This window comes from Arachis hypogaea, chromosome 2 (assembly GCF_003086295.3).
Source record: "Arachis hypogaea cultivar Tifrunner chromosome 2, arahy.Tifrunner.gnm2.J5K5, whole genome shotgun sequence".
Classification (NCBI taxonomy): domain Eukaryota; kingdom Viridiplantae; phylum Streptophyta; class Magnoliopsida; order Fabales; family Fabaceae; genus Arachis; species Arachis hypogaea.
Window position 1 is genome coordinate 81,642,434 of NC_092037.1, and position 144,179 is coordinate 81,786,612.

Genomic DNA, 144,179 nt, shown 5'->3' on the forward strand with positions numbered 1-144,179 from the left:
TTCGGAAATTGACGATGTAACTTGGCGTTGAACGCCAAGTACATGCTGCTGTCTAGAGTTAAAGGCCAGAAACACGTCATGATCCGGAGTTGAACGCCCAAACCACGTTATAACTTGGAGTTCAACTCCAAGAGAAGCCTCAGCTCGTGGATAGATCAAGCTCAGCCCAAGCATACACCAAGTGGGCCCCAGAAGTGGATTTATGCATCAATTACTTACTCATGTAAACCCTAGTAGCTAGTTTATTATAAATAGGACTTTTTACTAGTGTATTAGAGATCTCTGGACGCCTAGTCCTTAGACCATGGGGGCTGGCCTCTCGGCCATGCCTGGACCTTTTACTTATGTATTTTCAACAGTGGAGTTTCTGCACACCATAGATTAAGGGTGTGGAGCTCTGCTGTACCTCAAGTTTCAATACAATTATTATTACTTTCTATTCAATTCTCTTCTATCCTTATTCCAAGATATACGTTATACTTAACTTGATGAATATGATGATCCGTGACACTCATCATCATTCTCACCTATGAACGCGCATGATTGACAACCACTTTCGTTCTACTTTAGGCAGGGCGCATATCTCTTAGATTCCCCAACAGAATCTTCATGGTATAAGCTAGATAGATGGCGGCATTCATGAGGATCCAGAAAGTCTAAACATTGTCTATGGTATTCCGAGTAGGATTCTGGGATTGAATGACTGTGACGAGCTTCAAACTCCTGAAGGCTGGGCGTGATGACAAGCGCAAAAGAATCAAGGGATTCTATTCCAACCTGATTGAGAACCGACAGATGATTAGCCGTGCTGTGACAGAGCATAGGAACATTTTCACTGAGAGGATGGGATGTAGCCATTGACAACGGTGATGCCCTACATACAGCTTGCCATGGAAGGGAGTAGGAAGGACTGGATGAATGTAATAAGAAAATAGAGATACGAGAGGAGCACAGCATCTCCACACACTTATCTGAAATTCCCACTATTGATTTACATAAGTATTTCTATCCCTTTTATTTTCTATTTATTCCATTAATCAAATTTAAACCAATAATCTGCCTAACTGAGATTTACAAGGTGACCATAGCTTGCTTCATACCAACAATCTCTGTGGGATCGACCCTTACTCACGTAAGGTATTACTTGGATGACCCAGTACACTTGCTGGTTAAGTTGAACGGAGTTGTGTCCACACATAGCCAAGAGCCACAATAATGATTCCATACAACAACAAAGAATACTACATTGATGTGATCACAATTTCGTCCACCAGTTGTGTTGTCTGAATTGCTTCCACATTGCCCAAATTTGTTTTTGGGTTAGTAACCATTTCCTTTTGTTTGTAGGATTAGTTGGCCATGTCATCTCGCAAAAATATTGTCGAGGCGTCCTCTAAGGTTCCTGAGGGGATGTCCGACTGGTTGGACTCCCTTGTGTTGCTATGTGTATCTCTAGCTAATGCGGAGCTCCGTGTGGAGCGTAGAAAACACCATCAGATCTGGAGTTCCGTGTGGCACCCGATTCTGATGACAGGGTCTGCTTTCCTGTTCCGACCCAGGGGGAGCGTCCTTTCTTTTATGCATATAATTTCTGCTATAGCCAGATGGATATTACCCTTCCTTTTACTTCTTTTAAGACCGACTTGTTGTGGTCTTGTAACATGGCCCCATCTCAGCTTCATCCGAATTCTTGGGGCTTTATTAAGATTTTTCAGCTGGTTTGCCATGAATTCGGTGTTAAGCCCTCTTTAACCATTTTTCTGTATCTGTTTGTGTTGACCAAGCCTGGAACTACCAAAAAGAAAGCTTCTTGGATTTCTTTTAGGTTGGCCCAGAGACATAAGGTCTTTTCCATGTATGATGAGTCTTTCCGAGATTTTAAGAATTACTTTTTCAAGATCCGAGCTATTGAAGGAGCTCGTCCTTTCTTCTTGAATGAGAATGGTGAGCCTCATTTTCCTTTAGAATGACAGAGGAATTTAGTTGTATCTAGGTATACCTAGGAGATGTTAGACGAGGTTGAGCAGGCCTTTGTTGTTGCTTTGGAGGATATTTGGGGGGAACCTCCCCATCTTGAGACTAAGAAATTTCTGGGGGATCCATCCTTGATCCGTACCGTGCTAGGTATTTTATAAACTGTGTCCCCATTTATTTTGTTTTCTGCTCTCTTTTTTGGCTTTGTAAGTTTTTTGTAGTTTTCTTATTTTTTAGAGATGTCGAAGAATAATGACTCACTGAAGGCCTTTAAGAAGGCGAGGAAGGCTACCGCGGCACAGAACGTCCCGGCCAAGGTGGTCAGAGAAGGGTCCTTGACGTTAGAATTTTTTGCTAGTAAAGAATTTTGTAAAAATATAGTCGCGTTGTGAGTATAGATTCTAAACCAACAGAAAATCCCTTCGTACAAACGTTTTGGTTGTCACAAGTAACAAAACCCAATAAATTTATAAACCGAAGTATTCAAACATCGGGTCGTCTTCTCAAGGAATTGTAGGGAAGTATGATTTATTATTGGTTATGGAAAAACAGTGTTAGGGTTTGAAAAAGGTTTTAAGCAAGAGAAATAGATTGCAAGAATTAATAAATTAATAACTAATAAAACTCTTGGGAAGGTATGAAAACTGGAAGTCCTATCCCAGTTATCCTTATCAATTGTGATGAGAATTAGATTTTTCTCCCACTAAGTTAACATCTAACTATGAAGGTAAGTCAAGTGGATGGAATAAGTTTGGTTCCTCAGGTCTTAGTCTTTCCTTGGAAAAGGCTAGAGTTATTGGAACTCAAGTTAATTCTTGAAGAATTCTAATTTTCAGTCAACAATGATTTTGACAACTCAAGAGTTACCAATTAATCAACCAAGGCCAAAAGGGAAGAAAATCTACTCGAATGAAAATAATTTAGATAAAGCCAAAGCATCCATAACATATAAGTTTGAAATACCTCAATTTATATTAAATAAAGAAAATCCTAACATGAATGTCATTAAGCCAAATTGGCAACATATATAATTAAAAATAAGAGAAGTCAAAATAAAGGAATATTAAACCTGGAGCTCAGAGGAATTGTAAGTTGAAATAATAATAAAACCTAAATCCTTTAAGAGGAATCCTAATCCTAAATCCTAAGAGAGAGGAAAGAACCTCTCTCTCTAAAAATTACACCTAAAACCTAAAATTGAATTATGATCTGATCTGAAGTGATGTCCTGGGTCCCTGCATGTTCCCGAACTTTAATATGTGTTTCTATGCCGAAAACTGGGTTGAAATGCGGCCCGGAATCTATGCCAGCGACTTCTGTAATTCTGCAGATCGAGCTCGTCACGCGTCCGCGTCATCCACGCATTCGCGTCACTCAGCATTTCTCGTACCACGCGTGCGCGTCGTTCACGCTTTCACGTCGTTCGTGCAGCTTCCAATCCGCGCGGTCGCGTCAGGCACGCGAACGCATCACGGTAATTCCTTCTATTTCGCGCGGTCACGTGAGCCATGCGACCGCGTGACTTCTTGCTGGTCATCTCCTCAATTCCTTGTGTTCCTTCCATTTTTGCACGCTTCCTCTTCATTCTCTAAGCCATTTCTGCCCTATGAAGCCTGAAATACTTAACACAAAGATCAAGGCATCGAATGGTAATTAGAGAGGATTAAGATTAGATAAATTAAGACCAAAAAAGTATGTTTTCAATCATAGAACTAAACTAGGAAGGAATTGTAAAATCATGCAAATCCTATGAATAAGTGGGTGAAAAGCTTGATAAAACCACTCAATTAAAAACAATATAAACCATAAAATAGTGGTTATCAACCTCCCCACACTTAATCATTAGCATGTCCTCATGCTAAGCTCAAGGAGACAAAATAAATGAGTAGGGGAAAGCAGGACTCATGCAATGCAACCTATGAATGTGAATGCAACTACATGCTAAAATGATTCTACCTACTTGGTGAAAAAGTAAATAAATCTTTCAAGAATAAATATGAGCTGGATTTCACTAATTCAAATCACAAAATACAATACAAATAATTTGCAAGAAGAAGATAGCTTATGAAAGCAGGGAACATAGAATTAAGCACTGAACCCTTACTGGTAGTGTATATCATTCTAACTCTCAAGTGTCTAGGGTCAATTCTCTCAATTCTCTGCTAATCTTGCTTTCTATAGCTTGCTCTTCATCTAACAATCAAAAAAAAATTAATGCACCAATACACAAATCAAGAGGTCTTTTAAGGGTTGTAATGTGGTTAGGGTCATGGTAGGATTGTATTTGGCCAAGTGGACTAAAATCTGAATCCTTAATTAACATAAACTTTTCCCACCTAACTTAAGACAATCCATATAATCACAATACAAGATCTAACTTCCCATTAACTGTGTTTTCCATATATTCATGCATCCTAAATTTGAGTTCAGTACATATGCATTGATACCAACACTTACTTTGGGGCATTTTATCCCCTTTTATTATTTGCGATTTTTTCTTTTTCACTTTTTTTTCTTCTCAATACATATGATTAAGGTTTTGAATGCATAAACATGTTCTTAACATTTTTCATATTTTCACACGAAGTCTAACATACTCAATTCCCAAACCAAACGTTTCCAAACCCACTTTTCCCCACACTTAATTCATGAGCATTCTCACTAGCCTAAGCTAATCAAGGATTCAAATTAAGGACATTATTGTTTTCCGCTTAGAGTTAGTGATGAGCTAAAGTAAAGAACAAGGGGTAAAATAGGCTCAACATAGGTTTGCAAAGGATAATAAAAGGTAAGGCCATATGGGTATGTAAGCTCAGTGAAACAAGGCCTCAATCATATAAGTGCATGCATACATCAAATAATGGAAATATAGAATTAAGCAAGACAAAGATCACAATTTTAGAGAGAAAAACACACACCAAAAATAAAATATTGGTTGATAGAATGCAACCAATCAAATAGGCTCAAAATCTCACTGGTTTTGTGTGTTCGAGCTCTAAACTATGTTCCAAAACAATATTGCTTTATACAAGTTTTTCAAAAAAGTTTTGTTCAAATTAGTAAAATAGTATAAAAAGTTTTCTTGAAAAAGAAAATATTACTTCAACCAAGTAATGGTAATATAGCACAAAATAAAACAGACATGCAATCAAACATGCAAATGCAACAATGAAAAATAAAAATTGGTGTTGAGAAGGGACTAACTAACCCGTGGAGATCGGTATCGACCTCCCCACACTTAAAGATTGCACCGTCCTCGGTGCATGCAAATATGTGCAGGTGGCGGAGGTTGTGGTTCCTCAGCTGTTACTCATTGTAGAGGCTTTCTCTTTACCCGTCCTGGTGGCCATCCTGAAAAGGGAGAAGAGAAAGGGACATGAAGTCAAAGGGATAGAGCAAAGAAGAGGGCAGTACGAGTGATAATCATGCCAAGTAAGGAAAATAGTGAATGAAAGACATGGTCGCGATTCCATGTGATTAGTTCAACAATGGAAATATAGCAAGGCATGGTGAGTATTGGATGCAAGATGTTTATTGGCATGCCGGCAAAGGCATGAGTAGCATAGATCAAGCATCAAAGATTAAAAATGTATTATTACTCGTAACAAACCGACAATCATGTTTGTATTGACAATTATAATTAAATAATGAAATGTGGAAAGGGTTTGTGAAAAACATGCATTAAGGTAGTAGGATAACATAAAAGTAGTGCATGATGCCATACGGGCTTTTTTCACAAACACGTAGCATGCATGGTAAATAAGTTATTAAAAGTATTAAATTGAACATGCAAGCAGCCTTTTTAAAAAGTTATATAATTGTCAAACAATTCTTTGAATAATCCACAAGCAAAATAAATAAATTTCTAACACCAATGAAAATAATGCAATGAATGAAACTATGCAAATAAATTGAATGGAAGTGAAGAGGGATGAGAAGAAGAAAGTAAGAAAAGGAAGAAGAAAGAAGAAAAGAAATAAGAAGGGAAGAAAAGATTTAGATATAGGGAAGAAAAGATAAGATATTTGGCGGCTCTGGATAAGCTATGCGCCGCTTGTGATGCGGACGCGTGAGTGACGCGTTCGCGTGGATAGCGCTTCTATGAAATGACGCGAACGCGTCATCCACGCGGTCGCGTGGATCGATTTGTGCCATTAGCGTGAGGGCAGCCTCGCGGTCGCGCAACTCTCTGTTTGAAATGCATATTGCCAAATCTTTGGGTGACGCGATCGCGTGGATGGCTTATTTTGAAAAAATGATGCGGACGCGTACGCGTGGCTGGGTTTGTGCTTCTAGCACGAGTCCAGCCCAATTCTAGCTCAACTTTCGGTCATACACCCTTTTTACGTCGATGTTGAGGCACGCATTCGCGTGGGTGACACGGATGCGTGGGAGGCATTTTTCCCACTTGACGAGGACGCGTCAGCGACACGGTCGCGTGGACTAATTTGTGCCAAAGGCACACCTCCAGCCACGCTCTCGCGTGACTGACAGCGTCGCCGACACTGTCGCGTCGCGTGCCCTTTTCTCTTTTTTTTTTTTAATGCAGTATGTAGAATACAATGCTTAATATGAATGCTATGCATGATTCTAGGTTCAATCAAAACTCAAAAACAAACAAAACTGAATTGAAAAAGGAACGATCATACCATGGTGGGTTGTCTCCCACCTAGCACTTTTAGTTAAAGTCCTTAAGTTGGACATTTGGTGAGCTCCCTGTTATGGTGGCTTATGCTTGTACTGATCCAGGAATCTTCACCAGTGTTTGGAATGCCAGCATCCTCTGGGGTCCCAAACAAGGCATGTAAAGCCTTTGAGCAGTTTCAAACAGGTTTCCAGGCTCTCGAGGTGTTGAATGTCAAAATAGATTCCTGGATCCCAAACTCTACTTTTACACCCATGTTTGTCTTGATCTGCATTTTTTCAGTCGGGTGGTGAGTAATCTGAATTCTCACTAAAGTGGCCAAACAACTTCCTAGACCTATTCAGTTGAGCGTTATACCAACCCTTGCATTTAAACCTTGAGCACACAGTCATGTTGAACCTTGCTTGACAACTTCTACCACTGACCATCTCCCTCTTACGCTTAATGCCACAAAGGGCTCGAAGCTGGCCATCCGTCCCCAGTAGCCCATATTCAAGTGGAATTAAAAAGCTAAGGGATATGAATTTTACCCACTTGAATGTTATGAAGGATGATGGCAACTTAGGGGGAGGGGTTTCTAATGAACTTGCAAGCTCCACTTCCTTGTGCTCTTCTTTGACATCTTTCACCTCTTTGCAAGCTTCTTCAATTTCAACCTCTTCCTCTTGGTAGCTTTCTTCTGATTCAATTTCTTCTTCATTGTTCACCAAGGGTTTGGGAGGTTGTGTTTCTTCTTCTTTAATCTCCATGTCAAGTTTTATGGGAGAGGATTCAATGGTGGATAAGAATTCAGCAATGATTGAATCCATCTCTTGATCATCCCCTTCAAAGTTTTCAAACATGATATGCCTTGGAGGTTGTACACCCTCCTCAACATCAGTTTCAAACGTCTTTGAAGGAGGCTCTATAACTTGACTTTCCAATGGAGGTTCAGCATCCCTTAAGTCTTGAACCACTCCTTCTTCTTCAATAATTCCGGCTTCCTCCACTTGTTCCAGTACAAAGTCATGATCTTTACTGTCCACTGGAGTTTCTAGTATCTCCTTCATGCTATGTTCTTTATTAGATTCTCCACATGAAGCCATGGGGGTTCCTTGAGTGTCCAAACGTCTGGAAGGTAATTGATTTATTGCTTGCTCCAGTTGATGAAGGGTTGCATGAAATTGATCTACTGATTCCTTGAGGCGAGCCTGTGATTCTTGAGTCGATCCAAAAATTGGCAGTGGTGGTTCTTGGGAGTAATTGGGGTGTAATTGGGGTGGTTCTACATATGGTTCATACAGTTCATAGGGTGGTTGGTATGGTGGATATGGGTTAGGGTCATATGGAGGTGAGTGGCGAAAAGGGGCTTGTGAGTATGGTGGTCCAAAGTGATGTTGAGGAGAGGGTTCGTAGGCGTATAGTAGTGGTTGTTGATAATCAAAAGAGTGCTCACCATAGCCATTGCCTTGATATGCATCACAGAATGGTTGTTGATAGTCCATTGGAGGTGGTTGTTGCCATGAGGGTTGATCAAATCCTTGTGGCTCCTCCCATCTTTGATTGTTCCATCCTTGGTGCATGTTCTCATTATAGTTCCTAAACCCTAAACCTGAAGCCAGAGGGGTGAGAGTTCATAGTAACAGGAGAAAATAAAAACAAAGACTAATAAAAAATATTTTGAAAAAAGATATGATTTTTGAAAAAAGGATAAGATAAGATTTTGAAAAAAGATTTAATTTTTGAAAAAGGATAAGATAAGATTTTAAAAAAGATAAGATAAGATTTTGAAAAAGATATAAATTTTTTTTTTTTGAGAAAGATTTGAATTTTGAAAAATAAGATAAGATAAGATAAAAATTTTAAAATAAAAATCTGAATTTTTTTTTTGAAAAATATTTACAATAACCAATAATAAGGCACACGTTTGCAATTCCCTGGAAACGGTGCCATTTTGACGTTTGGATTTTTTGCTAGTAAAGAATTTTGTAAAAATGTAGTCGCGTTGTGAGTATAGATTCTAAAGCAACAGAAAATCCCTTCGTACAAACGTTTTGGTTGTCACAACTAACAAAACCCAATAAATTTATAAACCAGTCTTCTCAAGGAATTGCAGGAAAGTACGATTTATTATTGGTTATGGAAAAATAGTGTTTGGGTTTGAAAAAGGTTTTAAGCAAGAGAAATAGATTGCAAGAATTAATAAATTAATAACTAATAAAACTCTTGGTAAGGTATGAAAACTGGAAGTCCTATCTCAGTTATCCTTATCAATTGTGATGACAATTGGATTTTTCTCCCACTAAGTTAACCTCTAACTATGAAGGTAAGTCAAGTAGATGGAATAAGTTTGGTTCCTCAGGTCCTAGTCTTTCCTTGGAAAAGGCTAGAGTTATTGAAACTCAAGTTAATTCTTGAAGGATTCCAATTTTCAGTCAACAATGATTTTGACAACTCAAGAGTTACCAATTAATCAACCAAGGCCAAAAGGGAAGAAAATCTACTCGAATGAAAATAATTTATATAAAGCCAAAGCATCCATAACATATAAGTTTGAAATACCTCAATTTATATTAAATAAAGAAAATCCTAACATGAATGTCATTAAGCCAAATTGGCAACATATATAATTAAAAATAAGAGAAGTCAAAAAAAAGGAATATTAAACCTGGAGCTCGGAGGAATTGTAAGTTGAAATAATAATAAATCCTAAATCCTTTAAGAGGAATCCTAATCCTAAATCCTAAGAGAGAGGAAAGAACCTCTCTCTCTAAAAATTACACCTAAAACCTAAAATTGAATTATGATCTGATCTGAAGTAATGTCCTGGGTCCCTGCATGTTCCCGAACTTTCATATGTGTTTCTGGGCCGAAAACTGGGTTGAAATGCGGCCCGGAATCTATGCTAGTGACTTCTGTAATTCTGCAGATCGAGCTCGTCACGCGTCCGCGTCATCCACGCATTCGCGTCACTCAGCATTTCTCGTACCACGCGTGCGCGTCGTTCACGCTTTCACGTCGTTCGTGCAGCTTCCAATCCGCGCGGTCGCGTCAGGCACGCGAACGCGTCACGGTAATTCCTTCTATTTCGCGCAGTCACGTGAGCCATGCGACCGCGTGACTTCTTGCTGGTCATCTCCTCAATTCCTTGTGTTCCTTCCATTTTTGCACGCTTCCTCTTCATTCTCTAAGCCATTTCTGCCCTATGAAGCCTGAAACACTTAACACACAGATCAAGGCATCGAATGGTAATTAGAGAGGATTAAGATTAGCTAAATTAAGACCAAAAAAGTATGTTTTCAATCATAGAACTAAACTAGGAAGGAATTGTAAAATCATGCAAATCCTATGAATAAGTGGGTGAAAAGCTTGATAAAACCACTCAATTAAAAACAATATAAACCATAAAATAGTGGTTATCAACCTCCCCACACTTAATCATTAGCATGTCCTCATGCTAAGCTCAAGGAGACAAAATAAATGAGTAGGGGAAAGCAGGACTCATGCAATGCAACCTATGAATGTGAATGCAACTACATGCTAAACTGATTCTACCTACTTGGTGAAAAAGTAAATAAATCTTTCAAGAATAAATATGAGCTGGATTTCACTAATTCAAATCACAAAATACAATACAAATAATTTGCAAGAAGAAGATAGCTTATGAAAGCAGGGAACATAGAATTAAGCACTGAACCCTTACTGGTAGTGTATATCATTCTAACTCTCAAGTGTCTAGGGTCAATTCTCTCAATTCTCTACTAATCTTGCTTTCTATAGCTTGCTCTTCATCTAACAATCAAAAAAAATTTAATGCACCAATACACAAATCAAGAGGTCTTTTAAGGGTTGTAATGTGGTTAGGGTCATGGTAGGATTGTATTTGGCCAAGTGGACTAAAATCTGAATCCTTAATTAACATAAACTTTTCCCACCTAACTTAAGACAATCCATATAATCACAATACAAGATCTAACTTCCCATTAACTGTGTTTTCCATATATTCATGCATCCTAAATTTGAGTTCAGTACATATGCATTGATACCAACACTTACTTTGGGGCATTTTATCCCCTTTTATTATTTGCGATTTTTTCTTTTTCACTTTTTTTTTCTTCTCAATACATATGATTAAGGTTTTGAATGCATAAACATGTTCTTAACATTTTTCATATTTTCACACGAAGTCTAACATACTCAATTCCCAAACCAAACGTTTCCAAACCCACTTTTCCCTACACTTAATTCATGAGCATTCTCACTAGCCTAAGCTAATCAAGGATTCAAATTAAGGACATTATTGTTTTCCGCTTAGAGTTAGTGATGAGCTAAAGTAAAGAACAAGGGGTAAAATAGGCTCAACATAGGTTTGCAAAGGATAATAAAAGGTAAGGCCATATGTGTATGTAAGCTCAGTGAAATAAGGCCTCAATCATATAAGTGCATGCATACATCAAATAATGGAAATATAGAATTAAGCAAGACAAAGATCACAATTTTAGAGAGAAAAACACACACCAAAAATAAAATATTGGTTGATAGAATGCAACCAATCAAATAGGCTCAAAATCTCACTGGTTTTGTGTGTTCGAGCTCTAAACTATGTTCCAAAACAATATTGCTTTATACAAGTTTTTCAAAAAAGTTTTGTTCAAATTAGTAAAATAGTATAAAAAGTTTTCTTGAAAAAGAAAATATTACTTCAACCAAGTAATGGTAATATAGCACAAAATAAAACAGACATGCAATCAAACATGCAAATGCAACAATGAAAAATAAAAATTGGTGTTGAGAAGGGACTAACTAACCCGTGGAGATCGGTATCGACCTCCCCACACTTAAAGATTGCACCGTCCTCGGTGCATGCAAATATGTGCAGGTGGCGGAGGTTGTGGTTCCTCAGCTGTTACTCATTGTAGAGGCTTTCTCTTTACCCGTCCTGGTGGCCATCCTGAAAAGGGAAAAGAGAAAGGGACATGAAGTCAAAGGGATAGAGCAAAGAAGAGGGCAGTACGAGTGATAATCATGCCAAGTAAGGAAAATAGTGAATGAAAGACATGGTCGCGATTCCATGTGATTAGTTCAACAATGGAAATATAGCAAGGCATGGTGAGTATTGGATGCAAGATGTTTATTGGCATGCCGGCAAAGGCATGAGTAGCATAGATCAAGCATCAAAGATTAAAAATGTATTATTACTCGTAACAAACCGACAATCATGTTTGTATTGACAATTATAATTAAATAATGAAATGTGGAAAGGGTTTGTGAAAAACATGCATTAAGGTAGTAGGATAACATAAAAGTAGTGCATGATGCCATACGGGCTTTTTTCACAAACACGTAGCATGCATGGTAAATAAGTTATTAAAAGTATTAAATTGAACATGCAAGCAGCCTTTTTAAAAAGTTATATAATTGTCAAACAATTCTTTGAATAATCCACAAGCAAAATAAATAAATTTCTAACACCAATGAAAATAATGCAATGAATGAAACTATGCAAATAAATTGAATGGAAGTGAAGAGGGATGAGAAGAAGAAAGTAAGAAAAGGAAGAAGAAAGAAGAAAAGAAATAAGAAGGGAAGAAAAGATTTAGATATAGGGAAGAAAAGATAAGATATTTGGCGGCTCTGGATAAGCTATGCGCCGCTTGTGATGCGGACGCGTGAGTGACGCGTTCGCGCGGATAGCGCTTCTATGAAATGACGCGAACGCGTCATCCACGCGGTCGCGTGGATCGATTTGTGCCATTAGCGTGAGGGCAGCCTCGCGGTCGCGCAACTCTCTGTTTGAAATGCATATTGCCAAATCTTTGGGTGACGCAATCGCGTGGATGGCTTATTTTGAAAAAATGATACGGATGCGTACGTGTGGCTGGGTTTGTGCTTCTAGCACGAGTCCAGCCCAATTCTAGCTCAACTTTCGGCCATACATCCTTTTTACGTCGATGTTGAGGCACGCGTTCGCGTGGGTGACACGGATGCGTGGGAGGCATTTTTCCCACTTGACGTGGACGCGTCAGCAACACGGTCGCGTGGACTAATTTGTGCCAAAGGCACGCCTCCAGCCACGCTCTCGCGTGACTGACAGCGTCGCCGACGCTGTCGCGTCGCGTGCCCTTTTCTCTTTTTTTTAATGCATTATGTAGAATACAATGCTTAATATGAATGCTATGCATGATTCTAGGTTCAATCAAAACTCAAAAACAAACAAAACTGAATTGAAAAAGGAACGATCATACCATGGTGGGTTGTCTCCCACCTAGCACTTTTAGTTAAAGTCCTTAAGTTGGACATTTGGTGAGCTCCCTGTTATGGTGGCTTATGCTTGTATTAATCCAGGAATCTCCACCAGTGTTTGGAATGCCAGCATCCTCTGGGGTCCCAAACAAGGCATGTAAAGCCTTTGAGCAGTTTCAAACAGGTTTCCAGGCTCTCGAGGTGTTGAATGTCAGAATAGATTCCTGGATCCCAAACTCTACTTTTACACCCATGTTTGTCTTGATCTGCATTTTTCCAATCGGGTGGTGAGTAATCTGAATTCTCACTAAAGTGGCCAAACAACTTCCTAGACCCATTCAGTTGAGCGTTATACCAACCCTTGCATTTAAACCTTGAGCACACAGTCATGTTGAACCTTGCTTGACAACTTCTACCACTGACCATCTCCCTCTTACGCTTAATGCCACAAAGGGCTCGAAGCTGGCCATCCGTCCCCAGTAGCCCATATTCAAGTGGAATTAAAAAGCTAAGGGATATGAATTTTACCCACTTGAATGTTATGAAGAATGATGGCAACTTAGGGGGAGGGGTTTCTAATGAACTTGCAAGCTCCACTTCCTTGTGCTCTTCTTTGACATCTTTCACCTTTTTGCAAGCTTCTTCAATTTCAACCTCTTCCTCTTGGTAGCTTTCTTCTGATTCAATTTCTTCTTCATTGTTCACCAAGGGTTTGGGAAGTTGTGTTTCTTCTTCTTTAATCTCCATGTCAAGTTCTATGGGAGAGGATTCAATGGTGGATAAGAATTCAGCAATGATTGAATCCATCTCTTGATCATCCCCTTCAAAGTTTTCAAACATGATATGCCTTGGAGGTTGTACACCCTCCTCAACATCAGTTTCAAACGTCTTTGAAGGAGGCTCTATAACTTGACTTTCCAATGGAGGTTCAGCATCCCTTAAGTCTTGAACCACTCCTTCTTCTTCAATAATTCCGGCTTCCTCCACTTGTTCCAGTACAAAGTCATGATCTTTACTGTCCACTGGAGTTTCTAGTATCTCCTTCATGCTATGTTCTTTATTAGATTCTCCACATGAAGCCATGGGGGTTCCTTGAGTGTCCAAACGTCTGGAAGGTAATTGATTTATTGTTTGCTCCAGTTGATGAAGGGTTGCATGAAATTGATCTACTGATTCCTTGAGGCGAGCCTGTGATTCTTGAGTCGATCCAAAAATTGGCAGTGGTGGTTCTTGGGAGTAATTGGGGTGTAATTGGGGTGGTTCTACATATGGTTCATACAGTTCATAGGGTGGTTGGTATGGTGGATATGGGTTAGGGTCATATGGAGGTGAGTGGCGAAAAGGGGCTTGTGAGTATGGTGGTCCAAAGTGATGTTGAGGAGAGGGTTCGTAGGCGTATAGTGGTGGTTGTTGATAATCAAAAGAGTGCTCACCATAGCCATTGCCTTGATATGCATCACAGAATGGTTGTTGATAGTCCATTGGAGGTGGTTGTTGCCATGAGGGTTGATCAAATCCTTGTGGCTCCTCCCATCTTTGATTGTTCCATCCTTGGTGCATGTTCTCATTATAGTTCCCATTCCTAACAACAACATTGGAATCAAACCTGAAGCCAGAGGGGTGAGAGTTCATAGTAATAGGAGAAAATAAAAACAAAAACTAATAAAAAATATTTTGAAAAAAAATATGATTTTTGAAAAAAGGATAAGATAAGATTTTGAAAAAAGATTTAATTTTTGAAAAAGGATAAGATAAGATTTTAAAAAAGATAAGATAAGATTTTGAAAAAGATATAAATTTTTTTTTTTGAGAAAGATTTGAATTTTGAAAAATAAGATAAGATAAGATAAAAATTTTAAAATAAAAATCTGAATTTTTTTTTTAAAAATATTTACAATAACCAATAATAAGGCACACGTTTGCAATTCCCTGGAAACGGTGCCATTTTGACGTTTGGATTTTTTGCTAGTAAAGAATTTTGTAAAAATATAGTCGCGTTGTGAGTATAGATTCTAAAGCAACAGAAAATCCCTTCGTACAAACGTTTTGATTGTCACAACTAACAAAACCCAATAAATTTATAAACCAGTCTTCTCAAGGAATTGCAGGAAAGTACGATTTATTATTAGTTATGGAAAAATAGTGTTTGGGTTTGAAAAAGGTTTTAAGCAAGAGAAATAGATTGCAAGAATTAATAAATTAATAACTAATAAAACTCTTGGTAAGGTATGAAAACTGGAAGTCCTATCTCAGTTATCCTTATCAATTGTGATGACAATTGGATTTTTCTCCCACTAAGTTAACCTCTAACTATGAAGGTAAGTCAAGTAGATGGAATAAGTTTGGTTCCTCAGGTCCTAGTCTTTCCTTGGAAAAGGCTAGAGTTATTGAAACTCAAGTTAATTCTTGAAGGATTCCAATTTTCAGTCAACAATGATTTTGACAACTCAAGAGTTACCAATTAATCAACCAAGGCCAAAAGGGAAGAAAATCTACTCGAATGAAAATAATTTAGATAAAGCCAAAGCATCCATAACATATAAGTTTGAAATACCTCAATTTATATTAAATAAAGAAAATCCTAACATGAATGTCATTAAGCCAAATTGGCAACATATATAATTAAAAATAAGAGAAGTCAAAATAAAGGAATATTAAACCTGGAGCTCGGAGGAATTGTAAGTTGAAATAATAATAAATCCTAAATCCTTTAAGAGGAATCCTAATCCTAAATCCTAAGAGAGAGGAAAGAACCTCTCTCTCTAAAAATTACACCTAAAACCTAAAATTGAATTATGATCTGATCTGAAGTAATGTCCTGGGTCCCTGCATGTTCCCGAACTTTAATATGTGTTTCTGGGCCGAAAACTGGGTTGAAATGCGGCCCGGAATCTATGCTAGTGACTTCTGTAATTCTGCAGATCGAGCTCGTCACGCGTCCGCGTCATCTACGCATTCGCGTCACTCAGCATTTCTCGTACCACGCGTGCGCGTCGTTCACGCTTTCACGTCGTTCGTGCAGCTTCCAATCCGCGCGGTCGCGTCAGGCACGCGAACGCGTCACGGAAATTCCTTCTATTTCGCGCGGTCACGTGAGCCATGCGACCGCGTGACTTCTTGCTGGTCATCTCCTCAATTCCTTGTGTTCCTTCCATTTTTGCACGCTTCCTCTTCATTCTCTAAGCCATTTCTGCCCTATGAAGCCTGAAACACTTAACACACAGATCAAGGCATCGAATGGTAATTAGAGAGGATTAAGATTAGCTAAATTAAGACCAAAAAAGTATGTTTTCAATCATAGAACTAAACTAGGAAGGAATTGTAAAATCATGCAAATCCTATGAATAAGTGGGTGAAAAGCTTGATAAAACCACTCAATTAAAAACAATATAAACCATAAAATAGTGGTTATCAACCTCCCCACACTTAATCATTAGCATGTCCTCATGCTAAGCTCAAGGAGACAAAATAAATGAGTAGGGGAAAGCAGGACTCATGCAATGCAACCTATGAATGTGAATGCAACTACATGCTAAAATGATTCTACCTACTTGGTGAAAAAGTAAATAAATCTTTCAAGAATAAATATGAGCTGGATTTCACTAATTCAAATCACAAAATACAATACAAATAATTTGCAAGAAGAAGATAGCTTATGAAAGCAGGGAACATAGAATTAAGCACTGAACCCTTACTGGTAGTGTATATCATTCTAACTCTCAAGTGTTTAGGGTCAATTCTCTCAATTCTCTACTAATCTTGCTTTCTATAGCTTGCTCTTCATCTAACAATCAAAAAAAATTTAATGCACCAATACACAAATCAAGAGGTCTTTTAAGGGTTGTAATGTGGTTAGGGTCATGGTAGGATTGTATTTGGCCAAGTGGACTAAAATCTGAATCCTTAATTAACATAAACTTTTCCCACCTAACTTAAGACAATCCATATAATCACAATACAAGATCTAACTTCCCATTAACTGTGTTTTCCATATATTCATGCATCCTAAATTTGAGTTCAGTACATATGCATTGATACCAACACTTACTTTGGGGCATTTTATCCCCTTTTATTATTTGCGATTTTTTCTTTTTCACTTTTTTTTCTTCTCAATACATATGATTAAGGTTTTGAATGCATAAACATGTTCTTAACATTTTTCATATTTTCACACGAAGTCTAACATACTCAATTCCCAAACCAAACGTTTCCAAACCCACTTTTCCCCACACTTAATTCATGAGCATTCTCACTAGCCTAAGCTAATCAAGGATTCAAATTAAGGACATTATTGTTTTCCGCTTAGAGTTAGTGATGAGCTAAAGTAAAGAACAAGGGGTAAAATAGGCTCAACATAGGTTTGCAAAGGATAATAAAAGGTAAGGCCATATGGGTATGTAAGCTCAGTGAAACAAGGCCTCAATCATATAAGTGCATGCATACATCAAATAATGGAAATATAGAATTAAGCAAGACAAAGATCACAATTTTAGAGAGAAAAACACACACCAAAAATAAAATATTGGTTGATAGAATGCAACCAATCAAATAGGCTCAAAATCTCACTGGTTTTGTGTGTTCGAGCTCTAAACTATGTTCCAAAACAATATTGCTTTATACAAGTTTTTCAAAAAAGTTTTGTTCAAATTAGTAAAATAGTATAAAAAGTTTTCTTGAAAAAGAAAATATTACTTCAACCAAGTAATGGTAATATAGCACAAAATAAAACAGACATGCAATCAAACATGCAAATGCAACAATGAAAAATAAAAATTGGTGTTGAGAAGGGACTAACTAACCCGTGGAGATCGGTATCGACCTCCCCACACTTAAAGATTGCACCGTCCTCGGTGCATGCAAATATGTGCAGGTGGCGGAGGTTGTGGTTCCTCAGCTGTTACTCATTGTAGAGGCTTTCTCTTTACCCGTCCTGGTGGCCATCCTGAAAAGGGAGAAGAGAAAGGGACATGAAGTCAAAGGGATAGAGCAAAGAAGAGGGCAGTACGAGTGATAATCATGCCAAGTAAGGAAAATAGTGAATGAAAGACATGGTCGCGATTCCATGTGATTAGTTCAACAATGGAAATATAGCAAGGCATGGTGAGTATTGGATGCAAGATGTTTATTGGCATGCCGGCAAAGGCATGAGTAGCATAGATCAAGCATCAAAGATTAAAAATGTATTATTACTCGTAACAAACCGACAATCATGTTTGTATTGACAATTATAATTAAATAATGAAATGTGGAAAGGGTTTGTGAAAAACATGCATTAAGGTAGTAGGATAACATAAAAGTAGTGCATGATGCCATACGGGCTTTTTTCACAAACACGTAGTATGCATGGTAAATAAGTTATTAAAAGTATTAAATTGAACATGCAAGCAGCCTTTTTAAAAAGTTATATAATTGTCAAACAATTCTTTGAATAATCCACAAGCAAAATAAATAAATTTCTAACACCAATGAAAATAATGCAATGAATGAAACTATGCAAATAAATTGAATGGAAGTGAAGAGGGATGAGAAGAAGAAAGTAAGAAAAGGAAGAAGAAAGAAGAAAAGAAATAAGAAGGGAAGAAAAGATTTAGATATAGGGAAGAAAAGATAAGATATTTGGCGGCTCTGGATAAGCTATGCGCCGCTTGTGATGCGGACGCGTGAGTGACGCGTTCGCGCGGATAGCGCTTCTATGAAATGACGCGAACGCGTCATCCACGCGGTCGCGTGGATCGATTTGTGCCATTAGCGTGAGGGCAGCCTCGCGGTCGCGCAACTCTCTGTTTGAAATGCATATTGCCAAATCTTTGGGTGACGCGATCGCGTGGATGGCTTATTTTGAAAAAATGATGCGGACGCGTACGCGTGGCTGGGTTTGTGCTTCTAGCACGAGTCCAGCCCAATTCTAGCTCAACTTTCGGCCATACACCCTTTTTACGTCGATGTTGAGGCACGCATTCGCGTGGGTGACACGGATGTGTGGGAGGCATTTTTCCCACTTGACGCGGACGCGTCAGCGACACGGTCGCGTGGTCTAATTTGTGCCAAAGGCACGCCTCCAGCCACGCTCTCGCGTGACTGACAGCGTCGCCGACACTGTTGCGTCGCGTGCCCTTTTCTCTTTTTTTTTTTTTAATGCAGTATGTAGAATACAATGCTTAATATGAATGCTATGCATGATTCTAGGTTCAATCAAAACTCAAAAACAAACAAAACTGAATTGAAAAAGGAACGATCATACCATGGTGGGTTGTCTCCCACCTAGCACTTTTAGTTAAAGTCCTTAAGTTGGACATTTGGTGAGCTCCCTGTTATGGTGGCTTATGCTTGTACTGATCCAGGAATCTTCACCAGTGTTTGGAATGCCAGCATCCTCTGGGGTCCCAAACAAGGCATGTAAAGCCTTTGAGCAGTTTCAAACAGGTTTCCAGGCTCTCGAGGTGTTGAATGTCAGAATAGATTCCTGGATCCCAAACTCTACTTTTACACCATGTTTGTCTTGATCTGCATTTTTCCAGTCGGGTGGTGAGTAATCTGAATTCTCACTAAAGCGGCCAAACAACTTCCTAGACCCATTCAGTTGAGCTTTATACCAACCCTTGCATTTAAACCTTGAGCGCACAGTCATGTTGAACCTTGCTTGACAACTTCTACTACTGACCATCTCCCTCTTACGCTTAATGCCACAAAGGGCTCGATGCTGACCATCCGTCCCCAGTAGCCCATATTCAAGTGGAATTAGAAAGCTAAGGGATATGAATTTTACCCACTTAAATGTTATGAAGGATGATGGCAACTTAGGGGGAGGGGTTTCTAATGAACTTGCAAGCTCCACTTCCTTGTGCTCTTCTTTGACATCTTTCACCTCTTTGCAAGCTTCTTCAATTTCAACCTCTTCCTCTTGGTAGCTTTCTTCTGATTCAATTTCTTCTTCATTGTTCACCAAGGGTTTGGGAGGTTGTGTTTCTTCTTCTTTAATCTCCATGTCAAGTTCTATGGGAGAGGATTCAATGGTGGATAAGAATTCAGCAATGATTGAATCCATCTCTTGATCATCCCCTTCAAAGTTTTCAACCATGATATGCCTTGGAGGTTGTACACCCTCCTCAACATCAGTTTCAAACGTCTTTGAAGGAGGCTCTATAACTTGACTTTCCCATGGAGGTTCAGCATCCCTTAAGTCTTGAACCACTCCTTCTTCTTCAATAATTCCGGCTTCCTCCACTTGTTCCAGTACAAAGTCATGATCTTTACTATCCACTGGAGTTTCTAGTATCTCCTTCATGCTATGTTCTTTATTAGATTCTCCACATGAAGCCATGGGGGTTCCTTGAGTGTCCAAACGTCTAGAAGGTAATTGATTTATTGCTTGCTCCAGTTGATGAAGGGTTGCATGAAATTGATCTACTGATTCCTTGAGGCGAGCCTGTGATTCTTGGGTCGATCCAAAAATTGGCAGTGGTGGTTCTTGGGAGTAATTGGGGTGTAATTGGGGTGGTTCTACATATGGTTCATACAGTTCATAGGGTGGTTGGTATGGTGGATATGGGTTAGGGTCATATGGAGGTGAGTGGCGAAAAGGGGCTTGTGAGTATAGTGGTCCAAAGTGATGTTGAGGAGAGGGTTCGTAGGCGTATGGTGGTGGTTGTTGATAATCAAAAGAGTGCTCACCATAGCCATTGCCTTGATATTCATCACAGAATGGTTGTTGATAGTCCATTGGAGGTGGTTGTTGCCATAAGGGTTGATCAAATCCTTGTGGCTCCTCCCATCTTTGATTGTTCCATCCTTGGTGCATGTTCTCATTATAGTTCCCATTCCTAACAACAACATTGGAATCAAACCTGAAGCCAGAGGGGTGAGAGTTCATAGTAATAGGAGAAAATAAAAACAAAAACTAATAAAAAATATTTTGAAAAAAGATATGATTTTTGAAAAAAGGATAAGATAAGATTTTGAAAAAAGATTTAATTTTTGAAAAAGGATAAGATAAGATTTTAAAAAAGATAAGATAAGATTTTGAAAAAGATATAAATTTTTTTTTAGAAAGATTTGAATTTTGAAAAATAAGATAAGATAAGATAAAAATTTCAAAATAAAAATCTGAATTTTTTTTGAAAAATATTTACAATAACCAATAATAAGGCACACGTTTGCAATTCCCTGAAAACGGTACCATTTTGACGTTTGGATTTTTTGCTAGTAAAGAATTTTGTAAAAATATAGTCGCGTTGTGAGTATAGATTCTAAAGCAACAGAAAATCCCTTCGTACAAACGTTTTGGTTGTCACAACTAACAAAACCCAATAAATTTATAAACCAGTCTTCTCAAGGAATTACAGGAAAGTATGATTTATTGTTGGTTATGGAAAAACAGTGTTTGGGTTTGAAAAAGGTTTTAAGCAAGAGAAATAGATTGCAAGAATTAATAAATTAATAACTAATAAAACTCTTGGTAAGGTATGAAAACTGGAAGTCCTATCTCAGTTATCCTTATCAATTGTGATGAGAATTGGATTTTTCTCCCACTAAGTTAACCTCTAACTATGAAGGTAAGTCAAGTGGATGGAATAAGTTTGGTTCCTCAGGTCCTAGTCTTTCCTTGGAAAAGGCTAGAGTTATTGGAACTCAAGTTAATTCTTGAAGAATTCCAATTTTCAGTCAACAATGATTTTGACAACTCAAGAGTTACCAATTAATCAACCAAGGCCAAAAGGGAAGAAAATCTACTCGAATGAAAATAATTTGGATAAAGCCAAAGAATCCATAACATATAAGTCTGAAATACCTCCATTTATATTAAATAAAGAAAATCCTAACATGAATGTCATTAAGCCAAATTGGCAACATATATAATTAAAAATAAGAGAAGTCAAAATAAAGGAATATTAAACCTGGAGCTCGGAAGAATTGTAAGTTAAAATAACCTAAATCCTTTAAGAGGAATCCTAATCCTAAATCCTAAGAGAGAGGAGAGAACCTCTCTCTCTAAAAACTACACCGAAAACCTAAAATTGAATTATGATCTGATCTGAAGTGATGTCCTGAGTCCCTGCATGTTCCCGGACATTAATCTGTGTTTCTGGACTGAAAACGGGGTTGAAATGCGGCCCAGAATCTGTGCCAGCGACTTTTGTAATTCTACAGATCGCGCTCGTCACGCGTCCGCGTCGTCCACGCGTTCGTGTCACTCAACATTTCTCGTACCACGCGTGCGCGTCGTTCACGCTTTCGCGTCGTTTGTGCAGCTTCCAATCCACGCGGTCACGTCAGACACACGAGCACATCACGGTAATTCCTTCTATTTCGCGCGGTCGCGTGAGCCATGCGACCGCGTGACTTCTCGCTGGTCATCTCCTCAATTCCTTGTGTTCCTTCCATTTTTGCACGCTTCCTCTTCATTCTCTAAGCCATTCCTGCTTTATGAAGCCTGAAACACTTAACACACAGATTAAGACATCGAATGGTAATAAGAAAGGATTAAGATTAGCTAAATTAAGACCAAAGAAGCATGTTTTCAATCATAGAACTAAACTAGGAAGGAATTGTAAAATCATGCAAATCCTATGAATATGAAAAGCTTGATAAAACCACTCAATTAAAAACAATATAAACCATAAAATTGTGGTTTATCAGTCCTCTTAGGTTGTGTCAAAGCCGTCTGTCCCGAGCTCTCCTGGGCCAAGGAGGATGATCCCGACTCCCCGGGTTCGTTTGGTCGATCCGTCGCAGACTTCAGTTGGTACCTCCTCTCCTTCTGCCGCTCCTCCTCCAAAAAGACCCTGGACTGTCGAGCCGTTTAATCTTGGTGCTCCCGACTTTGATGCTGTTGGGTTTGTAGATCAACAGATTGCTCCTTTTGGTGTCATGCCTACTGATGATGTATCCATTCTTCGTCATTTAGACTTCATTACTCGGAGTGGTATTACACTGGCACATATGGGAGCGGCTTTATACCGGACTGCTCAAGATCTTCCTATCCATGCTACCAAGGCTTTTATGGAGGAGGAAAAATCGAAGTTTGACTGGATTAAGGGTTTGAAGGAGGAGCTCGAGGTGAAGGTGGCTGAGCTAGAAAAGGAACTGAAGGGGGAAAAGGCTCGGGCTGTTGGTCTGGCGGCTGTTGTGCAACTGGCCGAGGATACATCGTTAAAACATAAGGATAGCTATGTTACTACTTATGGAGAGATGATGGAGCTTAGGGGTAGCTTGGAATCTATCCGGGCTTATTACGCCGAACTTCAGTGTCATCTTGTAGGCAGTGTTACTGCTGCTTATGAGAATCTGAAGGAGCAAGTTCGAGTTCTTGCGTCAGATCTCGACCTTTCCCTTTTTAGTCTGGACAACATTGTTAAGGATGGTAAGATTGTCCCTGACGATCCTGATGATGATGATGATGATTATCGTCCTTCACTACCCGCTACCAAGACTTCTGTTGCGCCGACTTCCACTACTGAGATCAATCATCCAGAGGGGGAACCGGATTGCCAAATCTTGAATCGGGATGATGGGGCGGTGGATGCGGTGCCTCTTCAGACTCGTCCTCTTTGACCCCAAGTTGATGCTGCTGAGAAGCCTTCTAATGTTAACTGAGTTTTCTTCTTGTTCGTTGTGGATAACCCGGCTTGTGGGCTTTTTTAAAACTCTTTTATTTTGTAACTGATGTTTTGCTACTCTTCTAGTTGCTGGTTTAGCAACTTTATTTTGATAAACAAAATAGTTTCCTGGCTTTGTGGGCTGAATTTGGTGGCCTATGAAGCTGGCTATTATTATAGCTGATGAGCAGATAATTTATACGCTTTTTGGCATTATTTTTAGGTAGTTTTTAGTAGGATTTAGTTACTTTTAGGGATATTTTAATTAGTTTTTATGCTAAATTAATTTTTCTGGACTTTACTATGAGTTTGTGTGTTTTTCTATGATTTTAGTTATTTTCTGACTGAAATTGAGGGACCTGAGCAAAACTCTGATAAAATGCTGACAAATGACTGCTGATGCTGTTGGATTCTGACCTCCCTGCACTTGAAATGGATTTTCTAGAGCTACAGAACTCCAAATGGCGCGCTCTTAACGGCGTTGGAAAGTAGACATCCAGAGCTTTCCAACAATATATAATAGTCTATACTTTATTCGAGATTAGACGATGCAAACTGGTGCTCAACGCCAGTTCCATGCTGCATTCTAGAGTCAAACGGCAGAAACACGTCACAAACCAGAGTTAAACGCCAAAAACACGTTACAACTTGGCGTTTAACTCCAAAAGAAGCCTCTACACGTGTAAAGCTCAAGCTCAGCCCAAGCACACACCAAGTGGGTCCCAGAAGTGGATTTCTACATCAATTACTTATTTCTGTAAACCCTAGTAGCTAGTCTAGTATAAATAGGACATTTTACTATTGTATTAGACATCTGGATTTTACATCTTTGATCACATTTGGGGGCTGGCCATTCGGCCATGCCTGGACCATCACTTATGTATTTTCAACGGTGGAGTTTCTACACACTATAGATTAAGGGTGTGGAGCTCTGCTGTACCTCGAGTTTTAATGTAATTACTATTATTTTCTATTCAATTCAGTTTATTCCTGTCCTAAGATATTCGTTGCAATTCAACATGATGAATATGATGATCCATGACACTCATAATCATTCTTACCTATGAATGCGTGACTGACAACCACTTCCGTTCTACTTTAGACCGAGCGCATATCTCTTGGATTCCTTAATCTGAATCTTCGTGGTATAAGCTAGAATTGTTGGCGGCATTCATGAGAATCCGGAAAGTCTAAAGCTTGTCTGTGGTATTCCGAGTAGGATTTAGGGATTGAATGACTGTGACGAGCTTCAAACTCACGATTATTGGGCGTGATGACAAACGCAAAAGAATCAATGGATTCTATTCCGACATGATCGAAAATCGACAGATGATTAGCCGTACTGTGACAGAGCATTTTGACCATTTTCACTGAGAGGATGGGATGTAGCCATTGACAACAGTGATGCCCTACATACAACTTGCCATGGAAAGGAGTAAGAAGGATTGAAAGAAGGCAGTAGGAAAGCAGAGATCCAAATGGGACAAAGCATCTCCACACACTTATCTAAAATTCTCACCAATGATTTACATAAGTATTTCTATCTTTATTTTTTGTTTATTTATTATTATTATTCAAAAATTCCATAACCAATTATTATCCGCCTAACTGAGATTTACAAGATGACCATAGCTTGCTTCATACCAACAATCTTCGTGGGATCGACCCTTACTCACGTAAGGTATTACTTGGACGACCCAGTGCACTTGCTGGTTAGTTGTGCGAAGTTGTGAAGAAAGTGCTGAGTTAGTAGATGCGCATACCAAATTGAATGCCATTATTAGAGATCACAATTTCGTGCACCAAGTTTTTGGCGCCGTTTTCAGGGATTGTTCGAGTTTGGACAACTGACGGTTCATCTTGTTGCTCAGATTAGGTAATTTTCTTCTTATTTTGTTTTCAAAAAGTTTTCAAAAATCTTTCAAAATTTTTCTTCTCTTTTTCGTTTTTCCAAAATTTATTTTAAAAAAAATACAAAAAAATTAATAAAATCATCAAAATCAAAAATATTTTGTGTTTCTTGTTTGAGTCTTGAGTCAATTTTTAAGTTTGGTGTCAATTGCATGTTTAAAAAATTTATGCATTTTTTCTAAAAACTCATGCATGTGTTCTTCATGATCTTCAAGTTGTTCTTGGTAAGTCTTCTTGTTTGATCTTCATATTTTCTTGTTTTGTGTCTTTTCTTGTTTTTCATATGCATTTTTGTATTCATAGTGTCTAAGCATTAAAGATTTCTAAGTTTGGTGTCTTGCATGTTTTCTTTGCATCAAAAATTTTTCAAAAATATGTTCTTGATGTTCATCATGATCTTCAAAGTGTTCTTGGTGTTCATCTTGACATTCATAGTGTTCTTGCATGCATCATGTGTTTTGATTCATAATTTTCATGTTGTGAGTCATTTTTATGTTTTTCTCTCTCATAATTAAAAATTCAAAAATAAAAAATATCTTTTCCTTATTTTTCTCAAAATTTCAAAAATTTGAGTTGACTTAGTAAAAAATTTTTAAAACTTAGCTATTTTCAATTTTAAAAATCTTATCTTTTCAAAAACTTTTTCAAAAATCAAATCTTTTTCATTTTTTTACTATTTTTCAAAAATTTAAAAATATTTTTCAAAATCTTCTTCTTAATTTTATTTCAAATTTTCGAAACTTAACTAACAAGTAATGTGATTGATTCAAAAATGTGAAGTTTGTTACTTTCTTGTTAAGAAAGGTTCAATCTTTAAATTCTAGAATCATATCTTTTAGTTTCTTGTTAGTCAAGTAATCAAATTTTAATTTTAAAAATCAAATCTTTTTCAAAATATCTTTTCCATCATATCTTTTTATCTTTTTCAAAAATGTGATTTCAAAATATCTTTTCTAACTTGTTATCTTTTCAAAATTGATTTTCAAATTTTTTTCAACTAACTAATTGACTTTTTGTTTGTTTCTTATCTCTTTCAAAACCACCTAACTACTTTTCCCCCTTTAATTTTCGAAAATCACTAACTCATTTTCAAAATTTATTTTCAAATTTCTTCCTCTCTCATCTTATTCTATTTATTTATTTATTTACTAACACTTCTCTTCTGCTCAAGAATTCGAGCCCTATCACACCCTTGTGTTTGGATTCTTACCTTTTCCTTCTTCTATCCTTCTCTTCTTCTACTAACATAAAGGAATCTCTCTACTGTGGTAAAGAGGATCCTTATTATTATTTTCTGTTTCCTGCTTTCTCATATGAGCAGGAACAAGGAAAAAGGCATTCTTGTTGAAGCTGATCCGGAACCTAAAAGGACTCTGAAGAGGAAACTAAGAGAAGCTAAAATACAACAATCCAGAGATAACTTTACTGAAATTTTTGAACAAGAAAAGGATATGGCATCCAAACCTAACAACAATAATGCAAGGAGAATGTTTGGTGATTATACTACACCTACTTCCAAATTTGATGGAAGAAGCATCTCAATCCCTACCATTGGAGCAAACAATTTTGAGCTGAAACCTCAACTAGTTGCTCTAATGCAACAGAACTGCAAATTCCATAGACTTCCATCAGAAGATCCCTACCAGTTTTTAACTGAGTTCTTGCAGATCTGTAAGACTGTTAAGACTAATGGAGTAGATCTTGATGTCTACAGGCTCATGCTTTTCCCTTTTGCTGTAAGAGACAGAGCTAGAACATGGTTGGACTCACAGCCTAAAGATAGCCTGGACTCATGGGATAAGCTGGTCGCGGCCTTTTTGGCCAAATTCTTTCCTCCTCAAAAGCTAAGCAAGCTTAGAGTGGATGTTCAGACCTTCAAACAAAAAGATGGTGAATCCCTCTATGAAGCTTGGGAAAGATACAAGCAGATGACAAAAAGGTGTCCTTCTGACATGCTTTCAGAGTGGACCATTTTGGATATATTCTATTATGGTCTATCTGATATCTCTAAGATGTCACTGGACCATTCTACAGGTGGATCCATTCACCTAAAGAAAACGCCTGCAGAAGCTCAAGAACTTATTGAAATGGTTGCAAATAACCAGTTCATGTACACTTCTGAGAGGAATTCCGTGAATAATGGGACGCCTCAGAGGAAAGGAGTTCTTGAAATTGATGCTCTGAATGCCATATTGGCTCAGAACAAAATGTTGACTCAGCAAGTCAACGTGATCTCTCAAAGTCTGAATGGATGGCATAATGCATCCAACAGTACTAAAGAGGCATCTTCTGAAGAAGAAGCTTATGATCCTGAAAATCCTGCAATGGCAGAGATAAATTACATGGGTGAACCTTATGGAAACACCTATAATTCATCTTGGAGAAATCATCCAAATTTCTCATGGAATGATCAACAAAAGCCTCAACAAGGCTTCAATAATGGTGGAAGAAACAGGCTTAGCAATAGCAAGCCTTTCCCATTATCTTCTCAACAATAGACAGAGAATTCTGAGCAGAGCACCTCTAACTTAGCAAACATAGTCTCTGATCTGTCTAACGCCAATTTAAGTTTCATGAGAGAAACAAGGTCCTCCATCAGAAATTTGGAGGCACAAGTGGGCCAGCTGAGTAAGAAAGTCACTGAAACTCCTCCTAGTACTCTCCCAAGCAATACTAAAGAGAATCCAAAAAGAGAGTGCAAGGCCATTGACATAATCAACATGGACAAACCTAGGGAGGAAAGAGAGGACGTGAATCCTAATGAGGAAGACCTCATGGGACGTCTCTCAAGCAAGAAGGAGTTCCCTATTGAGGACCCAAAGGAATCTGAAGGTCATATAGAGACCATAGAGATCCCATTAAATCTCCTTCTGCCATTCATGAGATCTGAAGACTATTCTTCCTCTGAAGAGGATGAAGATGTAACTGGAGAGCAAGTTGCTCAATATCTAGGAGCCATCATGAAGCTGAATGCCAAGTTGTTTGGTAATGAGACTTAGGAAGGTGAACCTCCCTTGCTCATTAGTGACCTGGATACATGGGTTCAGTAAACTTTACCTCAAAAGAGACAAGATCCTGGCAAATTCTTAATACCATGTACCATAGGCACCATGACCTTTGAAAAGGCTCTGTGTGACCTAGGGTCAGGCATAAATCTTATGCCACTCTTTGTAATAGAGAAGATGGGGATCATTGAGGTACAGCCTGCCACATTCTCATTACAGATGGCAGACAAGTCAGTAAGACAAGCTTATGGATTGGTAGAGGACGTGTTAGTGAAGGTTGAAGGCCTTTACATCCCTGCTGATTTCATAATCTTATACACTGGGAAGGAGGAGGATGAATGCATCATCCTTGGAAGACCTTTCCTAGCCACAGCAGGAGCTGTGATAGATGTTAACAGAGGAGAATTAGTCCTTCAATTGAATGGAGACTACCTTGTGTTTAAGACCCAAGGGTGTTCTTCTGTATACATGGAGAGGAAGCATGAAAAGCTTCTCTCAGTACAGAGTCAAACAAAGCCCCCACAATCAAACTCTAAGTTTAGTGTTGGGAGGCCACAGCCAAACTTTAAGTTTGGTGTTAAAACCCCACATCTAAACTCTAAGTTTAGTGTTGGGAGTCTACAACCTTGACCTGATCACCTGTGAGACTCCATGAGAGCCCACTGTCAAGCTATTGACATTAAAGAAGTGCTTATTGGGAGGCAACCCAATTTTTATTTATCTAATTTTATTTTTATTTTAATGTTCTTTTGTGTTTTATTAGGATCATGATCATGTGGAGTCACAAAATAAATACTAAAATTAAAAACAAAATCAAAAACAGCAGAAGAAAAAGCACACCCTGGAGGAAGGGCTTACTGGCGTTTAAACGCCAGTAAGGAGCATCTGGCTGGCGTTCAACGCCAGAACAGAGCATGGATCTGGCGTTGAACGCCAGAAACAAGCAGCATCTTGGTGTTTAAATGCCAGGAATACACCCTTAGGAGAGCTGGCGCTGAACGCTAGAACAAGCATGGAACTAGCGTTCAACGCCAAAAATATGCTGCAAATGGGCGTTGAACGCCCAAAACAAGCATCAATCTGGCGTTTAAATGCCAGAATTGCATGTAGAGGCATTTTACACGCCTAATTGGTGCAGGGATGATAAACCCTTGACACCTCAGGATCTGTGGACCTCACAGGATCACCTCAGGATCTGTGGACCCCACAGGATCACCTCAGGATCTGTGGACCCTACAGGATCCCGACCTACCTCAACTCACCTTATCTCCTCTTCACACAATCCAATAACACTCTTCCCCAAAAACCCTTCACCAATCACCTCAATCTCTCTTCCCCCATCACCTCTTCACCACTCACATCCATCTACTCTTCCCCAGAAACCCCACCTACCTTCAAATTCAAAATCCCTTTCCCACCCAAACCCACCCAATATGGCCGAACCTTAACCCCTCTCCCTCCACTATATAAACCCCTACATTCTTCTTCATTTTCACACAACACAACCCTCTCTTCTCCCCCTTGGCCGAATACACCTCTCTCCATCTCCTCCTTTTTCTTCTTCTTTTTCTTCTTCTTCTCTTCTTTCTTATCTTGCTCGAGGGCAAGCAATATTCTAAGTTTGGTGTGGTAAAAATATAGCTTTTTGTTTTTCCATAACCATTGTGGCACCTAAGGCCGGAGAATCCTCTAGAAAAGGGAAAGAGAAGTCAAAAGCTTCCACCTCCGAGTCATGGGAGATGGAGAGATTCATCTCAAAAGCCCATCAAGATCACTTCTATGAAGTTGTGGCCAAGAAGAAGGTGATCCCCGAGGTCCCTTTCAAACTCAAGAAAAATGAGTATCCGGAGATCCGACATGAGATCCTAAGAAGAGGTTGGGAAGTTCTGACCAACCCCATTTAGCAAGTCGGAATCCTAATGGTTCAAGAGTTCTATGCCAGCGCATGGATTACTAGGAACCATGATCAAAGTATGAACCCGAATCCAAAGAATTATCTTACAATGGTTCGGGGGAAATACTTAGATTTTAGTCCGGAAAATGTGAGGTTGGCATTCAACTTGCCCATGATGCAAGGAGATGCATGCCCCTACACTAGAAGGGTAAACTTTGATCAAAGGTTGGACCAAATCCTTATGGACATATGTGTGGAAGGAGCTCAATGGAAAAGAGACTCCAAAGGCAAGCCGGTTCAATTGAGAAGACTGGACCTCAAGCCTATGGCTAGAGGATGGTTGGAGTTCATCCAACGCTCCATCATCCCCACTAGCAACCGATCCAAAGTTACTGTGGATCGGGCCATCATGATCCATAGCATCATGATTGGAGAGTAAGTAGAAGTTCATGAAGTCATCTCCCTTGAATTCTACAAAATAGCCGAAAAGCCATCTACCTTGGTCAGATTAGCTTTTCCTCATCTTATTTGCCATCTATGCTACTCAGCTGGAGTTATCATAGAAGGAGATATCCTCATTGAGGAGGACAAGCCCATCACTAAGAAAAGGATGGAGCAAACAAGAGAGCCCACTCATAGATCCCAAGAGACGCATGAGGAAGCTCATCACCAAGGAATCCCGGAGATGCCTCAAGGGATGCACTTTCCTCCCAACAACTATTGGGAATAACTCAACACTTCTCTAGAAGACTTGAGTTACAATATGGATCAATTAAGGGTGGAACATCAAGAGCACTCCATCATTCTCCATGAAATTAGAGAAGATCAAAGAGCAATGAGGGAGGAGCAACAAAGGCAAGGAAGAGACATAGAAGAGCTCAAGGACATCATTGGTTCTTCAAGAAGAAAGCGCCACCATAACTGAGGTGGACTCATTCCTTCTTCTTATTTCTCTGTTTTTTGGTTTTTATGCTATATATTGTCTATGTTTGTGTCTTTATTACATGATCATTAGTGTCTAGTAACTATGTCTTAAGGCTATGAATAATTCCATGAATCCTTCACCTTTCTTAAATGAAAAATGTTTTAATACAAAAGAACAAGAAGTACATGAGTTTCGAATTTATCCTTGAATTTAGTTTAATTATATTGATGTGGTGACAATACTTTTTGTTTTCTGAATGAATGCTTGAATAGAGCATATTTTTTATCTTGTTGTTTATGAATGTTAAAATTGTTGGCTCTTGAAAGAATGATGAACAAAGAGAAATGTTATTGATAATCTGAAAAATCATAAAATTGATTCTTGAAGCAAGAAAAAGCAGTGAAGAACAAAGCTTGCAAAAAAAAGTGGCGAAAAAAATATTAGAAAGAAAAAGAAAAGCAAGCAGAAAAAGTCAATAGCCCTTAAAACCAAAAGGCAAGGGTAAAAAGGATCCAAGGCTTTGAGCATCAATGGATAGGAGGGCCCAAGAAAATAAAATCTAGGCCTAAGCGGCTAAATCAAGATGTCCCTAACCATGTGCGTGTCGCATGCAGGTCCAAGTGAAAAGCTTGGGTCTGAGTGGTTAAAGTCGTGATCCAAAGCAAAAAGAGTATGCTTAAGAACTCTGGACACCTCTAACTGGAGACTTTAGCAAAGCTGAGTCACAATCTGAAAATGGTTCACCCAGTCATATGTCTGTGGCATTTATGTATCTGGTGGTAATACTGGAAAACAAAGTGCTTAGGGCCACGGCCAAGACTCATAAAAGTAGCTGTATTCAAGAATCAACATACTTAACTAGGAAAATCAATAACACTATCTGAAATTCTAAGTTCCTATAGATGCCAATCATTCTGAACTTCAATGGATAAAGTGAGATGCCAAAACTGTTCAGAAGCAAAAAGCTACAAGTCCCGCTCATCTAATTAGAACTAATATTCATTGATATTTTGGGATTTATAGTATATTCTCCTCTTTTTATCCTATTTGATTTTCAGTTGCTTGGGGATAAGCAACAATTTAAGTTTGGTGTTGTGATGAGCGGATAATTTATACACTTTTTGGCATTGTTTTTAGGTAGTTTTTAGTAGGATTTAGTTACTTTTAGGGATGTTTTCATTGGCTTTTATGCTAAATTCACATTTCTAGACTTTACTATGAGTTTGTGTGTTTTTCTATGATTTCAGGTATTTTCTGGCTGAAATTGAGGGACCTGAGCAAAACTCTGATAAAAGGCTGACAAAGGACTGCTGATGTTGTTGGATTCTGACCTCCCTACACTCGAAATAAATTTTCTGGAGCTACAGAACTCCAAATGGCCCGCTCTCAACGACGTTGGAAAGTAGACATCCAGAGATTTCCAACAATATATAATAGTCTATACTTTATTCGAGATTAGATGACGCAAACTGGCGCTCAACGCCAGTTCCATGCTGCATTCTGGAGTCAAACGCCAGAAACACGTCACAAACCAGAGTTAAATGCCAAAAACACGTTACAACTTGGCGTTTAACTCCAAAAGAAGTCTCTGCACGTGTAAAGCTCAAGCTCAGCCCAAGCACACATCAAGTGGGCCCCAGAAGTGGATTTCTGCATCAATTACTTATTTCTGTAAACCCTACAAGCTAGTCTAGTATAAATAGGACATTTTACTATTGTATTAGACATTTGGATTTTACATCTTTGATCACATTTGGGGGCTGGCCATTCGGCCATGCCTGGACCATCACTTATGTATTTTCAACGGTGGAGTTTTTACACACCATAGATTAAGGGTGTCGAGCTCTGCTGTACCTCGAGTTTTAATGCAATTACTATTATTTTCTATTCAACTCAGTTTCATCTTGTTCTAAGATATTCGTTGCACTTCAACATGATGAATATGATAATCCGTGACACTCATCATCATTCTCACCTATGAACACGTGACTGACAACCACTTCCATTCTACTTTAGACCGAGTGCATATCTCTTGGATTCCTTAATCAGAATCTTCGTGGTATAAGCTAGAATTGTTAGCAGCATTCATGAGAATCCGGAAAGTCTAAACCTTGTCTGTGGTATTCCGAGTAGGATTCAGGGATTGAATGACTGTGACGAGCTTCAAACTCGCGATTGTTGGGCGTGATGACAAACGCAAAAGAATCAATGGATTCTATTTCGACATGATCGAGAACCGACAGATGATTAGTCGTGCTGTGACAGAGCATTTGGACCATTTTCACTGAGCGGATGGGATGTAGCCATTGACAACAATGATGCCCTACATACAGCTTGCCATGGAAAGGAGTAAGAAGGATTGAAGGAAGGCAGTAGGAAAGCAGAGATCCAACAGGGACAAAGCATCTCCATACACTTATCTAAAATTCTCACCAATGATTTACATAAGTATTTCTATCTTTATTTTCTGTTTATTTATTATTATTATTTGAAAATTCCATAACCAATTATTATCCACCTAACTGAGATTTACAAGATGACCATAGCTTGCTTCATACCAACAATCTCCGTGGGATCGACCCTTACTCACGTAAGGTATTACTTGGATGACCCAGTGTACTTGCTGGTTAGTTGTGCGAAGTTGTGAAGAAAGTGCTGAGTTAGTAGATGCGCATACCAAATTGAATGCCATTATTAGAGATCACAATTTCGTGCACCAATAGCTTTCTGTTTTCATATCATATCTGTTTGCGTTCGTCTTGGTACCTTCGAAGTCTTTGAGAGTGTTGGGATTTTGTCAGACATGATCGGCTTGATTCCTTTGCCTGACGCCGCTTTCAACAATTTGAACTTTGTTCAGGTCTTCGTTAGGAATTATAATACTGAGATTGCCGATTTCCTTAACTTGGTTTTGGTCCGAGCTGTTTGTTTGTAACCCTTCTTTTTGGACTTTACTTAAGTCTCTTTTAGGGGTAGCTTTATCATGTCGGATCCTGTCGAGTTACTTGGTAATCCTCTTTCTTGGACCTTGTTCAGGTCTCTTTCAGGGATTACCTTTATATTTTTGGGCTAACTTCGTCATGTCGGTCCCTGTCGAGTTACTTAGTAATCCTCTTTCTTGGACCTTTTTCAGGTCTCTTCTAGGGATTACCTTTTGTAGCTTTATGTTTTGGGCCGACTTCGTCATGTCGGGCCCTGTCGAGTTACTTGGTAATCCTCTTTCTTAGACCTTGTTCAAGTCTCTTTTAGGGATTACCTTTTGTAGCTTTATGTTTTGGGCCGTCTTCGTTATGTCGGGCCCTGTCGAATTACTTGGTAATCCTCTTTCTTGGACCTTGTTCAAGTCTCTTTCAGGGATTACCTTTTGTAACTTTATGTTTTTGGGCCGACTTTGTCATGTCGGGCCCTATCGAGTTACTTGGTAATCCTCTTTCTTGGACCTTGTTCAAGTCTCTTTCAGGGATTACCTTTTGTAACTTTATGTTTTTGGGCCGACTTTGTCATGTCGGGCCCTGTCGAGTTACTTGGTAATCCTCATTCTTAGACCTTGTTCAAGTCTCTTTCAGGGATTACCTTTGTAACTTTTTCGTAAGAGTTTGACTTCGTCATGTCGGGCTCTTTTAAGTTATAGTAATCCTCTTTTATAGGGTTGGCCAGACCTCTTTCCAGGGCTTTACTTATAACTTGGGTTATTGTGGCTGGTCTGACTTCTTTGCGCCGGCCAGTCTTCAAGTTATTTTATAGCAATCCATTTTATTAGGACCTCGTCAGGTCCTTTCTATGGATCACTTTCTATAACTTCTTCCATTATTCTGTTTTCATCTTTGCCAATTTTGTAGAGTTTGGGTTTTAACCCTCGTTTGGTCGACCTTTTAATGAATTTGGTTTTCATCTTTGGTCTTTATCATGATCGCGCAGCGAATTTGGTTTTCAATTTCTGTCGATCTGTAGCTTTATAATTGGGCGATGAATGTTTCGGACTAATGCGACTTGAGCGTTTGTAGAAAATCTGAACAAATTTTATTAAAAGAGAATGCAAATATACATGGGGGGTTAATTTCCTAAGTCGGGTGATTTGTAGGTCTTGGCTTGGTGCCTCGTTAAAAAACCTTTTTCAGGAAAAAGAGTGCGCCTTGTCCAAGATCATTTATCATCCCTAGCTATAGTACCTTCTCAGGTTGCAGGCGTGCCATGACCTAGGAAGCTCTCGCCCGTCGAGTTCAGAAAGCTCGTAGTAGCCCATTCCCAGCACTTCTATGACTCGGTAGGGTCCTTTCCAGTTTGCTGCCAACTTTCCTTCTCCAAGTCGAGTTGTTTCGATGTCGTTTCGGATTAGGATGAGGTCGTCCTCAGCAAAGGCCCGCTGTATTACCTTTTGGTTGTATCTGGAGGCCATCCGTCATTTCAATGCCTCTTCTCTTATCCGAGCTCTTTCTCAGATTTCTGGAAGTAAGTCGAGCTCTTTCCTTTGAAGTTAGGAGTTGGCTTTTTTGCTATAGTGGATCACTCTGGGTGATCCTTCTTCGACCTCCACTGGGATCATTGCCTCCATTCCGTAAGCTAATCGGAAAGGTGACTCCTTTGTAGTGGAATGTGGAGTCGTCCGATATGCCCATAGGACTTGTGGGAGCTCTTCAGCCCAGGCTCCCTTTGCGTCTTGTAATCTCCATTTTAACCTTGCTAATATGACTTTGTTAGCAGCTTCAGCTTGTCCATTGGCTTGGGAGTGCTCGACAGAGGTGAATTGTTGTTTTATATTCAAGTCGGCCGCTAGTTTTCTGAAGCCTGCATCTGTGAACTGGGTACCATTGTCCGTAGTGATGGAGTATGGAACTCCAAACCTTATGACAATATTTCTATATAGAAATTTTCGACTTCTTTGAGCCGTGACGTTAGCTAGGGGTTCTGCCTCAATCCATTTTGTGAAGTAGTCTATTCCTACTATAAGGAATTTGAATTGTCCTGATCCTTGAGGAAAAGGTCCGAGAAGATCAAGTCCCCATTTTGCGAATGGCCAAGGTGAAATCACACTGATGAGTTCCTCTGGCGGGGCAGTGTGAAAGTTGGCATGTTTCTGACATGGTGAACATGTTCTTACAAATTCTATAGCTTCTTTTTGTAGAGTTCGCCAATAAAATCCTGCCCATAGTACTTTTTTTGTGAGTGCCTGCGCTCCGAGGTGATTGCCACAGATGCCACTGTGTACTTCTTCTAGGACTTCCTTTGTGTTGGAAGTCGGCACGTATTTTAGCAGTGGTATTGACATCCCTCTTTTGTAAAGAGTATTATTTATGATAGTATAATATTGTGCCTCCCGTTTCAACCTTTTTGCCTCTTTTTCCTCTGTGGGGAGTGCTTCTGTTTTGAGGTAGCTAGTTATGGGAGTCATCTATCCCTGATCGCGACCTGTTATGGCTAGGACTTTTTCTTCTTTCGAGATTGATGGATTCTATAGAATTTCTTGGATGAGGCTTCTATTGTTGCCCTCTGGTTTGGTGCTGGCTAGTTTTGAGAGTGCGTCAGCTCGGGCATTCTGTTCTCGGGGTATGTGACGAATCTCATATCCTCCAAATTATCCGAGTTGTTCTCTGGCTTTGTCCAAGTACTTTTTCATGATGGGGTCTTTGGCCTGGTAGCTTCCTCTGATTTGTGAAGTAACTACCTGTGAGTCACTGAAGATGATAAGCTTTTGAGCTCCCATCTCCCTGGCGAGTTTCAAACCAACTAGTAGTGCCTCGTATTCCACTTGATTGTTTGAGGCAGGGAACCCAAATTTGAGGGAGAGTTCGATTTGGGTTCCCTGGTTGCTTTCAATTATCATGCCTGCGCCGCTTCCAGTTTTATTCGAGGAACCGTCCATGTAGAGATTTCATTCTGTGGGGATTTCCAGTGTGTCTGTAAATTCTGCAATGAAGTCGGCCATGTGTTGTAATTTGATGGCCGTTTGAGCTTCGTATTGAAGATTGAATTCAGACAACTCGACTGCCCATTGCAAAATTCTTCCCGCCAGGTCTTTTTTCTGTAAAATCCCTTTTATGGGCTGGTTGGTCCGAACTCTAATGGTGTGAGCCTGGAAGTATGCGCGAAGTCGTCGTGATGTTAGTATGAGAGCGTAAGTGAACTTTTCTATTTTATGTTAGTTCAGGTCGGATCCTTGTAATGCTTTGTTGATAAAGTATATGGGCTATTGCCCGCTGTTGTCTTCTCAAACCAGTGCTGAAGCTACTGCCCGATTTCCTACTGCAAGGTACAATATGAGTGGTTCTCCTTCTCGTGGCCGAGTTAGTATAGGTGGCTGTCCCATGAATCTTTTGAAGTATTGAAAGGCTTGCTCGCATTCCACTGTCCGTTCAAACTCCTTTCCCTTCCTTAGGGTAGCGTAGAAGGGGATAGATCTTATTGCTGATCTGGCCAGGAATCTGGACAAGGCTGCCAACCTCCCGTTGAGTTGTTGTACCTCTTTGACACAAGTCGGACTTTTCATGTTGAGTATGGCCCGGCATTTATCCGGGTTTGCCTCGATTCCTCTTAGTGTGATCATAAAACCCAAGAATTTACCAGCTTCTACTGCGAAGGTACATTTTGCGGGATTAAGTCGCATGCCATGTCGTCTTATAGTGTTGAATACTTGGCTCAGGTCGGATAATAACATCTCTTCGTTTTGTGTCTTTACTAGCATGTCGTCCACGTAAACTTCCATGATTTTTTCGATGTGATCCGAAAAAACCTTGTTCATTAATCTTTGGTAAGTGGCTCCCGCATTTTTAAGATCGAAGGGCATGACAATGTAGCAGTAATTTGCCTTTGGGGTTGAGAATGAGGTTTTTTCTTGGTCGGGTGGGTACATTGGGATTTGGTTATATCCCGAGTATGCGTCCATAAAGGAGAGGTATTTGTATCCGGAGGAGGCATCTACCAATGCGTCGATGCTTGAGAGTGGATAAGGATCTTTTGGGCATGCTTTGTTGAGATCGGTATAGCCAGTGCACATTCGCCACTTCCCGTTTGACTTTTTTACCAATACGACGTTAGCAAGCCATAGCGGGTATTTGACTTCTCTTATGAAACCTGCCTCCAGTAGAGCTCGTACTTGTTCTTCCACAGTTTGAGAGCGTTCTGGTCCTAGCTTTCTACGCCTCTGTTGTACCGGCCGAGATCCTGGGTAGACTGCTAGTTTGTGGCACATTAGCTTGGGATCTATGCCTGGCATGTCTGCGGCCTTCCACGCAAAGAGGTCGATGTTGTCTTGTAGAAACTGTATGAGTGATTCTTTTATGTCTCCTTTCAGGAGTGTGTCGATATTGGTCGTTTGGTCTGGGGTATCCCCGATCTAGATTTTCTCTATTTTACCTTCAGGTTGTGGGCAGAGCTCTTCTCGCCTCTGAACTCTACCGAGCTCTATTGTGCGGAATTCTTCTCCTCTGCCTCTGAGGCTTAGACTTTCGTTGTAACAGCGGCGCACCATTTTCTGATATGCTTTTATTGTAGCTATCCCTCCTGCAATTGGGAACTTCATACATAGATGTGGAGTCGAGACTATTGCACCGAGCTGATTTAACGTTGTCCGACCTATTACGGCATTGTAGGCTGAACTTACGTCGACTACGATGTAATCTATTTTGAGTGTTCTTGACTGACTTCCTTTTCCGAAAGTTGTGTGGAGCGAGATGTATCCCATCAGTTGAACCAGGGTATCTCCTAGTCCGAACAGGCTGTCCGTATATGCTCTGAGTTCTTTTTCCTCCAAGCCGAGTTTGTCGAAGGCAGTTTTGAATAAGATATCGGCGGAGCTCCCTTGGTCTATCAACGTGCGGTGAAGATTTGCATTTGCCAGTATAATAGTGATGACAATGGGATCGTCATGTCCTGATGCGATGCCGGATGCATCTTCCTTGGTGAAAGTAATCGCCAGGATGTCGGGTGCTTCCTCTTTTCCTGCGACGTGATATACGTCTTTGAGATGTCTTTTGCGAGATGATTTGGAGATTCCTCTCCCGGCAAATCCGCCGTGTATCATGTGGACATGTCTTTCTGGTGTACGAGATGATCGCGCGGTTTGTCCAACATCTTCTGCTCTTCTTCTTTTTCTTTGCTCATCGTCATGGGTGGCTAGATATCGATCTAGCTTTCCTTCTCTTACTAGCTTTTCTATGACATTTTTTAGGTCGAAACACTCATTGGTGGAGTGCTCGTGGATCCGATGGTATTCACAATATTTGGCCTGGTTTTCTCCTCCTTTTTTGCCTTTGAGTGGCCGAGTTGGTGGTATTTTTTCCGTGTTGCAAACCTCTCTGTATACATCCACAAGAGATACCCGAAGAGCGGTGTAGTTGTGTTATTTTTTGATTTTCTCTCCATGTCGGTCTTCCTTCTTTCTGGAATCTTTGTCTTTATCCCGGGGGGCGAATCCGGCCTTCGAGGTCTCTCCTAATCGGAAGTTTTCCTCCATGTTGATGTACTTTTTCGCTCGTTTTTGCACCTCGTTCAGAGATCTGGGATATTTCTTTGATATAGATTGACTAAAGGGCCCTTCTCGCAAGCCATTAATGAGGCCCATAATAGCGGCTTCCGTTGGTAGGTTCTGTATGTCCATGCATGTCTTGTTGAATCTTTCCATGTAGTTGCGAAGGGTTTCCCGTTCTCCTTGTCTAATTCCTAATAGGCTCGGAGCATGTTTAGCCTTGTCTTTTTGGATGGAGAATCTGGCCAGGAATTTCTTGGCCATGTCATCGAAACTTGAGATGGATCTAGGAGGGAGGTTGTCGAACCATCTAATTGCCGTCTTTGTCAAAGTAGTCAGAAAGGCTTTGCAACGAACTACATCTGAGGCGTCGGTGAGGTACATTCTGCTTCTGAAATTGATGAGATGATGGCCGGGATCTGTAGTGCCGTCGTATAAGGTCATGTCTAGGAGTTTAAAGTCTTTTGGGATTTTCCTCTTCATGATCTCCTTGGTAAATGGGTCTTGCTCCTATCAGGAGTTATCTTCGGGAGGGGATCGAGTGGCTTTAGTCTTGACATCGGCTTCAAGTTTTAGGAGTTTGTTCTCCCATTCCCGGCGTCGCCTTATTTCCCTTTGTAGGTCTTTCTCGGCCTCTCGTTGACGTAGGGCTTCTTCTTCAAGTTGTTTTAACCGGTCTTGAAGTGCATCCATGGCTCTCTCGTTTGGGGAGTTCTTCTTGTTGTTAATTTGGAAATTATCTTTTGGTGTGGTGTTCGCGTTTTTGTGCGGCGTTCTTTCCTCTAGATCTGAAGTGTGGTCGTTGTCATGGTCGTCCACCATGGTAATCAGGTTCTCCGGCAACGGCGCCAATGTTCCGAGGGTTACCTGAAACTATAGGTCGATCTCGGATGAGATCTTCTATATTGGTCGGAGCTGTTGTGTCCGACCTGTTGGACTTGATGTGGAGTCGATCCTTCATCACCGGGGGGTGGTGGTACCTGCAAGGGACTCCGATGCTTAAGTTAGCAAGGGTATTAAGCAGGTATTGAGTAGAATCAGAGTATGAATTATACCTGGGTGCTTCTGTATATTTATAATGGTGTAGGGTGACCTTTGTAGATAAGATAAGTTAGTTATCTTATCTTATCTTTATCTTCAAGTGCGGTCATCTTATCTTCAGGGGAACCGCCCTTCCCTTGGTAGGCTTGAGTTGCCTTAGGATTTAGGTCGTATTCCTCTATTTGGGCCCTTTACTGGGCTTTCTTGGTAGCTTGGCCGAGCTCCTTGAGAAGAGGTCGGGTCGTCCTGACCTGAAGAGGTCGGTTGCTTCGTCTGTAGAACATCCCGAGTCGGATTGCTCGACCCAAGGTATGAACAGTTATCCTTCGCTTTACGGCTAGAGATAAGGCTTGGGGTGACGGGGTGTTACAGCTGCTTTTCCGTTGGCGATAGACACCCTTCAAACTTGATCTATTTCCGCTGTCGCTGATTTGCTCATTGACGTCGCTTTTACTAGGGGTGTACAATAAAAAACCAAAATATAATTAACCGATTAAATAACAATTACCATATTTTTGTTAACCAATTTAACAAAACAAATTTAAAATTATATCCATATTTTTTAAAATTAGTTAATCAAAACTAAATTCAAAAAAATTAATTTTTAACCGATTAATCAAAATTAAAATCAAATTAAAAAAATTTAATTTTAATTTTTTAGATTAAAAATGTTTTTTTTTAAAAACCAATTTTTTATCAAAAATGATTTTTTGTTCAAAATCTTTCCCTGTTGTTCTGTTCCCACCACGAGAAAGACGCACAGAAGAGGTATGCCCAGCGTGCGGAGACAAGTGGAACGTCTATTGCTCCACTTTCTTAGTCTGGTAGCAAGCGCGGTACCCACTGACACTTTTGTTAAAATGCACTTTTCATTCAATCCATAGCAAATAACGTTTTTTTTTCGAAAAACGCCAGTCACTATCTGAATGACTAAACAAATACCAGCTAACGACCTCGTCCGTGAAGTAAATCATCGCACCTACGGTCCAATCCAACCAATTGGGAGAAAATCAATAGATTCCTTTTCGGGAGCTATTCAATTCTTCCCGCATACCTCGTAAGAAAGTATCTAAACTCTCTCTCATCAGTTTGAGATTCCAAGGATTTTATTTTTCTATTCAAAAACCAATTATTTTTTAAATTTTTTATTTTATAACCAAATAAAAATCAATTTTTAAATTTTATAATCGGTTAATATTAAATTTTATCGTATAACATCAATTTGATTAATTAACCAAAATTAATTTTTTGATTAACCAAATTGGTTTATGAATTAACGAAACCTATGTACAGCCCTAGTGCCTTCTACCCCTGCTCCTGTCGCTGCTCCTGTTTGCTCTCTCTGCTGCCAATTTGCTCATCGGTCATCGCCCTCGCTGTTGCCTCTTTGCTCGTGGTTGTCGCTGCCGTGTGATCTTTTCCATCGCCTCCTCTGCATTCTTTGCGCTCGCCATAGCTGTATGCCCTGATTATGGAGCTCAATTCTGTTCTTTCTTCTTCGAAGATTACTAAAAACTCGACAAGAAAATGTCTATGTTGGCTTTTTACTCCTTTTTTATCTTTTGAATGTTTTCAGTCTGCCATTACTTATGCCATTTTTGGCATTACATCTGCCATGATCTGCAACCAGAAACGCTATCAAGTTCTATTTTTATTGTATTGTCTGAATTCTGATTCGGCTATTTTATTTTCATGTTTTTTTTTTCTTTGCAGAAACAGAACCAATGGCACAGATGCCTTCTTCTCCTCATGGTTTACAGGGTGTCAAAACGGTCGAGGAAGTCCAAGCTATGATTCAAAAGAGTTTCCGACGTATTATTTTAATTTGTTCTTTTTCATCAATAAATCCTACAATTTCCGTTATTTTAACTCTTCAACATGCCTTTCCCCCCCTAAGCAATCAGTTTTTAGAGATAGGAGAAAAACAAAGGAGCTCAATTTGATAGGAGTGTTTCTTTCGAATTGGTTTTCCCAGTTTTTAATATTTGCTTAAGAGGAACAGGGGAACTTTGATTATCAATAGAATGTGCGATTTTCTTGAATGTTAATATTCGTTGGTTTGTTCTGCTGTTTTTGACTTAATTGTTGGTGTGTTATTTCATTGTTTGGACAGTTCCAATGGTGAAATTCTTGAGGCAACGCCTGGCAAAAGCTGGGTGTCCTGTGAGTGACAATTTTTTCAAGGCTTCTGAGTGCAAAGGGGCGCATGGCACTGGTGGTTTTGTACCTGGTTCTGGGGTACGTAATTCTTTTTGGGAATTTATTTTGTACTTTTCTCTTTAGGTTCCACTTTGCTTGGTAATTATGTTTAATCTACTATAGCATTCGGAACATAATCTGATTTTAGATCTTAACCATGAATTTTGGAGTGGTTGTACAATGTTTTAATAATATTTGTGGGAAAAATGATATGTATTTGCAAGGACACTTAAAAATTTATCAAGATGGCCATTACTTCCCGAGCTATATGAAGATCCAACACAGCTCCTATGTAAAGTATTTGTTGTTATTTACAAGGAAAATAAGGTGTTAATACTAATAAGTAAACCTTTTTGCTTATTTTTGCTGTTGAGCTCATATTTGTACTCAATGCGTCTTTGTTGAATGGCAAGGTTTGCAACGACCTAACATTAATTTGATCCTCCGTTTTGTTTGTTGCCAGGTACTTGTATGTAGCAACTATATGCGAATTCAAGATGAGGTCGACCAGGTGGTAATTCATGAACTCATTAATGCATTTGATGACTGTCGTGCTGTCAATATAGACTGGAGTGATTGTGCTCAGCAAGCTTGTAGTGAGGTCTGTATCCTACAGTATTTTCGAACCAATATTAAGTTTGATGGGTTTCTATAACTTATGCCATTCCTGTTCAGTTTTTCTCAACAATTTGATGAAACAGATACGAGCTGGTCATCTATCTGGTGATTGCCATTTCAAGCGGGAACTACTTCGTGGTCATATGAAATTAAGAGGGCATGAACCGGTATACTTTTATCTTTCATGGTCATATGAAATTCCATTGTAAAATAATATGCAATTTATGCTTAGAAGTTTTTAATTTACTATCTAGTCTGCCTTTACTTGAGGTGGTTCATTTTTGTTGAATATTGATTTGTTGGTCGTTAAATCCATAAATGAATAGTGTGGTAGAAAATTGTAACAAATAGAGAGTTGATTGCCCAGGGAAGGATTTGAATTTGACTTGAAATATTTACTTTTAATAGACCTAATTACTTGTAATGCTGATTTTCCTTTGACATGGATGAACAAAGTCTAAACACATCATGAGATTGAATTTCAGTGAAGGGTAACAGGAGTATAAAATATGGAAACTGTATATCATGACGTGTTTCTTGAAATATTAAGATGAAATATTGAGCATTACAAAAAGAGAAATGCTAGAAGGCTATCATAATTTATTATTTTTGGCCAGCACTTTTAGTTATCAACCGAATTCCTTTTGTTTAATAATCTAACAATATACTTTAGCCCATACTGTTAAACATGGATGGTTAATTGATGACAAAAAACAATAAATTCTGATGGCCCTCTAATATTCTTCAAAATGTTATATGTATTTACCGTCGAATAAGAAAAATGTTTCTTGAACCTTTATTTAATTGAAAGGTAAAGTATACTTTATGTCCCTGAAGTTTGACAAAAATTTCAAAAATATCCCTAAGTTTTATTTTGTTTCAATTTTGTCCAAAAAGTTTTCAATTTATATCAAATATACCCGTGACACCTAATTTTTTAAAAATTTCAAGACCAATTCAACAGCAATTTCATAAGAACAACACTTAACACAAGCAAATCAAGTATAATTTTCATGCATTATTGTTAGATTGGTCTTAAATTTTTTGAAAATTTAGCCGTCGAAGGTATAGTTGATGCAAATCGAAAACTTCTAGGACAAAATTGAAACAAAATAAAACTTAGGGGTATTTTTGAAACTTTTGCCAAACTTCAAGGACAAAAAGTATATTTTACCCTTTATTGAACTTCATCTTTGCATGATTGGCATCTGAAGTGGAAAATGGAACTTCAAAATAATTTAATTGTTTCGGAACGGTAGGTACTATTTTGCAATTTATGTTACATTAAATCTTATTTAATTGACGCACTGGTGCTATTCTCAATGGATTATATTTTATGTTCTAGAAATTATTTACGTTGGAAGTTATTAATTACTAATTTTAATATAATGGAACATGAAGGAATGTATCAAAAGAAGAGTTTTGAAATCTCTGTCTTCAAACCCCAATTGTGCTGGTTCAGCTGCCGAAGATTCTATGGAAGCTGTATGGGATATTTGTTACAATGATACAAAGCCATTTGACAGAGCTCCTTGAGAAATTGCATGGATTGGAAGTTTCATCCATCAATGCTAATTTTTTTTTCTCTCCGAGGAACAATTTTTGATGCCAACTCCCTACAATCATAATGGACAAACGGTTAGAAATATACCCTTTTTTTAATTTTTATTTTGGTGTCAAATTGAAGACTTGTTTATTTATGGTTTAAATATGATAAATGTCATATGCCAGGCCATGCTTTTTTTTTCTCTGGTCGGCAGGTGAATATATATATATATATATATATATATATATATATATATATATATATATATATATATATATATATATAATAAAAAAATAAAAATAGAAAATTAGCTCAAAAGTGATAAATCCTTGTGAACCACGTCCACGACTTCCAGTTGGTGGTTGAGACTAAAATTGAGTAACTCAGACTCACGAGCTGCCATTTATAGCTTATCATCTTTGGACCGGCAATTGACTCAGTCGAGACATTTGGTCATTGAGTCAGTGGTTCAATGACCCTAGGACCTCCATAAATTACCTGTTCACGATCATCTTGAATAATGAATTTCACCATGCAGTACCCAGTTCCCAACATGCATCAAATCGAAGTCTTCTTGTGGCTTCCTTAGATGCTATAACCTTCCTTGCATATTCTTGAGGCTAATCCTCTTACCCAAGATTGTCACCACAAGGGCATCTGCCCAAGCTTCGGATAGTTCTTGAACGATTGATTCATCAAGAGAAAGTATCATTGAAGATTGATCATAGCCAATTGCCTATATGCAAGTAATTCAGACATCAAATGAAAGTAGACAGCTTGAGCTTTATTTTAGGCTCTTGAATCATCCCAATTAGGCATTTTTGAATAGAGAATCAAATCTTATAAATTTATAGTAGATTAGCGTCAAGCTCATTTGAAAACCTTGGAATTAAATGGCCTAAGGTTGCAATTAAAGAATAAGCAAGGGATGAAATACAAACAAACCTAGGTAACCACAAAAGTGAATTAAGTATTTGATATTGAATATTGAAATTGTGCACTTGAAAGTGCAAAATTGATAGAAAATAGCACAATAAACAATAACCAATTCTATTAATGAAAAGAGAACTCCTTATTCATCATGAAATATAGTGAAATAGTCACATGGTAAAATACTTGTTGCAAAAAGTGAGAGGCTTTATAAGAATCAAGTTGAGTTACTCAAATAAATGCAAAACATTAACAAGGAACAAGTACTAGACATGTGATAAATTTAATATGAAAATCATGATGAACAGGTAATTTCAACGCAATTCACTTAATTCAATGAACTTACATAATTTGTCCTAGTGGTAAAGTCAAAACATGAGTTATCAAACCCACTAGGTACTAGTAAATTAAGGCAAAGCATAAGTGCATTGTATTTAATCAAGAGGCAACGCTATCACTATCAAACAAACACTTGCAACTTATTCAAAGAAGCAAGTACACCAAAACTAATATAACTACTAAAATGAAAATAAGATGCAATGAAAACTAAGTAAAATAAGTTGAGAAACATGGAAAAGGCAAGAGAAGAGAGGGGTGGAGGGATGGAAGTGTGTTAGGGCTTAAAGAAAAGTGCAATAAGACTTTTGCCCAAAACAACACTTGTGCGTACGCACACGAGGTGAAAAGGGGAGGGGTGTGTCTGCACAAGGTGTGCGAATGCTCTCAACAGAGAGGGAAACAAGACGCATGCGTACGCACAAGCGGGTGCGTATGCACAGAAAACTCTTTTTTGTTTTTTTTTTTTAAGGTTGAGGATCATATGTGTGTTCGCACACAGGTCCGTGCACTCGCACAGGGGAGAAAAGGGGTGGGGATGCATGCGCACAGGGTGTGCGAGCGCCTCCACAAGAGGGAGTGTAGGCTGGTGTGTATATGCACAATGGAGTGCGCACGCACGGGGTGCAAAACAGAGGGAGATGCGCGTGCACAAGGCGTGCTAGCGCTTCCAACGGAGAGGGCACATGCTAGTGTGCGTACGCACAAAACGCGATTTTCAGTGATTGTGTGCGCGCGCATAAGTCGTGCGCATGCACAGTGCCCTGTTTTTCCAAAAAAATTTTCTTCAAATTCTTGGGCACCAAGCCTTAGCTCAACACATATTTCAACCCTAAACATTTAGAAATCTATAAAATCATGATCCAAACCAACATCAACCTATCTAAGCTCAAAATTAAACTAATCCTAAGCTAGTTAAAAGAAGCAAAATGCAATAAAACAAGACTATAAAGAAGGAATGGTTGGAACAATGTTACCATGGTGGGGGAGGGTCTCCCACCTAGCACTTTGGTTTATAGTCCTTAAGTTGGACTTGTTGAGGAGACTTTAGCTAGGGTGGCTTGTGATTCAACTCCTCCTTGAACCTCCATCAATCCTTGGTCCTTAAAGCTCCTCCAGGATCCCATATTTGAGTTTTCCGTTCTCCTTCCGGCGGATCTTTATGCTTCAAGTCGGATGGACAAACTCCTAATTGACATTTGAAGTACCCCAACACTCTCCGTAAATCATTGAATTGTGCTTCACAGTTCACACCATGCTTGAGCTTCAACTCTTGAATTGATTTTCTTGAAGAGCCTCGGACTCCTTTGGCAACCCACACTCCTTTCTCCACCATGTACCAATCCAAGAAGGATCTTGAGTTGGTAATCCGTCTCCAAGATAGCATATTGATGGGGGCCAATGAAGTTCATAGGTGAAATTGCCACCCATTCAATATGTTCTTGGAACGGAGTTACTTCTTCACCAACTTCCTCTTTTCTATCACTCAAATCATAACACGGAGGTTGTGAGAAGTCTGCCTCCATATCTCTTTCAAACTCAATGGGAAGAGGCTCATTAGGATCATTGAGGGGATTGACCAAGGAGGACGAAAAATCATCTATGATGGAATCCTCATCTCGATCAATCTCCTTCAATTCTCTCTTTCTCTCCTCCGGTTCAAATACTTCACTTCCTTCCTCTTGTTGCACCTCAAGCTCTATCCCTTCTTCCTTCCCTTGTGGATCTATGCTCTCCTTTTCACTACATTCTCTAGTTGATCCTTCACATTTTTAAAGAGAAGTGTCTTGATCGGATGAGCGTAGGAGGACTAAGCGGTTCACCGCTTCAGCTATGGTCACCACGAATTGCCGTTGTGTCATTCGGAATCATTCTTGCTCTTGGAGAAAGGTTTGAAGGTCTTGATGGTCTTGGATCAAGGGTGGAAAAGCTTCACATTGGGGTGAAGAATGAGGTTCATAGTTTGGGAGAAAGGTAGTATATGTAGGAGGTAGTTCATGTTGGTAAATGTCTTGAGGTGGTATGTATGGATGTGGTTGTTGGTAGTAGTGGTGTGGTGTTTGAAAATGTGGTGGTTGAGAATTATGGTTGGGGGGTATGGGAGATAGGTATATGGTGGTGAAGGTGTATAGTCATAGGGAAATCCACCATATCCTTGGGTTGGGTATGTGCATTGAGAAGGGTATGGTTCATTGTAGTATAGAGGAGATTGCTCCTTCCAAAATTGATGCTCTAATCCCATGATGCAATCCAAAATTTAACTCATCAAACCCTATAAAATGATCACAACCAAACTCCAAACCAGAGGGTGATAACTCATAGAGAAAGTTGAAAATAAAAGCTAAAGACATCACTTTAACAAAATAAACAAAAATCCTAATTACCAACAAAAGCAAACAAACAACCAAAAAGTATTTATTTACACTATTCACATATTAACAACCAAAATATAGCACTCATGACGCTAGCTCCCCGGCAACGGCGCCGAAATTTGACGATGGCCTAGAGCGGGTAGGAATTTTCACAAAATAGATTTTTGTTGCAAGTATAGTTCCAAACCTAACAATTGACCATTAATCAAATTTAAATTCTGAAGATGTCACAATTCAAATCAAATTAACCAAGAGTATTTAGACTCCCAGATCGTTTTCCTTAGGAACTAGTGACAATGAGTGCACAATTTTGTTTGCGAGAAAGCAAAGGGGGTTTTCAATAATGAAAGCAAACAAAATAAATGAATTAAAGAACAAAACAAAATTGTAATTAATAAACTAATGAAAGAAATAAAAGAACTATGTATGTAATATAGACAAGTAATGCTGTAAAATGATGAAAAAATGGTTCAAAACATAAATGAAACCTTGACTTGGGATGAGTTATGGAATCCCTTCCTTGCCATAACCACAACTATGATAAATATGATGGATTAATCTCACTAAGTCAACCCCTTAACATCGAAGGATAAGTCAATTGAGCATAATTGTCACTAATCCACAAATCCTAGTTAACTTACCAAATTAATTGGTAAAAAGCTAGCGTTAATAGAAACAATAACAACTAACAACCCAAGAATTATCACTAAATGTTGGACATTATGGCTCTAGTAATCCATAAACTCATTTTTCCCAAGGCAAGAGGTGGAAATTACCCCAAAACTAAGATTGGCATTTCATCAAACACATAGTGAGCAAAAATATAAAACATGGATTGGTAAACTAATGAAAGTTATGAATCACAAATACTCAACATCAATAAAAGTAACTCAAATAAACATGTAATAATAATTAAATATCAAATTAACCAACTAGAAATCTAAAATTGCAAAACGATGTATATATTGACAAAGAAAATTAAAGTAGAAGAAAGTGTAGAACAAGTGGTATAATAAAAGAGATAATTAAAGAAATACTTATAATGAAAATTGCTAGAATCCAAAATCAAACTTGAAGTATAAAATCCTACAAACCTTAATTAAACCTAAGAGAGAATTTCCTAATCTACACTACTCATACTCCTACTATGTGTTTTCCTATTCTAAGTTGGCTCCCCTCGTATGTGTTGACATGCCCTTAATATAGCCTCTCAAACCAGCCTTCAGCACTTCAGAAATGGGCCTAGAAACCCACAAAATCGCGAGCCACGTGACTTTTTAATGGGGACACGCGCTGGTACTTGTGCGTACGCACAAATGTGTGCGTACGCACACCTTGCTGAACTTTTACTTGTGCGTACACACAGAGGGTTGTGTGCACGCACGCATGCTGAGTTCCTTTTTGTGCGTACGCACGCATCCTTGTGCGAACGCACGCATGGCTGTGTATTTCTCCTTTATATTCTTCATGTTTTCTCCCAATTGTATGCTCCTCTTCCGTTCCTACCAAGCCATCCCTACCTTATTCAACTGAAATCACTCACAAATAACATCAAGGTATCGAATGGAAGGTAAATGGAATAAAATTAATCAAAATAAGCACAAAAGAACATGTTTTCACAATTAGGTACAATTTAGAGAGAAAGTATAAAAGTATGCTATTTGGATGAATAAATGTGGATTTATGTGATGAAATCCACTCAAATCAAACCAAAATATACCGTTAAATATGGATTCATCAATTCCCCCACACTTAAATAATAAAATGTCTTCATGCTAATCATAATAAAAGGAGACGGATCAAAGGGTAAGCAACTTATTGAATGCAATTATCTATATGCATGCAAGTATGTATATACTATATATAACTATATATACTATAATATCCTATTGAATTGGTGAAAACAAACAATTAAATTTTCAAGCAAGTATATAGACATATAGGGCTAAGCAAATAATTAATTCAATGCAATCAAAATCTAAAGAATTGATTTACTCATTAAAATAAAGCAACTTGCAAGAATACATGATAAGAAGTATGAAAACATAGAGTTGAGTGATCAAATCCTCACTAGGTATGTATACACTCTAATCACTCGGTGTCTAAGGGTTTAATCACTCAAATCTCCTTCTAATCATGCTTTCAAGGGATTGCTTTTCATCTAACAATCAACAAATATGTGATTAATGAATGCAATGGGGCTAAGTTTAAGGTGGGATAGATATGACTAAGTGGACTAAATAATTGAATCTTTGATTAACTCAAATATCTCACTCAATCTATATCAACCAAATCACAAAAATGGCCAAATTCGGGTCTGGAAGCAACCGTGTCATTCAACTGAGGAGGCAATGAAAGCATGCAATTATGAAAAGCAAAACACAAGCACGCAAGTAAACAAAAGCTAACTTAACAACTTATAACTACTAAAATTACTAACGAGGAAAGTAGTATCTACAACTAGTGCCAAGTAGCAAACCAAAAATCAAGTATTCACACTATTCACATATTTACACAACCAAAATCATGGCACTCATTGCATTCAAAGTGAATTTCCCCAGCAACGGCGCCAAATTTGACGAACGCCCAAATTGCATGGGTTAGGAACTTGATTATCCAAAATGGAATTGGCATTGTAAGTATAGTCCTAACCCAACAAATTGATCATCGATCAAATGTTATCACAATTCAAACCAAATATAAACCGAGAGTGTTTAATTCCAGGGTCGTTCTCCCTAGGAATCACTCAATGGCAATGAGTGTGCAAATTTTGATTGTAATGATCAAGGGGTTTTCAATGAAGAGATGAACATATAAAGCAATAAAAGAACATGAAAAATTGTAATGATTGAACTAATAAAGCAATTAAAGAACCGAGTGTGTAATATAAACAAGTAAAGTATGAAAGAGATTAACATAACAAAATATGAAAGATTGAAAGCATAAAAAGGGGTATTGGCTTGGAGTGAGTTAGGGATCCTTTCCTTGTTGGAACCACAACTATGACAATTATGATGGATTAGTCTCACTTGATCAACCCTCACATCGGAAGATAAGTTAAATGAGTATAAGTGTCCTTAACCCGCAAATCCTAAATTGCTTGCTAATTGTCTTAGCAACAACTTAGCGTTAGTGGGAACAAGAGCAATTAACAATCCAAGAATTGACACTAAATGTTGGACATCCCAACTTTAGGAACCTAGGTGCTCACTTTACCCAAACCAAGAGGTAAAAACTTAGGCTAAAATCATGTTTGACATTTTGTCAAACACTTGGTGGGCAAAAAGCTTAAATATGGTGAAAATGAGAAAAGACTTGAAATTAAAAGCAACAATTGATCTCAATCAACAAGAATGACAATAGAAAGCATGAAATGAACATCAAACATCAAATTCATCAACAAGAAATTTAAATTGCAAGAGAGAAGTAAAATTGAACTAAAACTTGCAATAGAAGAAAATGTAAGAACAAAATAACTAGAAAGAGTAATAACAAGAGAATACTTACAATGAGACTTAGAAAAATCCAAGTTCAAAAATGGAAAATGGCACTTGAATGTAAAACCCTAATGAAAACCCTAGTAGAAGTTGAAGAAAACTTAGAGAAAAACTAAACTAAAACTTCCTACTACTACTCCTAAAACTACCCTAATGATATGCTGTGCTATTCCCTTCATTCTTCATCAAATATGAGCTAAGAGACTTCAGAAATGGGCCTCTAAAACCCTCAAATCGCGAGTCACGTGTCTTTTTAATAAAGTCATGTGCGAACACCTGTGCAGACTGACGTTGGGATTTTTGCTAGTAAAGAATTTTATAAAATATAGTCGCGTTGTGAGTATAGATTCTAAACCAACAGAAAATCCCTTCGTACAAACGTTTTGGTTGTCACAAGTAACAAACCCAATAAATTTATAAACCGAAGTATTCAAATTTCGGGTCGTCTTCTCAAAGAATTGCAGGGAGGTATGTTCTTATTATTAGTTATGCAAAGGTATATTTTGGGGGTTTTAAAAAGGGTTGAACAAGTAATTTAATTGACAAGAAAAATAAATAAATGACTAAAATAAACTCTTGGCAAGATATGAGAAATTGGAAGTCCTATCCTAGTTATCCTTATCATGTGTGATGAGAATTGGGTTTTAATCCCACTTAGTTAACCTTTACTAAAGCAAAGGAAAGTCAAGTGGACTAATTAGTTTGATCCTCAAGTCCTAGTCAATTCCTGTGGGAAGACTAGCTTTAGAGCGATCTAGATCAATTAGAATCTGTCAATTTCAACCTTTGCTGAGTTTGACAACTCAAGAGTTACCAATTAATCAACCAAAGCCAAAAGGGAATAAAATCTACTTGAATGAAAATAATTTGGATAGAACTCAAGCATCAACAACATATAAGTCTGAAATACCTCAATTTATATTAAATAAAGATGTCAATTCTAACATGGACAATATTCATAAGCCAATTGGGCGACATAAATCAAACACAAATAAAAGTATCAGAGTAAATAAAAGTAGAAGAGAAACATAAATTATTGAACTTGATACGATGAAGTAATCCTAATGACTAAAGAAATCCTAATCTTAAAACCTAAGAGAGAGGAGAGAACCTCTCTCACTAAAAACTACATCTAAACTATGAAAAGTGCCTAATTGAAGATTCTTCCAATTGTCCCCTTCATTCCTCCACTTTGCAGCCTTTGGTCTGTATTCTCTGGGCTTGGATCTGGGCCAAAAAGAGCCAAAAAATTGCTGAAAACGAGATCTGCAAATTCTGCAGATCGCGCACGTCACGCGTCTGCGTGGGTCACGCGGTCGCGTCGTCTGGAGTGTTGCTCTTCCACGTGGTCGCGTCAGTCATGCGCCGGCGTCAGTTGTATTTCGCAATTCACACGTTCGCCTCATCCATGCACTCGCGTCGATTCCTTTTTGTGCGAACCACGCGTTCGCGTCGTCCATGCGGACGCGTCACTGCCAGTTTCTTCAAAAACTCCATTTTATGCTTTCCTTCCATTTTTGTATGTCTCCTTTCCATCCTTTAAATCATTCCTGCCTTAGAAGATCTGAAACTACTTAACACACAAATCACGGCATCGAACGGCAATACAAGGTAATTAAAATTAATATTTTTAAAGCCTAGGAAACATGTTTTTTCACATACATCACATAATAAGGAATGGAAAGTAAAACCATGCAATTTCACATGCATAAGTGGGTGAAGGATTGAATAAATCACTTAAATTTAGCACAAAATATATAATAAAATATGGGTTTATCAACCTCCCCATACTTAAATAATAGCATGTCCTCATGCTAAATCCAAGAGAAAGAATAAGGTAAAATGGTGGAATCTCATGCAATGCAATCTATCCTAGATGCAACTACCTAAATGAGTCATGCAAATCTAGTTATTATTCACCTATATATAAAGCTTTACATGTAGTTAAATTAATTCACATTCTCAAGGAATCATATATGCATAGCCAAACCTTAGATAATGATTAAGCACTTTTACAATTGAGATGGGAAAGAGAATTGTTTTACAAACTTGCAAGACAATCAGCAATTTAAGCAGAGATATATGTTGATGAGCTATGGAACCCTCCCTGGATTTTGTGTTTACTCTCTAGTCACTCAGTGTTTATTGGGTCAATCACTCTATTCTTCTTTTTATCCTTACTTTCGATAACTTTGTTCTTCATCTAACCAATCAACAATCATAGAATATAGGCATACAAAAATCATGAGGTCTTTAATTAAGGTTGTAATGGGGCCAAGGTAAAGGTAAGGGCATATGTATAAGGCTAAGTGAACTAATTAAGTGAATCCTTGATTAGTCTAAGATCTCATCTAACATACATATACTTTATACAATTTAAAATACTTTACCTAGCTACCCAAAATTTTCCCACTTTTGTATTGCATGCTCATGTATCAAACTTTATTTTTGGATTTCGTCCCATGTGCATTTTTTTAATGCACATGGTAATTTAATTATTTTGATTTCACATGAGCATGCTTCCCAAATTTTTACATGACTTGTTTAATTTAATTTCCTACTTTTCTATCATCCCATGTTTTCATAAAATTCTCCATACTTAAATTTTACACAATATCTATCTTAAGCTAACCAAAGATTCAACTTGAAATTTTTATTTTGTTTTTCTGCTTAAGCCTAGTAATGTGGTTATAAAGAAGAAGGGGATTAAAAGGCTCAAGGGGGACTAACAAGGATGGCATAAAAGGTAGGTTTATTTGGGATAAGTGAGTTAAAAATTCAAACATGGCCTCAATTCTATTTTAGTATGTATCTATATTCTATATTGGACATATAGATTAAAGCAAAGTAAAGAATATCAGAATAAAAAGAAGGGCGAAGCACACAGGAATGAAATTTATGGTTTGAGTGTAACCATACAATTAAGCTCAAAACTCACAGGCTGTGTGTTCTCAAACTCATAAATCATATATCAATTAAGTATGTCATGCAAGTAGAAATTAAGAGTTCCCATTATTCTCAATGTAAAATATATTGGATGGCTTTAAACTTTTAGTGTTCCTCCTTGTTGAAATGTTGTTACTAACTAACATGTAATGCTATATATACAGGGTGTGTGGATTAATTCTGTTAAAGTCTCTAGCTTACTTCCATTTTATTTTCAATCAAATCAACTATCATATGCTAAAAAGGGTAAACTATACTAATTAATCCACTTAATAAATAACTAGTAAACTAAGGTGCAAATCAAGCTAAAATATCCAAGATGTATACATATAGCTCAAAGTGCATAATGCAAAAAGTACAATAAAAGCAAAAGAGAGGAATGTGCAAAAATACAGAAAATAGACAAAATAAGAAGAGAGTCGGTAGTAGTTCACCAAAATAAATAGATGCCAGAGATGGCGACCTCCCCACACTTAAATAATAGCATCGTCCTCGATGTTCACTCAAGCAGGGTGTGAGAAAATGCCATCTCCGGAAGGATGGGCTGCTAGTGTCTCGATGGTAGGCTGAGGGTCTGTAGTCGCTGTGAGGATTGGAGGAGTGGTCTGTTGAAACGGGGGCTCTGTCCCTAGGGGAACCTCCGGATCTGTGGTCTGTAGCTGGTGGTGCTCCTCATGATGTGGTGCAGTGTGGCTGGGACCTCCTTGCTCAGCCTGGGTAGGTGCCTCCTCCTCGTGATCGCCCATCTCCTCCTCAAATGTGTTGGAGGGCGTGTCGGGCTCGGAGGGAATGTCACCACTAGAGCGGATCATCAGCTTGAGGTGCTCCTAGTGTCGCTTGTGGCGACGCTCAGACCTCTCGAAAAGTCGCCTGGTGCGACGGTCAGATCTCTCAAACTGCTGCTGGTGATGGCGCTCTATCTGATCTAGACGATCAAAGAGTCGGTGCACCAGATGGTAGACGGGCTTAGGAGCAGGTGGGTGGTGGTGCTGGGCCAGTGGAAGCAGAAAGGGTAGCTGAAGATGTGGCTGCCTCAGTAGTGTCAGTGAGAAATGGAGGGTGGTAGCCGAAAGCCAAGAACTTCCGACTATGCGGGATGATCTTTCGGCACTCTGCTGCGGGGGGTTTTTCATCAACAGCCTCCCAAGGGACCTCAGCTCGGCGACCCAACTGAGTAATCAGGTAAGGAAAAGAGAGGGTGCCTCTAACATGGACCCTGGCCATGTAATGCCGGATGAAGCGAGGTAGATAAAGGTCCTTACCCATCATCACACACCAGATGAGGGTAATCATAGCAGTTGACACCTCCGTCTCATGAGTGCTCGGCATCACATAGTTGCTCAGAATCTGTTGCCATAGTCGAGCCTCATCATTCAGATATATAAGCCTGATTTCCTTTGGTACCAATGTGCTTGTTCCCATGACCCAAGGAACAGTAGGATCAAGAGTGATGTCCTTCTTTACTGCATCCCAATCAAACCTCATGAATCTCATATCTTCCTCAGCTTTCTGGTAACCATCTGGCTGATCTGATTTAGGTGGAAGATGGAGGATTTCTTCAATTGCTTCCTCAGTAACCAGAATCTGTTTGCCTCTGAGCTGGACTGCATCCAGGGAAGATAGAAAGTAGTTTCTGTAGAATTCTCTAACCCAGGATGAGTTGACCTCAGTTAGGTTCCTCTCCAAGAAGAACCAGCCTCTCTATTTGATCTGATCTGAGGTGTACTGCTGGAGTTCTTCTGGAATTTTGAGGATCCTTTCCATGTGTAGGTTCCTGGTGGTGGCAAAGGTTGGGTATTTCAGCTCACAGTATTTGTTTGCAAATTTTACCGGGTCAGCTGAAGGTACCAACTGATCAGCTTTTTCCTGCGGGGTAAAGTTCTTCTCCCGCCAGGAATCATCATGTAAGATGCCAAGGATGAAACCAGAGGATTCTCCTCTTTTTCGTTTGCCAGTGGTGACCTTGTCGTTTCCCCTGCCTTGAGATTCAGACATCCTGAAAAACAGAATTTCCAAGATATAATTGAGGAATAAAAGCAGGAAAACAAGTAGGCAACTAACAAGATAAGCAGTAAGTGGCAAAGGAGTAGTAGAAGAATGAAATGAGTTAAGGAAATGTATATTTTGGATTGTATTGGAGTTGAAAAGCTGAAATGAGAAATCACATTCCAAAATATGTTAGAAGTGGAAAGCTTGTTAATTAGGAAAAACAATTATCATGCCATGAGTGAAATTAATTTAAAGAAGTAGTAAAAAGGGGAAGTGGGAAGTTAGAAAGTTAAAAGTGGTTAAAATTGAAAAAGAGGTTAAAAAGCGAAAATCAGTGAGTTAGTAAAAAGAAAGGCAGAGTAAGTGGCATGATGATTTGATCCTAAGTAACAAGAGTTTCACAATTTGTAAGCAACGGTCGACTCATATTAAAAAATATCAAGTTATTGACGATGATAAAAATAGAAAAAAATAAAATCTAATCATCAATAAAGTGATTTATCACCCGGGAAAGAAGATGAATAGGAATGCTAGCCCACGCCTGCATGAATTGGTTTGATCAAAGCCGTAGGGTGCCAAATGCAAAATGCCAAAACCAAAACGTGAATGAATATCAAGACAATTTACAGAAAATTGGGCAGCATTCCGGCTAAAATTGGACGTTCCCGGAAACTAGATATCAATAAAAACAGTTCATATGAGATTAACAAATGCTGCAAACAGTCACCAACAGTAGGAATAGTAAAGAATAGTCTAGCAGCACGAACATAGCAGATGAACAGTATGAATAACACAGCCCGAATAAGATTGCATAATAGATAAACAGGTAACAGGAACGGTGCAAGTATCAGGCCCAAATCCACTATCCAGATCTTAGCTACCTAACCACCTAGAATCCACTACAAACATGCATCTCTATCTAGCCTATGCGGAACAAAGAGTGAAAAATGAACTAAAGAGTCGCAAGGATGAATCGCCATATGGCGGAACCTGGTGCGTAAAGAGCGAGGAGATGGGCCAGAGATGAGGGCAGATGGGTGATGATGCGGCGGCGCTAGGTGAAGCACGGCGGCGCGGCGGTGGGGCAGGGGCCGTCAGAGGTAGGCTGCGGTGGGGGGGTGCGGTAGTGGAGGAGAGTGAGAGAGGGGGAGAAGAAGGAGAAAAGAAGGGAGGGTTAGGTGTCGCGGCGGGTAAGGTGGCGGCGGTGGGAAGCTTGCAGAAGAGAGAGAGAGAGAGGGAAAGGAAAGAAGAGAGGGGAGGGGTGGTCGGTGCAGCGGTGGTGGCGTGGTGATCTTGGAGGACTGCGGTGGTCGTTAGTGGTCGGAGGTGGTGGCTAGGGTGGTTGAGAGAGAGAATTGCAGAGGTTAGAGAGAGGGGGGTAGGGTTTGGGGACGCGACGGGAAAAGGTTCGCGTGACTTGGGGTTAGTGATCGCGAATCCACGCGGATGCGTGGAGGAAGCGATCACGTGAGTGGGGTGCACTAGGGTTGACACGGATGCGTGGTCGACACAATCGCGTGGGTTGGTTGTAAGATAGGTGACGCGGACGCGTGAAGCATGCGAACGCGTCGCTGGTATTTGTGCTAGACGTATGATGCTAGCGTCGTTTCAGCACAACTCTCTGTTTGGTTTGGGGTTCATAATATCCGCGCGACGCGATCGCGTCGCTCACGCTTTCGCGTGGGATGGGTGTTGTGTAAGTGACGCGTTCGCGTCAGGGACGCGTACGCGTGGGTTGTTGGTGCTAAACGCGCAATAGTTGCACGATTCCAGCCCAACTTTCTGGGCGTTAGATCTTTACGTCGATATCTAGATCACGCGATTGCGTGGGCACGCGGTCGCGTGGAACAATTGTGTTAAAGGCACGCTTCCAGCCTTAATTCAGCGTGACTCTCTATTCACTTTCCTAATCTTTTAGTGCACTATTGACGCGGACGCGTCAGTGACGCTATCGCGTCGCATGCTCTCTTTTTTCTTTTTTTTTATGCAGTATGCAGAATGCAAAATGCAATGAATGTCATGCAGAAAATTCAGGTTCAAACAGAACTCAAAAACAGAGAAAAATAGAGGGGGAACGATCATACCATGGTGGGTTGTCTCCCACCTAGCACTTTTAGTTAAAGTCCTTAAGTTGGACATTTGATGAGCTTCCTTCTATGGTGGCTTGTGCTTGAATTCATCCAGAAATCTCCACCAGTGTTTGGAATGCCAGCATTCTCCGGGGTCCTAAACAAGGTATGTAAAGCCCTTAGGTGAGTTCAAACAGGCTTGCAGGCTCCCGGAGTGTTGAATGGTAGAATAGATTCTAGGATCCCAAGCTCTACTTTTACACCCATGTTTATCTTGATCTACATTTTTCCAGCCGGGTGATAAGTAATCTGAATTCTCATTGCAGTGACCAAACAGCTTCCGAGATCCTTCTGATTGAGCTTGACACCAATCTTTGCACCTCAAATTAAAGTGTGAAGCCTCATTGAATCTTGCATACCAGCTTTGAGTGCAAGTCATTTCCCTTTTGTTCTTAAAGCCGCAAAGAGCTCTAAGCTGGCCATCTGTTTCAAGCAAACCATATTCAAGTGAAAAATTGAAGATAAAGGACAAGGATTTTACCCACTTGAAGTTTGTGTTAGGTGGTATTGGCCTTGGGATCGGTGTTTCTAGTGGTTCTGCAAGCTCTACTCCCTTGTGGTCTTCAGTGAATTCCTCCACTTCCTTGCAAATTTTCTCCATTTCAACCATGTCTTGATCAAAGTCTTCCATATCTTCCTCATCACTTGAGTCATAATTAGGAGGTTGAGAAAAGTCGACCTCTGCATCATCTTCGTATTCACTTGGGAAAGATTCTTTTGTCTCAAAGAATTCACTTGCGGATGCAAGTTCATTACTAGGAGAACTCGACTCGTGATCATCGTCATCAAGGAAACTTGCTTCTTGGGTTATTCCGTCCAGTTCTTCATGAGATATCTGCATTGGAGGCTGTGCAACATCCTCGTTAGCATCAATTGTAACATCCTTGACGAAGTTTTCCATGACTCTGTGTTCCTGTGGAGGTTCAGCATCTCTTAAATCTTCAACCAACTCTTCTTTTACAATGACAGCATCCTCTACTTGTTCCAGTACGAAATTATGCTCTATGCTGTCTACTGGAGCTTCTCGTGTCTTCTTCACAATACCTTCTTCATTAGATTCTCCACATGAAGCCATGGGAGTCTGTTGAGTGTCTGAATGTCTGGAAGATAATTGATGTATTGCTTGCTTCAGTTGATGAAGGGTTGCATTAAATTGGTTTACTAATTCTTCGAAGCGAACCTGTGATTCTTGGCTCGATGAATGTGAACGTGGTGTATACGGGAGTGGTGGTTCTTGGGAGTAATTGGATTGGCGTTGGGGTAGATAAGGATCATGTGGTAGTGAATGGTGAAAAGAAGCTTGTGAGTATGGTGGGTTGATATTGTGTTGAAAGGATGGTCTCTGAGCATAGGCTGGGCTTGTTGGTAGCTACAAGGTGGTCCACCATATCTATCAGCTTGGTATGCATTGTAGAATGGTCTCTGTCCATGACATCTAGGAGGGTGTTGTTGCCTAAAGGGGTGATAAGATCCTCTTGGCTCCATTCATCCTTGATTGCTTAGACCGTGATGCATAGTCCTGTTATGGCTTCCATTCCTTTCAACAAAATTAGAACTAAACTCAAAGCGAGAGGGGTGAGAATTCATAGTAGCTATCAGAAATAAGAAGGAAAAAAAAAAAAACAAATAAACAAGTAAAAGAAAAATATTTACAATAACCGATAATAAGGCACACGTTTGCAACTCCCTGGCAACGGCGCCATTTTGATGTTAGGGATTTTTGCTAGTAAAGAATTTTATAAAATATAGTCGCGTTGTGAGTAGAGATTCTAAACCAACAGAAAATCCCTTCGTACAAACGTTTTGGTTGTCACAAATAACAAACCCAATAAATTTATATACCGAAGTATTCAAACCTCGGGTCGTCTTCTCAAGGAATTGCAGGGATGTATGTTCTTATTATTGGTTATGCAAAGGTATATTTTGGGGGTTTTAAAAAGGGTTGAACAAGTAATTTAATTGACAAGAAAAATAAATAAATGACTATAAAATAAACTCTTGGCAAGATATGAGAAATTGGAAGTCCTATCCTAGTTATCCTTATCAGGTGTGATGAGAATTGGGTTTTAATCCCACTTAGTTAACCTTTACTAAAGTAAAGGAAAGTCAAGTGGACTAATTAGTTTGATCCTCAAGTCCTAGTCAATCCCTGTGGGAAGACTAGCTTTAGAGCGATCTAGATCAATTAGAATCTGCCAATTTCAACCACTGTTGAGTTTGACAACTCAAGAGTTACCAATTAATCAACCAAAGCCAAAAGGGAATAAAATCTACTTGAATGAAAATAATTTGGATAGAACCCAAGCATCAATAACTTATAAGTTTGAAATACCTCAATTTATATTAAATAAAGATGTCAATTCTAACATGGACAATATTCATAAGCCAATTGGGCGACATAAATCAAACACAAATAAAAGTATCGGAGTAAATAAAAGTAGAAGAGAAACATAAATTATTGAACCTGATACGATGAAGTAATCCTAATGACTAAAGAAATCCTAATCCTAAAACCTAAGAGATAGGAGAGAACCTCTCTCACTAAAAACTACATCTAAACTATGAAAAGTGCTTAATTGGAGATTCTTCGTCCCCTTCATTCCTCCACTTTGCAGCCTTTGGTCTGTATTCTCTGGGCTTGGATATGGGCCAAAAAGAGCAAAAAAATTGCTGAAAATGAGATCTGCAAATTCTGCAGATCGCGCACGTCACGCGTCCGCGTGGGTCACACAGTCGCGTCGTCTGGAGTGTTGCTCTTCCACGCGGTCGCATCAGTCATGCGCCCGCGTCAGTTGTATTTCGCAATTCACACGTTCGCCTTATCCATGCACTCGCGTCGATTCCTTTTTGTGCGAACCACGCGTTCGCGTCGTCCATGCGGGCGCGTCACTGCCAGTTTCTTCAAAAAATCCATTTTATGCTTTCCTTCCATTTTTGTATGTCTCCTTTCCATCCTTTAAATCATTCCTGCCTTAGAAGATCTGAAACTACTTAACACACAAATCACGGCATCGAATGGCAATACAAGGTAATTAAAATTAATATTTTAAAGCTAGGAAACATGTCTTTTCACATACATCACATAATAAGGAAGGGAAAGTAAAACCATGCAATTTCACATGCATAAGTGGGTGAAGGATTGAATAAATCACTTAAATTCAGCACAAGATATATCATAAAATTTGGGTTTATCATGGACACACAGGTGTGTGCGTCCGCACACTTTGTGAATCTCTCTTCCTGTGCGCACGCACACTAGGAGATGCTTGGCTGGACGCACGACGCGCTCTTATTGGTCCACGCGCTCTTATTGGAATAAGTGCAAGTTTATGTAATGAAATTCATTCAATTCTAGCAAAAAATCATCATCAATTATGGATTCATCAATTCTCCCACACTTAAACACTAGCATGTCTTCATGCTAAACACATTCAAAGGAGATAGATGAAAGGAAAAAATGACTTATTCTATAAACTACTTAGATGTATGCAACTATCCTAAGGTAATCACCTACGTGCGCTACAATGAGAGTTGGTGGAAACAAACCATGAAATTTCAATCCATCACAAGAAAGCTTTAGGGCTAATGCAAAGAGTGCATTCACTAAGATCAAAGTCCAAAGAATTGAATTGAAATTTTCAAAATTAAACAATCCAACAACTTGCAAGAAGATACGATATAAGGCATAAGAACATAGAATTGAGTGATCTAACCCATCACTGGATGTGTATGTACTAAATTCGCTCAGTGTTTAGGGTTTAACCACTCAATTCTCCGTTTTTTCATGCTTTTCAAAGATTTGCAAGTCATCTAACAATCGACTAGTATTTAATGCATGAATAACAATTATCATGAGGTCTTTGGAGGGATGTAATTGGGCTAGGGTTTAGGTAGGATGAGATATGCTCAAGTGGACATATAGAATTAGTTCTTTGATTAGTTTGAATGTCCACCCAATCTTATATCACATATATACACATTAGCATACCCTATTTACCCATTTTCTTTTCTTTTCTCTTTTTTTTTTCTTTTTTTTTTCTAACTCACCTCACTCATGCATTTTCCTTTCAAACATGGTATATGCATCCTTTATTTTTCTCTTTATTTCATATTTTGTTATGCACAAGTTTTTTTTAAATTGAACTATGAATGCATATGTTTTCATTAGTGGAATGCATGAGCTTTAACTAATTGCCAAAACTTTTTGAATTAATGCTTCTATCACTAATGTGTTCCCAAGTTTCCCCCTACATTTAGAATTTACACACTAATCCACCCAAGCTAATCAAAGAGTAATTCAAGGACATCAATGGTTTTTTGCTTAAGGGGAGCAATGTGCTATTATCAGAACAAAGGAGATTCATAGGCTCAAAGGGGGTTCACAAAGGTGCATGCAAGGGTTGGCCATATAGGTTAGTGAGGTTATCATCAAACATAGCTTCAATCATGCTAAATGCATTCAAACACAAATACAGGATATAAGGAATCATGCAAATCAATGATCACAATAAAAAAAGAGTAATAACCACACAAGAACACATTATGGTTGAAAAATGCAACCATCTATTAAGGCTCAAAACTCATAAGGTATGTTGTTCGAGCTCTTTCTCATGTTCTACAAAAAAATACTTCAAGCAAGTTGGAAAACACAACATTTCTTCAATTCAATCAATGGTACGCCCTAGAAAAGATCTCATGGACATTCCTTGGTGTTTCACCAACTTATTCATTCTATCATGCAACATGCAAATACTAAATACTAAGGATCTGTACGACAGAGAAATATTTACAACTAACCAAGCGAAATTCAATAAAAATAAAACTACTCAAAACAAAAAACATTGCAAAAGTGTCTTGAAAGGAGAAATTTTTACCCCCTTGGAATCATAGATCCTCCCTCACACTTAGTATATGCACGGTCTTCCATGCATGCTTATGCTCTGGGAGAGTGAAGACGGGGGCCACCTTCAGCTGGTGGACTTGGAAGTGGGTTGATCAACCGCGTCAGACTACTCCCCAGCTGGCTCGGATAAGGATCTAGGAATTGGGCTGAGGTCTCTTCCTTCTAGCCTTGCCGCTATCCACTCAAAACGCTTTTGCTCCAAATGCTCCTTGCGGTGGATATCGTGCAAGATGTCTTCGAACAATTCGGGAAGAGGACGGAGAATGGGTAAAGCGGTTGATGAAGTTGGTAGACTTGGTGGTGGTGCTATGGGTGTCTTCCTCTTGGAGGGGGTGATTAATTTTTTCAAATGGCCCCTCGAGATGAACTTGTTGCGTTTAAGAACCATGAACATGATATCTTGCGGATGCCATTCTACCCTGGCTGTTGTTGCTAAATGCATCACAATCGATGGAAAAGGAATGCTGACGTTCTCTTTATCAATCAGTTTCCATATCGATGTGCATAATAAAGGCACAATGGCTATGCTCTTTCCTTCCATGATAGCCCAAAGTAGCAGCGCAGTCTTGAATCTCACATGGGTAACATGAGTGCTGGGAATGATATAGTCCGCTACAATCTGATGCTATATACGAGCTTCGACATTCAAATTGGAGTAAGCTATAGTCGCAGGAATAGAATTTCTCCTTTTGCTATACTCCCATGAAGCACCAGGACAGCCAATTTTTTGAAGTATGGGAGTCAGAGACATCCTCCCCTTAGATGCCTTCGCCTTAATTCAAGGATAGTCATTGGTGCACGAAATTGTGATCATCAATGGCGCCATCAACATGGTACGCTCAATTGCAATCTCAACTCTTTATCACAACTTCGCACAACTAACTAGCAAGTGCACTGGGTCGTCCAAGTAATAAACCTTACGCGAGTAAGGGTCGATCCCATGGAGATTGTTGGTATGAAGCAAGCTATGGTCATCTTGTAAATCTCAGTCAGGCGGATTCAAATGGTTATGGAGGATTAATGATTAAAAGATAAATAAAACATAAAATAAAGATAGAGATACTTATGTAATTCATTGGTGAGAGTTTCAGATAAGCGTATGGAGATGCTTTGTCCCTTCCATCTCTCTGCTTTCCTACTGTCTTCATCCAATCCTTCTTACTCCTTTCCATGGCAAGCTGTATGTTGGGCATCACCGTTGTCAATGGCTACAGTCCCGTCCTCTCAGTGAAAATGTTCAACGCGCTCTGTCACAGCACGGCTATTCAGCTGTCGGTTCTCGATCATGTAGGAATAGAATCCAGTGATTCTTTTGCGTCTGTCACTAACGCCCCACAATCGCAAGTTTGAAACTCGTCACAATCATTCAATCTCCGAATCCTACTCAGAATACCACAGACAAGGTTTAGACCTTCCGGATTCTCTTGAATGCCGCCATCAATTCTAGCTTATACCACGAAGATTTTGATTAAGGAATCTAAGAGATAAACATTCAAGCCTTGTTTGCTTGTAGAACGGAAGTGGTTGTCAGGCACGCATTCATAAGTGAGAATGATGATGAGCGTCACATAATCATCACATTCATCATGTTCTTGGGTGCGAATGAATATCTTAGAACAAGAATAAGTTGAATTGAATAGAAGAACAATAGTAATTGCATTAATACTCGAGGTACAGCAGAGCTCCACACCTTAATCTATGGTGTGTAAAAACTCCACTGTTTAAAATACATAAGTGATAATGGTGATCATTGGCTTCGGCCCCAGAGAGGGAACCAGAAGAACCAAGATGAAAATACAATAGCAAACTATCTTATTTATAGAGAACTAGTAGCTTAGGGTTTACAGAAATGGGTAAATGACATAAAAATCTACTTCCGGGCCCACTTGGTGTGTGCTTGGGCTGAGCATTGAAGCTTCCATGTGTAGAGACTTTTCTTGGAGTTAAACGCCAGCTTTTGTGCCAGTTTGGGTGTTTAACTCCCATTTCTGTGCCAGTTCCGGCGTTAAATGCCAGAATTCTTGAGCTGAATTGAAACGCCTGTTTGGGCCATCAAATCTCGGGCAAAGTATGGACTATTATATATTGCTGGAAAGCCCAGGATGTCTACTTTCCAATGCAATTGAGAGCGCGCCAATTGGGCTTCTGTAGCTCCAGAAAATCCACTTCGAGTGCAGGGAGGTCAGAATCCAACAACATCTGGTCCTTTTCAGCCTCTGAATCAGATTTTTGCTCAGGTCCCTCAATTTCAGCCAGAAAATACCTGAAATCACAGAAAAACACACAAACTCATAGTAAAGTCCAGAAAAGTGAATTTTAACTAAAAACTAATAAAAATACAATAAAAACTAACTAAAACATATTAAAAACATACTAAAAACAATGCCAAAAAGCGTATAAATTATCCGCTCATCACAACACCAAACTTAAATTGTTGCTTGTTCCCAAGAAACTAAAAAACAAATAAGATAAAAAGAAGAGAATATGCAATGAATTCCAAAAACATCTATGAAGATCAGCATTAATTAGATGAGCGGGGCTTTTAGCTTTTTGCCTCTGAACAGTTTTGGCATCTCACTCTATCCTTTGAAATTCAAAATGATTGGCTTCTATAGGAACTCAGAATCCAGATAGTGTTATTGATTCTCCTAGTTAAGTATGATGATTCTTGAACAAAGCTACTTTATGAGTCTTGGCCGTGGTCCAAAGCACTCTGTCTTCCAGTATTATCACCGGATACATACATGCCACAGACACATAACTGGGTGAACCTTTTCAGATTGTGACTCAGCTTTGCTAGAGTCCCCAATTAGAGGTGTCCAGGGTTCTTAAGCACACTCTCTCTTTTTGGATTCACTGCTTTTTCTTGCTTCAATAATCATTTTTATGATTTTTCAGATCCTCAGTAACATGTCTCCTTTTTTCATCATTCTTTCAAGAGCCAACATTCATGAACAACAAATTCAAAAGACATATGCACTGTTCAAACATACATTCAGAAGTCAAAGTATTGTCACCACATCAAAATAATTAATCTGTTATAAAATTCAAAATTCATGCAATTCTTCTCTTTTTTTAATTAAGAACATTTTTCATTTAAGAAAGGTGATGGATTCATAGGACATTCATAACTTTAAGGCATAGACACTAAGACACTAATGATCATAAGACACAAACATAAATAAAACATAAAGCATAATTTTCGAAAAAAATAGAAAAATAAAGATCAAGGAGATTAAAGAACGGGTCCACCTTAGTGACGGCGGCTTGTTCTTCCTCTTGAAGATCTTATGGAGTGCTTGAGCTCCTCAATGTCTCTTCCTTGCCTTTGTTGCTCCTCTCTCATGAGTCTTTGATCTTCTCTAATTTCATAGAGGAGGATGGAATGTTCTTGGTGCTCCACCCTTAGTTGTCCCATGTTGGAACTCAATTCTCCTAGAGAGGTGTTGATTTGCTCCCAATAGTTTTGTGGAGGAAAGTGCATCCCTTGAGGCATCTCAGGGATTTCATGATGAGGAATTTCCTCATGTCCGTGAGTGGGATCTCTTGTTTGCTCCATCCTCTTCTTAGTGATGGGCTTGTCCTCATCAATGAGGATGTCTCCCTCTATGTTAATTCCAACTGAATTACAGAGGTGACAAATGAGATGAGGGAAGGCTAACCTTGCCAAGGTAGAAGACTTGTCCGCCACCTTATAAAGTTCTTGGGATATAACCTCATGAACTTCTACTTCCTCTCCAATCATGATGCTATGAATCATGATAGCCCGGTCTATAGTAACTTTGGACCGGTTGCTAGTGGGAATGATTGAGCGTTGGATAAACTCCAACCATCCCCTAGCCACGGGCTTGAGGTCATGCCTTCTCAGTTGAACCGGCTTCCCTCATGAATATCTCTTCCATTGAGCGCCCTCTTCACAAATGTCTATGAGGACTTGGTCCAATCTTTGATCAAAGTTGACCCTTCTAGTGTAAGGGTGTTCATCTCCTTGCATCATGGGCAAGTTGAATGCCAACCTTACATTTTCCGGACTAAAATCTAAGCATTTCCCCCGAACCATTGTAAGCCAATTCTTTGGGTCCGGGTTCACACTTTGATCATGGTTCTTGGTGATCCATGCATTGGCATAAAACTCTTGAACCATTAAGATTCTGACTTGTTGAATGGGGTTGGTAAGAACTTCCCAACCTCTTCTTCGGATCTCATGTCGGATCTCCAGATATTCACTCTTTTTGAGTTTGAAAGGGACCTCGGGGATCACTTTCTTCATGGCCACAACTTCATGGAAGTGGTCTTGATGCACCCTTGAGATGAATCTCTCCATCTCCCATGACTCGGAGGTGGAAGCTTTTGCTTTCTCTTTCCTCTTTCTAGAGGTTTCTCCGGCCTTAGATGCCATAAATGGTTATGGAAAAACAAAAAGCAATGCTTTTACCACACCAAACTTAGAAGGTTTGCTCTTCCTCGAGCAAAAGAAGAAAGAAGAGAGTAGAAGAAGAAGAAATAGAGGAGATAGAGGTGGCTTTGTTTTTCAGCCAAGGGGGAGAAGTAGTGTGTATGTTGTGTGAAAATGAAGGAGTGAAGATTGGTTTATATAGGGGTGGAGAGAGGGGAAGGTTCGGCCATTATGGGTGGGTTTGGGAGGGAAAGTGGTTTGAATTTGAATGGTGAGGTAAGTGGGGATTTATGAAGGATGGATGTGAGTGGTGAAGAGAATGGTGGGATTTGATAGGTGAGGGGTTTTTGGGGAAGAGGTGTTGAGGTGATTGGTGAATGGGTGAAGAAGAGAGAGAGTGGTGGGATAAATGGGGATCCTGTGGGGTCCACAGATCCTGAGGTGTCAAGGATAATTCATCCATGCACCAAGTGGCGAGCAAAAATGCTCCTTCTGCCAATCCTGGCGTTAAACGCCGGGCTGTTGCCCATTTCTGGCGTTTAACGCCAGCTTGGTTCCCATTCCTGGCGTTAAACGCCAGTCTGGTGCCCCTTTCTGGCGTTAAACGCCCAGAATGGTGCCAGACTGGGCGTTAAACGCCCATTTGTTGTCTTCACTGGTGTTTAAAATCCAGCAAGTTTTTCTCCAGGGTGTGCTATTTTTTTCTGTTTTTCATTCTGTTTTTGCTTTTTCAATTGATTTTGTGACTTCACATGATCATCAACCTACAGAAAACATAAAATAACAAAGGAAAATAGATAAATATAACATTGGGTTGCCTCCCAACAAGCGCTTCTTTAATGTCAGTAGCTTGACAGTGGGCTCTCATGGAGCCTCACAGATACTCAGAGCAATGTTGGAACCTCCCAACACCAAACTTAGAGTTTGACTATGGGGGCTCTGTTTGATTCTGTTTTGAGAGAAGCTCTTCATGCTTCCTCTCCATGGTTATAGAGGGGTATCCTTGAGCCTTAAACACAAAGGATTCTTCATTCACTTGAATGATCAATTCTCTTCTGTCAACATCAATCACAGCCTTTACTGTGGCTAGGAAGGGTCTGCCAAGGATGATGGATTCATCCATGCACTTTCCAGTCTCTAGGACTATGAAATCAGCAGGGGTTTAATGGTCTTCAACCTTTACCAGCACATCCTCTACAAGTCCATAAGCTTGTTTTCTTGAATTGTCTCCCATCTCTAGTGAGATTCTTGCAGCTTGCACCTCAAAGATCCCTAGCTTCTCCATTATAGAGAGAGGCATGAGATTTATGCTTGACCCTAGGTCACACAGAGCCTTCTCAAAGGTCATGGTGCCTATGGTACAAGGTATTGAGAACTTCCCAGGGTCCTGTCTCTTTTGAGGTAATCTCTGCCTAGTAAAGTCATCCAGTTCTTTGGTGAGCAAAGGGGGTTCATCCTCCCAAGTCTCATTACCAAATAACTTGTCATTTAGCTTCATGATTGCTCTAAGGTACTTAGTGATGAGCGGATAATTTATACGCTTTTTGGCATTGTTTTTATATAGTTTTTAGTAAGTTTGAGCTACTTTTAGGGATGTTTTCACTAGTTTTTATGTTAAATTCACATTTCTGGACTTTACTATGAGTTTGTGTGTTTTTCTGTGATTTCAGGTAAATTCTGACTGAAATTGAGGGATTTGAGCAAAACTCTGAAGAAGGCTGACAAAAGGACTGCTGATGCTGTTGGAATCTGACCTCCCTGCACTCGAAATGGATTTTCTGGAGCTACAGAACTCCAATTGGCGCGCTCTCAACGGTGTTGGAAAGTAGACATCCAGGGCTTTCCAGCAATATATAATAGTCCATACTTTATTCGAAGAATGACGACGTAACTTGGCGTTAAACGCCAAGTACACGATGCTGTCTGGAGTTAAACGCCAGAAAAACGTCATTATCCGGAGTTGAACGCCCAAAACACGTCATAACCTGAAGTTTGACGCCAAGAAATGCCTTAGCTCGTGGAATGATCAAGCTCAGCCCAAGCATACACCAAGTGGGCCCCGGAAGTGGATTTATGCATCAATTACTTACTCATGTAAACCCTAGTAGCTAGTCTAGTATATATAGGACATTTATCTATTGTATTAGACATCTTTGATCTCAGTTTTGTTTTATTCTTCATCTTAGGGGATCATTGATCACGTTAGGGAGGCTGGCCATTCGGCCATGCCTGAACTCTTTGCTTATGTATTTTCAACGGTGGAGTTTCTGCACACCATAGATTAAGGGTGTGGAGCTCTGCTGTACCTCAAGTATTAATGAAATTCTATCTTCTTTTATTCAAATCTCTCTTATTCTTATTCCAAGATGTTCATTCGTACCCAAGAACATGATGAATGTTATGAGTCAGATTACCCTCATTATCATTCTCACTTATGAATGCGCGTGATTGACAACCATGTCCGTTCTACATGCAACAGAGCTTGAATGTGTATCTCTTAGATTCCCCAACAGAATCTTCGTGGTATAAGCTAGATAGATGGCGGCATTTATGAGGGTCCGGAAAGTCTCACCTTGTCTGTGGTATTCCGAGTAGGATCCTGGGAATTCGGAAAGTCCAACCTTGTCTGTGGTGTTCCGAGTAGGATTCCGGTAATGAATGACCGTGACGTGCTTCAAACTTTAACCTGCTGGGCGTTAGTGACAGACGCAAAAGAGGGATTCTATTCCAGTAGGAGCGGGAACCAACCGGTGATTAGCCGTACTGTGACAGAGTGCGTTAGCATAGTTTTCACTGCGAGGATGGGATGTAGCCATCAGCCATGGGTGATGCCTCCAGACTGGTTAGCTGTGCGAGTGACAGCCGCACAGGATATTTCCCCGTGAGGAATGAAAGTAGCCACAGTTGATGGTGAACCCCTATACAAAGCTTGCCATGGAAAGGAGTAAGAAGGATTGAATAGGAGCAGTAGGAGAGCAGGCGTCCCTGAGCTCTACAGTATCTCCATCCACTTATCTGAAATTCCTACCAATGAATCTGCATAAGTGTTCTATCCCTTTTCTTTACATATAATTTATTATTCCTTTTTATTATTAATTATTCCAAAAAAACATAAACCAATTTAATCTGCCTGACTGAGACATACAAGGTGACCATAGCTTGCTTCATACCAACAATCTCTGTGGATTCGACCCTTACTCACGTAAGGTTTATTACTTGGACGACCCAGTACACTTGCTGGTTAGTTGAACGGAGTTGTGAGAATAAACAGTGCCCTAAGGGTAAATATATGCTAAAGCTCAAAAGATAGAAATCACAATTTCGTCCACCAAGTTTTTGTCGCCGTTGCCGGGGATTGTTAGAGTATGGACAACTGACGGTTCATCTTGTTGCTCAGATTAGGTAATTTTCTTTCCAAAAATCTTTTTCAAAAATTTTTCTTTTATTTTTCGTTTTTCCAAACTATGTTTTTCGAAAAAAATTAATAAAAATACAAAAAAATTAGAAAATCATAAAAATCAAAAATATTTTGTGTTTCTTGTTTGGATCTTGTGTTAATCTTTAAGTTTGGTGTCAATTGCATGCTTTAAAAATTTTTTGCATTTTTCGAAAATCCCATGCATTCATAGTGTTCTTCATGATCTTCAAGTTGTTCTTGACAAGTCTTCTTGTTTGATCTTGATGATTTCTTGTTTTGTGTCTTTTGTTGTTTTTCATGTGCATTTTTGCATTCATATTTTCCATGCATTAAAGATTTTCAAGTTTGGTGTCTTGCATGTTTTCTTTGCATCAAAAATTTTTCAAAATTATGTTCTTGATGTTCATCATGATCTTCAAAGTGTTCTTGGTGTTCATCTTGACATTCATAACATTCTTGCATGCATTCATTGTTTTGATCTAAAAATTTCATGCATTGAATATTTTTGTTGTTTTTCTCTTTCATAATTAAAAATTCAAAAAAATCAAAAAAAATATATTTTCCTTATTTTCCTCCAAATTTTCGAAATTTTGGGTTGACTTGGTCAAAAATTTTCAAAATTAGTTGTTTCTTACAAGTCAAGTCAAAATTTCAAATTTTAAAAATCTTATCTTTTCAAAATCTTTTTCAAAAATCATATCTTTTTCATTTTTTATATAATTTTCGAAAATTTCAAAAATTATTTTTTTAAAATATTTTCAAAATCTTTTTCTTATCTTTTTATCAAATTTTCGAAAATTATGCTAACAATTAATGTGATTGGTTCAAAAATTTGAAGTTTGTTACTTTCTTGTTAAGAAAGGATCAATCTTTAAGTTCTAGAATCTTATCTTGTAATTTCTTGTTAGTTAAGTAATTTTAAAAAAATTAAATCTTTTTCAAAATATCTTTTTATTAGAATTTTTTATCTTATCTTTTTATCTTTTATCTTATCTTTTTCAAAAATTTTATCTTTTTCAAAATTTGATTTCAAAATATCTTATCTAACTTCTTATCTTTTAATCTTTTTCAAATTTTGATTTCAAATCTTTTTCAAATCAACTAACTAACTTTTTGTTTGTTTCTTATCTTTTTCAAAACCAACTAACTACCTATCCCTCTCTAATTTTCGAAAATTCTCCCTCTCTTTTTCAAAAAAAATTCTTTTTGTTTTAAATTTTAATTTTAATTATATTTCATCTTTAATTTTCGAAAATACTAACCCCTTTTTCAAAATTTATTTTCGAAATTTCTCTTCTCTTCTCTGATTCTATTAATTACTAACACTTCTCTTCACCTCTCTTCATCTAAGAATCCAAACTTCTTATATCCCTTGTATTTGGATTCTTCACCCCTTTCTTCTTCTACTAACATAAAGGAATCTCTATACTGTGACATAGAGGATTCCTTTTTCTTTTCTTGTTTTCTTCTCTTTCATATGAGCAGGAACAGGGAAAAAGGCACTCTTGTTGAAGTTGATCCAGAACCTGAAAGGACTCTGAAGAGAAAATTAAGAGAAGCTAAATTACAACAATCCAGAAACAACCTTTCAGAAATTTTCGAACAAGAGAAAGACATGGCAGCCGAAAATAATAATAATAATAATAATGCAAGGAGAATGATTGGTGACTTCACAAAGCCAACGTCCAAGTTTGATGGAAGAAGCATCTCCATTCCTGCCATTGAAGCCAATAACTTTGAGCTTAAGCCTCAACTAGTTGCACTAATGCAACAAAACTGCAAGTTTTATGGGCTTCCATCTGAAGATCCCTATCAGTTTTTAACTGAGTTCTTGCAAGTCTGTGATACTGTAAAGACGAATGGAGTTAATCCTGAAGTCTACAGACTCATGCTTTTCCCTTTTGCTGTAAGAGACAGAGCTAGAACATGGTTGGATTCACAACCTAAGGATAGCCTGGACTCCTGGGATAAGCTGGTCACTGCCTTCTTGGATAAATTCTTTCCTCCTCAAAAGCTGAGCAAGCTGAGAGTGGATGTTCAAACCTTCAAACAAAAAGATGGTGAATCCCTCTATGAAGCTTGGGAAAGATACAAGCAGCTGACCAAAAGATGTCCATCTGACATGTTTTCAAAATGGACCATGCTAGATATATTCTATTATGGTCTCTCTGAATTTTCGAAAATGTCACTGGATCACTCTGCAGGTGGATCTATTCACCTGAAGAAGACGCCTGAAGAGGCTCAAGAACTCATTGACATGGTTGCAAACAACCAGTTCTTGTATACCTATGAGAGGAATTCCGTGAACAATGGGGTACCTCAGAAGAAAGGAGTTCTTGAAATTGATGCTCTGAATGCCATACTGGCTCAGAACAAAGTGTTGACTCAACAGGTCAACATGATCTCTCAAAATCTGAATGGATTGCAACATGCATCCAACAGTACTAGAGAGGCAGCTTCTGAAGAAGCTTATGATCCTGAGAACCCTGCCATGGCAGAGGTTAATTATCTGGGTGAACCATATGGAAATACCTATAACCCATCATGGAGAAATCATCCAAATTTCTCCTGGAAGGATCAACAAAAACCTCAACAAGGTTTTAACAATGGTGGACGCAATAGGCTGAATAATAGTAAGCCATATCCATCATCTTCTCAGCAACAGACAGAGAACTCTGAACAAAATAATTCTAATTTAGCCAATATAGTCTCTGATCTGTCAAAGGCCACTTTCAGTTTCATGAATGAAACAAGATCCTCCATTAGGAATTTGGAGGCACAAGTAGGCCAGCTGAGTAAGAAAGTTATTAAAACTCCTCCCAGTATTCTCCCAAGCAAGACAGAAGAAAATCCAAAAGGAGAATGCAAAGCCATTGACTTAGTCAACATGGCCGAATGCACAAAGGAGGAGGAGGACGAAAATCCCAATGAAGAAGACCTCCTGGGACGTCCTCCAAGCAAGAAGGAGTTTCCTAATAAGGATCCTGAGGGATCTGAGGCTCACCTAGAGACCATAGAGATTCCATTAAATCTCCTTCTGCCATTCATGAGCTCTGAAGAATATTCATCCTCTGAAGAGGATGAAGATGTCACTGGAGAGCAAGTTGCTCAATATTTAGGAGCTATCATGAAACTGAATGCCAAGCTGTTTGGTAATGAGACTTGGGAAAGTGAACCTCCCTTGCTCATTAGTGAATTAGAGACTTGGATTCAGGAAACTCTACCTCAAAAGAAACAAGATCCTGGCAAGTTTTTAATACCTTGCACCATTGGCACCATGAGCTTTGAAAAAGCTCTATGTGACCTTGGGTCAGGAATAAATCTGATGCCACTCTCTGTGATGGAGAAGCTAGGGATCATTGAGGTACAACCTGCCTTGTTTTCATTACAATTGGCAGATAAGTCCATAAGACAAGCTTATGAAACAGTAGAGGACGTGCTAGTAAAAGTTGAAAACTTTTACATCCCTGCTGATTTCATAATCCTAGATACTAGGAAGGAAAATGATGAATGCATCATCCTAGGAAGACCTTTCCTGGCCACAGCAGAAGCTGTGATAGATGTCAACAGAGGAGAGTTAGTCCTTCAATTGAATGGGGAATACCTTGTGTTTCAAGCACATGGCCATCCCTCTGTGACAAAAGAGAGTAAGCATGAAGAGCTTCTCTCAGTTCAAGGTCAAGAAGAGCCCACACAGTCAGACTCTAAGTTTGGTGTTGTGAAGCCACAACCAAACTCTAAGTTTGGTGTTCAAACCCCATATCCAAACTCTAAGTTTGGTGTTGGGACTAGACAACATTGACTTGATTGCTCTGTGGCTCCCTGAGAGCCACTGTCAAGCTATTGACATTAAAGAAGCGCTTGTTGGGAGGCAACCCAATTTTATTTATCTAATTTTATTTTATTTTGTTTCTTTGTTATTTTTGTGTTTAATAAGGTACATGATCATGTGGAGTCACGAAAAAATCAAAAAAATTAAAAACAGAGTCAAAAACAGAAGAAAAAAATTTTTCACCCTGGAGGACGCACGGGCTGGCGTTCAAAGCCCAGAAGATGCATCTGGCTGGCGTTCAATGCCAGAATAGAGAATCTTTCTGGCGCTGAACGCCCAAAACAAGCTACATCCTGGCGTTTAACGCCAGGATGCGCACGTAGAGGACAATCTGGCGCTGAACGCCAGAAACAAGCTTGAAACTGGCGTTCAACGCCAGAAACAAGCATTACATGGGCGTTTAACGCCCAGAACATGCACCAATGGGCGTTTGAACGCCAGAATGGTGCATGAAGGCAATTTACACGCCTATATGGTGAAGGAATGGTATTTCTTTTCACCTCAGGATCTGTGGGCCCCACAAGATCCCCACCTCAGGATCTGTGGACCCCACAGGATCCTCACCTACCTTTTCTTTTAATCCTAATCACACTCTCCTAATCCAAATCTCATTTTCAATGTCACACTTCCCAAAAACCTTCACCAATCACCTCAACCCCTCTTCCCAATTTCCCCATGCACCATTCACATCAACCTCCTCTTCCCCATAAACCCCACCTACCTCCATTACATTCAAATTCAATTTCCCACCCTTTCCCACCCAAAATGGCCGAAACCTAACCCTCCCCCCTCCCTATAAATACCTCTCCTTTCTTCTTCATTTTCACACAACACAACCTCTTCTTCTCTCATATAGCCGAACCCCCTTCTCTACTTCTCTACCAAAATTCTCTTCTTCTTCTTCTACTCTTCTTTTCTTTTTTGCTCGAGGACGAGCAAATTTTAAGTTTGGTGTGGTAAAAAGCCTAAGCTTTTTATTTTTTCATTCACCATCAATGGCACCCAAGACCGGAGTTTCCTCAAGAAAAGGAAAAGGGAAGGCAAAAGCTTCCACTTCTGAGTCATGGGAGAAGGAGAGATTCATCTCCAAGAGCCACCAAGACCACTTCTATGATGTTGTGGCAAAGAAGAAGGTGATCCCCGAGGTCCCTTTCAAGCTCAAAAAGAATGAGTATCCGGAAATCCGACATGAAATTCAAAGAAGAGGGTGGGAAGTCATAACCAACCCCATGCAACAAGTCGGAATACTGATGGTTCAAGAGTTCTATGCCAATGCATGGATCACTAGGAACCATGATCAAAGTATGAACCCGAATCCAAAGAACTATATCACAATGGTTCGGGGAAAATACTTAGATTTCAGTCCGGAAAATGTGAGGTTGGCGTTTCATCTACCCATGATGCAAGGTGATGAACGCCCCTACACAAGAAGGGTCAACTTCAATCAAAGGTTGGACCAAGTCCTAATGGACATTTGTGTGGAAGGCGCCCAATGGAGAGTAGACTCCAAAGGCAAACCAGTCCAACTAAGAAGACTGGACCTCAAGCCTGTAGCTAGAGGATGGTTGGAGTTCATCCAAAGATCCATTATCCCTACAAGCAACCGATCTGAAGTTACTGTGGATCGGGCCATCATGATTCATAGCATCATGATTGGAGAGGAAGTGGAAGTTCATGAAGTCATCTCTAATGAACTCTACAAAATAGCTGACAAGCCTTCATACATGGCACGGCTAGCCTTCCCCCACCTCATATGCCATCTATGTTATTCAGCCGGAGTTATCATAGATGGAGATGTCTCCATTGAAGAAGACAAGCCCATCACAAAGAAGAGGATGGAGCAAACAAGAGAAGTTCCTCACGGCCCTCAAGAAGAACATGAGGAAGTTCATCATCAACAAATGCCTCAAGGAATGCACTTTCCTCCCAACAACTATTGGGAGCAACTTAGTACCTCTTTGGAAGACTTGAGCCATAATGTTGAACAATTAAGGGTGGAACACCATGAACACGCCCTCACTCTCCAAGAAATAAGAGAAGATCAAAGAGCAATGAGGGAGGAGCAACAAAGGCAAGGAAGGGACATAGAAGAGTTGAAGAACATCATTGGTCCTTCAAGAAGAAGACGCCACTAGAGGTGGATTCATTCCTTGTTCTTTATTTTCTTTCTGTTTTCGGTTTTTAAGTATTATGTTTATCTATGTTTTTGTGTCTTTACTTCATGATCATTAGTATGTAACCATGCCTTAAAGATTATGAATAATTCCATAAATCCTTCACCTCTCTTAAAAGAAAAATGTTTTAATTCAAAAGAACAAGAAGTACATAATTTTCGAAATTATTAGTGAATTTAATTTAATTATATTGATGTAGTGGCAATAATTTTTGTTTTCTGAATGAATGCTTGAACAGTGCATATTTTTGATCTTGTTGTTTTTGAGTGTTAAAATTGTTGGCTCTTGAAAGAATGATGAACAAAGAGAAATGTTATTGATGAACTGAAAAATTCATGAATTGATTCTTGAAGCAAGAAAAAGCAGTGAAAAAAAAATGGCGAAAAAAAAATAGAAAGAAAAAGCAAGCAGAAAAAGCCAATAGCCCTTAAAACCAAAAGGCAAGGGTAGCAAGGATCCAAGGCTTTGAGCATCAATGGATAGGAGGGCCCAAGGAAGTAAAATCCAGGCCTAAGCGGCTAAATCAAGCTGTCCCTAACCATGTGCTTGTGTCATGAAGGTCCAAGTGAAAAGCTTGAGACTAAGTGGTTAAAGTCGTGATCCAAAGCAAAAGAGTGTGCTTAAGAGCTCTGGACACCACTAACTGGGGACTTTAGCAAAGCTGAGTCACAATCTGAAAAGGTTCACCCAGTTATGTGTCTGTGGCATTTGTGTATCCGGTGGTAATACTGGAAGACAAAGTGCTTAGGGCCACAGCCAAGACTCATAAGTAGCTGTGTTCAAGAATCAACATGCCTAACTAGGAAAGTCAATAACACTATCTGAAATTCTAAGTTCCTAGAGAAGCCAATCACTCTGAACTACAAAGGAAAAAGTGAGATGCCAAAACTGTTCAGAAGCAAAAAGCTACAAGTCCCGCTCATCTAATTAAATTAATATTCATTGATATTTTGGACTTTATAGTATATTCTCTTCTTTTTATCCTATTTGATTTTCAGTTGCTTGGGGACAAGCAACAATTTAAGTTTGGTGTTGTGATGAGCGGATAATTTATACGCTTTTTGGCATTGTTTTTATATAGTTTTTAGTAAGTTTGAGCTACTTTTAGGGATGTTTTCACTAGTTTTTATGTTAAATTCACATTTCTGGACTTTACTATGAGTTTGTGTGTTTTTCTGTGATTTCAGGTAAATTCTGACTGAAATTGAGGGATTTGAGCAAAACTCTGAAGAAGGCTGACAAAAGGACTGCTGATGCTGTTGGAATCTGACCTCCCTGCACTCGAAATGGATTTTCTGGAGCTACAGAACTCCAATTGGCGCGCTCTCAACGGTGTTGGAAAGTAGACATCCAGGGCTTTCCAGCAATATATAATAGTCCATACTTTATTCGAAGAATGACGACGTAACTTGGCGTTAAACGCCAAGTACACGATGCTGTCTGGAGTTAAACGCCAGAAAAACGTCATTATCCGGAGTTGAACGCCCAAAACACGTCATAACCTGAAGTTTGACGCCAAGAAATGCCTTAGCTCGTGGAATGATCAAGCTCAGCCCAAGCATACACCAAGTGGGCCCCGGAAGTGGATTTATGCATCAATTACTTACTCATGTAAACCCTAGTAGCTAGTCTAGTATATATAGGACATTTATCTATTGTATTAGACATCTTTGATCTCAGTTTTGTTTTATTCTTCATCTTAGGGGATCATTGATCACGTTAGGGAGGCTGGCCATTCGGCCATGCCTGAACTCTTTGCTTATGTATTTTCAACGGTGGAGTTTCTGCACACCATAGATTAAGGGTGTGGAGCTCTGCTGTACCTCAAGTATTAATGAAATTCTATCTTCTTTTATTCAAATCTCTCTTATTCTTATTCCAAGATGTTCATTCGTACCCAAGAACATGATGAATGTTATGAGTCAGATTACCCTCATTATCATTCTCACTTATGAATGCGCGTGATTGACAACCATGTCCGTTCTACATGCAACAGAGCTTGAATGTGTATCTCTTAGATTCCCCAACAGAATCTTCGTGGTATAAGCTAGATAGATGGCGGCATTTATGAGGGTCCGGAAAGTCTCACCTTGTCTGTGGTATTCCGAGTAGGATCCTGGGAATCCGGAAAGTCCAACCTTGTCTGTGGTGTTCCGAGTAGGATTCCGGTAATGAATGACCGTGACGTGCTTCAAACTTTAACCTGCTGGGCGTTAGTGACAGACGCAAAAGAGGGATTCTATTCCAGTAGGAGCGGGAACCAACCGGTGATTAGCCGTACTGTGACAGAGTGCGTTAGCATAGTTTTCACTGCGAGGATGGGATGTAGCCATCAGCCATGGGTGATGCCTCCAGACTGGTTAGCTGTGCGAGTGACAGCCGCACAGGATATTTCCCCATGAGGAATGAAAGTAGCCACAGTTGATGGTGAACTCCTATACAAAGCTTGCCATGGAAAGGAGTAAGAAGGATTGAATAGGAGCAGTAGGAGAGCAGGCGTCCCTGAGCTCTACAGTATCTCCATCCACTTATCTGAAATTCCTACCAATGAATCTGCATAAGTGTTCTATCCCTTTTCTTTACATATAATTTATTATTCCTTTTTATTATTAATTATTCCAAAAAATCATAAACCAATTTAATCTGCCTGACTGAGACATACAAGGTGACCATAGCTTGCTTCATACCAACAATCTCTGTGGATTCGACCCTTACTCACGTAAGGTTTATTACTTGGACGACCCAGTACACTTGCTGGTTAGTTGAACGGAGTTGTGAGAATAAACAGTGCCCTAAGGGTAAATATATGCTAAAGCTCAAAAGATAGAAATCACAATTTCGTCCACCACTTAGCAACTTGCTATTCAGTGACATCTTCGTCCTCTTCAGAGGAAGAATACTCATCAGAGCTCATGAATGGCAGAAGTAAATCCAATGGAATCTCTATGGTCTCAGTGTGAGCCTCAGATTCCCATGGTTCCTCATTAGGGAACTCATTGGAGGCCAGTGGACGTCCATTGAGGTCTTTCTCAGTGGCGATCACTGCCTCTTCCTACCTCTCCAAATTCGGCCATGTTAATGGCCTTACACTCTCCTTTTGGATTCTCTTCTGTATTGCTTGGAAGAGTACTAGGAGGGAGTTCAGTAACTTTTTTACTCAACTAACCCACTTGTGCCTCCAAGTTTCTAATGGAGGACCTTGTTTTAGTCATGAAACTTTGAGTGGTTTTGATTAGATCAGAGACCATGGTTGCTAAGTCAGAGTGGCTCTGCTTAGAATTTTCTGTCTGTTGCTTAGAAGATGATGGAAAAGGCTTGCCATTGCCAAACCTGTTTCTTCCACCATTATTGTTGTTGAAACCTTGTTGAGGTCTCTGTTGATCCTTCCATGAGAGATTTGGATGATTTCTCCATGAAGAATTATAGGTGTTTCCATAGGGTTCTCCCATGTAATTCACCTCTTCCATTGAAGGGTTCTCAGGATCATAAGCTTCTTCTTCAGATGAAGCGTCCTTAGTACTGCATGGTGCAGCTTGCATTCCAGACAGACTTTGAGAAATCATATTGACTTGCTGAGTCAATATTTTGTTCTGAGCCAATATGGCATTCAGAGTATCAATCTCAAGAACTCCTTTCTTCTGATTCGTCCCATTGTTCACAGGATTCCTTTCAGAAGTGTACATGTATTGGTTATTTGCAACCATTTCAATGAATTCTTGAGCTTTTGCAGGCATCTTCTTCAGATGAAGAGATCCTCCAGCAGAGCTGTCCAATGACATCTTGGACAGTTCAGACAGACCATCATAGAAGATACCTATGATGCTCCATTTAGAAAGCATGTCAGAAGGACACTTTCTGATCAATTGTTTGTATCTTTCCCAAGCTTCATAGAGGGATTCACCTTCCTTCTGTCTGAAGGTTTGGACTTCCACTCTGAGCTTACTCAATTTTTGAGGTGGAAAGAACTTTGCCAAGAAGGCATTGACTAGCTTTTCCCAAGAGTTCAGGCTTTCTTTAGGTTGTGAGTCTAACCATATCCTGGCTCTGTCTCTTATAGCAAAAGGGAATAGCATAAGTCTGTAGACCTCAGGGTCAACCCCATTGGTCTTGACAGTGTCACAGATTTGCAAGAATTCAGCTAAGAATTGATGAGGATCTTCCAATGGAAGTCCATGGAACTTGCAATTCTGTTGCATTAGAGAAACTAATTGAGGCTTAAGCTCAAAGTTGTTTGCTCCAATGGCAGGGATAGAGATGCTTCTCCCATAGAAGTCGGGAGTAGGTGCAGTAAAGTCACCCAGCACCTTCCTTGCATTGTTGGCATTGTTGTTGTTTTCGGCTGCCATGTCTTCTTCTTGTTTGAAGATTTCTGTTAGGTCCTATACAGAGAGTAGTGCTTTAGCTTCTCTTAGCTTTCGCTTCAAGGTCCTTTCAGGTTCAGGATCAGCCTCAACAAGAATGCTTTTGTCTTTGCTCCTGCTCATATGAAAGAGAAGAGAACAAGAAAATATGGAATCCTCTATGTCACAGTATAGAGATTCCTTGAGATGTCAGAGGAAAAGAAGAATAGAAGGAGGAGGTAGAAGAATTTGAACTTATCAAGAGAGATAGGGTTCGAATTGTGCATTGAGGAGGAGTGTTAGTCCATAAATAGAAGGATGTGAGAAGAGGGGAAGAATTTTTGAAATTAAATTAAAAGATTTTAAAATAATTAAAATAAATTTTGAAAAATTTATCGGTGATTTTCAAAAACTAAGATTGAGAAAGTAATTAAGTGATTTTTGAAAAAGATTTTGAAATTAGAAATAAAAAAGATATGATTGAAGACTATTTTGAAAAAGATGTGATTAAAAAGATATGATTGAAAAGTTATGGTTTTAAAGAGATATGATTGAAAAGATATGATTGAAAAACAATTTAAAAAGATTTGATTTTTAAAATTATTGACTTGGCTAACAAGAAATTTAAAAGATATGATTCAGACATTAAACCTTTCTCAACAGAAAAGGCAACACACTTGAAATGTTGAATCAAATCATTAATTGTTAGCAAGTATTTTTGAAAATGGAAAGAAATTGATTTTGAAAATATATGATTGAAGAGACATGATTTGAAAAAGATTTGATTTTGAAAAATTATGAAAACTTGAAAAAAATTTGAATTAAAAACAAAATCTTCCCTCTTGTGCTATCCTGGCGTTAAACGCCCAGAATGGTATCCATTCTGGCGTTTAACGCCCAAAACTCTATCCTTTTGGGCGTTAAACGCCCAGCCAGGCACCCTGGCTGGCGTTTAAACGCCAGTTTTCCTTTCTCACTGGGTGTTTTGAACGCCCAGCTTTTTCTGTGTAATTCCTCTGCTGTATGTTCTGAATCTTCAATTCTCTGTATTATTGACTTGAAAAGACACAAATAAAAAAATTTTTTGAATTTTTTTTAATAATGAGGAATAATCAAAATGCAACTAAAATCAAATAAACAATGCATGCAAGACACCAAACTTAGAAGTTTGTATACTATTGACACTAACAAATTGAGAATGCATATGAGAAACAACAAAACACATAAAACAAGAGAATTTAAAGATCAGAGCAAGGAAATCATCAATAACATCAAGAAGATGAATGAAGAACATAATGCATGTAATTTTCGAAAATTAGAGGAATAAAGACATGCAATTGACACCAAACTTAAAATTAGACACTAGACTCAAACAAGAAACATAAAGATATTTTTGATTTTATGATTTTATAATTTTTTTTATTTTTTTCGAAAATTATATGGAAAAGAAAATAAAGAGATTCAAAATTTTTAATAAGAATTTCAGGAATCATGCAATGTTAGTCTAAAGCTTTAGTCTAAAGAAATTAGACATGGCTAGCCAAGCTTCAGCAGGACATTGTATTCAAGAGCTAAATTGATGAGAATCAATCAGCTTTGGTGATAATGAAAACATCACCTTGAAACTCTAGAATTCATTCTTAAAAATTATGAAGAAAACTACCTAATCTAAGCAACAAGATGAACCGTCAGTTGTCCAAACTCAAACAATCCCTGGCAACGGCGCCAAAAACTTGGTGCACAAAATTGTGATCATCAATGGCGCCATCAACATAGTACGCTCAATTGCAATCTCAACTCTTTATCACAACTTCGCACAACTAACCAGCCAGTGCACTGGGTCATCCAAGTAATAAACCTTACGCAAGTAAGGGTCGATCCCACGGAGATTGTTGGTATGAAGCAAGCTATGGTCATCTTATAAATCTCAGTCAGGCGGATTCAAATGGTTATGGAGGATTAATGATTAAAAGATAAATAAAACATAAAATAAAGATAGAGATACTTATGTAATTCATTGGTGAGAGTTTCAGATAAGCGTATGGAGATGCTTTGTCCCTTCCGTCTCTCTGCTTTCCTACTATCTTCATCCAATCCTTCTTACTCCTTTCCATGGCAAGCTGTATGTTGGGCATCACCGTTGTCAATGGCTACAGTCCCGTCCTCTCAGTGAAAATGTTCAACGTGCTTTGTCACAGGACGGCTATTCAGCTGTCGGTTCTCGATCATGTCAGAATAGAATCCAGTGATTCTTTTGCGTCTGTCACTAACGCCCCACAATCGCGAGTTTGAAGCTCGTCATAGTCATTCAATCCCCGAATCCTACTCAGAATACCACAGACAAGGTTTAGACCTTCCGGATTCTCTTGAATGCCGCCATCAATTCTAGCTTATACCACGAAGATTCTGATTAAGGAATCCAAGAGATAAACATTCAAGCCTTGTTTGCTTGTAAAACGAAAGTGGTTGTCAGGCACGCGTTCATAAGTGAGAATGATGATGAGCGTCACATAATCATCACATTCATCATGTTCTTGGGTGCGAATGAATATCTTAGAACAAGAATAAGCTAAATTGAATAGAAGAACAATAGTAATTGCGTTAATACTCGAGGTACAGCAGAGCTCCACACCTTAATCTATGGTGTGTAGAAACTTCACCGTTGAAAATACATAAGTGATAATGGTGATCATTGGCTTTGGCCCCAGAGAGGGAACCAGAAGAACCAAGATGAAAATACAATAGCAAAAGGTCTTATTTATAGAGAACTAGTAGTTTAGGGTTTACAAAAATGAGTAAATGACATAAAAATCCACTTCCGGACCCACTTGGTGTGTGCTTGGGCTGAGCATTGAAGCTTCCATGTGTAGAGACTTTTCTTGGAGTTAAACGCCAGCTTTTGTGCCAGTTTGGGCGTTTAACTCCCATTTCTGTGCCAGTTCCGGCGTTAAATGCCAGAATTCTTGAGCTGACTTGGAACGCCTGTTTGGGCCATAAAATCTCGAGCAAAGTATGGACTATTATTCATTGCTGGAAAGCCCAGGATGTCTACTTTCCAACGCAATTGAGAGCGCGCCAATTGGGCTTCTGTAGCTCCAGAAAATCCACTTCGAGTTCAGGGAGGTCAGAATCCAACAGCATCTGGAGTCCTTTTCAGCCTCTGAATCATATTTTTGCTCAAGTCCCTCAATTTCAGCCAGAAAATACCTGAAATCACAGAAAAACATACAAACTCATAGTAAAGTCCAGAAAAGTGAATTTTAACTAAAAACTAATAAAAATATAATAAAAACTAACTAAAACATACTAAAAACAATGCCAAAAAGTGTATAAATTATCCGCTCATCAGTCATCCTCTTCGGCCGGAATGTGGGGGATATTCAGAATAGCTTCAAGAGCCCGGTTGGAAGTATCCAACCTCTTTCCCCGGAGGAATACCGACTTTGCTTCCCATCTTTGGTAGTTGGCGTAGAATTCCTACACCATGGTTTTATTGACTTCAATTGTGTCTTGCTCTAAAAAACTCCCAATGAAGTGAGGCAATCCGCTCATGGATAACCGCTTTGTACTTGATCGGAACCTTGTTTTCGTTCCCAATGGATTGACCTTTTCTTAAAGCTGTCATATTGGAACTGTGCTCTTCGGTTGATCAAGATGTCCGGTTTGTTACTTGGTTGATCCATGAAACATGGTAGTGATGAGTAGGTTGAAAGTTCCACAACCGGCAAAGCGACCGGTTTCTTACCCTTTTTCCGCATCCTACGAGAAAACAAAATAAATTTCAGATTACAGGACAACAACAAATTTATCACAAGGAAGAAACACTTAATAAAGTCAAGAAAACTAAATTCTTAATTGGAAGTTTGAAGATAGTGTGATTCACAAGAATGACGGTGTATATATTCCAATGGTGCGCGCGGTTGGAACATACACACCGGCCGCACAGAACAGCGATCACACTCCCAATTCAAATAAAGGCTCAAAGCTTCACAACTAAGTGCTCATGTTGCAAGAAAGTGAAATATAGACATGCAAGCAACTCTAAGCAAGCACCAAAAGAGAAAGGTCAATTGTTCATCATCGACAAATGGTAATCACATATACAATGTTCTTTAATTTGAGGCCAAAAGATGTTTGATCAAGACATCATTAAAAATTGAACATTTGCAAAAGGATTAATCAATTTAGATTCCAAGATGAACACTGAACTTAGATTCTATCAACACAATGCAATTGCTACTTATGCTCACCCATTGACAAAATACACAATTTCTTGGCAAACATGGGTGGTTGAACTCAAAGCATGTGAGCATGGAAATGCATTGGTGACACAAATTCATCAACATCAGAATTCACAAATGAGGTTGCACAATTCATACATTATGCCTAACAAAAGATAAATTGAAAACATATGATGCCAAAGTCATATGAATCAAACAAGATGTTTATTGAGGCATTTTATCGAACATGTGGTATACAATGTGCAAGCCCATCACAATTAAGCTCAAAATTGATAACAAGCAACCCAACAATCAAGAAATAACACTTTGCAATACAAGAAAACAATAAGAAGAAAGTAATAAATTTAATCCAAACAACATAAAAGAAATGAAAGCAAATGCAACAATATTAACAAAAATGGGGAAAAAAAAGAAGAAAGAAAAAGGAATCTTTGGTATGAAGGTTGAGTAGAACAAGAACTAGGTGGGAACAATGGCACTTCTTATAGTCACTGCGAAATCACGGCCGTTGGCTTGACCGGAAGAGAAAATTCACCGAAGGTGAATAGAGGGAAGAGAAGAAAAGAGAAGAAGGAAAGAAGAGAGAAGAGAAATAAGAGAAAAGTAGAGATATGGTGGTAGTGGTGGGCGGCTGACGGCGGCTAATGGCGGCGGCGAAACTGGGGGGAGGTGAGGGAGAGAGAGAGAGCAAGAAGAAGAAAGGAAAAGAAAAGAATGCCGCCCCTCAACAGGGCAGCTCATCCTATTAACGCCCAGTTCGCGATCTGTGCGGACGTACAACAGTGACAACTTAGAAAGGGAGCGAACGCACATAGCGTGCGATCGCTGCAACGAGAGAGGTTGCAAAAGGGTGTGTGAGCACAACAAAAGATGCAAACGCACAGAAGGACTCTTTTTTTTAACCTGTGGACAAAAAGCACATGTGCGTGTGCACACAGGTTCGTGCGCACGCACAGACGATAAGAAGGGGGATGGTATGCGCTCGCACAAGCCGTTCCCTCGCTCCCACCAGAGGGGCTTACAAGCGGGGTGCACAAGTCTGTGCGGCCGCACAAACAAGGCACGAAAGGGAACGTGTGCGTATATCGGGTCGTACAATTTAGATTTCACGTACAACCGGCAAGTATACCAGGTCATATCAAGTAATAAAACTCACTAAGAGTGAGGTCGATCCCACGGAGATTGGTAGATTAAGCAACTTTAGTTAAATGGTATATTTAGTCAAGCAAACATGGTTTTGATTTCATGAGATTTGTGATTTTTGAACATAATTGCAAAAATTTAAATAGCAAGGAATTTAAAGAACTAGAATAGCGAAAGAAAATGAAGGTAAATAACTGAAACTTAAAGTGCGAGAAACTTAAATGACATGGAAAATAAATTGCAAGAAAGCAAAGATTGCAGAATTTTAAAGAGCAGAAGAGTGGTTACAAGGAATAGAAAACAGAATGTAAATGACAGAATGATAAATTTGCAAGAGTATAGAAGGGAATTGGGTAATAGGTATTCAAGGAACTAAAGAACAAAGAGATGAGAATTAATGATGGAGAGATTATTAGGGACCAGAGATGTAAATTGTCATGAATTGACATTACTCAACTCCTTCTCAATCATGGGTATAGATCTATGGCAGATTGTGAATAATTGAATCCCAATCTCTTGGCGATTCAATTTCTCTCAACACAATCAATTGCCACTCTCGTGATCTAATTGGTCATGAGAAGAGGTGAAGTTCAATTTCTAATCCAAAGCCACACAACTTCCAGGATCTCAACTAAGGGAGGTTACATCTCACATACCAACCCAAAGTGTATTGATCAAAGAAATCATGAAAGGATGAACTCTAAACTGAGTTATATGGCTCCTTTCTCAAGTTCACTATATAATTCAAGTAGATTCAATCCTTCTCTCGAATGTAATTGAATCTATGAAGAACAAGAGTTTCCTCTTAGATGATCCACTTGAATTGAGAAGGAAAAGAATAATTGTCAACCCATTCAAATAAACAGAGCTCCTCCCCCTAATGAAAATGGGGTTTAGTGAATCATAGCTCTAAATTCAACAACAATTGCAAAAGTAGACATTAAAGTTGAGTAGTAAAGAAAAATGAAGAATGAAGAAAAAGTTCTTAGAAAACTTAAATTCAAAATTGCTTCTGAAAGTAACTTCCACAAAAACTAAGTGTAAGAGTATCTCAAAGTAAAAAGTGCACAAGGTGTAAGAAGTAGAAAGTCCGGAAGAAGCCCTCAAGTACAAAATTCTACTCTATTTATACTACTACTAAAACTCATTTGGAGGTCTTCAATTGGATTAGCAATATGGGCTTTTCCTTTGTTAAGTTCCTAGTCCAATGAATGGAAGTATTCCCCTTTTGAAGAGAGCAAAAAGAACAGAGCAAGTCTTCATCAATTTTGGCCCAACTGGGCATTACTGGCAAACACGCCAGTTCACAGCACGTTGGCAACGTGCTATTGAATTTCCTGGGCTCTAGGCTTGGGCGTTGTTGGCCTAAGTTATTGCCAAACACTTGAATCAGTTTTGATGCCCAAAGTTGTCTCTGGTTTGAGCTTCAATTTTGTGCTTCACTATAGACTATTACACATGGTTGGAAAGCTCTGAAGGTCAGCTTTTCAACACAACTGAAAGAACCTCAATTGGATCTCTGTAGCTCAAGTTATGTTCCATTGAAGAAGACATGGTCAGGCTGCCTAGGCGTTTTTGGTGAACACGCCAGTGACAACGCCCTTATTCTCAGAGGCTCTAAATAAAGCCAGCTTTTGAGTCTTCAAATGAACTCCAATCGCATACTATGATATATGGTTGGAAAGCTCTTGATGTCTACTTTCCAATGCCACTAAAATCACCTCATTTGGAGTTTTCTAGCTCAAGATATACTTCTTTGAAGAGGGCAAGGTCAGGCTGCCTAGCGTTGTTGCCCAAGTTGTTGGCAAAACATGCCAGCAACAACGCCCATGCCTCTTCTTTGGTGGCTTCCTGGTGTTTTTGCCCAAGTTATTGGCAAAACACGCTAGGAACAACGTGCATGCCTCTTCTTTGGTGGCTTCCTGGCGTTGTTGCCCAAGTTGTTGGCAAAACACGCCAGGAACAACGGGCATGCCTTCTTCTCCCTGGCAGCTTGATTTGTTGGGCGTTGTTGCTGGAGTTGTTGCTGAACACGTAGCCAACAACGCCCCTTCTTCCTCCTTGCTGCACACACGTTTTGGCGTGGCCAACTTGGTTTCCAAGTTACCAACGTGCTTGTTCCTCCTTGCTCCATCACCTACCATAAACCAAAGAATTTTCCTCAAAGTTTTGCCATCTTATGCAATAATTTTCAAGGGAATCATTCACATCAACTTATATATAAACTCCTTGAGTCATTTGCATGAATTACGCCAAATTTCACTTAATTCTTGGTTCATGGATGCATGGAGGAAAAGCTCACAAAATTGCTCATTTATTTCAAAGAAAGTGAATGAAACTAAGCTAAAACTAACTAAACTAACTAGTTAAAATGGTAAATATGCGAATGCATCAGTACGCACAGAGCAGAGAAAAGGAGCAGTGCGCACGCACAGGCTGTGCTAGCACTGCCACCAGAGGGCATGTCAAAGCGTGTGCGAATGCACAAGCTTGTGCGCCTGCACAGATTGCGATAAACACAGTTTTTGTGCGCACGCACGGGATGGTGCGGACGCACAAATGTCCTGTTTCAGAAAATTCTTTTCTCCATAAAACTAAGGTTCCTAACCTTGGCAAATCAACATACCAACCCCAAATTATTCACATAAGCATACAATCACAGTCCACAAGGAATTTTAACCTCTTTAACTCAAAGTTATTAAACCCAACCTACGCTAATCATTATATCACAAGAAAACAAGTAATTCAAAAAGCTATAAACAAGAGATAGAGTTAGAAAAATGTCACCATGGTGGGGTATTTCCCACGAAGCACTTTGGTTTAGAGTCCTAAGTTGGACTTGCATGGCTTCATTGGTCACTTAGGAACTTCCCCAAGGAGGAAAATCTCCAACTCCTTGCCATTCTTGGGTTGAGCATGTTCCTTTGAATTTGACTTCTTGGCAACCTCCTCTTTTCCTTGTTCCTTGATATCCTCAATCACTTTATCTTCAACTATGTCACACCCAAAAATGGAATAGGCCTTAAGAATGGGTTTGTTGGACTCTTCCAGGGTGAACTTGACTAACTCTCCATCCGACTCAAAAGAATAGACTCCCGAGTGTGCGTCTAGCTTGAAACGGGCTGTCTTCAAGAATGGCCTTCCAAGGAGTATTGATGATGGGTTAGTCGAATCAATAGGTGGAGTCTCCAAGATGTGGAAGTCAACCAGAAAAAGCAACCCTTGAATGTTGATTATGACATTCTCCGCAATTCCAACCACAGACACAATACTCTTGTCAGCCAAGACAAACCTTGCTCCGGATCTCTTGAGGGGTGGTAAGTTCAATCTTTGGTATACGGGCAGTGGCATGATGCTCACACACGCTCCCAAATCATACATACAATCCATGAACTTAATCCCACCAATCAAACAAGTCACCAAACATGGGCCGGAATCATTACATTTTTCAGGAAGCAAAGAAGAGATAGAATCATCTACTGACTTTCCGTTAAGATTGCCAAGCTTGTCTTTGTGAGTGCACACATCTTTAAGGGACTTGGCATATTTCGGCACTTGTTGAATGGCTTGAAAGAGAGGGACGGTAACTTCGATTTTCTTAAAAACTTCCACCAAAGTGGGGTCAAGATCTTCTTGCTTTTTTGCCTTCTTGGCCAAAGTTGGGAATGGAATGGGTGAAGGCTCTTCAAGCAAGGTCTTTCTCTTTGGCTCCTTGACTTTTGGTGGCTCCTCTTCACTTTTGTCAACATTTTCATCATCACCCTTTGTCATCTCCACCTCTTCTCCTACCTCATCATTGTTGGTCTTCTTACTCGCCTTGACGGGTATAGCAACATTCTTGTCCAAGTCCAACTTAGTACCACTTCAGAGAGTAATGGCATTTATGCTCCCTTTAGGGCTGGGTTGAGGTTGAGAGGGTAGACTACTTGAAGTTGAAGCTTGTTAGGTGCTTTGTGCGGTTTGAGGAGGGAGAGTCAAACGGGTAAGGGCTTCGACTATTGTAGCCATGTATGCATATTGTTTCTTATGAAACTCTCTTTGCTCTTGCATGAAGGTATGGATTGTGTCATTCATGTGGGTTTGATTGGGAGGAGGGGCTTGGTTAACTTGAGAAGGATTGGATCTACTATTTGGATGTTGGTACTTCACTTGAGATTGAGGTTGTGGGGGGTTGTTGGTATTGTTGCGGACCTTGGGGGTGTTGGGGGTAATAGGCTTGAGCATTTTGGTTAGGTTGAGCTTGGGGAGCTTGGTTCCACCTTTGGTTTGAGTTATCTCTCCACCCTTGGTTTTGATTACCTCCATGTTGGTAGGGTCCTTGGTTGTAATTGGTCCTTTGTGGATAAGAAGGGTTAGCAACCGCCAACGTAGTGTCCTATTGGATTTGAGGGCACTCATCTGTGTAATGAGTAGTACAAGCACAAAACCCACATATCCTTGGTGGTCCTTCAATCCTAGGAGGTTGAGGTGGAGCATTTATCAAAGCCTGAGGGATTTGTTGACTTTGGGTGATTTGACGTAACAAGATTGTCATTTCATCGAGGGTCTTAGTCAGAATAGCATCTCCGGAAGGAGAAACTTCACTCAACACTTTTGGATGTGGAGTCCTTGTCCAGGAGTGTTGAGTTAAGTCAGCTAGGTCTGATATAACTTCCCATGCCTCTGTTGCAGTCTTTTTTTTGTCAATGATCCCCCACTCACGGTATCTAGGAGAAGCTTATCTTGGTGTTGCATCCTTTGACAGAAATAACTAATCAGAACCAACTCATCAATCCGGTGGTGAGGGCAAGCTTCCAATAACTTCTTGAATCTTTCCCAGTATTCATACAAGGTCTCCCCATCTTGTTGCACAATACAAGAGATCTCTCTTCGCAACTTGTCTGTTTTCTAAAGAGGGTAGAACTTTTCCAAGAACTCCTTACGCAACAAGTCCCAGTTGGATCTAATTTCACTTGGCTGAGTATAAAACCATTCCTTTGCTTTTCCCTCCAAAGAGAAAGGGAAAGCAAAGACCTACCCTGTGGATTCATCCGCTCCGTGTCTCCTTGCGGTTGCACATGCAACTTGGAAATCCTTAAGGTGCTTCAGCGGATCTTCCCCATGTAGCCCATTGTACTTGGGAAGAAAGTTGATTATGCCAGACTTAAGCCTAAAATTTGGATCCAAGGCCGGATACAAAATCTGAAGTGGTTGCAAGTTAAGATCAAGTGCTCCAGCTTCTTTCAAAGTAATCCTTCGCAGAGGTTCTGCCATGACAGTGTCACCTGAGTCACTCAAAGACAATTCAGTACTCCCCACAGATGAATATAGAGTCTCCTCGTTGATCGAAGAATGAGAGTCACGGACGATTGGTGATAGTGAATGGGAGTGATCCTCAAGGGAACCCGATTCACTATTCACAAAAGCTAGCCGGCGCCGAGCTTGCCTTATACGAGTTAAAATTCTTTCAATTTTTGGATCAAAAGTGGCCAAGATCGGGTCTGGAAGCGACCGTGTCATTCAACTGAGGAGGCAATGAAAGCATGCAATTATGAAAAGCAAAACACAAGCAAGCAAGTAAACAAAAGCTAACTTAACAACTTATAACTACTAAAATTACTAAAGGGGAAAGTAGTATCTACAACTAGTGCCAAGTAGCAAACCAAAAATCAAGTATTCACACTATTCACATATTTACACAACCAAAATCATGGCATTCATTGTACTCAAAGTGAATTTCCTCGGCAACGGTGCCAAATTTGACGAATGCCCAAATTGCATGGGTTAGGAATTTGATTATCCAAAATGGAATTGGCGTTGTAAGTATAGTCCTAACCCAAAAAATTGACCATCGATCAAATGTTATCATAATTCAAACCAAATATAAACCAAGAGTGTTTAATTCCCGGGTCGTTCTCCCTAGGAATCACTCAATGGCAACGAGTGTGCAAATTTTGGTTATAATGATCAAGGGGTTTTCAATGAAGAGATGAACATATAAAGCAATAAAAGAACATGCAAAATTGTAATGATTGAACTAATAAAGCAATTAAAGAACCGAGTGTGTAATATAAACAAGTAAAGTATGAAAGAGATTAACATAACAAAATATGAAAGATTGAAAGCATAAAAAGGGGTATTGTCTTGGAGTGAGCTAGGGATCCTTTCCTTGTTGAAACCACAACTATGACAATTATGATGGATTAGTCTCACTTGATCAACCCTCACATCAGAAGATAAGTTAAATGAGCATAAGTGTCCTTAACCCGCAAATCCTAAATTGCTTGCTAATTGCCTTAGCAACAACTTAGCGTTAGTGGGAACAAGAGCAATTAACAATCCAAGAATTGACACTAAATGTTGGACATCCCAACTCTAGAAACCCAAGTGCTCACTTTACCCAAGCCAAGAGGTAAAAACTTAGCCTAAAACCATGTTTGACATTTTGTCAAACACTTGGTGGGCAAAAAGCTTAAACATGGTGAAAATGAGAAAAGACTTGAAATTAAAAGCAACAACTGATCTCAATCAACAAGAATGACAGTAGAAAGAATGAAATGAACATCAACAAGAAATTTAAATTGCAAGAGAGAAGTAAAATTGAACTATAACTTGCATTAGAAGAAATGTAAGAACAAAATAACTAGAAAGAGTAATAACAAGAGAATACTTACAATGAGACTTAGCAAAATCCAAGATAAAAAATGGAAAATGGCACTTGAATGTAAAACCCTAATGAAAACCCTAGTAGAGGTTGAAGAAAACTTAGAGAAAAACTAAACTAAAACTTCCTACTACTCCTAAAACTACCCTAATGATATGCTATGCTATTCACTTCATTCTTCATCCAATATGAGCTAAGAGACTTCAGAAATGGGCCTCTAAAACCCTCAAATTGCGAGTCACGTGCCTTTTTAACGAAGTCATGTGCGAACACCTGTGCGGACGCACAGGTGTGTGCGTCCGCACACTTTGCGAATTTTCCTTCCTGTGCGCACGCACGAGAGGCTGTGCGCACGCACACTAGGCGATGCTTGGCTGGACGCACGACGCGCTCTGGTTGGTCCACGCGCTCTGATTGGGTTCTTGTGCAGACGCACAGGGGGCTGTGCGCACGCACACGTCTCAGAACTCATCTCCTTTGAGTCTTCATGTTTCCTCCACTTTGCATGCTCTCTTTCTATTTTTTCCAACACATTCCTACCTTATACACCTGAAATCACTCACAAACAATATCAAGGCATCAAATGGAAAGCAAATGGAATAAAAATAGATCAAATAAAGCATAAAGAGCATGTTTTCACAATCAAGCACAATTTGGGAGGAAAGATCAAAAGCATGCTATTCAAGGGAATAAGTGTAAATTTATGTGATGAAATCTATTCAATTCTAGCAAAAAATCATCATCAATTATGAATTCATCACTCCCCTTCCCATTAATGTACCATTCCTTCCCCCTCCTCTATATACACACACCACATATATATATATATATATATACACGCCCCCCCGGTTTATATATATGCCCCCCTTTCAATACATATATATTATATAAATAAATAAATAAATAACTATATATATATATATATAATAAAAAAATAATAAATAAAAAAACCAACAACACAAGAGATAATATATATATATATATATATATATATATATATATATATTATTTTAACCCTTTTTTTACTCTTTTATCATTTTATTCTTCTTTTCTCATACTATTTATTTTTACTCCTTCGTATGTCTTTTTATGTTCCTCTCTGTTTTCAGTTCTTCTTTGCTTGAGGACAAGCAAATTTTTAAGTTTGGTGTTGTCGCTTCGATTTTTGGCTTTTATGTTTATTTTAAATAGCACCAAAGGAAGGCAAATCGTCTTCATGGAGGAGCACAACCAGAAGGATGAGATGGCCACTAGGAAAACTGAGGTGGTTGAGTTCCTTTCATTCTGTTTCTCTTCCGTTCTTATTTTGTTGTCTTTTGTTTTCTGTTGCTTTGATTGCCTACATGATCTTTAGTACTTTTAGTTCTTAGATTTTATTTCATTCTGTCATTTGCTTTTAGTAAAAAAATGTTTCATGTACCACTCACTGAACTTGAATCTAAAAAGAAAAGAAAAGAAGTGATATGATGCGTGAGAAACTGAGTTTATTCTTAATAGTATTCTCATTTATCCAAATGTGATGGTGTTTTCTGTGACTTTGAATGCATGATATGAACTGTGCATATTTAAATTTGAATCAAAGAATATTGATGTACAAGGAATAGAAATTTAGAGAGCTATTATGAATTCTCTGCAATAAGTGAGAGTTTAATCCTTGAAGTAAAAGAAACAGCAAAAGAAAAATATATATAATAATAAAAGCAAGGTCCAAGGCTCTGAACATCAATGACTAGGGAGGTCAGACATGATTAAAAGCTCAAAGAGTTATTTCCCTGGTCATATACTTGTGGTGTGATTGTGTCAAGTAATCCTTGAGACAAAACACTAAGAGTCGAGATCAAATGCATTTAACAGAGTACACTACAAGGAAACCAGGATTTTGCTACGCTTTTAAAGCGTGGCGAAAAGTTGAAAAAAGCGTAGCAATAGCTTTTTGCCACGCTTTTTGAGCTACCGGCACGCTTTTGAAAGGGTCACAACTGCTAGCGTGCCAGTTGCTTTATTACCACGCTTTTGGTGACCTATGGCCATGCTTTTTCTGTCGCCACACTTTTATCTATTGCCACGCTTTTAAGCATGGCTGTATGTGAAAGATATCGGTACGCTTTTAAAGCGTGCCAATAGTTGGAGATACGGCTACGCTTTTAAAGCGTGCCAACAGCGAGAGATATCGCTACGCTTTTAAAGCGTGCCAGTAGCAAAAGATATGGCTACGCTTTTAAAGAGTGCTAGTAGCAAGAGATATGGCTACACTTTTAAAGTGTAGCTGTTGATGACTGTTGTACAATATGACTACGCTTTCAAAGCGTAGCTATAACTTTGTTCAGGTTCTATTGTTCTTTCTCTAATCTTTGTAATAAAATCTTATAAAATTCATAGATAATTGTAAAGTTTATACAATAACCACTAATTTTAAATCAACTAATCCAATCTTTATAAACTTGTCACCAAATATAGTGTGATTGATCACATGACATGCTCTAACAAAATACCAAAAATCAAAATCATTACAACAATTATTACATTATCTACTTCCTTTACATATTATTACATAAGAGAAAAAATTTTAGAATCAATAGGAAGTTACAAAAGAGACCACTAGTTTTTACTGAAACAAAAAAACACTACTAGTACCCAAGCTAACGAAGATTCTAAGCAAGCTACCATCCTTGAATTACATATTACTAATCCAGGAGCCATCATTTCAATCCACCTGAAGAAAATAGATAATCTTCCTTCAAGTCTAGGAAAGTAAAGAGAAAGCCAATTGAATTACTTATTACCGAAACTTTACCTGGTATAAGGAGGAGCAGTGCTGCTCAAATCACAACCTCCAATTTTGTATGTCCTTCTTACAAGCACAACAACCAAAAGTATGTAAGAACATGATTTTGAGTATATGCATCTTCAAAAGCTTTTCGTTAAGCTGTGCTTTTCTTCTATTTAATTTTCTCTATTTACAACATTGATTCAGTTGTAAACTGCACATAAAAAAATAAAAAAAAATAAAAAAAGAAGTGAAATAAAGTAAGAAAATTAAAAAGAACCTCTGAGTAATTATTTATCAAACAACTAATATACTATTGGATATATGACTCCACAGTCTGCAGTTTACCATTACCAATCATGTCAAACAAATAAATAATGCACACCTATATCAACTAGGGCACAAACTTGGAAATGTGTGTTTAACCTGAAAGCAGCAAATTGTCCGTAGCTCCCACCCCCACCAGAAAAACTCCTTTTTAATCATCAATCAAAAGCATGGATATGAACACTAGAATAGTTATGTATAACTTATTTCAATTAACTCTAGAATTCGTTCATATCTTCTCACTTACAGCACTCAAGAGTAGTTCTCTCTGCACAAATCATATCTTAGGGAGAATAATACACAAATGTATGAAGCTGCCAACACTTATTTTTATTTTAAGTTTAAGAAAATGAAAGATATGTACTTACAGTGAGAACTGGACCAATTTTCAAGTCCTCTAACTTTTTTCTCTTAGCAAGACCTTTCAATTTGGATACCAAGGAAGTCAAAGCCCAATTCTAAGCACAGTAAGTAATTGAAAAATCTCCAGAGCTGGTTACAGCAAGACCTTTCAGAAAGTTGAGGATCAAGTGCTGGTTGTGAAATCTCCAGCCTTTCACTTTTAACGATAGATATATAACAGAAAATCATTTGAGAATCATTAAGATTTTGTAACATTATAGGAGTGCCCATTTAAAAAAAATAAAACAGAAGTAATCTCCACCAATTTTGTTTTTAATTAAACAATCTAAGAGCATCAAACTATATTTTTTCTAACTTTCAGAAATCAGAGATGGTTTTCAACATTCTTATCTGGGTGGAACTCTTAAACTCCAAGGTCCTCGTCCCAAAAGAAAATGTCCTCATCCTAAAACAAAAATCTGGGTGTAAGGAAACATAATACACATCTAAGACAATAAATAACAATTCCTAAAATAGAATCCACAAATTAGGTGGCTAAATTTTCTAAACTGTATTCACTAGGCCTTGTGAACCTTTTCCACATATGCTTGCAACCAAAAGCACAGGAATTGTAAGACAATCTAGAAAGGCTAATTGTAAGCAATTACTCATTTTTCATCAATTCTGGGACAACCCAACCTTGACAAGAGAGAATATCTAAAAGCACAATAGCAGATGTAGATTAAGAAACTAACACAAAGAAAAACACCATGGCTTGAACCATGTCCTCCCAGAAGGTTCCTCTATTTGAGGGAAGAGAAAGAAAAACCCGTGTTCTTGCATAAGAGCACAACACCATTGTTGCTCAGCTTCGCCAGCCTCAGAACTCTTGGGAAATCCTGAAATTATATATATATATATATATATATATATATATATATATATGAATGCAATGCAAACAGTTTATAAAGGATAATAATAAGTGAAAGAAAAACACAAACAAGGGTATGAACAGCATTGGAGATGGCAGATGAACACTGAAAATAGAAGACGATGAACTCTGTCAAACATCAACTTTTAAATGCCCCTGTTTTGAATGGATAATATAAGATATTGAATTTGCTAATGATAATATATGATTCAATACCAGTGTTACACCCTTTTATGTTATTAATGCACCAAAATCCAAAAAGCAAAAGTAAATATCCCCTAAAAAATACCAGGTTAGGAATTTGATAATCCATGGGACAAGTAAAACCTCATCTTAACTATATTAAACAATAATACGCTTTGATAAAGCATAAAAGCTATTCAGGCCACTTAGTTAGCCATTGTTGTCCTTTTTATGACATGATTAAGGGTTTCTGGTACTATATGTCAAAATCCATCATTTCTATGTATTAACTTTATGGCTTGCTTCTCAGTATTGATAGCAAATGGCTTAACTAATTGAACATAAAACACAAACAAATGGATTCCAACTTATTCAATTTACACTGGGACGGTGGATTTCAACACTAAAACACTGGAAAGTTTTAGCAAGAGGCTGTTGAGAAATTATTTTTTGTCCTGCCTTGTTTTTATCTGACTAATGATTTTCATGCCTACAAACACGGGATGAAGAACTATATTTGCAATGGCCAGAAAGAAATTGAAAAGAAAACTGTGCTCCCTAGAACACAATTGTGTCTTCAATGTGCATGTCTTATTATTATCTACCTGAATGTGTATATTCAGAAAATTATTAGTAATTCATTAACGGAAAAGATACATACTGAAAACTTTGACAAAGTAGCTTGATCAGCCACGTCTGCAACTTTGTTCTGATCTCCAAAAAATTGGGAGGAAGAAGGAGATTTAGCATTTGAGAACTTCCTTCTTGCTTCGTCAGATTCTTGAATCTGATAAAGGACAGGCACCAAAACAGAATATGAATCAACATGACATAAATCCATCAAAGAAGAAGCTTAGATACATATTTTACAGATGAAGCTATAGTTAAAGAAGTCAGCTGAGACAATAGTTAAATAAAGTCAACACATATTTAGATATATAACAACACAATTTGCAAATTGGATCTTAATTAATTACCTGCATTGCGTTGACAATAAGGCCTGAGAGAATGAAAAGAGTGCCTGCATGAAGAATAAAAATTGCTGCTAGGAACACCATGTCCTTTTTTTTTCTCAACCTGCCTCCAAATGCAGTACACATTTAAACGACCTTTATTCCCTCAACTCACATACCACTCGCTACACTAATTTCATAACAGGGCAGTCAACCAAAACCAACATACATAGCACAAAATGTTGCTTTAATTTCATAACAGGACAATCAACCAAAACTAAAACCAAACACCTTGCATTCGACTCAACATCTTATTCAATGTGACTTTCTTCTAGGTCTGTTTTACTTCAACAATATTATTTAACATTATTTTTTAACTAATAGAACTGATATTTAATACATTACCAGCAGGGACGAAGGCGGAGGGACGAAGGGATTAAACATTATTGACAAAGGAACAAATAGTATTAAGAGTAAGAGAAAGAAATTTACATAAATTAAGTCCATGAAAATTTCTTTCCCCCTATTTCTACTTTCAGGCCTCGTACCAAACCCACAGTTATAAAAATTTGCAGCTAACTTTGAATAAAATTGGTTAATTCAGCTGAAATTGCAACTGGATAGTGGTTGTAAATAATCATAAAAGTCACAATATTGATGAATTTATTGTAGCTTCAATGATGACACTACAATTACGTACCAGAATTTAAAACCAACTTTTAATCATAGATCCAAAGCATGTTTATTTCATCCTTATAGTACCACCTGCTCTACTCAAACAAGAAAATTGAGTCCAGGGCATAACTTCAAGCACCTGATCATCCAGATTATTTAAAGACTCCATGTACCGTTTCGCCATATTTTCATTCTCTGCAATGAAACTTACAAACTCAATTTTAGCAATATGAAACACGCAGAGGCGAACAAAATTCTCGATTCTGAAAAATTATTTATTATTATTATTATTATTAAGAACCTCTTCTGAGAGTGATGCAACTAGCTTCGAGTGATTCACGCATCTTCAACTCTTTAGCGTGGTTAGATTGCAAGGATTGCATCTTCGAAATGCCGTTCTTAACATCCTGAAACACAAACCAAAAAGTAAATCGACATTGAGGATTGAAAATTATTAACAACGAAGAAAGTATTAGAGGTAACACAGAAACCGCGAGGGACGAAGGGATTAAACACACCAACAGGGATGAAGGAGTAAAGCAGAAACAGTGAGGCAAATACGAGGTGGAGGTGTGGTGGATGGGATGTTAGCATCGCGATGACAAGGAAGGCATGGTGGCCATCGCAGGAAGACGACAGGAGAGCACGAAACTACGACGACATTGTTGGATGCTAGGGCAGAGGCAAGGATGAGACGAGGCGGAGGCTAACGATGCAACGAGGATGGTGCTGGTGACGGTGGGGATCTGAGCTCATCCAGGGTATCCATAGATCGATGAGAGTGATGGCGTAAGAGTTGAGAGTGAGAGAGTCTCGAAGAAGAGAGTCTCGATGAAGGGTGGGGAATTGTCGGCAAAGTTTTAGGTTAGGATACATAGGTTATTGGGTTTGGGGCGGGTTATTAGGTTTTTTCTTTTTTTAAAACCTTTTAGCCACGCTTTTAAAGCATGCCAAAAAATACTAGGATATGGCCACACTTTTAAAATGTGCCAAAAGAACATTAGGATATGGCTACGCTTTATAAAAGTTGCTGTAGTGAAACCTTGTTGCTACGCTTTCAAAACGTTCCTATTTTTGTCTATGGCCACGCTTTTGAAGCGTGGCAGAAAAAAACATGGCCATATCTCTAATCAACTACCACCCTTGCAAAAGCGTGGCTGTTGACCCTTTTCGCCACGCTTTTGAAGCGTAACGAGAAAAAACGTGGCCGAATCTCTATTCAATCGGCACCCTCACAAAAGCGTGGCCATTGACCACTTTTGGCCATGCTTTTAAAGCGTAGCAAAAAAAAAAGCGTGGCCATAGGCCTTTTTTCTTGTAGTGGCATGCCAAAGGCTTTGAGCACCACTGTCTGGGAGTAATTGAAAAAAAACCAAAACTTAAAGAGAGTTTTCCAGTTAAGAGCTTGTGGTGTTTTTGTGTCAAGTGAAGCTTGAGACAAAATATTTAAAGTCACAGCTAGGCTTAAGGTGCAAAGCACCAAAAAGAAATTTGATGTGTTCAAGGATTAAGATGAAATATAAAAGACTAGAGAATTCATAATATTATCCGGATTCTAATTCCGAGTGACCGTAACATTCTTTTGATTCAAAGGATAGTGAGATGCCAAACCTATTCAGGATTGCAGTTGTAAACCTCACTTCAAGAAGAAACACAAGTTTAATTGAACTCTCACTCTCATGCAAATTCACATCCAAAGCTTATATTAGTTTTGGTTGCTTGAGGACAAGCAACAATTCAAGTTTGGTGTTGTAATGTGTGAGCATCTTTCCTATCTTTTCCTAGTGAATTTGCATTTAAATTATTGAGTTTAATCAATAATTAATTATCTTTTAGCCACTATGGATGCTACTTTGAGTCTTGTGCAATTCTGTTTATTTTAGGTAGCATTTGGCTGGATTTGATGGAGTTTCCGCAGAAAAAGAGAAGAAGGCAAATGATGCTGTAGACCCTGACCTCTCTGCACTCAAACCTAAATAACTCGAGCTACAAAGGTTCAATGGACGTGATTTTAGTGGCATTGGAAAGCTAACTTTCAGAGCTTTCCAACGATATATAATAGTTCATACTTCTCTTCCATCAACTCTACCAAGGCTGCGCCTAACTTGAGACGTCTCAAGTTGGGCGCAAGACACAACAACAACACGCAAGTTATGGCGACTCATGGCGAGTTAGGCGCAAAGGAAACCAAGTTAGGCGCCATGGAAACTTGTACTCTCAGGAGGGTACAAGTAAGGCGCAGCAAAGAAGGCCTCTTGTACCAAGTAAGGTGCAGCCTCCATCCCTCACTTCAAGTAAGGCGCAAGGCCTTGTTACTTAATCAAAGTAAGGCACATCAGTGAAGGGCAAGATCAAGTTAGGCGTGGTCCACCCATGAATCAAGCAAGTAAGGCGTGCTCTTCAGTTCAAGTTAGGCGCCTTGTGTGGTGAACAGCATGAAGTCAGGCATGATCCTAGTGAAGCCAAGTGGTCCCCACGTTACAAGGGGCAGATTCTTTAATTAATTCTGATTTAAACTATTTTTATTTTAAAATAGGAAAAGATATTTTTTTAGTTTTAGAAAATAGATTTTAAATTAATTAGGATTAGATATAAAAGAAAAAAAGAAACTTCTATCCATTATTCTGCATTACTTACAATTCACAGTTTACCTGAATCCCAGTTTTTCTCTCTGAGCCATAAGCAACTAAACCTCCACTGTTAAGGTTAGGAGCTTTGTCTATTTGTATGGATTGATTCTATTGTTTTTCTATTTTAATTCATGTACTGATTTAAAATTTAAGAATTGTTTTCGTTCTTTATCTTATGAATTTGGGTGGAATGGAAGTATGACCCTCTTTCTAATTGAGTTCTTGTATAACTTGGAAAAGCTCTTTACTTGAACAAAAGCTTGAAAATAATTTCTCCTAAATTTTAATTATCTAGATTTAACAGGATACGTGACATATAATCCTCTTATATTTGGATAATTAGGATGTCTGTGGCATATAAACTTTTGAATTTCACCCTCTAATTGGAATTAATTGACCAAGGAATTGGCAGTTGATGAGAATTAGAGGAGACTAGAAAGGTCTAAGGAATTAGGGTCTAGTCACATATAATTCGCCATGAATTAAATCTTGCATGATTAAAATAAATTAGTAAGAAAAGTCAATCCAGAAAATATATAACTCTGAAGGCTTAACTGCCTTCTCCATATTGTTTTCTCAACTTGTTTAATGCTTGCTTTATGATATTCTGAATTTACTGTTTAATGCTTTTTGAACTCTCAACAACATTTTCTGGTCTAACTAAGTAAATTAATCAACCATTGTTGCTTAGTCCATCAATCCTCGTGGGATCGACCCTCATTAACCTGAGGTATTACTTGGTACAACCCAATGTACTTGCCGGTTAGTTTGTGGTTGTAAATTCTGCACCAATGGTCGCCATGAATTGCCCTTGTGTCCTTCGGAATCCTTCTTGCTCTTGGAGAAACGCTTGAAGGTCTTGATGGTCTTGGGTCAAGGGTGGGAAAGCTTCACATTGGGGAGAAGAATGATGTTCATAGTTTGGGAGAAAGGTTGTATATATAGGAGGTAGTTCATGTTGGTAAGTGTCTTGAGGTGTATGTATGGATGTGGTTATTGGTAGTAGTGATGTGGTGTTTGAAAATGTGGTGGTTGAGGATTATGTTGGGGGTATGTGCATTGGAAGGGTATGGTTCATTGTAGTATAGAGGAGATTGCTCCTTCCAAAATTGATGCTCCAATCCCATGATACAATCCAAAATTTAAGTCATCAAACCCTATAATATGATCACGACCAAACTCCAAACCAAGAGGGTGATAACTCATCGAGAAAGTTGAAAATAAAAGCTAAAGACATCACTTTAACAAAATAAAAAAATCCTAATTACCAACAAAAGCAAACAAACAACAAAAAAGTATCTATTCACACTATTCACATATTAACAACAACCAAAATATAGCACTCATGACGCTAGCTCCCCGGCAACGGCGCCAAAATTTGACGATGGCCTAGAGCGGGTTAGGAATTTTCACAAAATAGATTTTCGTTGCCAGTATAGTTCCAAACCCAAAAATTGACCATCAATCAAATTTAAATTCTGTAGATGTCACAATTCAAATCAACTTAACCGAGAGTATTTAGACTGCCGGGTCGTTCTCCCTATGAACTAGTGACAATGAGCGCACAATTTTGGTTGCGAGAAAACAAAGAGGGTTTTTAATAATGAAAGAAAACAAAATAAAGGAATTAAAGAACAAAACAAAGTTGCAATTAATAAACTAATGAAAGAAATAAAAGAACTATGTATGTAGTATAGACAAATAATGCTATAAAATGATGGAAAAATGGTTCAAAACATAAATGAAACATTGACTTGGGATGAGTTATTAAATCTGTTCCTTGCCATAACCACAACTATGATAAATATGATGGATTAATCTCACTAAGTCAACCCCTAACATCAAAGGATAAGTTAAGTGAGCATAATTGTCATTAATCCTCAAATCCTAGCTAACTTACCAAATTAATTGGTAAAAAGCTAGCGTTAGTAGAAACAATAACAACTAACAACCAAAGAATTATCACTAAATGTTGGACATTATGCCTCTAGTAATCCATAAACTCATTTTTCCCAATCCAAGGGGTGGAAATTACCCCAAAACTAAGATTGGCATTTCATCAAGCAGATAATGGGCATAAACATAAAACATGGCAAAATTGATAAACTAATGAAAGCTATGAATCACAAAAGCTCAAAATAAATAAAAGCAACTCAAATAAACATGTAATAATCATCAAACATCAAATTAACCAACTAGAAATCCAAAATTGCAAAACTATGTATATATTGACAAAGGAATTTGATGAGCGGATAATTTATACGCTTTTTGGCATTGTTTTTAGGTAGTTTTTAATATGTTTTAGTTACTTTTTAATATATTTTATTAGTTTTTATGCAAAAATCATATTTCTGGACTTTACTATGAGTTTGTGTGTTTTTCTGTAATTTCAGGTATTTTCTGGCTGAAATTGAGGAGCAAAAGTCTGATTCAGAGGCTAAGAAAGGACTGCGGATGCTATTGGATTCTGACCCTCCTGCACTTGAAGTGGTTTTTCTGGAGCTACAGAAGCTCAATTGGCGCGCTCTATATTGCGTTGGAAAGTAGACATCTTGGGCTTTCCAGTAATGTATAATAGTCCATACTTTTCCCGAGATTTGACGGCCCAAACTGGCATCCAAACGCCCACCAGAGACCCTTTTTCTGGCGTTAAACGCCGAAACTGGCACCAGAACTGGAGTTAAACGTCCAAACTGGCATCCAAGATGGTGTTTAACTCCAAGAATGGCATATGCACGTGAAAGCTTCAAAGATCAACCCAAATACATACCAAGTGGGCTCTGGAAGTGGATTTCTGCACTATCTAAACTTAGTTACTTATTTTCTGTAATCCCTAGTAACTAGTTTAGTATAAATAGAACTTTTTACTATTGTATTAGGGGGCTTATGCCATTTTTCACATTTGGGGAAGCTGGCTATTCGGCCATGCTTAAACCTTTTTCTCTTATGTATTTTCCAACGGTGGAGTTTCTACACCTTATAGATTAAGGTGCAGAGCTCTGCTGTTCTTCATAAATTAATGCAAGTAGTATTGTTTCTCTTTCAATTCACGCCTACTTATTCTCCAAGATATACTTTCGTTCTTAATTCATTTAAGTCAGAATGAAGGGGTAACCCGTGACAATCACCCACTATCTTCGTTACTCGCTTAGCCAAGATCCGCGTGCCTGACAACCACAAGCGGTCTACATGATGTTCAACGTAGTCATTGGACGATAGCCAGAGTATAATCTCTTGGGTCTATAATCCATGGATTTAACTCGCCTCTCCTAACAACAGAGCATCCGAATCCGTGAGATTAGAATCTTCGTGGTATAGGCTAGAACTAATTAGCAGCATTCCTGAGATCTGAAAAGTCTAAACCTTGTCTGTGGTATTCCGAGTAGGATCTGGGATGGGATGACTGTGACGAGCTTTAAACTCACGAATGTTGGGTGCAGTGACATTGTGCAAAAGGATATAGAGATCCTATTCCGACACAAGTGAGAACCGACAGATGATTAGCCGTTTAAAAACTGTACCTGGACCATTTTCACTGAGAGGACAGATAGTAGCCATTGACAACAGTGATCCACCAACAAACAACTTGCCATGGAAGGGAGCACGCATGATTGGATGAAGACAATAGGAAAGCAGAGGTTCAGAAGCAATAAAGCATCTCCAAACGCTTATCTGAAATTCCCACCAATGAATTACATAAGTATCTTTATTTTATTTTATGTTTTATTTATCTTTTAATTATCAAAACCTCATAACCAATTGAAACCGTCTGACTAAGATTTTACAAGATGACCATAGCTTGCTCCAAGCCGACAATCTCTGTGGGATCGACCCTTACTCGCGTAAGGTTTTATTACTTGGACGACGCAGTGCACTTGCTAGTTAGTTGTGCGGAGTTGCAAAAGTGTGATTGCAATTTCGTGTACCAGAAATTAAAGTAGAAGAAAGTGTAGAGCAAGTGGTATAATAAAAGAGATAATTAAAGAAATACTTATAATAAAAATTGCTAGAATCCAAAATCAAACTTGAAGTATAAAATGCTACAAACCCTAATTAAACCTAAGAGAGAATTTCCCAATCTACACTACTCGTACTCCTACTATGTGTTTTTCCTATTTTAAGTTGGCTCCCCTCATATGTGTTGACATGCCCTTAATATAGCCTCTCAAACCAGCCTTCAGCACTTCAAAAATGGGCCTAGAAACCCACAAAATCGCGAGCTACATGACTTTTTAATGGGGGCATTCTTGTGCGCACGCACGCATGGCTGTGTGTTTCTCCTTTGTTTTCTTCATGTTTTCTCCCAATTGTATGCTCCTCTTCCATTCTCACCAAGCCATCCCTACCTTATTCATCTGAAATCACTCACAAATAATATCAAGGTATCGAATGGAAGGTAAATGGAATAAACTAATCAAAATAAGCACAAAAGAACATGTTTTCACAATTATGTACAATTTAGAGAGAAAGCACAAAAGTATGCTATTTAGATGAATAAATGTGAGTTTGTGTAATGAAATCTACTCAATTCAAACCAAATATCGTCAAATATGAATTCATCAGCCATATTAACAGGATTTCGGATGAGATAGATATTGTCAAAATAAGACAAATAACTGAAAAAATACTCCTGATCAATTAAATTATTTTGCTTATTTTCATTTCTTTCTTTGATTTTTTCACAAATCCTACAAAATATCAAAAATTCTATAGATGCCTAACATGCATGAAATTTAAGAATGACACCATCTCTATTAAAACTATTAATCAAGATGCTAAATAAAACTATATGAAAATACATGAATTAAATGCAAATATATGTGAAAATATGTTCTTATTGGATAACTACTTTACCATCTCTCTGATGAGTCTCTGATTTACAGTTGGTGGCATAAGTCATAAAATAAACAAAAATGTTGTTTGTACACTAAAATTAATCACTAAAATAGCTATTAATATATTTGTGTATAAATATATGTGGTTTAATTTATTTCAATGTGTATTTATATTTCATTATGTATTTTATACTAGTAGTTAATTTGATTTTAGTGTACATATAGTATGGTTGTAAAATAAACTTTATCACTAAATAATCGGATTACAAAAAATTATTTGTACGCTAAAATCAGTCACCAAAATTAGCTATTATGTATTTATATATAAATACATATATTGTTTAACATATTTTTAATATGTATTTTGTATTTCAATATATATTTTATAATAGTAACTAATTTTAGTAGTTTATTTTAGTGTGTAAATAATATGATTGTCCGATTAACAAGATTCAAACACAAACAACACAAGTGCAATCCTAGTTAAACACTTGAAAGCTCTTTTTCCTCCTCTTATACCATAATTGAGAAATCAACCATGCTACGTATATCGGGAAAAAAAAAATTAGTCATCAAATCATTCAATCATATATAATATATATTAAAATATAAAATTTATCTTGAAATTATATAAAATACATTATGACTTATTTAGGAGTTGATTTTTAATGTATATTTTTAAATTATTTCTTGGTATAAGGTACTAAAATGATCGCTTATGGACATGTAAGTGCAAAGTGCCATTTTTCATATTTTTTCTGAATAGCATTTTTAAGGCATAAAGCCAAGCATAATAATTTACTTAAAAGCAATCTCTTTCTTTAATCTAGCATTTAGTGTCTAATGTAGGAGCTATAGATTAACTCAAAATTTTTTAGTATACTGTTGACAAAACTCTTGTACGCTTTTCTTTATATACTCTTAATAAATTTTTATCTTATATATGCTCTTCTGTTAAAAAAACTTCTCTTTCTCTTTTGTCTTTTCAAGGAAACCATACCTCTGTTTGGGGAAGCAGTATTCGACATCCTTCAGGCAAGCAAAAACTGCTCACAATCATCATGACTAAGACCACATGGGCTTAATTATGTGATAAACCATTTATGTAATTTTGAAAATAATTAAACTAAAACATGAGTTAATTAAATTAGGTTAGTCTAGTAGTTAGCTCACTAGCTCGCTTAAGCAAGTGTTGGGGGTTTCGAATCTCGCCTTGTGAATGTAGCAACCCATTGGCCAGCGACAAATCCTTAAATGGAGTTTAATACCGCGGTGGATTAGTTTTTGATCTGTCAAGTTGGGGAATACCGAGAAAAACTAAAACTAAAACACGAGTTAATACTCACATTATTCCCTAAAATTTGTCTCCAATCTTAAATTAGTTCTTGAAATTTCAATTGTTTCAATTTAAATCCTGAATTTTCACTTCGTAACTCACATTAGCCTTTCAGATAATTTTCATTAACACCGTGTTGACGTGGTATGCTGACGTTGTTAGTGCCACATGTTATAAAACAATATTTGGTCAAATAAAAGGAAGGAATGACGTGTTTGTTAACAACAAGTGACATGCTGATATGGATAGTAACACCACGTGTCATAACATAATTTGTCTATGTGTCAATTTTGTGCTACATGTCACAACATAATTTGTTAATGTGTTATTAATATTATTATTTTAAGCTATTCAAATTAACCTCTAAATTTTTATTCATGGCTCATTTTAACTCGTAAAATTAAAGAATTGTAAATCCAATTAGTTCCTAAAATAATTTTTCTCATTTTTATTTCATAAATTTAAAATTAATTTTTTGAATCCTTTAATTTTTGTTTTATTTTTTGCATATTGCATAAATACAGAATTTCTTTTAAATATTTTTAAATTTTTATTTTGATCATATAATTTGTATAATAATTTAATACTAATAACTTTTATAAGATGTAATTATATTAATTCAATAAGATAAATATATAATTGACTAAAATATGCATTTTTTATTTTAGTCTAAATGGTTTGAAAATTATACCATGAGAATGATTAAATTTTTCTTTATATAAATATTAATAAATATTTATTTTTTTCTATTTTTCCTTTCTTTTAAATTAATTATCAAAATCAAACCTTCACACGCCTTCATTCAAAAACCATATATATTGTCAAAATTGAAAAATGATTAATGGCCTAATCCAGTAAGAAAACAAACAAATTAAACAAAAGAATATTAAATCGTCTTTCATCATCAGTTCCTAGTTTTGTATTTTAAAGATTCTTGAAATAGTTTTTTCAATTATGTAACAAGAATTTTATTTAATGTACATTTGAAAAGATGGATGAAAAATTAGAAGATTTAAAAGATATTAATTATTTTAAATTTATGAAATAAAAAATGAGAGAATTATTAGGGGGCTAATTTGATTAGTATTTTTTAATTTTAAGAGCTAAAATGAGTCATGTGTGAAATTTTGGAATCAATTTAAATCACTTTAAAGATAGCATATTAATATTATGTGAACAAATTATTTTAAAACACGTGGCACATGATTGACACGCGAACAAAGTTGTGCTATGTCATGTGACACTACTGTTCATTTTAGTATACCATATGTCACCAACAAGAACGTCATCCCTTCATTCTACATATATTTATTTTAAAAAATTAGATTAATAGGTAGTTAATATTTATTTATGCACTCTTTTATAACAACTAAATTTTTTTGCCTTTATAAAATTAGTTTAACTTGTTTTAACATTATTCGTATATTAGTAATATTATTTTCTAATCCACACAAAAATATAGAATAAAATCAAATAAAAGTAAAAGCAAACAAAATTTGAATACATATATGTTATATAACACTTATGTTTTTTTGTTATTTTGAAGAACATTGTTTCTTTTTTGAATTTTTCTTTCATTTTTTTTGTTAGATTTAATCATATTTATGAGCATTTTTTCTTTTTATTCTTTTATTTTTATTATATTTAATATTAAATTTCTAATATAAATTGTTATATTTAATTTTTTATTTTTTTAATTATTTCATATTTTTTTAATTTATTCTTTTAATTATTACGTTATAATAATTCAAAATTTAATTTTGTAATAAATTTAAGATAAGGTGTATCTAAAAGAATGACATATATAAAAATCTTTAAAATAAATTATATTTAATCTCCTAAAAAAAGTAAAAATAAAATATAATTAAAAAATCATGTAAAGTAAAAAAGTCATATACTTTTTCATAAAATTAAGGTATATTAAAAATTAAAAAAAAATATAATTGAATACTTTTTATAGTATATTTTTTCATGCTATTCATTTTGATCTTCATCCTTATTTTTCTCGTCCTCGTTATCATCTTTGTCCTTATCCTCTTCTTTGTCTTCGTCCCTGTCTTCATCTTCTTCTTCGTCTATGTCCTTGTCCATGTTTTTGTTCTCATCCCCAAGTGTCTCATCATCGTCGTCGTCGTCGTCGTCGTCGTCATCATCATCATCACCTTCTTCTTCTTCTTCTTCTTCTTCTTCTTCTTCTTCTTCTTCTTCTTCTTCTTCTTCTTCTGTACTATTGGTATCCAATAAGTCAACAATAATATCAATATCATCTGAGATATGACTATTAGATTGATTTGTTGCTTCTTCCTGATATGTAAAATCGTCCGTTATTTCAATCTCAATCTCACTTTTTGCTTTGGTCTTGAATACAAACCACAATTCTGCTTTTCTCTTGATGTTGCTCATTGGATGAGGAGCAAAATATATTTGGATTACTTTGTGTGCAATGATAAATGGATCATATTTATTATATCGTCGATTCTTGCGAATCTGTATGATTCTATACTCTTTATTTATCTTTTTTCCTTTGCCAATTATAGGATCAAACTATTAACATTTAAATAGTACAACTCTTTTTAGTGGTAGCCTAATATACTCAAATTGAATAATCTCATCAAGCTGGCCATATAAATCATTTTTATATTCACCATAACCTGTGCTTTTGACACATATTCTATAATTCTGAGTTGACTTCCCACTTGAGTGAGATCTTGTGTGAAACTTGAAGCCATTGACTTTGAAGATAGGCCAACATCTAACAATTCTCAAAGGATCTCATGCCAAGGAATGAATATTTAAATCCGTCACATTATTTAAAGGATCATGAACCTACATTAAATAAAAACCAATAAATTAGAATATAATATGTCATCTACCAAAAAATATGTGTACAATAAGACTATTATATCATGTTGACTTATATAATTTATAAACCACTTTACAAAATTTGCTTCAATAAATTAATCAACTTGTTCATCACTTAAAATAATATGATCTTAATGTATTAAGTACACAAAGATCCTATAGCACATGAATTTCAAAAAAATTAAAATTATTAATATAAAAGAAAATGTTATTAATAGTAAGAATATATCTAGGAAGATAAATACTCATTCAATATATGGCTTAATTTCATTACAGTTTATTAGTATATGATTTATGGCTGCATTAAATTCTTTGTCATCTAAATAACAAATTTTGCATTCACCAGCCAAATAATCAAGCAAATTAAAAACAAACAAAGTTGGTTGCATTGAATCATCACCGTCATCATTTTCATTTGTGTCGATGCTAGTTTGGTGAAATAGTACTCATAAAAGTGAGAAATCTCTTCAATTAGGTATGATTCAATGATAGATCCTTCAACATGTACTTTATTATTGACCCTTTTCTTAAGATGATTGGAAAACCTGTCATGAAAAAATTCATAACAAAAATCAAATAACAAACAATTGACTTAATAAAACAATAAAAAAATTTGAGAATAAATATAGAGGTGTAACTAAAGTACCTCTCAAAAAGATACATTCTTCTATTTATGATTTATTTCATTAGTTAGAACTATTTATTAGGAACTATTTTAATAGGCAAAGTTAAATTGATTTTATAATTATTATTATGATTTGAGTTTGGATTAATTAAGATTATTATATAATTCTTTTTATCATAAGATATTTTATATAATTGATTTTATGATAACTAGAGTTTAAATTAATTAAGATTTTTTATATAATTTTTATTATAATGAGATATTTCAAGAAAGGATAAAATTATTATTATTATTATTATTATTACTTGCTTTGATTTAAAAAAAGTTTTGTTAATATTATTTTCTTGTTCGATATTTTGCCGATATAAGTAATTATCAGTACATTTTAATGAGCGTAGAGTTGCTAACGCTTCATTAAATATCTTTTATCTTTAAGTTACTAATGTCATTTATATTAGTAACTCATATATATTATTCTTATATATATATATATATATATATATATATATATATATATATATATATATATATATATATATATATATTATTACATGTATTTTAATATACCCAAATTTCGTAAGATATTTATAACTTGAAACGCTGACTCAACAACTTAAGGAAGTCACACCCAACCCCCTTGTGACACCTAACCCCCTTATTCATTAATCATCATCATCAACATCTCATCTCTCATTTACCGAAGGCATAAGGAAAGAAAGAAAGATCGTAGGTGAGAGAGAGAAACCGTGAAACCTCCGAGCTTCCAACCTCGATTTCTTGAAATTCATAACTTCAGTAAAAAATCTAAACCGATTAAAGTGTTCATATCTTTCTCCTTTTCATATTTGCGTCAATTTTGTTTGGGAGAAGTCGTCGGAGGGAGTCGCTGAAGCTTCTATAGCCGCAGCCGTGAGGAGCGTCGTCGGTGAGCTGCCACGAAAAGAGTTAGATGAGATAAAGAGAGGATGCGATGGAGAAGAGGAGAAGGTGTGGTGGTTTTCTTCACCGCCGTTGCAGCCACTAGAGCCGTCAGGAGCCGCTGCCATTGCTGTTTGAGGCTGACCGGAAGAGTAGAGGTGAGGGTGGCATTGTTGTGTGTGATAAGCCACTGAAGCTCTCTGCCACTGTTGCTAGAAAAGAGAAATATGATTTTTAGACGTTTTTGGTTTTATGGGTTCAACAATTTAAGGTAGGGACACTTTTCTTAAACTTAGTTTACTTCCATGAATTGTTACAAGTCGATATTAACGTGAAAAATATATCTTTATAATTACGTAAATCTTATGGATTGAATTGCATTATTTTGTATAAATGAAATTGTTTGCTCGATTGAGTTATTGATTGGTTGAGGTGGCTGAAAATTGTGGATCTTAATTGAGTATATGAAATTTGGTTATATTGTAATTCACTGGATTGGTGGTTTGAATTTTTGGATTTTCGTTGATTTCATTGAGTTGAGTTTGGTGTGGTTGTGATAATGATTTATTGGAAATGATTGGAATTGGTTTTATTGATTTATCAAAAATGATTTGATTTTGGAAGCAATTTGACATTGCAAATGAATTGATAGTTGGGAACATGAATTTTGTGTTTATTTGGGAAATGATTTGGGTTTAACTTATTGGAAAGGATTTGAGAAATATTTGGATGAGACCCGTAGAGGGTGGCAAAGTCCGTGTTTTAGGAGAGGTGCTGCAGAAATTTTTATAAATATTCAAGAATAATGATTTTTGAGTCTTTGAAGAAAAGTTTCGAGTTTGAAAAGAAGTTGGAGTTGATTTATTCAATTGAACCATTCTGTTTTAAGGAGATAAAGCATTTAGAACTTTATTTGGTTAAAATGAAATAGATTTCAAGATTTTAACAAATGTCTTAAACTCTAAGTGGTTTTGATGTTGTTTAGGGTTTTAGTCGAGTAAAAACGAGATTTTAACTTGCTTTTCAAAAGAATAAATTTGGTTTAATTAATTACAAAGAGGATTATGTTTCAGTTATTTGATTGAACAAAAAGAGGATTGGTTGTCATTCCCCTAAAAGTTTAGAGACTTTACCGTGAAATTTAATTTAATAAATCTTGACTTAAGGCAACTTGATCTAATTTAATAATTTATCTTGTCTTGAGTTGATTTAATGAAAGAATTATGATTTTAAGAATGATTGATTGTAAATATTATTGAAATGTGATTGGTAAGGATGGTGGTCTTATCCCGCTTGCGTGTTTGGGATTGATATTTGAGTATGATTGATGTTGTGAGGATGGTGGTTTTGTCCCCCTCACGGATTTGGCAAGTTGAAGGTGAAGGATTTCCTCTCTTGTCGTGGTATGAATGTAAGGAAGGTGGAAAGACACTCTTCTTTGTACTGTTTTCCCCCACATGTTTCTCTGGTTGTAAGGTGGAAATGCACATTCCTTCGATGTGGAGAGGCACTCTCCTTCGTAGTTCTTCCAAGAGAAGGTAGAAAGGCACTCTCCTTCATTTGTGTTTCTTCTGGGGATGCGCAACCTAGAGACAATGTCTGGGTTAGCTACCGGATGTGTCGGGTTCTGGTAGTTTAATCAACACGTGAGCTCATGGCCAGTAGGACAGGCGTGTATCATGTTGCATTTGTTTGCTTTGTTTAGGTGAGCTTAAATGTTTTGGTTTGCTAACGAACGGATTTCTGCCAGTAAAAAATTTTATAAGAATAATCACGTTGTAAGTATAGTTTCTAAACCAACAAAAATCCTTTTGTGCAAAAGTTTGGTTGTCACAAGTAACAAACCCCTAAAAAAATGGATAACTGAAGGATTTAAACCTCGGGTCGTTTCTCAAGGAATTACAGGGAAGTGTGCTTATAATTGGTTATGGAAAAGTATGTTTTTGGGGTTTTGGATAAGAGAACAAGGAAAATAGATTGCAGGAATTTAATCAATAGCAAAGAAAACTCTTGGCAAGGTATGAAACTGGAAGTTCTATCCTAGTTATCCTTATCAATGGTGATGAGAATTATATTTTTGCTCCCACTCAGTCAACCTCTAACTATGAAGATAAGTCAAGTGGACAAATCAATTTAACACCTAAAGGTCCTAGTCAAATTCTAAGGAAAGACTAGAGTTATAGAAATCTAAATCAATCAGCAAAGATAACAATTATCAATCACGATGAGTTTGACAACTCAAGAGTCACCAATTAATCAACCAGAACCAAGAATATAGAAAGCTAAATAAAAATCGTATATCTGAAATACCTCAAATTGCATTAATAAAAGAAATCAAATCTAACATGGGAAAGTTAATAAGTTAAATTGGAAAAATAAATAAAAGGAACATTAAACCTGGAAATTGAGAAGAAGAAATCCTAAATCCTTTAAGAGGAATCCTAATCCTAAATCCTAAGAGAGAGGGGAGAGCCTCTCTCTCTCTCTCTAAAACTACATCTGAAAACTAAAATTGTGAATTATGAATGAATGATGATGAATTCCTTTATGAATGGATGGATTCTCCCACTTTATAGCCTATAATCTGTGTTCTCTGGGCTTGGATCTGGACCGAAAAGGGTCCAGAAATCGCTGGGGCCGACTTCTGTAATTTTCTGCACCTGGGGTCCGTCACGCGTATGCGTGGGTCACGCGTCCGCGTCATTTGGAGTTTTTCTCTTCCACGTGTCCGCGTCAGTCACACGTTCGCGTCGACGCTATTTTGCACTAGGCCCGCGGTCGCGTCGTCCATGCGTTCGCGTCACTGCCGATTCTTCAAAAACTCCATTTTGTGCATTCCTTCCATTTTGCGTGTTTCCTTTCTTTCATCTAAGTCATTCATGCCCTATGAAACCTGAAAATACTTAACATATAAATCACGGCATCGAATGGTAATAAAGGATAATTAAATTTAATATTTTTAAAGCATAGAAAACATGTTTTCTCATATATCATAAAATAAGGAAGGAATAGTAAAATCATGCAATTTGCATGAATAAGTGGGTGAAGATTTGATAAAAACACTCAATTTAAGCACAGGATGAATCATAAAATAGGGGTTTATCATTTGCCTATCTGATTATTTTTGTTTAACTGGTAACTGTGATACTTGCTTTAATTGTTCTCCAAATGTGTTTATCTTGTATTTGTTTGTGCTTGTGATTGATATCTATTTTGAAGAATTGGTTGTGGATTGATGATATCGGTAATTTGTTTTGAATTAGGCCGAAGGCCGAGTTGATTGATTTGATTTGGGCCTGAGGCTGGGATTAGTTGGATCAGTAGTAAGTTTGTTTGAAATGGCTCCTTAGTAAGCGGTGCACTATATGGAGTGTTGTTTTGTGTGAAATTTTATAAGAAAAATATAAGTTTTAAATTTGGATGATGAACTAAAATTCTCTGCGACTAAAAATAATTTTATTTAAAATATCTTTTTATAACAATTCTTCAAAATCCTCTAGTGAGAATCAGCGAGAACGATGTTCTCACCCCCTACAGTTTTATCGTTTCAGGACAAAGAAGCTTGTGGAGTTTTAGTTAAGTACTTAGATATACTTTTTCTATTTATGTACATATGTTATATATTTTCTTCTCGCCCTCATTATTATAATATTGTAAGAGGATATGAATTGTATGTTTTATATATATACTATATTTATAAGCTACTTATGTAAGAAGTCTTGTATATCAATATATGCTTGTTTGTTTTCAAGATAAAGCATTTTTCTGGTTTTCAAAGAAATCAGCGATACGGTTTTGAGTCAATGGCTCCTACTTTATTATTAAGTATATGAAGTCATCGTAATACTTCTCGCTATCAGAGTGGCACAGCTGGAAGCGTGACATTCTGATAGTAAGGGTGTTACACCCGTCCGCTGGTGCCTCGTCCAACTCATCGCTGTCAGAAGAGACAACTGTAATGGCAGGGTCCTCCTTAGGGTCTTCTTCCTCTTCCATGTCCTCCTCACCTCCTGGAGTAGTAGCTGATGAAATATTGCTGGCCACTAGAACTATGAAAGGGTGACTACCAAACAAAATACAATTAGGAGAAGGGGGTGGAGCCTCTATAATCTGATTATGCTCAAGTCCCTGCTTCTCAACAAAAATAGGTGGCTCAATTGGCTCAGGTAGGGGATCAAGCTTAGGTGGTAACATTGGAATACCCCACTCATCAAGGACAAAAGGTGTAGAAGGTGCTTCGTGAATAGGCTGTGTTAGTATAGGCTTGTTAGGCAGAGGGGGCTCAGGTGGTGGAGGTGGCATCTGCTCCTCAGGATGAGGTATCCCATGTAAACCCCAAATAATTAGTAAAGAATAAGCAAATAAATTAATTACTATTTAAAGAAAATTAGAAACTTAAATTTTATAGTTTAAATAAGTAGAAATAATTAAAATACAAATTTTAACACTAATTTCAAATATTTTGGCCCAAAATTGGACCGACCAGGCCGAACCGGTCGGACCGGATCCAAATCGTGCCCAAGACCCAACCTATCACTGGTGCACAAAACTGGCTCCGCACGTTTCGCACAGATAGACCGGCAAGTATATCGGGTCGTCCAAGTAATACCTCAGGTGAGTGAGGGTCGATCCCATGAAGATTGTTGGTTTGAGCAAGCAGTGGTTACCTTGAAGATCTTAGTTAGGTGGATAGAAATTATAGTTTGTCACAGAAAACGCATATAACAGAATAAATAAATAAAACGTTACTAGATAGGTGTGAAATCTATGATAGGAGAACGATTGAGGCTTCGGAGATGCTTTGTCTTTCCGAATTAACTTTCCTTACTATTCACTTCAATAACTTTCTGATTCCTTCAATGGCAGCCGTAAGTGATTAGCTCATGTCCTCTTATCAAGTTAACATCCTCCACTGTAGCAATCCACCATGTTGCAAGTGACTCATGTCCTCTCATCAAGCCACATCAAGGTTTTTCACTGTAGTAGAAGATGAAGCTCTAAGCAATCTACTCCCCTTCATGATCCAACTCAAGGTGCCACAGACAAGGCAGATCTTCTGGATCAGGGAACACTACTTCTCAGACTCTAGTCTTAGCGCCACAGAGATCTCACTTATCCACGGTCAACGGGATTTCATGTCACGTATCCAAAGTTGCCCAGGTATTCTATTGGAATCTGCAAGATAACCTCTAACTTTGGTTCAATGCTATACAGGTCGAGACTCGCACGGAACCCATGTAAAACAAGGGTGATTGTCACGGGTCACCCTCAATTCATAAGATGAAGAACGAGAATGCATACGAGAATAGAATCAGACATATTGAACTAGAACAGTAATATTATTGATCCATGAAACTCAGCAGAGCACCTAACCTTAACCTTAGGAGGTTAGTGACTCATGCTTACAGAAAAGTACAATGGAAAACCTAAAAGTGGGCAAGAGTACAGTTTTTAATAAGGGTGAACTCTTGTCTATATACTAATATGCTAACTAAGAATTATAGAAATAAGATAAACTAGTCTTTTAGTACAAAAATTCACTTTCTGGGCCCACTTGGTGAGTGTTTGGGCTTAGCTAAGGGTGTCTCCATATGCTAGGACCCCTTAGGGGCATTGAACACTGGCTTGGGACTCCCTTTTGGGCGTTGGGCGCCAGCTGCTCCCTTATGGGCGTTGGATGCAAGGAATGAGGTTGATGGATGGCGTTGAACGCCAGTTTTGGGCTTTTATTTCCAAAGAAAAGTATGGACTACTATATATTTCTGGAATGTTAGCTTTGCATAGCCATTGAGAGCGTGCCATTTGGACTTGGGTAGCTCTAGAAAAGCTCCATCGAGTGCACGGAGGTTAGACCCTGACAGCATCTACAGTCATTACTCTGTCTTTGAATCAGATTTTTGCTCAAGCTCCTCAATTTCAGCCAGAAAATACCTAAAATCACCATGAAACACAAAAACTCAAAGTAGAATCCAAAAATATGAATTTTGCACTAAAACCTATGAAAACATAATAAAACATAAACAAAACATAATGAAAACTATATGAAAATGATACCAAACTTAAACTGTTGCTTGTCCCTAAGCAACCAAAAACAAAGTAGGATAAAAAGAAGAGAAGGATATAATAAATCTCAGAGTTCTCAATGTAGATCAGTTTCAATTAGATGAGCGGGACTAGTAGCTTTTTGCTTCTAAATAGTTTTGGCATCTTACTTTCCGTTTAAGCTCAGAATGATTGTCATTTTTAGGAACTTAGAATCCAGATGATATTATTGACTCTCCTAGTTCAGTTCTTTTTTATTCTTGAACACAGCTTTTTTAGAGTATTGGCCGTGACCTTAAGCACTTTTTTGTCCAGTATTACCACCGGATACATAAATGCCACAGACCCTTAACTGGGTGAACCCTTTTGGATTGTGATTCAGCTTTGCTAGAATCCCTAGCCAGTGGCATCCAGAGCTCTTAAGAAGACTCTTTGCTTTGTATCACGACTTTAACTGCTCAGCCTCAAGCTTTTCACTTGACATCTTCACACCACAAGCATATAGATAGGAAAGCAACTCATTTGAACTATTTAGGCTAAGATTTTATTTCTTTCAGGTCCTCCTAACCATTGATGTTCAAAGCCTTGTGATGTGTGGAAAATGATCCAACACAAAACTCACCGGCAAGTGTACCGGGTCGCATCAAGTAATAAAACTCACGGGAGTGAGGTCGATCCCACAGGGGTTGAAGGATTGAGCAATTTTAGTTTACTGGTTGATTTAGTCAAGCGAATCAAGTATTGGTTGAGTGACTTTGTATCCAACAGTAAGTAAATAGCAGGAAATGTAAAGGGAGAGGGATGAATTGCAGAATTTAAAGAGAACTGAAAGTAAAGGTGCTGAATCCTAAATAACAAGAAATTAAATGACTGAAACTTAAAGTGCAAGAAATGTAAATTGCAGTAACTTAATGTGCAAGAAATGTAAATTGCAGTAACTTAAAGTGCAAGAAATATAAATTGCTTGAATGGAAATAGGGAGTTGAGGTTTGGGAATTCAGAATTTCAGCAAGGGAAATTAAATTGCAACAATTAATAAAGCAAAAGATGAATTGGAAGTAACTAGAATTCAAACAGGAAATGAAATTAAATTGCAGCAGGGGTTCACAGAAGAACCAAAAAGGAAAATGGGATCTCAGGACTCCAGAGACTAGAGAGCAAAGTCTAGATCTCAATTGCCTTCCCAGATCCAAGTTCACAAAGCAATTAACAAGAAATTAAAGAAGAAGCAGTACAGGAAATGTAATTGAACTCAATTATGCAGAAGAGGAATTAAAGAAATCTTGAATGGAGATTGAGACAGAATTTCCTCAATTCTTCACACCCAAGACTTAAACAAGAAAAGTAAAAATGCTCAAGCAAGAACGAGGAAGAAGAGAGATCAATTCTCCTCCCCAATTCTCTGAAATCTCAGTGCCTAGCTCTTAATGAAGTCTCAAAAATCAAAAGAAGGTTTTAAAAGTCAAAAGTAAAAAAAGCTCCCTAATTACATCAAACTATCTCCTATTTATACACTTTCTATTCTTGGATTTTGGTATTTGGATGGGCTTTTGATTTGGTGAAGAAATGAATTAAATTGGATTTTTAATACAATTTTTAGCCCATGAGAAAAGTGGCTTCCAAGAGGCTGCCCTGCCCTTGTGGAGGGCAGAGCAGAAAATGGTGCATGCGGCCTCTTGCGTGCGTGCTTGGTGGGTGTGATGCTGCAGGATGCTGCCCTGCCCTTGTGGAGGGCAGGGCAGAGTTTTCTTGGTGTGCCATATTCTGCCCGTGCGCACTGCTGCTGGCCGAAACTCCCTTGGTGCGTGCCAATCTAGTGTGCTGGCTGTGCACCACAAAATGCTGCCCTGCCCTTGCGGAGGGTAGGGCAATGTTACCAATGGTGAGGTTTCAAGTTCGAAACTTGGTTGGGGCACACGCTGCTTCTTTTTCTTTGGTTTTCTTGGCACCAAGGTAATGCTTAGTTCCTTGTTTCCTCATGGTGCCGTGTTCGATTCAGGGAGAATGAAAGCAAGCCACTTTTTGCTTGATTTTATTGTGCTTGAGCGCTACTCCTTTCCTCTTTGTCCTTGTGTTCGAAACCCATAGGAAGCATTATGAAGCAATTCCTTTTGAATTTTTCTTGGGTGAAGCCCGATATTGCTCTTGAGGAGGGCAGGGCAGAGTTTTTGCTCTCTTTGATCCTTAGCATCAAATTTTGCTCCGCCCTTGTTGTGGGCAGGGCAATGTTGCTTTTCAAGGCTTGGTTCATTATGTTGCTCTCCTGGAGGGCAGTGTGCCCTTGTGGAGGGCAGTGTGCCCTTCCTCCTTCTATGTTGCACCACACTTCTCCTCCCATGGTTACATTTCTTAAGCCACGTTTTTCTTCTTTTCTTCCTTTCTTCACCTACAAGAAACCAAAACAACCAATCAAAGTATCTCTAAACTCATAAGGTTTATAAATCATTAAAAATCAATTAATTTTAGCTCAAACCTCATGATTTAGCATCAATTTAATGGTGGTTGTTTGATTTAAAGAAGTTATGCATTTTCATTCCAAATTACTTACTTAGGATGCAAGAAAGTGCATAAAAACTAGTGAAACAAGTGAAATTAGCTTGACAAAATGGGTATATGATGACTTGTCATCACAACACCAAACTTAAATCTTGCTTGTCCCCAAGCAAGCATCAAAACTAAGAGAAAATGAAATGAACAAGAAGAGAAAACATATCCTTATTAGGCATATAGCAGAACTTGGTTTATGGAGTTTTTTTATGCAGACAATGACAACCCAAGTTATTGTTTGCTGTTACATAATATACATCTTTCCTCAAAGGTTTACTAAACTTGCTGTTATAAGGTTTACTCCTTAATTACTCCCTTGCTAACTTTTCTTTTCTCATTTTGCTTAACAAGCTTATTATTCTTTGAAGGCTTGGTGTCAAATGTTGCAGTAGTAGCCTTTGGCTTTATTTTTACTCAACATCTTTCCACCACAGACACATGGCTAACTATTTCCTCCTAGGATCATTGATGCCCAGCATCTCTTTGGATAACTAAATGTTCTGTATCTAGGTTGCTCTTTATTGTGGACTTTCAATTGGCCACCCAAATCAGTTGATCTAAGTGACCGGGTTTTGAAATACCCCTCAGAATTCATTTGTCCAAGCATATCCTAGTACAAGAACACCACAGGCATGTGTCCTAGGGTCCAAGCTATTGGTGTCCAGCCTTTATTCTTTGTTTTTCTTGCCACATTGGCTTTTTCTACTTCCTTTTCTTTCTGTTTTATTTTTGTTCTCAAGGGCTTTTTCTTTACTGATAGGAACCTTTATGACAGCAAGCTAGCTCACACTTCAATGAAAATTATATTATGCAGCAATTATTTCATGAGTTATGCATTTAATCAAACACATATACCACCATTAACTTCCATTCTAACTTATGCAACATTGGATATTTACTTTCTAATTCAAAACATTCTCTTTTATTCAAGCATATGGGAAACAAAACAAAATTTAAAGCTAAGTGATGAATGACAAGCACTTATGCAAATAAGCATTCTTAACAAATAATTCCACTTGCAACTAGATAAACACTTTAGCAGGACATACAATGGTTTCCAGATTCAAAACACTTCACAGCAGCAAGGATTAAGTTTAGATACAACCTTTGAAGTTGCAGCCCTTTGATTCTTCCTTCTGTTGTGTTCTCTTTGAGTTAAGATGCATAATATCTTCAATTGTTGACTCATGTCCTGCATAATTCTCAAAAGTTGCTTGCTTCTCAAGCCCTTAAGTGCATGGTTAGTATGCATAAATTGAGTGTGGCTCTTGGATTTATTTTGGTGTGGGAACACCAAACTTAATTGTTTACCACAGCCTCTGATGCAACAAATCAACCATATGTGAAACTTTGTGTCCTTACTAAAGGTTATGGAATTAAAGCTAAAAAGCAGTTAAATAGTTGAATAATTTGTCTGATTGCTTAGAGCTAGCACTTTACAAGAGGTGAGAATGTGTTTATAAATGAGATTTTTGGTGGAACACCAAACTTAGAATCTTTCATTCTCCCTTAAATTGTTTTGGTGTGCAACACCAAACTTAGCTCCTTGTAATGCATACCAATTATTCAACATTTTTATTGAAAAAGCTATGAAAGAAAACTACCTCAGGTTGGGTTGCCTCCCAACAAGCGCTTCTTTATTGTCACTAGCTTGACATCTTACTCTTTGATCATGGGGGCTGAAAATCATAGTGCCTCAGCTTTTCTCCTCTTACTGTGAACTTCCTTCCAGTCTCCTCTTTGATGATCTCTAGGTGTTCAAGTGAAAGGACCCGGTTCACAGTGTAGTATTCAGATAATTGTGGAGACACCTTCATTGGTTGGGTGTTTAACACCACTTTATCCCCTGGTGAAAAGCCTTCAGTAGGGATCTTCTTATTTCTCCACCCTCTTGGCCTCTTCTTCTTTTCTTTCTCAAGAGATACTCCCTGCCTTGGTGGTTCTTTATCTGGGATGTTGAATTTCTCATCTGGGGGTTTTGGATCTAGTTCCTCCTTGACTTCTTTGGTTTGTTGCACCATCTCTACTGCTTTCAAGCAAGGATTTAGAAGTCTTGGAGTTAACTCATTAACTGCCTCCTTCAAACTTTGATCTCTGGCCTTATCCTTCATAAAATCTTCTTCTTGAGTAGGTTCATGCAGGGTTTAAAAACATGGAATGCTAGGTGCTCATCATGCACTCTCAGCAACAATTCTCCTTTTTCAACATCTATCAATGCTCTGCCCGTAGCTAGGAAAGGCCTCCCCAGGATGATTGGAGTGTTAGGGTCCTCTTCTATATCTGAGATAACAAAGTCAGCAAGGAGAAAGAATTTTCCCACTTTTACCAACACATTCTCCACAACTCCCAGTGCTTGCTTAATGGATTTGTCAGCCATTTGGAGAACTATTCGTGTGGACTTCAGCTCAGAAATTTGAAGTTTCCTCATTAGAGACAAAGGCATCAATTTATGCTTGCACCGAGGTCACAAAATGACTTCTCAATTGTTATGTTTCCTATGGTGCAAGGTATGTAAAAACTCCCAGGATCATCTTTTGTCTCTGGCAACTCTCTTTGGAGGATAGCACTACATTCCTTTGTTATCTCAACAATCTGTCCTTCCTTTAGGGATCTTTTCTTTGTGAGTACTTCTTTCATAAATTTGGCATATAGTGGCATATGTTCAAGTACTTCCAAGAAAGGAATATTGATGCTGAGCGTCTTGAATATGTCCAGGAATTTTGAGTATTGCTTATCCTCATTTTCTTTTTTAAACCTCTGAGGGTACGGAAGTTTGGGGACACAAGGATTCACTTCTTCCCTCTTCTTTTGTAGTTGTGATTCAAGGATGTTCTTGTCTCCCTTTGAAATTTGTGCATTTTTGGTTTCTTGATCCTCTTTACTTTTCCCCTCTGTCTCTTCTTGTGGAACTTCTCTGTTGTGTTTGTCCTGATTGATGGCTTCCTTCTTCATAGTCTTCTCACTTCCCACTGTGATTACTTTGCACTCCTCCCATTTTTGTGGCTTTTCCTTTGTCCCTTGGGTGTTCTTCAGTGACATTGGGGAAGGCATTTGCTCTCTTCTCATCCATTTCTGAAATTTGCTTAGCCATTTGCCCCATGTGTCTCTCAAGGTTTCTGATTGAGGTTTCTTGGTTTTTGAATGCCAGGGTCTGATCTTTCCTTGCAGCTTCCTGATCTTGCCTTGCCATCTCTTGATTTTTCATGAGTTTCTCCATCATTTTCTCTAGACTTGAGATTCTTTGAGAGTCTGAATTTGGTTGTGGTTGTGTGAAATGAGATGGTTGTTGTTGGAAGTTGTTTGAATTAATTGTGGGGGTACTTTGTGGGTGGGATGTGGATGTGGAAAAGTTATTCTGGTGGTTTTGTGTGTTATTATGGGTTGGTGATATGTGTTTTGTGAATTTTTGAATTGGTTAGTATTATTGGATGAATGGTTATGGTTGCTTGTATTGCTGAGGCTGCCAGAGTTGAAGTCCCTTTGTCCTTGATTCTGATGCTCACCCCACCTTGAATTAGAATGAGTCTTCCAGGGTGTCTTGTGTGCATCACCATGAAAATTGTGTTGAAATAAACTTGAAGTATTGTTCATGCATTGCACCTGCTCAGGGCTTTGTTGCTCAAAATTGAATGTCCCAAAACTTTCTTCAGATTGATTCCACCCATGTGAGGTTTGAGATTGGCATTGTGTGTTTACTGCAACACCTTGCAATCCATCAATTTTCTTGGCCATCATTTCTATTTGTTGCTGAAGCTGTTGATGCATCTGTTTGTTTTGTGCCAAGAGAACGTCAACACCTTCAAGCTCCAGCACATCCCTTCTCTGGGCTGGTTGGCGTTGTCTTTGATGAGCAAAGAAATATTGATTGTTTGCCACCATCTTTATGAGGTTTTGGGCTTCCTCTGTTGTCTTCATTAGCTGCAATGAGCCTCCTGCTGAATGATCTAATGCTTCTTGAGCTTTCTGAGTCAACCCTTCATAGAAGTTTTGGAGTCTATCCCACTCACTAAACATTTCTGGGGGACATTTCCTGATTAAGGCCTTGTATCTCTCCCAGGCATCATACAGCGACTCTCCATCCATTTGAATGAATGTTTGCACCTCTGTTTTCAGCTTGATAATCCTTTGGGGAGGATAGAACTTGGCTAGGAATTTGCTCACTAAGTCTTCCCAATTATTGATGCTTTCTTTGGAAAATGTCTCTAGCCATTGAGTGGCCTTATCCTTCAGAGAGAATGGAAACAGCAGTAGCTTGTAGATGCCTGGATGCACACCACTTGTTTTGACAGTTTCACAAATCCTGAGGAAGATGGATAAATGTTGGTTTGGATCTTCAAGTGGACTTCCTCCATAGGAGCAATTGTTCTGCACCAGAGTGATAAGTTGAGGCTTCAACTCAAAATTATTTGCATGAATGTTGGGAGTGAGTATGCTACTCCCACAGTTTCTTGCATTGGGGATAGTGTAAGAGGCCAACACCCTTCTTGCAGGCTGGGTATTGTTGCTCACTCCCTCTTCACGCACCTCAGCCTCCATGACATGCAAGAATCACAAACAAACCAAATGAAACATGGACATTCTAATGCTAGAATGTGGTTAGAGGGTTAGGTGACACAATGTGTCAAACAGTTAATGTGCTTAGTTAAAAAGAAAAAAATGCTTAATCTAGACCACCACCTTAATCATTGTCAATCTAATTCAATCCCTGGCAACGGCGCCAAAAACTTGATGTGTGGAAAACGATCCAACACAAAACTCACCGGCAAGTGTACCGGGTCGCATCAAGTAATAAAACTCACGGGAGTGAGGTCGATCCCACAGGGATTGAAGGATTGATCAATTTTAGTTTAGTGGTTGATTTAGTAAAGCGAATCAAGTATTGGTTGAGTGATTTTGTATCCAACAGTAAGTAAATAGCAGGAAATGTAAAGGGAGAGGGATGAATTGCAGAATTTAAAGAGAACTGAAAGTAAAGGTGCTGAATCTTAAAGAACAAGAAATTAAATGACTGAAACTTAAAGTGCAAGAAATGTAAATTGCAGTAACTTAATGTGCAAGAAATGTAAATTGCAGTAACTTAAAGTGCAAGAAATATAAATTGCTTGAATGGAAATAGGGAGTTCAAACAGGAAATGAAATTAAATTGCAGCAGGGGTTCACAGAAGAACCAAAAAAGAAAATGGGATCTCAGGACTCTAGAGACTAGAGAGCAAAGTCTAGATCTTAATTGCCTTCCGAGATCCAAGTTCACAAAGCAATTAACAAGAAATTAAAGAAGAAGCAGTACAGGAAATGTAATTGAACTCAATTATGCAGAAGAGGAATTAAAGAGATCTTGAATGGAGATTGAGACAGAATTTCCTCAATTCTTCACACCCAAGACTCAAACAAGAAAAGTAAAAATGCTCAAGCAAGAACGAGGAAGAAGAGAGATCAATTATCCTCCCCAATTCTCTGAAATCTCAGTGTCTAGCTCTCAATGAAGTCTCAAAAATCAAAAGAAGGTTTTAAAAGTCAAAAGTAAAAAAAAGCTCCCTAATTACATCAAACTATCTCCTATTTATACACTCTCTATTCTTGGATTTTGGTATTTGGATGGGCTTTTGATTTGGTGAAGAAATGAATTAAATTAGATTTTTAATCCAATTTTCAGCCCATGAGAAAAGTGGCTTCCAGGAGGCTGCCCTGCCCTTGTGGAGGGTGATGAGCGGATAATTTATACGCTTTTTGGCATTGTTTTTAGGTAGTTTTTAATAAGTTCAAGCTACTTTTAGGGATGTTTTCATTAGTTTTTATGTTAAATTCACATTTCTGGACTTTACTATGAGTTTGTGTGTTTTTCTGTGATTTCAGGTAAATTCTGGCTGAAATTGAGGGACTTGAGCAAAACTCTGAAAAAGGCTGACAAAAGGACTGCTGATGCTGTTGGAATCTGACCTCTCTGCACTCGAAATGGATTTTCTGGAGCTACAGAACTTCAAATGGCACGCTCTCAACGGCGTTGGAAAGTAGACATCCAGAGCTTTCCAGCAATATATAATAATCCATACTTTATTCGGAAATTGACGACGTAACTTGGCGTTGGACGCCAAGTACATGCTGCTGTCTGGAGTTAAACGCCAGAAAAACGTCATGATCCGGAGTTGAACGCCCAAAACACGTCATAACATGGAGTTCAACTCCAAGAAAAGCCTCAGCTCATGGATAGATCAAGCTCAGCCCAAACATACACCAAGTGGGCCCCGGAAGTGGATTTATGCATCAATTACTTACTCATGTAAACCCTAGGAGCTAGTTTATTATAAATAGAACATTTAACTATTGTATTAGATGTCTTTTGACCACGTTTCATCTTTGGTCTCAGTTTTGTTTTATTCTTCATCTTAAGAGGCTATTGATCACATTTCAGGGGGCTGGCCATTCGGCCATGCCTGAACCTTTCACTTATGTATTTTCAACGGTGGAGTTTCTACACACCATAGATTAAGGGTGTGGAGCTCTGTTGTACCTCAAGTTTCAATACAATTACTATTACTTTCTATTCAATTCTCTTTTATTCTTATTCCAAGATATACGTCGCACAACACTTTGATGAATGTGATGATCTGTGACACTCATCATCATTCTCACCTATGAACGCGCGTGACTGACAACCACTTCCGTTCTACCTTAGGCCGGGCGCATATCTCTTAGATTCCCCAACAGAATCTTCGTGGTATAAGCTAGATAGATGGCGGCATTCATGGGGATCCGGAAAGTCTAACCTTGTCTGTGGTATTCCGAGTAGGATCCTGGGAATCCGGAAAGTCTAACCTTGTCTGTGGTATTCCGAGTAGGATTCCGGTATTGAATGACTGTGACGAGCTTCAAACTCCTGAAGGCTGGGCGTTAGTGACAAACGCAAAAGAATCAATGGATTCTATTCCAACCTGATTGAGAACTGACAGATGATTAGCCGTGCTGTGACAGAGCATTTGGACCATTTTCACTGAGAGGATGGGATGTAGCTATCAACCAAGGGTGATGCCTCCAGACGATTAGCCGTGCAGTGACAGCGCATAGGACCATTTTTCCGAGAGGATTAAAAGTATCCATTGATGATGGTGGTGCCCTACATACAGCTTGCCATGGAAAGGAGTAAGAAGGATTGAAGAAAGAGTGAGTAGTGAAGTAGAGTTTCAAGAGGAGCACAGCACCTCCATACGCCTATCTGAAATTTCCACTATTGATTCACATAAGTATTTCTATCCCTTTTTATTTTCCAATTATTATTAATTTCCAAAATCCATAAACCAATTTAATCTGCCTAACAGAGATTTACAAGGTGACCATAGCTTGCTTCATACCAACAATCTCTGTGGGATCGACCCTTACTCGCGTAAGGTTTATTACTTGGACGACCCAGTACACTTGCTGGTTAGTTGAACGAAGTTGTGATCATAAATTCCAATAGAGCCAATTGTTAAATTCCATACAAAGAGAGTGAATCACAATTTCGTCCACCAAGTTTTTGGCGCCGTTGCCGGGGATTGTTCGAGTTTGGACAACTGACGGTTCATCTTGTTGCTCAGATTAGGTAATTTTCTTTTCAAAAATCTTTTTCAAAATTTTTCTTTTCTTTTTCGTTTTTTCTAACCATGTTTTTCGAAAAAATTAAATAAAAATACAAAAAATTAGAAAATCATAAAAATCAAAAATATTTTGTGTTTCTTGTTTGAGTTTTGAGTCAATTTTTAAGTTTGGTGTCAATTGCATGTTTTAAAAATTTTTCTTGCATTTTGTTCGAAAAATTCATGCATTCATAGTGTTCTTCATGATCTTCAAGTTGTTCTTGACAAGTCTTCTTGTTTGATCTTGATGATTTGTTTTTTTGTGTTGTTTGTTATTTTTCATATGCATTTTTTGTTTGTTAAAGTCCATGCATTAAAGATTTCTAAGTTTGGTGTCTTGCATGTTTTCTTTGTATCAAAAATTTTTCAAAATTATGTTCTTGATGTTCATCATGATCTTCAAAGTGTTCTTGGTGTGCATCTTGACATTCATAGCATTCTTGCATGCATTAAGTGTTTTGATCCAAAATTTTCATGTTTTGGGTCATGATTGTGTTTTTCTCTCTCATCTTAAAAATTTCAAAAATCAAAAAATATCTTTTCCTTATTTCCCTCCAAATTTTCGAAATTTTGGGTTGACTTGGTCAAAAATTGTTAAAATTAGTGGTTTCTTACAAGTCAAGTCAAAATTTCAATTTTAAAAAATCTTATCTTTTTCAAAATCTTTTTCTAAAATTATATCCTTTTCATTTTTTTTCTATTTTTCGAAAATTTCAAAATTATTTTTCAAAATATTTTCAAAATCTTTTTCTTATCTTTATATCATATCTTCGAAAATTAGCTAACAATTAATGTGATTAGTTCAAAAATTTGAAGTTTGTTACTTTCTTGTTAAGAAAGGTTCAATCTTTAAGTTCTAGAATCTTATCTTGTAGTTTCTTGTTAGTTAAGTCAATTTTAAAATTAAATCTTTTTATCTTTTATCTTATCTTTTTCAAAAATTTTATCTTTTTCAAATTTGATTTCAAATCTTTTTCAATCAACTAACTAACTTTTTTTGTTTGTTTCTTATCTTTTTCAAAACCACCTAACTACCTTTCCCCCTTCAATTTTCGAAAATGCCCCTTTCTTTTTCAAAAATTATTTTTAATTAATTAATTGTTTTAAATTTTAATTTCAATTATATTTTATCTTTAATTTTCAAAAATACTAACCCCTTTTTCAAAATTATTTTCGAAATTCTCCCTCTCTTTTCTTATTCTATTTAATTATTTATTTACTAACACTTCTCTTCACCTCTCTTCATCTAAAAATCCGAACTTATTATATCCCTTGTGTTTGGATTCTTCTACCCCTTTCTTCTTCTACTAACATAAAGGAATCTCTATACTGTGACATAGAGGATTCCTCTTTCTTTTCTTGTTTTCTTCTCTTTCATATGAGCAGGAATAGGGAAAAAGGCACTCTTGTTGAAATCGATCCAGAACCTGAAAGGACTCTGAAGAGGAAATTAAGAGAAGCTAAATTAAATTATTCTAAAGGTAACCTTTCAGAAATTTTCGAACAAGAGAAGGAGATGGCAGCCGAAAATAATAATAATGCAAGGAGAATGCTTGGTGACTTCACAAAGCCAACGTCCAAGTTTGATGGAAGAAGCATCTCCATTCCTGCCATTGGAGCCCATAACTTTGAGCTGAAACCTCAGCTAGTTGCATTAATGCAACAAAACTGCAAGTTTTATGGACTTCCATCTGAAGATCCTTATTAGTTTTTAACTGAGTTCTTGCAGATCTGTGAGATTGTAAAGACGAATGGAGTTGATCCTGAAGTCTACAGACTCATGCTTTTCCCTTTTGCTGTAAGAGATAGAGCTAGAATATGGTTGGATTCACAACCTAAGGATAGCCTGGACTCTTGGGATAAGCTGGTCACTGCCTTCTTGGATAAATTCTTTCCTCCTCAAAAGCTGAGCGAGCTGAGAGTGGATGTTCAAACCTTCAAACAAAAAGATGGTGAATCCCTCTATGAAGCTTGGGAAAGATTCAAGCAGCTGACCAAAAGATGTCCATCTGACATGTTTTCAGAATGGACCATATTAGATATATTCTATTATAGTCTCTCTGAATTTTCGAAAATGTCACTGGACCATTCTGCAGGTGGATCTATTCACCTGAAAAAAACGCCTGAAGAGGCTCAAGAACTCATTGATATGGTTGCAAACAACCAATTCATGTACACTTCTGAGAGGAATTCTGTGAATAATGGGATACCTCAAAAGAAAGGAGTTCTTGAAATTGATGCTCTGAATGCCATATTGGCTCAGAACAAAGTATTGACTCAACAGGTCAACATGATCTCTCAAAATCTGAATGGATGGCAACATGCATCCAACAGTACTAGAGAGGCAGCTTCTGAAGAAGCTTATGATCCTGAGAACCCTGCCATGGCAGAGGTTAATTACATGGGTGAACCTTATGGAAACACCTATAACTCATCATGGAGAAATCATCCAAATTTCTCATGGAAGGATCAACAAAAGCCTCAACAAGGCTTTAACAATGGTGGACACAGCAGGCTGAAAAATAGCAAGCCATATCCATCATCTTCTCAGCAACAGACAGAGAATTCTGAACAAAACACCTCTAATTTAGCTAATCTAGTCTCTGATCTGTCAAAGGCCACTTTTAGTTTCATGAATAAAACAAGATCCTCCATCAGAAATCTAGAGGCACAAGTGGGCCAGCTGAGTAAGAAAGTTATTGAAACTCCTCCCAGTATTCTCCCAAGCAATACAAAGGAGAATCCAAAAGGAGAGTGCAAGGCCATTGATGTAGTCAATATGGCCGAATGCACAAAGGAGGAGGAGGACGAAAATCCTAGTGAGGAAGACCTCCTGGGATGTCTCTCAAGCAAGAAGGAATTTCCTATTAAGGATCCAAAGGAATCTGAGGCTCATATAGAGACCATAGAGGTTCCATTAAATCTCCTTCTGCCATTCATGAGCTCTGAAGACTATTCTTCCTCTGAAGAGGATGAGGATGTAACTGGAGAGCAAGTTGCTCAATATTTAGGAGCTATCATGAAGCTGAATGCCAAGTTGTTTGGTAATGAGACTTGGGAAAGTGAACCTCCCTTACTTATTAGTGAGCTGGATACCTAGGTTCAGAAAATTCTACCTCAAAAGAAACAAGATCCTGGCAAGTTCTTAATACCTTGTACCATAGGCACCATGATCTTTGAAAAAGCTCTGTGTGATCTGGGGTCAGGGATAAATCTTATGCCACTCTCTGTAATGGAGAAGCTGGGGATCATTGAGGTACAACCTGCCTTGTTCTCATTACAATTGGCAGACAAGTCATTGAGACAAGCTTATGGAATAGTAGAGGACGTATTAGTAAAGGTTGAAGGCCTTTACATCCCTGCTGATTTCATAATCTTAGACACTAGGAAGGAAGAGGATGATTGCATCATCCTTGGAAGACTTTTCCTAGCCACAGCAGGAGCTGTGATAGATGTCAACAGAGGTGAATTAGTCCTTCAATTGAATGGGGACTACCTTGTGTTTAAGGCACATGGCCATCCCTCTGTGACAAAAGAGAGTAAGCATGAAGAGCTTCACTCAGTTCAGAGTCAAGAAGAGCCCCCACAGTCAAACTCTAAGTTTGGTGTTGTAAGGCCACAACCAAACTCTAAGTTTGGTGTTAAGATCCCATATCCAAACTCTAAGTTTGGTGTTGGGACTATACAACATTGACCTGATCACCTAGTGGCTCCATGAGAGCCACTGTCAAGCTATTGACATTAAAGAAGCGCTTGTTGGGAGGCAACCCAATTTTATTTATCTAATTTTTATTTTATTGTTATTTTGTGTTTTATTAGGAACATGATCATGAGGAGTCACAAAAAAAATCATAAAAATTAAAAACAAAATCAAAAACAGCAAAAGAAAAAAATTTCCACCCTGGAGGATGCACAGACTAGCGTTCAACGCCAGTAAGATGCATCTGGCCGGCGTTCAACGCCAGAACAGAGCATCATTCTGGCGCTGAACGCCAGAAACAAGCAACATTCTGGCGCTGAACGCCAGGAATGTGCCCAGAGAAGAAAAGCTGGCGCTGAACGCCAGTAACAAGCATGAAACTGGCGTTCAACGCCAGAAACATGCTTTACATGGGCGTTGAATGCCCAGAATGTGCACCACACGGCGTTTAAACGCCAGAATGGTGTGCAAAGGCAATTTACATGCCTATTTGGTGCAGGGATGGAATTCCTTGACACCTCAGGATCTGTGGACCCCACAGGATCACCTCAGGATCTGTGGACCCCACAGAATCCCCACCTACTATATTCCCACCTTACCTACTAATCCTATTTTTGTGATTTGTATTCCCCATGTCACACTTCCCAACACTCTTCACCAATCACCTCAATTCCTCTTCCCAATCACCCCCTTCACCACTCACATCTATCCACTCTTCCCCATAAATCCCACCTACCTTCAACACAACACATACCCATCTTCTCCCACTTAGCCGAACCTACATCTCCCCCTCTCTACCCTATTCTCTTCTTCTTCTTCTTCTCTTCTTTCTTTTCTTGCTCGAGGGCGAGCAATATTTTAAGTTTGGTGTGCTAAAAGCATAAGCTTTTTGTTTTTCCATTACCATCAATGGCACCTAAGGCCGGAGTATCCTCTAGAAAAGGAAAAGGGAAGACAAAAGCTTCCACCTCCGAGTCATGGGAGATGAAAAGATTCATCTCCAAGAGCCATCAAGACCACTTCTATGATGTTGTGGCAAAGAAGAAGGTGATCCCTGAGGTCCCTTTCAAGCTCAAGAGAAATGAGTATCCGGAAATCCGACATGAGATCCGAACAAGAGGTTGGGAAGTCCTAACCAAACCCATGCAACAAGTCGGAATCTTAATGGTTCAAGAGTTCTATACCAATGCATGGATCACTAGGAACCATGATCAAAGTATAAACCCGAATCCAAAGAATTATCTCACAATGGTTCGGGGGAAATACTTAGATTTTAGTCCGGAAAATGTGAGGCTGGCGTTTCACTTGCCCATGATGCAAGGAGATGAACGCCCCTACACTAGAAGGTCAACTTTAATCAAAGGTTGGACCAAGTCCTAATGGACATATGTGTGGAAGGAGCTCAATGGAGAAGAGACTCCAAAGGCAAGCCAATGCAACTAAGAAGACTGGACCTCAAGCCTGTGGCTAGAGGATGGTTGCAGTTCATTCAACGCTCCATCATTCCTACTAGAAACCGATCTGAAGTACTGTGGATCGGGCCATCATGATTCATAGCATCATGATTGGAGAGGAAGTAGAAGTTCATGAGGTCATCTCCAATGAAATCTACAAAATAGCCGACAAGTCCTCCACCATGGCAAGGCTAGCTTTTCCTCACCTTATTTGCCATCTATGTTACTCAGCTGGAGTTATCATAGAAGGAGACATCTCCATTGAAGAGGATAAGCCCATCACCAAGAAGAGGATGGAGCAAGCAAGAGAGATCCCTCACGGTTCTCAAGAGATGCATGAGGAAGCTCATCATCAAGAAATCCCTGAGATGCCTCAAGGGATGCACTTTCCTCCCAACAATTATTGGGAACAACTCAACACTTCCTTAGAAGATTTGAGCCACAATGTTGAACAATTGAGGGTGGAACATCATGAGCACTCCATCATTCTCCAAGAAATAACAGAAGACCAAAGAGCAATGAGGGAGGAGCAACAAAGGCAAGGAAGGGACATAGAAGAGCTTAAGGACATTGTTGGTCCTTCAAGAAGAAGACGCCGCTAAAGGTGGATTCATTCCTTGTTCTTATTTCTTTCTGTTTTTCGGTTTTTAATGTTGTTTTTATCTATGTTTTGTGTCTCTACTTCATGATCATTAGTATGTAACCATGCCTTAAAGTTATGAATAAAATCCATTAATCCTTCACCTCTCTTAAATAAAAAATGTTTTAATTCAAAAGAACAAGAAGTACATGAATTTCGAATTCATCCTTGAATTTAATTTAATTATATTGATGTGGTGACAATACTTTTTATTTTCTGAATGAATGCTTGAACAGTGCATATGTCTTTTGATCTTGTTGTTTATGGATGTTAAAATTGTTGGCTCTTGAAATAATGATGAACAAAGAGAAATGTTATTGAGGATCTGAAAAATCATGAAATTGATTCTTGAAGCAAGAAAAAGCAGTGAAAAAGAAAGCTTGCGAAAAAAAAAATATTTTGTGAAAAAAATAGCAAAGAAAAAGAAAAAGCAAGCAGAAAAAGCCAATAGCCCTTAAAACCAAAAGGCAAGGGTAAAAAGGATCCAAGGCTTTGAGCATCAATGGATAGGAGGGCCCAAGGAAATAAAATCCAGGCCTAAGCGGCTAAATCAAGCTGTCCCTAACCATGTGCTTGTGTCATGAAGGTCCAAGTGAAAAGCTTGAGACTGAGTGGTTAAAGTCGTGATCCAAAGCAAAAAGAGTGTGCTTAAGAGCTCTAGACACCACTAACTGGGGACTCTAGCAAAGCTAAGTCACAATCTGAAAAGGTTCACCCAGTTATGTGTCTGTGGCATTTATGTATCCGGTGGTAATACTGGAAAACAAAGTGCTTAGGGCCACGGCCAAGACTCATAAGTAGCTGTGTTCAAGAATCAACATGCTTAACTAGGAATGTCAATAACAGTATCCAAAATTCTAAGTTCCCAGAGACGCCAATCACTCTGAACTTCAAAGGAAAAAGTGAGATGCCAAAACTATTCAGAAACAAAAAGCCATCTAATTATAATTAATATTCATTGATATTCTGGAATTTATAGTATATTCTCTTCTTTTTATCCTAATTGATTTTCAGTTGCTTGGGGACAAGCAACAATTTAAGTTTGGTGTTGTGATGAGCGGATAATTTATACGCTTTTTGGCATTGTTTTTAGGTAGTTTTTAATAAGTTCAAGCTACTTTTAGGGATGTTTTCATTAGTTTTTATGTTAAATTCACATTTCTGGACTTTACTATGAGTTTGTGTGTTTTTCTGTGATTTCACGTAAATTCTGGCTGAAATTGAGGGATGATGAGCGGATAATTTGTACGCTTTTTGGCATTGTTTTTAGTATGTTTTTGGTATGATATAGTTAGTTTTTAGTATATTTTTATTAGTTTTTAGTTAAAATTCACTTTTCTGGACTTTACTATGGGTTTGTGTGTTTTTCTGTGATTTCAGGTATTTTCTGGCTGAAATTGAGGGACCTGAGCAAAAATCTGATTCAGAGACCAAAAAGGACTGCAGATGCTGTTGGATTCTGACCTCCCTGCACTCTAAGTGGATTTTCTGGAGCTACAGAAGCTCAATTGGCGCGCTCTCAATGGCGTTGGAAAGTAGACATCCTGGGCTTTCCAGCAATATATGATAGTCCATACTTTGCCCAAGATTTGATGGCCCAAACCGGCGTTCAAAGTCACCCTCAGAAATCCCAGCGTTAAACGCTGGAACTGGCGCCCAAATGGGAGTTAAACGCCCAAACTAGCACTAAAGCTGGCGTTTAACTCCAAGAAGAGTCTCTACACGAAAATGCTTCATTGCTCAGCCCAAGCACACACCAAGTGGGCCCGGAAGTGGATTTTTATGTCATTTACTCATTTCTGTAAACCTTAGGCTACTAGTTCTCTATAAGTAGGACCTTTTACTATTGTATTAGGAGACTTTGGTAGCTATATTCATTTTTATGCTATCTTAGATCATTGGGAGGCTGGCCATTCGGCCATGCCTAGACCTTGTTCTTATGTATTTTCAACGGTGGAGTTTCTACACACCATAGATTAAGGTGTGGAGCTCTGCTGTACCTCGAGTATTAATGCAATTACTATTATTCTTCCATTCAATTCCGCTTGTTCTTGTTCTAAGATATCACTTGTTCTTCAACTTGATGAATGTGATGATCCGTGACACTCATCATCATTCTCACCTATGAACGTGTGACTGACAACCACCTCCGTTCTACCTTCGATTGGGTGAATATCTCTTGGATTCCTGATTGCACGATGCATGGTTGATCGCCTGACAACCGAGTGCTCGTCTGACAAACGAGCCAACCATTCCGTGAGATCAGAGTCTTCGTGGTATAGGCCAGAACTGATGGCGGCATTCAAGAGAATCCAGAAGGTCTGACCTTGTCTGTGGTATTCTGAGTAGGATTCAAGGATTGAACGACTGTGACGTGCTTCAAACTCCTAGCAGGCGGGGCGTTAGTGACAGATGCAAAAGAATCGATGGATTCTATTCCGGCCTGACCGAGAACCGACAGCTGATTACCCCATGCTGTGACAGAGCATAGGCAACGTTTTCACTGAGAGGATGGGAGGTAGCCATTGACAACGGTGAAACCCTACATAAGCTTGCCATGGAAAGGAGTAAGAAGGATTGGATGAAGACAGTAGGAAAGCAGAGAGACGGAAGGGAAGGCATCTTCATGCGCTTATCTGAAGTTCCTACCAATGAATTACATAAGTACCTCTATCTTTATCTTTATGTTTATTTCGTTCATCACCATATCCATTTGAGTTTGCCTGACTAAGATTTACAAGATGACCATAGCTTGCTTCATACTAACAATCTCCGTGGGATCGACCCTTACTCGCGTAAGGTTTATTACTTGGACGACCCAGTGCACTTGCTGGTTAGTTGTGCGAAGTTGTGTAATGCCATGGTACTGAGCTACCAAGTTTTTGGGGTTCATGACCGGGGATTATGAGAGTTGTGAAAAGTATTGTTCACAATTTCGCGCACCAAGTTTTTGGCGCCGTTGCCGGGGATTGTTCTAGTTTGGACAACTGACGGTTCATCTTGTTGCTTAGATTAGGTATTTATTTTTTTCGAAATTCTTGAAGATGAATTCTAGAGTTTCATGATGATTTGTTGAAGTCTGGCTGGCTGAGAAGCCATGTCTAATCTCATTGGACCGAGGTTTCAACTTATCATCACAAAAGCTTGTTGATTTTTATCAATCTTGCTTTTGGAGCAGTGATCTGCTAAGGCTTGGCTGGCCTTTGGCCATGTCTAGTGTTTTGGACCGAAGCTTTCTTTGAAAGCTTGGCTGGCTGTGAAGCCATGTCTAATTCCTGGACCGGAGTCTTAGACTAGCATTGCACTGATTCCTGGAATTCTCATTAAGAATTTTGATACCTTTATTTTCTTTTTCCACTTAATTTTCGAAAAAAGCACAAAAAAATCAAAAAATCATAAAATCCAAAAATTTCTTGTTTGAGTCTAGTGTCTCATCTTAAGTTTGGTGTCAATTGCATGCATTCATTCATGTGTCTTAAGGATTTCCAAGTAGTTCTTGATGATTTCTTACTCTAATCTTTAAATTCTCTTGACTTGACTGTTTTGTGTGTCTCATATGCATTCTCATTAGTGTCAGTAGTATACAAACTGCTAAGTTTGGTGTCTTGCATGCATTGTTATTTGATTCTAGTTGCATTTTACTTATTAAAAATCCAAAAATATTTTTAATTTGTGTCTTCTCAAGTCAATAATACAGAGAATTGAAGATTCAGAACATGCTGCAGAGGAATTATACAGAAAAAGCTGGGCGTTCAAAACGCCCAGTGAAGAAGGACAGACTGGCGTTTAAACGCCAGCCAGGGTACCTGGTTGGGCGTTTAACGCCCAAAAGGGTATAGTTTTGGTCGTTAAACGCCAGAATGTGCACCATTCTGGGCGTTTAACGCCAGGATGGCACAAGGGGGAAGATTCTGTTTTTCAATGCAATTTTTTTCAGGTTTTCAAAGTTTTTCAAAACCAAATCTTTTTCAAATCATATCTTTTCAATCATGAGTTTTCAAAATCAATTTCTTTCCATTTTCAAAGATACTTACTATCAATTAATGATTTGATTCAACACTTCAAGTATGTTGCCTTTTCTGTTGAGGAAGGTTTAATGTTTGAATCATATCTTTTCTTGTTAGTCAAGTTTTTAATTTTCAAAATCAAATCTTTTTTTTTTAAAATGTTTTTCAAATCATATCTTCTCAATCACATTTTTTTTAAAACTAATCAAATCTTCTTAACCATATCTTTTTCAAAATAATTTTCAATTAAATCTTTTTGATTTCTAATTTCAAAATCTTTTTCAAAAAAACACTTCACTTCTTTCCCACTTTCATTTTCGAAAATTAAGTAATGTTTTTCAAAAATGTTTTCAAAATTTTCACTTAATTTTCGAAAATCACTTCCCTTCTTCTCACATCCTTCTATTTATGGACTAACACTATTCCTTAATGCAAAATTCGAACTCCATCTCCTTTGACAAGTTCGAATTTTCTACTTCTGTCTTCTGCTCTTCTTTTCCTCTAACACTTCAAGGAATCTCTATACTGTGACATAGAGGATTCCACATTTCTTGTTCCCTTCTCTCTCATATGAGCAGGAGCAAAGACAAAGGCATTCTTGTTGAGGCTGATCCTGAACCTGAAAGGACCTTGAAGAGAAAGCTAAGAGAAGCCAAAGCACAACTCTCTTTAGAGCACCTGAACGAACTCTTCAAGGAGGAAGAACAAATGGCAGCCGAAAACAACAACAATGCCAACAATGCAAGGAAGGTGCTGGGTGACTTTACTGCACCTACTCCCGACTTCTATGGGAGAAGCATCTCTATCCCTGCCATTGGAGCAAACAACTTTGAGCTTAAGCCTCAATTAGTTTCTCTAATGCAACAGAATTGCAAGTTCCATGGACTTCCATTGGAAGATCCTCATCAGTTCTTAGCTGAGTTCTTGCAAATCTGTGACACTGTCAAGACTAATGGGGTTGACCCTGAGGTCTACAGACTTATGCTATTCCCTTTTGCTGTAAGAGACAGAGCTAGAACATGGTTGGACTCTCAACCTAAAGAAAGCCTGGACTCTTGGGAAAAGCTAGTCAATGCCTTCTTGGCAAAGTTCTTTCCACCTCAAAAATTGAGTAAGCTTAGAGTGGAAGTCCAAACATTCAGACAGAAGGAAGGAGAATCCCTCTATGAAGCTTGGGAAAGATACAAACAATTAATCAGAAAGTGTCCTTCTGATATGCTTTCTGAATGGAGCATCATAGGTATTTTCTATGATGGTCTCTCTGAACTATCCAAGATGTCTTTGGATAGCTCTGCAGGAGGATCTCTTCATCTGAAGAAGACGCCTACTGAAGCTCAAGAACTGATTGAAATGGTTGCAAATAACCAATTCATGTACACTTCTGAAAGAAATCCTGTGAACAATGGGACTAGTCAGAAGAAAGGAGTTCTTGAGATTGACATTCTGAATGCCATATTGGCTCAGAATAGAATATTGACTCAACAAGTCAATATGATTTCTCAAAGTCTATCTGGAATGCAAAATGCACCAAGCAGTACTAAGGAAGCTTCATCTGAGGAAGAAGCTTATGATCTTGAGAACCCTTCAATGGAAGAGGTGAATTACATGGGAGAATCCTATGGAAACACCTATAATCCTTCATGGAGAAATCATCCAAATTTTTCATGGAAGGATCAACAGAGACCTCAACAAGGTTTCAATAACAATAATGGTGGAAGAAACAGGTTTAGCAATAGCAAACCTTTTCCATCATCTTCTCAGCAATAGACAGAGAGTTCTAAGCAGAATAACTCTGACTTAGCAACCATGGTCTCTGATCTGATCAAAACCACTCAAAGTTTCATGACTGAAACAAGATCCTCCATTAGAAATTTGGAGGCACAAGTGGGTTAGCTGAGCAAGAAAATTACTGAACTCCCTCCTAGTACTCTTCCAAGCAATACAGAAGAAAATCCAAAAGGAGAGTGCAAGGCCATCAACATGGCCAAATTTTGGGAAGGAGAAGAGGCAGTGAACGCCACTGAGGAAGGCCTCACTGGACATCCACTGACCTCCAATGAGTTCCCCAATGAGGAACCATGGGAATCTGAGGCTCAAACTGAGACCATAGAGATTCCATTGGACTTACTTCTGCCATTCATGAGCTCTGATGAGTATTCTTCCTCTGAAGAGGATGAGTATGTCACTGAAGAGCAAGTTGCTAAATACCTTGGAGCAATCATGAAGCTAAATGACAAGTTATTTGGAAATGAGACTTGGGAGGATGAATCCCCTTTGCTCACCAAAGAACTGGATGACTTGTCTAGGCAGAAACTGCCTCAAAAGAGACAGGATCCTGGGAAGTTTTCAATACCTTGTACCATAGGCACCATGACCTTCAAGAAGGCCTTGTGTGACTTAGGGTCAAGTGTAAACCTCATGCCTCTCTCTGTAATGGAGAAGTTAGGGATCTTTGAGGTGCAAGCTGCAAAAATCTCACTAGAGATGGCAGACAATTCAAGAAAACAAGCCCATGGACTTGTAGAGGATGTTCTGGTAAAGATTGGAGACCATTACATCCCTACTGATTTCATAGTCCTAGAGACTGGGAAGTGCATGGATGAATCCATCATCCTTGGCAGACCCTTCCTAGCCACAGCAAGGGCTGTGATTGATGTTGATAGAGGAGAGTTGATCATTCAAGTGAATGAAGAATCCTTGGTGTTTAAGACCCAAGGATACCCCTCTATCATCATGGAGAGGAAGCATGAAGAGCTTCTCTCAAAGCAGAGCCAAACAGAGCCCCCACAGTCAAACTCTAAGTTTGGTGTTGGGAGGCCACAACCAAACTCTAAGTTTGGTGTTGAACCCCCACATTCAAACTCTAAGTTTGGTGTTGGGAGGTTCCAACATAGCTCTAAGCAATTCTGAGGCTCCATGAGAGTACTCTGTCAAGCTAATGACATTAAAGAAGCGCTTGTTGGGAGGCAACCCAATGTTTTATAATTAATTATTTTCTTTTGTTATTTTATATTTTTGTAGGTTGATGATCATGAGAAGTCACAAAATTAATGAAAAAAGCAAAAATAGAATGAAAAACAGGAAGAAAAACAGCACACCCTGGAGGACGCACCCACTGGCGTTTAAACGCCAGTGAGGTTAGCTGTTGGGCGTTTAACGCCCAGTCTGGCACCATTCTGGGCGTTTAACGCCAGAAAGGGGCACCAGACTGGCGTTAAACGCCAGAAAGGGGCAAGAAGCTGGCGTTAAACGCCAGAAATGGGCACCAGCCCGGCGTTTAACGCCAGAAATGGCACAAAACATGATTTTGCTTGCCATTTGGTGCAGGGATGACTTTTCCTTGACACCTCAGGATCTGTGGACCCCACAGGATCCCCACCTACCCTACCACTCTCTCTCTCTTCTTCACCCATTCACAAATCACCTCAACACCTCTTCCCCAAAAACCCCTCACCTATCAAATCCCATCTTTCTCTTCACCACTCACATCCATCCTTCATAAAACCCCACCAACCTCACCATTCAAATTCAAACCACTTTCCCACCCAAACCGACCCTCACATGGCCGAACATCCCTCTCCCCCTCTCCTATATAAACCCTCCTTCACTCCTTCATTTTCACACACCTTAAACACCATTTCTCTCCCCTTTGGCCGAATACAAAGCCATTCCCTTTCTCCTCATTTCTTCTTCTTCCACTCTCTTCTTTCTTCTTTTGCTCGAGGACGAGCAAACATTTTAAGTTTGGTGTGGTAAAAGCATTGCTTTTTGTTTTTCCATAACCATTTATGGCATCCAAGGCCGGAGAGACCTCTAGAAAGAGGAAAGGGAAGGCAAAAGCTTTCACCTCCGAGTCATGGGAGATGGAAAGATTCATCTCAAGGGTGCATCAAGACCACTTCTATGAAGTTGTGGCCTTGAAAAAGGTGATCCCCGAGGTCCCTTTTTCACTCAAAAAGGGTGAATATTCGGAGATCCGACATGAGATCCGAAGAAGAGGTTGGGAAGTCCTTACCAACCCCATTCAACAAGTCGGAATCTTAATGGTTCAAGAGTTCTATGCCAATGCATGGATCACCAAGAACCATGACCAAGGTGTGAACCCGGATCCAAAGAATTATCTTACTATGGTTCGGGGGAAATACTTGGATTTTAGTCCGAAAAGTGTAAGGTTGGCATTCAACTTGCCTATGATGCAAGGAGATGAACATCCTTACACTAGAAAGGTCAACTTTGATCAAAGGTTGGACCAAGTCCTCACAGTCATATGTGAAGAGGGTGCCCAATGGAAGAGAGATTCAAGAGTAAAGCCGGTTCAATTGAGAAGGCATGACCTCAAACCCGTGGCTAGAGGATGGTTAGAGTTTATACAACGCTCAATCATTCCTACTAGCAACCGGTCCGAAGTTACCATAGACCGAGCTATCATGATTCATAGCATCATGATTGGAGAAGAAATAGAAGTTCATG

The 144,179-nt window shown here is 38.3% G+C and overlaps 2 protein-coding genes and 5 non-coding genes across 17 annotated transcripts; 3 read left to right on the plus strand and 4 right to left on the minus strand.

The window, feature by feature from the left end:
• Positions 1-27,197: 27,197 nt before the first annotated feature.
• On the minus strand, positions 27,198-27,305 carry LOC112763123 (small nucleolar RNA R71). Its single transcript, XR_003182824.1, has one exon. It is a non-coding gene; the product is annotated as a small nucleolar RNA R71 (small nucleolar RNA).
• A 14,467-nt stretch (positions 27,306-41,772) lies between these two features.
• Positions 41,773-70,875, plus strand: LOC112743278 (mitochondrial inner membrane protease ATP23). 2 transcript variants are annotated; one of them, XR_011873404.1, is made up of 7 exons: positions 41,773-42,131; positions 42,387-42,485; positions 42,787-42,911; positions 43,336-43,473; positions 43,574-43,657; positions 44,892-45,128; positions 70,205-70,875. XR_011873404.1 is itself a non-coding variant. In XM_025792500.2 (6 exons), the coding sequence occupies exons 2-6, from the start codon at positions 42,398-42,400 to the stop codon at positions 45,024-45,026; spliced, it is 570 nt and encodes a 189-aa protein (XP_025648285.1). In that variant the 5' UTR covers positions 41,773-42,131; positions 42,387-42,397; the 3' UTR covers positions 45,027-45,220. The 2 variants fall into 2 exon arrangements, 1 of the variants encoding a protein (XP_025648285.1); XM_025792500.2 differs by lacking the exon at positions 70,205-70,875 and having other exon boundaries at positions 44,892-45,220.
• Positions 70,876-81,795: 10,920 nt separating this feature from the next.
• LOC112766117 (small nucleolar RNA R71) lies at positions 81,796-81,899 on the plus strand. The gene has a single exon (XR_003184121.1). It is a non-coding gene; the product is annotated as a small nucleolar RNA R71 (small nucleolar RNA).
• Positions 81,900-92,453: 10,554 nt separating this feature from the next.
• LOC112764586 (small nucleolar RNA R71) lies at positions 92,454-92,560 on the plus strand. The gene has a single exon (XR_003183250.1). It is a non-coding gene; the product is annotated as a small nucleolar RNA R71 (small nucleolar RNA).
• Positions 92,561-96,735: 4,175 nt separating this feature from the next.
• LOC112743293 (uncharacterized) lies at positions 96,736-101,398 on the minus strand. Of its 10 annotated transcripts, none has more exons than XR_011873406.1 (9): positions 101,022-101,398; positions 100,805-100,910; positions 100,643-100,698; positions 99,853-99,896; positions 99,537-99,662; positions 98,517-98,660; positions 97,788-98,227; positions 97,120-97,306; positions 96,736-97,038 (listed from the first exon to the last, which is right to left on the minus strand). XR_011873406.1 is itself a non-coding variant. In XM_072219136.1 (6 exons), the coding sequence occupies exons 2-6, from the start codon at positions 100,884-100,886 to the stop codon at positions 98,839-98,841; spliced, it is 318 nt and encodes a 105-aa protein (XP_072075237.1). In that variant the 5' UTR covers positions 100,887-100,910; positions 101,022-101,398; the 3' UTR covers positions 98,754-98,838. The 10 variants fall into 10 exon arrangements, 1 of the variants encoding a protein (XP_072075237.1); XR_011873409.1 differs by having other exon boundaries at positions 99,853-99,952; XR_011873412.1 differs by having other exon boundaries at positions 100,529-100,698.
• Positions 101,399-131,820: 30,422 nt separating this feature from the next.
• On the minus strand, positions 131,821-131,924 carry LOC112763859 (small nucleolar RNA R71). The gene has a single exon (XR_003182949.1). It is a non-coding gene; the product is annotated as a small nucleolar RNA R71 (small nucleolar RNA).
• An 8,898-nt stretch (positions 131,925-140,822) lies between these two features.
• Positions 140,823-140,930, minus strand: LOC112766992 (small nucleolar RNA R71). The gene has a single exon (XR_003184660.1). It is a non-coding gene; the product is annotated as a small nucleolar RNA R71 (small nucleolar RNA).
• Between the last annotated feature and the right edge of the window lie 3,249 nt (positions 140,931-144,179).

Bases quoted from the DNA above. Each gene is read 5' to 3' on its own strand.
- LOC112743278 (XM_025792500.2), top strand. From the start codon at position 42,398: ATGGCACAGATGCCTTCTTCTCCTCATGGTTTACAGGGTGTCAAAACG. The intron at 42,912-43,335 runs GTACGTAATTCT...GTTTGTTGCCAG, and splicing joins GTTTTGTACCTGGTTCTGGG to GTACTTGTATGTAGCAACTA. The intron at 43,658-44,891 runs GTATACTTTTAT...TGGAACATGAAG, and splicing joins AATTAAGAGGGCATGAACCG to GAATGTATCAAAAGAAGAGT.
- LOC112743293 (XM_072219136.1), bottom strand. From the start codon at position 100,886: ATGCAATCCTTGCAATCTAACCACGCTAAAGAGTTGAAGATGCGTGAA. The intron at 100,699-100,804 runs GTTCTTAATAAT...GTTTCATTGCAG, and splicing joins TTGCATCACTCTCAGAAGAG to AGAATGAAAATATGGCGAAA. The intron at 99,663-99,852 runs GTAATTAATTAA...GTCCTTTATCAG, and splicing joins TTATTGTCAACGCAATGCAG to ATTCAAGAATCTGACGAAGC.